Below are 121,944 nucleotides of genomic sequence, written 5' to 3' on the forward strand. Positions count from 1 at the left end.
GCATCTGTGGCTGCACGGTCAGAGCCCCCCTTCGCTGTGGGGACGGCTGCCGAAGTGCTCGGCGTCACCGGCCCGCTCCGGGCAGGCACACCCTGCAACCGCATCACCGCCACCGTGCCCGGCCAGCACCGCGGTCCGGTGCTGTGCCCGTACGAGGAGCAGCACAAATCTGCCCACTGTTACCGATCTCGTTTGTGGGATGCTCACCACACAGCGGTTCCAAACCCATGCTACCACACGCTTTCTCCAGGAGCACAGGAGGAGCTACAGTTCCACAAGCACCCCCAGGAATGGGGAGAGGCTCTAGAGATGGTACTTCAAACTGCAGGGCTGAGAAAAACTCATCTTCCCTGTTACAGAAACAAAATAATCACCTGGAGGGTTTTTTTGCCTTACAGAAATTGCTACTAAAGGATCCAAAACCAGACCAGGCGAGCAATAGTTTAGGAAGGTGAAGAAGAATCAAGGAGGAAATGTTTTATGAGCTTGTGGTGGCCTGAGAAACACAGCGGGTGATGTAGGCAGAGCAGGGCTCGGGCAGGAGAGCAGCGCCGCAGGGCTGAGGGGAAAGCCCCGCAGCTCCCTCTGCCAGCCCGGGTGCTGGGGAGCACGGCCCCGGTCAGCCGGAGCTGGAGCTGACGGGGGGTTTCCCTCCCGCCGAGGGTTACGGGGCCGGAACCGGAGCCGGAACCGGAGCTGGGCGGAGAAGCCTCCGCTGCCTGCCAGAGCTCCGAACCCGAGCCGCCACCGGAGCTCGGCAGTGATGTCTTCCTGGCCGAAGCCGGTGAGACTGGCCCCGGGACCGGCGCCGGGACCGGGACCATCGCCTGGGAAGAGCCGCCCGCCCCCCTCCCGTTGAACGGGCTCCGCCAGCCCGGAGCCTGCTCGCGCGCCCCGGGGCCGGCAGGGGGCGCTGCCGCCCGCTCCGGGACCGCGGCCGCCGCGGGGGGTGTGTGTGTGTGGGGGGGGGGCCGCTCCGGTCAGCCCGGGGGGAGCCAGCGCCGGAGCTGCTCCCGCAGCCGCCCCCAGCCCCGGCCCCTGCCCACGTGCCCCTCTGTGCCCCCCCGGCCCGGGGCAGCCCCGGCGGCCCCCCCGCCCCCTCCCCGGGGCAGCGGTGGCTCAGGGCAGGCGCACGAAACCCAGACCCGGGCGGGTGCCCCTCTGCAGGGGCGCTGGGGCCACCGGCGGGTGCCGGGTAAGGAGCAGAGCGAGCCAGGGCTACGGCAGCGCACGTTTATGGGGTCCGGCCTGGCGGGTCACGGGACGCAGCGACATGCTGGGCACAGAGATCGCGTAAGCTACGGGGGGAGCGGGGTCCGGGGGGGCTGGCGCTGCCTCGGCGCAGCTCAGTGCCGGAACTGCGGCACCGGGGAGGGGATGCGGATGTCCTGCCCCTTCTCCAGCCGCCGCTCGCAGTCGATCAGGTAGTTCACGCCGTCTATCACCAGCTGCACCAGCTCCACCTGCACCGGGAGCGACACGGTCTGACTCGGGGCACCCGCACCAGCGGGGCACCCGGCCGGCCCCACCGGCGCTGCCGCCCCGGCCCCGGAGCCGTCCGGGTGCCGCAGACCCGCGCACACACCGCTCCAGAACCTCCCTCCCCGGAGGCAGCTCTGCCCAGCACCCACCTCCGACTTCCCCAGCCGGTCCAGGTTGGAGATGTCGAAGACGCTGCCCGCAGCCGCGGTGTCCACGCCGCCTGTGCCACGCTTCTGCAGCCGGAGGTTCTCCAGGATCTTGGGGAAGCGGCTGTCCTGGTGCCCGGAGAAGGCGTCGGTGCGCAGGGGGACCGGCAGCAAGGGAGCCGGGGCTCTGCAGCCGCTGCTCCCCGGGCAGCCCTCCCGCCGCTCACAGCACCCCGACAGCGGGCTCGTGATCCCGAGGGAGCCCTGCCCTGGGCAGGCCCACGCTGACACCGCGTCCCCGGCCCCTCCAGCCGCGGATGCAGGGTGGGCTGGACCTTACGCTGCCTGGGGGAACCTGAGTGGGGTCCAGGGCCCGGTCCCATGCAGTCCCACCCCTCCCGTGTGGCTGGGCTCCCCGTGCCCCAGCAGACGGGGCTCCCCACAGCCCTGGCCTGGCTCCCCACAAAACTGGCCATGGTAATACCTTGCTGAGCAGTGGCAGCTTGATGTGGACCCCCGCTCGCAGCCCAGTGCCCAGGTTGGAGGGGCAGGTCAGGATGTAACCCAGCCGCTCGTTCCACATGAACTCCCAGCCTCGCTCCTGGATGAGCCGCTCCACCTGGGTGAGGGGCACAGGCAGCCGTTCAGCCCCCAGCCGGGGGGGGCCCAGCCCCTGGCATGGCCCCCCTGCCCCTCAGTGCTGCCCAGCCCCGCAGCGGCCCCGTGTGCCCCCATCCGCCTGTCCGTGGGGCTGGCACAGTGGGGGCTGGCGGGTGCTCACCTCCTTCAAGCCCCGACAGAACCGCTCGAAGACGCGCTTCATGTTGCCGCCCTTCTCCATGGAGATGACGCGCGTGTGGTCCTCCTCGTTGATCCAGATCAGGAAGGTCTTCTCGTTGTTGTGCCTAGGGACAGGGCAGCGTTCAGCTGCGACAGCGGCCGGCAGAGCCCCCGTGCCCACCCAGCCATCCATGCCAGTCCTGGCCGTGCCCCTTCTGCCCCTGCGACCATGGTACCAGTGCTGCCCCGCGGCCCTGGTGCTGTGCCTGCGCCCATGGCTGGGAGCTGCTGCCAGAGCCCAGACCAGCAGTGAGGCAGCCAGCGAGGAGATGCTGCTGGGACGGGCCAGTGTTCACCCCCGGGCGCTGCTGCAGGTGCCAGGTGCTGGCTCCAGTGCCATGGGCACAGGGAAGCGCTGCTGGGGAGGAGCAGCGTGGTACCAGCGTGGTGCCAACCCTGCCTGGGCTGGGGACAGGAGCACGGCTCCTGCACCGCGCAGGCAGCGAGGCGGCCGTGAGGCGTCGGGTGCACATTGGGAGGCTGGGGTAGGGGGTGGCTGGAGCTGGGGACCACGTGTGCTGTGGAGGCGTTTCCACGAGGCGCTGTGCCAGCGAGGGCGGCGCGGGCGGCTGCATGTGCCCGCTGTCGCTGCGGGTGCCTGGGATGCTGCGTGGGGTGTGCATGGCTGCGCAGAGATCCCGTGGGGGACCAGCAAGGTGCAATCATGGCAGGGTAAGTGTGGGGGCAGGCAGACCGTGCAGAGAGCCCAGAGGAGCGCTGGGGGTGGCCCGGGGAGCCCAAGGCAATCGCAGGGTTTTGGCAGCCTGGAGCGCGAGGTGCTGCAGGATGGTGAGAGCGGGCAGGACCGACCGCAGGGGCTGGGGCTGGCTCCAAAGCCCCACTTCCACGGAGGACGCTGTGGCTTGTGCGTGGAGCGTCTGGCTGCTGACTGCAGCGCGCAAGGGGCTGCCAGGTCAGGCGTGAGCAGGGAGAGCCCAGCTCCGCACGGCCACAGGGCCCGTGGCCACGCGCTGGGGGCTGCAGGTGGTGGTGCTGGGGCAGCCGGACGGAGCAGCAGCGTCCCCCGCCTTTCTGCCCCGCTGGCTGCCCGATGATGGGGCAAATCCTCACCAGATCCCTCGGGCGTCGGGCCAGTCCCGGGCCATTCCTGCCGCCGTCAGGAGCGGGGACACCGGCTTGTCGAAGAGGAAGTGGTCCTGGAGGGAGGCAGAGTGCGTGGGCTCACCAGGGCTGCACGGCTGGTGCCAGGGCACCCTGTCCCACCAGCCCCAGCCTGCCACGCAGGCGATGCACCACGGCTGTCCCAGGTGGGGCAAGCTTGTGGCTGTCCCCACCTGCGGGCAGGAGTCCCTGCCTGCCTGGCCAGGGAGGCAGAAGGCTGCTGGTGCACAGCCACCCCGTACCAGGGGCTGGTGGGGCACCAGCCGTGTACCACAAGCCCACCTTCCCCTGGGCATGGGCAGGGACACGGGGCAAGAGCCGGCGAGGGCCCTGAGCTGCTGGGGCTGGGTTCCACGAGCTCCATCCCCCTCTGGCTCAGGAGGGCTGAGCAGCACCGTGAGCACCCGCCGCACCGTGGGGCAGCCTCGCTGGGGATGGGGGTCCTGGTCCCACAGGACAGCAGGGATGGGAAAGGAGGATACAGCCCCCCTGAGAGGCAATGCCGCAGAAGGGGTCCAGCCCCACGGGCGCCCGGGGTGGCTGGCCGGGAGCTGCACCGACTCACGTCAATGAGCTGCTGCTGCTCCTTCTCCGTCATCTCGCTGAGGCGGTAGTACCGGCCCGCCAGGTCTCCGGTGAGGCCGTTCAGCGCCTCCACAGCCACCTTCTCCACCTCCCGCCGCTCGGCACGGGTGCAGGCCGGCGGCAGGCTCAGCCCGCGGATGCTGCGCCCGGTCCGGACCCGGGACGAGAGCACGTAGCGCTCGTCGAAGTGGCCAGACTTTATCTGGAAGAGACATGAGGCGCGGGGCACTTACGGGGTGGTGCTGGCGCTGGCAGTGGCCCTGTCCCCCGCGGCCCGGGGAAGGACCCTGGCTCACGCACCTTGGAGGCTTCCAGGTCTGTGATGTGCTTCATGGTGCGGGGGTTGTACCCGTTGTGCCGCTCCTGAATCACGGGGTCAAACAGGTCAGCAAACACCTGGAAGCAAGCGGGACGATGTGCAGCACGGCCGAGCCAGCACCCCACGAAGCCCCTGCCGTGAGCTCGGCGCAGTCCCGCTGCCAGCGTGCGGGACGTGGCAGCAGGGGGGCTGCAGAGGGTGGCCAGGGGCCACAGAGGGTGACCAGGGGCCATGGCACGTCCTGCAGTGCAATGACAAACCACGGGGCCAACGCTGCCCAGGCAAGTGGGGCTCAGGGGCAAGGGGGACAATGGCGCAGGGCTCTGGGAACGGCTGCTCTGAAGGAGCCCTGTGTCCCACAGGGACACGCTGGGGCTGGGCAGGAGGAGGTGGGCAATGACATCCCAGGCTGCTGGACGTACCACAGGTCCTGGGACTCCTCCGCCCGCTGCAGGCAGCCCGGAGAGCCCGGGGCACGGCAGGGCTGCGGCCACCACTCACCTCGTAGGTTTCTTCGTCGCCAGCCACCATGCCCACGGTCTTGATGAAGGGGTGGCCAGGGTTGTCGACACCCGTCTGGATGCACTGGTCCAGGGTCCAGCCGTTTGGGGTGGCTTTGTCGCAGAGCCTGGCGTAGATGGCTGGCGTCAGGTTGCTGGCCATGCAGTTGTTGTGTTTCCGCAGGTCGGGGTACTCAGCGCTGCGGGGGGAGAGACTGATGAGTCCTCGGGGGCCGGGGGACCCCAGCACTCGTGCCCGTGCCCCCCTGAGACCCTCAGGGCCGGTGTGGGCAGGGGAGCTCGGGGAGGGAGGTCAAGCTGCTGTGCTTGCCCGCAGCAGCACGGGCCAGCCAGGCGCAGGAGGGCAGCCCCTGCCATGGCACGGCAGGGGCGGGGAGCAGCCCGAGCTCAGGGCTGGCGTTGCCACAGGGACAAGAGTCCACGAGCAAATCTGGCCCGGCTGTTGGGGTGTGGCTCCTTATCAGCCGTGTGCCAGGGCCCTGGGCTGGGCGAGCGGCAGCAGCCACGTCAGCCACAGCCCTGCACCAGGGCACGGGCAGCTGGAGGAGCCTGGGGATGGGCTGCCAGGGCGGCCAGGCCACGGAGGGGGGTCTCGCTCCCCTTCTCCTCCCTGGGGCTGCTCCGACACCAGCCAAACGGAGGGTGGCTGCTCCGGCTGCCCAGCACCGGGCTCTGCCCGCACAGCAAGCCGTGGAGTGGGGCGTGCAGCCGGGGGGCCCTGGCATGGCTGGCCCCTGGCCCCGGCCCCTGTCCCTCTGCCCCCAGGTGCCGTGGGGCAGGAGAGCGGCTGACCCCGATCTGCATCCGGAGGGAACCGCTGCTCTGACGCAGTTTATTGTATTAGGGGGGTGCTTTCCTCTAATCATCTTAGCGCGGCCGTCTCCTGACCTCCTTCCCCCTTCAGCCAGGCTTTGTGCCTGTTCCGTGCGCGGGGGGATTGGCAGGGCAGGACCCCGACAGTGCTCTCCTTCTCCAAATCCCTCCTGCTGGGAGCTGGTGCCTCTGCTTGCCTCAGGGGCACAGGACTGGCCCTTGTCAGCCCAGGCAACCTGTCTGGTGGCTGGAGGGGTCCCACAGCCCTGGGGACGCCAGTCTCCTCTCCCAGGAGGGGCACTGCCTTGTGTGGGGTCCATGTGGGAGAAGAGGAGCAGGGGCTAGTGCAGGTCCGGGTCTGTGGGAGCAGCAGCCGCCCACCCTCCCGGTGCCCAGGGCCTGCTCCGGGCCGGGCGCCCGCACGGGGCGGTGGGCCTGGCCGTGGCGCCCAGCCCCGCGCTGCAATGCAGAGTCCTGTCGCTGCCGCCGCCTCCTCCCCTGCGTCTGCCGGCCAAGGAATGCGCGTTGGCCCTTCGCCTACGGCTTGGCTACTGCCTGTGGCTTCCTGCGCTTTGCAGAGCGTCCGCCGTGCCTGCGTGGGACCCGCCTGGCAGCGGCACGTCCCTGCCCACGCCTCCCTGGGGGGTGCCCGTGCCCCCCAGCGTGGCCCTTTGCGCTGGGGTGCCCCTGATGAGCAGCTACCGAGTGCCGCCCGGATCCCTCAAGGCTGTTGCCAACGTCTCTCGTTATTTAACTTCAAAACTAGAGGAGCAAAATCCGCAGGTGGGTGGGCTCACCCCTACCGAGCACGATGCTGCGGCTCACCCCCGGGGCTCTGCCCAGGCTCCTTCCAAGTGTCAGCACCGTCACAAAACCCTTCCCAGCCGAACAGGAAGCTCATTTTAGAGCTTCTCAGCCACATCCCCTTGATTTCACCCCCTCCTACAGACTCCCCTCAGCCCCCTCCTTCCCATGGATGCTGCCTGGCTGCTCCTCCAGCCCCGTCCTTGTTTTCAGCACCAACACTCTGACCCGCTGGTTCTCCCCAGGCACCGATCCTGCTGCAGCAACGCCTTTGCAGCACGGCCAGCCTGGCCCCTGCCCTGGCCACAACAGGGGCACAGCCGGTGCTCTGTGTGCGCACGGGGACACTTGTGTGTCCAGGTTTAGCGGGGACAGGCCAGCTCTCCCCGAGCCCCCGTGCCCTTGCCTGCAGGAGCCTTTCTCACGCCAGCCAGCAGGTCTCACAGGTCCTGCTGTGCTTCCCTCCCCATCCTCACTCAGTGAAGACCTGATGTCTGTGGCCCTGCAGTTGTTCATCCAGCCCTCTTGGGAGGCGAATAAACAATAGCATCCAGCCTTCATCGTTCTTTGAATTCGCTCCATTGTTGTCCCCTCGTTTCTGCGGCCCGACCCAGCACGTCTGAGCCCCCGCGCCAGCTCGCAGCCCACAGCTTTCTGCACGAGCCGGGCGCTCAGCCTGCAATGCAGCGCAGCGCCGCGCTCTAACCGCTCGCTGTTTGCTGCAGGGATCGCGGCAGCCGCCTGTGTCTGGAGCAGGAACGTGCTGCCTGCTTCCCCACTCCACTGCTTCCCCATGCGCAGTCTCTGCTGGCATCAGGATGGGGAGGAAAACCCACTCCTGCTTTCCTGACCTGCCTCTGAGCTGTGCCAGGCCAGCAGCCAGTGCCAGTGCAAGGCAGAAGGACCGGCTGGTGGCCACCCTGTCCCTCTCCTCTCCCAGTCCTTGTGAGGCACAGGCAGCTCCTGCCTCCAGCCCCCATCCTGCACCTTGGCCCTCCACACTCCCCAGGGCCAGGGAGCGTGTCACTGGGCAGGACCTGCCTCCACCTCTGCCTGGCCTCGAGGCCCGGCTTCCTTATTGCCCCGGCGAGCGGTGGCGAGTGGAATGGTGGTGACGCCTTGGCCCACACCAGCGAAGCCCTCCGGCCCTCCTGGGGCCCGCTGGGCTCCCCGGAGCAGCACTTGGCAAAGAGCACTTCGAAGGGGGAGTGACACAAGACCTTCTGTGCTAGAGCTTGAACCTTAGCACCGCGCTGCAGCTGTGACACTAATCTGGCTTACGAGATCAGGCGCAGGTTGTGTAAATAGGGCCAGCGGCGCCTGCAGAGCCAGCATTACCCCAAAAGTACCCTTAAGCCAGGCCGCGGCCGTGCATGCGCCCGGCTCAGCCCCGTGCCCACCTCCCAGGAGTCCTGATTGCACATCTCAGGGCTCCTCTTCACCCAAAACTTGCCCGCAGGCTGGGGGCTGCCTGCTCAGCACCGCCGGCCCCTCCAGTGCCCCCTTTAAAACTGCCCCTGAGATGGAAGAGCGAGCAGCCTGCCAGAAACCTTTTCTTTCAGACAGAGAAGTCCCTGTCCCGACGGCAGGCAGGTACAGCCCGATGGGGTCGGGCCAGGGGCTGCCGCCAGCCCCAGGGCTGCCGGGGAGCCTCTGTCCCAGCCCCGACACCGGCTCTTGCTGACCGAGCTCCCGGGTGCTGCGCCAGGAGGAGAAACGGGCCCTTTTGCTCCGTCCTGTTCCCACCAGGACGTTGGCGAGTCTTCCCGGCTCCCCGGCAACGGGGCCGAGCCGGGCTACGGCCTCACCCGTGCCGGCTGTCCCTCCGGGCTGCCCCATCTCCCCGGCAGACCCCAGCCCATCCTCCCCGGCAGCCCGGAAGGTGCCCCCAGACCCCAGCCCCGCAGCGGCTGGGCCCGGTGCTCTGCGGCCGCCCCAGCCCGGGCCCCCGCCGGAGCGGACGCTGGCGCCCGGAGCCGGCTGCGGGCCCCGGGGGTGCGCCCGGGGAGGCTCCCGCAGCCCGCTCGGCCCCGGCCCCGCGGGAGGGCCCAGCCGGGCAGGGTGCGGAGGCCCGTCCGCGGCGGCTCCGGTGCCCTTGGGCGCGGGGACGGCGGGGCCCGCGGCGCCGGTGGCCGGCGGCCCGCTGCGGGGCGGCTCCGTCCAACGCGGCCGAGCCCCCGCCGCCGCCCGGCGCCCCGGTGACCCCCGCTCGTGGCCGAGCAGCGCCCGCGCCGCCGCCCCGGGACCCCCGCCCCGGCTGGAGCTCGAGGCAGCCCCGCGCCCGCCCCGGTGCCGGGGGACCGGCCCCCGCCCGCTCCCCCCGCACGTGCGCCCCCGCCGCCCGCGCCCCGTACCTGGGAGGGTAGCGCCGCCGCTGCCGGTCGCCCGCGCTGACCGTGTCCCGGGCGAGCAGGAAGCCGGCGGCGAGGGAGCCGGCGCCCACCATGGCCAGGAGCCCGGCGGAGCGGCGGGCGGAGAGCGCGCGAGCGAAGGTGCTGGCCATCGCGGTGCGACGGGGCCGGGAGGCGGACGGGAACGGGAACGGCGATGGGAATGGGCACGGCGGCAGCGGCAGGGTGCGCGGCGGGCGAGGAGCGGCCGGGCACGAAGGGGCCGCAACGGCACCGCCACCTGCTCCGCGCCCCGCCCCGCCCCGCCCCGCGCCGGGGCCGCGCCGCCTTCAGCACCGCGCGCCGGACAGCGCCGGCTCGGTGCGGGCGGGCACGGCGCAGCACGGCACCGCGGCGGCGAGGATGCGGCCGGGCCAAGTCCGCGCACCTGGAGCCGGGAGCGGCGGACGCGGCTCCCCAACGGCCCGGAGCCGAGTGTGGAACGCAGCTCGGGATGGGTCGCGGGGCCGTTGTCGTCCTGGATACGGCGGGGCGGGGGCGACCCGCGCGCCGCGGTCGCCGTGGTAACGCGGACTCGGCGGCGCTGCCGGCTCCCGGCGCGGGGCCCGCGCCCCACGTGCGCGCGGCACGCCCGCCCGCGCAGCACCGCCCGCCGCCGCCGCCAGGGGCCGCCACGCCGTGCGCGCTGGGGCCCGGCCGGCCCGCCCCCCCTCCCCGCCCATTGGCTGGTTGCGGCCGTCAGCAGGTCGTGATTGGCCGGCGGCAGCGCCGGCAGCGCAGGGTGCGCTCGGAGGCCGCAGGTGAGCGGAGGGAAATGGCGGCGCCCGGCGTGGCGCCCCCTGCTGCCGCCGGCGGGGCGCCGGGGCGTCCCCGGGGCGCCGGGCCCGGGCCTGCGGCTGGGGCGGGGGGAGGCGGCGCCGGGCCAGGGCAGGGAGGCGAAGGGGGCGGCAGGCTGCGCCGCTACTGGGCCCGGCCCGGCTCGTCGGCGACTGTCGGGGAGCGCCGGGTAGGTGGCGGCGGCGGCGCCCTGGCGAGGCGGGGCCCGGCTCCCCGGCGCGGGGCTGCCGCGGCCAGCCCGGCCCGCCTGCTCCCCGCCACCCGCTCGGGTCTCTCGGGCCCGGGGCGCCCGGCCTCCCGCGGCGCGGCCCGCCCGCCGGCACGGAGCGCGGGAGCGGCCGCTCGGCGGAGGGCGCGGCGGGCCCTGCCCGGGAGTGGCGGCGGGCGGGGCCCGGCCCTGCCACGGCTGAGCGGGCCCGGCGGCCCCTCGCGGCCGCTGCGGGGGGGAGCGGGGGCCCGCCAGGCCGCCGCGGGTGGCCCGTCCGCGTCGGTGCCCCCGGCCCAGCGGCGCCGGTGCGGCCCCTCGGCGCTGGGGCGGCTCCGGGGGCCGGGCTGCTCGCGGCCGCGCCGCTCTGCTCGGGCCGGGCGCCGGAGCTGCCCCGGAGGAGGAGCCGCCGCGCTGCTCCCCCGGGGCCGCTCCCCCGGGGCTGCTGTCGCGCCGGGCAGGCTCCGGGAGGGCGCCGGGGCCGGGCGGGCGGGGGTTTGTGCCTGGGTTGTGAGGGCAGGGTGGAGCGGCAGCGGTTCCTCCGTTAATAAACCTTTATTGACAGTTACAGTCCCAGAGAAATTCTGATGCTGTGACGTTTCACGCTTAACAATCTCATAAATCTCATTTAAAAGTCTCATTAAAAACAATCTGCTGGGACAAGAATTGATCTCGCTGCTACCGCAGCTTTGTGAGCAACACACCACCTGCTCAGAGGTAGGAGTGATAAACCAAGAGGTTTTTACTAAGTTTGCAAGCGGCGTGGTCTAGCAGGAGGAGCGGCTGGTCAGGAAACACGAGATGTTCCCGCCGTCGCTGTGCTCTGTCTGGGTCTGAAGGTGCTGGTAGATCTGGAGTTACCGAAAGCGCTGCTCAAACCTGTGCGTTCGGAAGCTTGACTTCAGCTTCCTGGTTGTGAACGCACTGAACTTGTGTGTTACTAGAACATGGGGAGCTTTCTTGATACACCAAGTCCAAATAGCTTTTAATTATTAACTCTGGAATAGGTGTTCTTTTTCTTCTGAAGCAATTAAGCCTCTATGATAAGAGTACAGCTTTCACCTTTTGTATGTAAGTACGTAATTAACCTTAATACAAATAGCCCTTGTGACAGTGGGAGTAACTCTTTGGGCAAAGGTACTGCACCGATCAAGGCCTGAACTTTCAGGGTTGGGGTTTTTTTGTTTGCTCCGGTTGGTTGGTTGTTCTTAGCGCCCATGGCAGTTTCAGGTAGTTCAACAAGACATTGCGAGCGTTAGTATTTTAAAACGCCAGCTATGTGTATTCTTAAAGGTTACGATCCCGCAGGTACCTGACCTGGCTGAAGTCAGGCTGTGGCTCTATAACCTAAGCCCCCCTTGCAGCCCGCCTGCGCGCAGCGGTGCCCTGTACTCCGCGGGCCTCCCCCGGGTGCACGGCCTGGTCTCCACTCCTGGAGCTGCCTCTACTGCTGCCTGTGGCTGCTGCCCCCAGCGACGTGATTGGCCTCGGTTGGTTGCTGCGGTCCTTGTCCTTCAGCCCCCCACCACAGGGACTGCGCTTTCGAATCGTGCATCTGCACCTGTAGCAGGCTTTGTTTAAAAACCAAAATGAAACAAAAACCCAACACCCAAACCCACTGGTTTAGTGGTTAATGCCACACTGAGTACAAAGTTAATACAAGACCTGATCATACCTTCTTCTGTCTTACATTTCTGGTGCCTCAGAAGTGGGGCACAAAGAATAGGTCTCTACTCTGTGAACATCCTTATCTGAACAGCACCAGAACGGTCTGCTGGGCAACCAGGGAACAACTTACAGTCTCATTTCTTATTGCTAATACCGGGCAGTCTAGGGAGCTGAATTAGTCCCAGGACACAGAGGCAAGGTCCACATCTCAGTGTCAGGTCGTGTGTCAGCAGCTTCTGATTGCCGTTAGGTGATTGCGGTAGCCTGTGGTGTGATTGTGTAGCGGATCATAGCTGCCCTTCTTGGAAGAGCGTGCAAGAATGTCTTTAGCTGCAGTGGCTGGTGTGTACTTCCTCGTATATCTGTGGTGGGGCTGGCAAGCCTGAGTATTCCGTACTCAAAGCCGGATCCATCTTTACCTTTTTTGCGTGTGTGCCAGAGCCATGTTAATGGTTTTGTCTCTCTCGGACAATACAGCCAGCAGCATTAACTCAACCCTTAATTTTCTTGCTGTGACTAGTGAAAGGTGAGACCCGTAGCGCTCTCGGCAGGTGGGGACTGGTCTGAACATACGGCCTCTGGGAGCAGTTAGCTCAGGAAGCAGGGGGAGGGATGCAGAGCCGTCAGCACGGCGTGCTGTCGGTGCCTCTCGCAGCTCCAGGTTTGCAGAAGAGGAGCAGCGGTGCGGCGGTGGTGTGGGCTGAGCGCCGCACAGGAGCCTCGCTGGTACCGTTTCTGTAAGGGCAGTTGCCACCCTCCTGGCACGTGAACTCTTTGACAGCCCAGCACTAGAGCTGCTTCAGGCGTGGTGGCATTAGCCTTTGATAGCAGAACAGAGCTCCCTTTACGAGCAACAGCCTGCCCGAGTTTTAGATGCCTTAGTTATGCCTGTAGCTAAAAGTTGTGTTTCATCAAGAGTCTGCAGTCTCTCTCGGTATAAATCTAGTCACATAAGGGATCTACTTTAAAGAGAAACATGATAAAGGTTTCGGTTATACCCTCTCCCTTTCCCCACACCAGAAACAACCTGAGGCTTTCCCTGGTAACACCAACGGGATGCGTGATGTGTCAGTGGCCATCGGCTTCAGCAGGGCTCTAGGTTTTCACCGGGTCCGAGCATGGCATGTCGTGGCCTCTAGAAATAGCTACAGAGCAAGGCAGAGGCTTTTTTCTGGGATAGGAGCAGGAATCTTGAGAACTCGTTGCTTTCTTAGTTCTTAGGGCAAAGGTTTTCCTGCTGCTTGATCTGTTTTTTCCAGGAGGGAGGGGAGAGTAAGCGATTGGAGAAAACAACCCTCCTCCTCTTCTTGCATGGTTTACTTCATTAAATCATCAGCCATCGAGCCGATAGTGTACTTGCTAAGGTCTCGTTCTGCACTGGCGTGCTGAGGCAGCAGGGCACAGGGATGAAGATGGTTCCTGAGCACGTCGGGGATCCTGCGCTTGTCCTCGCGTGGAAATGGTAGGGCTACGTGGAGCACAGGGGGAGATGCTGCGTAGCTGGGTCTGCCAGCGCTGTCGCTCCCACGGGCAGAGAGCACTGATGGTGAATCCCAGCTCTGGCGCTCGCTGATTGGGACGCTTCTTGCGCTGGGTGTGCGCTGTGCCTCGAGGTTTGCGTGGGCGCAGGCGGCACGGGGCTCGGTGCCCAAGCAAAGACCATGGTGAGCTGGGAGCTGGGCGGAGGAGATGGTCCTTGGTGCGGTAGGTGCAAAGTCTGGGCTCGCTGTGCCACCGCTCTGGTTGGTGTTGGCTCCCCCGGTAGATCTGGCTCGTTAGCTGAGGGGCTTGCTGTCGAACCGGTGCCGGTGGCGCGGCCACGGGACCGTACCCAGAGCGCTTCTGCTCTTGTGCTTTCTCTGAGAGCTTGTCCTGTTACATCTCGTGTCCTTTCTGGGGGCGTGCACAGCCTTTCTGCCTGGAGGCATGCTTTATTTTTGCTCTTATTTCCAAGGGAATTTCACAAGCAGCTGGATTGCTCTCTGTGTGTGCGTGTATTTCTTTTGCCCATTCCCACCCTGCTCGCACGGATTAAGGCAATCTCCCTCCTTTGTTCTTGGCGAGGGCGTTCTCACCGTGCTGGCAGCAGGCTGGTGGCGTTTGGATGTGCCTCCTCTGCTCTGTGAAGAAGAGCTGCCAGAGGACTGGGCACTGACAGCCCTGTGTGGCAGTGTAGTCTCCTGCGGTGTGCTGGCGGTAAGGGAAAGCGTGCTCAAAGAGGAGGAAACACAGTAACTCCCGTCTGGGGGTGCTGGACATCATGTGAGAGCACGAGAAGCAGCGGTAGAGAGTGTCTCACGTCCATTTTTAGGAAGTACTTGGTAACGTGAGGTGTTCACAACGTCCCCGTCTCAAGGCTGCACGCACTTACGTGGGAGGAGTGCTTTTCATCACTTTGTAGTTGGGGAAAGCACGGTAAAGGGCAACGGCTTGACATTTACGTGTGTGCAGCTATGGTCAGGGGTGAACAGCTGTGTCCTTGGTGTGTACGGGTCACGCGTCCTGTGCGTTCAAACTCTGTCTCTTCTGCGGCAGACAGTGCTGCTGTAGGTGACAGGGCACGACACGCTCCTTTCCTGGCGTTCATAAAGCACAGCTCGTGTCCCGGTGATGGGCTGCTGCGGTCAGAGTAAATCGGAGCCAGCCTGCAAACCCAGAAGCCTGATCTGCAACCCAGACTGCTGCTGATGCTTCCTCTGTGTCCTCTTTCCCTGCCAAAGAGTTGTCACTTCTTCCTTTTCCCTCCTCCCCGCGGACTCATGCACCTTTCCATCTGGTCTCTCTGTTACTGTAGGTCTTCTTGAGCTGAAAGGATGAAAATTGGCGATTGGAAGGTCACCGTCACTGTCCTAAGCTTCATCCTAACTTCTGGAGTCCCAGTTGATGTCTTTGGGTGTACGAGCCTGCAGGAGTGTCCGCTGTCCCCTTCCATGATTTAAACAGCAGCGTGGAGCATGCATCATTGTAAGGTTTATGGGATTTCAGCGCTGGCAGTGGCACTGTCCCTTTCCCAGTTGGTACAAAGGGTTAATTGCACAATGGAGCTGCCTGTCTGAAATGGTCCTGAGTCCCAGGTCCCCTCCCACCCCCAGGGTCTCTTCCTACTCCCTCCTCTTGCGCTGGGCAGCACGTCCCTGGGCTCCACATCAGTCCCTGCCCTCCCCACTGTCACCCGCTTCCAGTGGCGCAGCCGGCCCCCGGCTCGCCCTGCATCTGACCTTCTCTGTGATTCCAGAGCGGGATGGTTGGCCACCGCAGCTGCAATGTCGTCCCTGACGACCTCCAGTGAGGGCGAGAACTCCACTCCCAGGTTTGTTGTCGGTTCCAGGGATGATGAGACAGACTTGCTGGGATCAAACATGAAGAGAGACGAAACAGATTTCTTTGAAGACGATGAAGAGGAGGAGTCGGTAAGGAGGTCCCGGCGTTCTGGCTCGGAGCATCTGTGCCGAATTCCCGGGTCTCAGCCGGGGTTTGCGCGGCTGCTGCTGAGGCCGCAGGCACTCGGGACTTCAGGGGACGTGGCACCAGGCTGTGGGGAACAGCAGCGTCCTTTCTGACGGGACGTGTTGCATTGTGCTGCTGTGCTTGTTGCCTCGTGCTGCAGTCGGTCCTAGCCTTTTCGCTTGCAGGTCTTTCAGGTACAATAGCGGATTTCTTTGTCCTAGCAACTTAACCCTGGCACTTGTAAGCCTTTCTGTTTCACCAGGGAAACATTTGAGGAAAACTCTGGGAACTGTGAAAAGGGCAAAGGTGTATCTGCAGAAAGGAAGCATTTATTCTTTTCTGTAACCTCCAGGAACAGGATGCAGAAAGGAGAATGATCTCCAGCTCCTGACTGCTTTTGTCCCCTGTTCAGAGTTATATTAAATGTTACATTTGCTGTTCTGCACATGGGTCTTGGGTGCTGCAGGGACATTGCAGCTGACTGTGTGAATTGCTGAGACCATACACCAGTGCAGTGGTCGTTTCCATTGCCTCTGTACCCCGAGTCTTCATGGCAAGTGGATTGTTGACCTAGGAGCCCACACGGGCTTCCTTCAAACCTACGCAGTGTTGTGTACCTTGATGCTCAGTGAGGAGCTATTTATCAGGTGTGGTGAAGGATTTGGAACCCCTTTCACTTCCCAGATGTTGTTTGTGCTGTGGCACCTTGGCTTTGCAAGTCAGTGCTGTAACTTCTAAAGTCTCAGCTCACAGTTTGAAGCCACAGTTGTTTGTGCTGGGTAACCCACAGTCCTGTGTGTATCACTTCAGATGATCTCACTGGGTTTAATCTTGCCTGAGCCAGAGTTAATGTGTCAGGAAAACATCCAGTCTGGGGTTTCTAGATGGTGACGGAAAGTCCACCACAGACCTTAGCCTGTTCCTCTGTGGTGACCAATGCTTTCTGAATGCACACCTTCTCTCTTGACTCACGCACCTTAACTTTGTCCCACTGGATCTTGTTGTAGCTGTGTCAGATATATGGAAGAGCACTTGCTACTGTTTCTCTTCTGCTCATGGCTATTTACTGTTGTCATCTCCCCTTCATTTTCTCTCAGATAAGACAGATTGAGCTCCTGGACTTTTTTGCTATAAAACATTTGCGGCTCTTCTCTGAGCCTGCCTAAGTCCACCAGCTGTCTTGGTGAGTTATGGGCCAGAGAACATGATGTGGGATTCCAGTCCCTGCTGCTTGTTCAGACACCAGATATTTATTTCCGACCTTAGCATTGGTGCCCAGTAAAAGGAGGTGGAACATACTACCTGGCAAAGAAGCGGTGGTTTTGAGCTGCTCCTTAGTGATGTCCCCAGTGGACTGTAGTGGGGGCTGGAAGTGTGTATGGGTTTGAGTCTAGCAAGAGCTGTGAGTGCACAAGGTTGGAAGAAATCCCTTGTTTGTTCTGCATTGCTGCATCGCTACACTGTTACAGTTTAAATTCAGTAGAGTGGTTGACCCTGTACTAAACTGATCTCTGTCTTCCCTTAGCCACCTGAGCGGCAGATTGTGGTTGGAATCTGTGCCATGACCAAAAAGTCCAAGTCAAAGCCCATGACACAGATTCTGGAGCGTCTGTGCAAGTTTGAGTATATCACAGTGGTGATTATGGGGGAAGATGTTATTCTGAATGAACCGGTGGAGAACTGGCCCTCTTGTGACTGCCTCATATCGTTCCACTCCAAAGGTAGGAAGTCTGTGGCAGGCCTTGGCCTACTTGAGATCTGGGCAAGGGAGCTTCCCCTCATTCTTCCCCCCCTGTATTTCAGGATTCCCCCTGGATAAAGCAGTTGCTTATGCCAAGCTGTGCAAGCCATTTCTGATTAATGACCTTGATATGCAGTATTATATCCAGGACAGGTAGGTGTCTGTGATCCACTGGAGCCCCTTCCCTCTTCCTTTGCCTGATTCCTCTCCTCAGCATGCTGTGCGAACTTTGCCTGGCCACAAGCAAATGAGTGAGATGGGGAGGAAGGGGACCTTAGCAGTGGCTTTTAGGGGTTGTTTCTCCAAAAGATGGAGGGGAATAGATTCGGGGGTAAAACCATTGAGACTTGGCATGTTTTGTTATCTGGTGCAAATGCCTTGCAAGGAATGGCTAGATGAAGTAGGACATGGGAGAGGTCTCACAGAACGAGACTGCCACAACTAAGACAAAAAGACTGCTCTCTGAGTGGGAGAGACGAGTAGTGGGATGGGATTCTGGGACAGAAATTGGGAGCAGATTCTGAGGAGGGTACGTTGGTCAGACACTTCAAGAGGCTTCTCAGTCCGCTCTTGGTAGAGGCCACCAGCAGTCACGTACTTCAGCGCATACAGCCAGGCTGCTTTGGCTGCGTGTGGGTAGGGCTCATACCAGACCCCAAACCTCCTGCCATGCCTGTGGGTCCCGTGGGTGCTGACAGGCACCCCGAGGTGTACCTCTAGTGAAAGAATTGCGGTTTCCCCGCTGACAGAGGATGAAAAGAGGCTCTGCTGCATCTGCCTGGCGTGGGCGTTGGGCAGCTTAGCGTGACAGGGCACCCTGCGGGAGGGCAGATGTGGGCAGGTGGCGTGTGCTGGTGTGTTGCTGTGGGCTGGGCATGTGCTAGCAAATGAGCATCCATGTTTAGGCCAGGTAGAGATTTACTCTGGGACATCTCTGGAGCAGGACGGAGGCGTGCCTCATAGCCTGTAAGTCTTATCTGGAGAGCATGTGCTGAGAAGTATTTGCACTCTGGCATGAGGCTTTTTTGTGTTCATTTGACTTTGTTCTTCATCAGTGGGCGTGAAACCTTTCCCTTGGCACGTGCTGAGGACCTTCTAGACTCGTCTGACACTGTGTCTGTCCTCTACAGGCGTGAAGTGTATCGGATCCTTCAAGAAGAGGGAATAGACTTGCCCCGCTATGCTGTGCTCAATCGAGACCCTGATAGACCAGAAGGTCAGTGTCCAGGCTCTACTGAAAGCCATTTCACACGCTGTACTATTTAAGATATTCTCCAGAGAACAGGTACTGATGATCAGCTGGAAGAGGCCTGATTCACAAGGGTGTTGGTCCCAAAAGCAAAGCTGGCTGACGGGCCAGCACCGATGGGCTTCGGCTCTGCGCCGGGGCGGTCTCACCCTTTCCTAACATGCTGTTGCTGTGGTTTGTCTTCAGAGTGCAACTTGGTGGAAGGAGAGGACCACGTGGAGGTAAATGGAGCTGTTTTCCCAAAGCCATTTGTAGAGAAGCCGGTCAGTGCTGAAGACCATAATGTGTATATTTACTACCCGACGTCAGCAGGTGGGGGCAGCCAGCGGCTCTTCCGGAAGGTGAGGAGAGGGACTCCAGTTTTGGTGTGGGAACCAACAGATCTGTGGCTCTGAGACCCGTGTGGCTTCAGGAGGGAGTGTCAGGGCAGGCGAAGGGGAAGGTTTTGTGTTGAGGAAATCTGGACCTTCATAGAACTTTTAGTTCAACCCCATCTACCTGGGAGCTGCAGAAGGATGTGTTTGAGTGGTGGTGCTGACTTCGCCTTCCCCATCCTCTGTTTGACCTGTGTCCTGTCTAGCAGTCATGGAGGACTGTGTCCCGTGTTGGACTGCATGCTATTTTTTCCAGATCACTTCCTCAGTTTATTGAGATGATTTTTTTTTAAACTTACATTCCTGTCCTCTAACACCATCGTTGCCCTCCCCAGCTTAGTGTAGCTTGCAAATGTGATAAATGCAGTATTTATTCCTAGATTCCACAGGGAATCTGCCCTTACTCACTTCCTCCACTTTGCCAGCGAACAGTTAATAGCTGTGATATATCTTTTTTCCAATCAGTTATGCATCTGCCATTAATAATCTTAAAATGATTGTTTCCTTAGCTAACATACGGGCATGCCAGTTGTATTCAAAGCCTTACTAAAATTGAAAACATCATCCTCTGTCCATAAGATCAGTCAGCTCCCCTGGAAGGAGGTTAAATTGGACTATCACCTGTCATCATTTATTTTCATTTGATTAGCTAGGCTCCTTACTTTCTAGGTCTTTATCCACTGTTTTTTGTCCCATATCCTTGTAGTGATTGGAGTCAACCTAATGGTCTATAATAACTTTTCTGCTCTTTAAAGCCTGGAAGAGGACATACCTACTGTCTGCGTTTTGGAGTCTCTTTTGTCCTCCATAAATAGATGTGCTGTAACAGCTGGGGGTTCTGAGAGGCGTTCTGCTAATTCTCTGCATGTGGGATGAAGCTCAGGCTTTTCTTCTTCCGTCTAAGAAAAGGAGCCCCATGCTCTTCCCTGCGGTGTTTGTTCTGTGCTTTCAGATTGGCAGCCGCAGTAGCGTGTACTCCCCAGAGAGCAGCGTGAGGAAGACGGGCTCGTACATTTACGAGGAGTTCATGCCTACAGACGGCACTGATGTGAAGGTAAGGAAAAGCCTGGAATAGCTCCTTCCTGCTCCAGACCTGGGATAGCTGAAGGTTGGGCAGTCCTGCTCAGGGTCTGGATTGTTTGTTTGAGCTGTGAGGTGCCAACTTGGGTCCCAAAGCGGGTGTTCTGTAGGTCATAACAGGAAGAACGTGCGAGACCGTCTGGTCTTCTCTCTGTGTCTGCAGCAGAAATACCTTCTGGAAGCTGCAGTTAGTCTGGGTGATTATGTCAGGTGTAACTGTTTCTCTTCCCAGGTGTACACTGTTGGGCCGGACTATGCCCATGCAGAGGCTCGCAAATCCCCTGCCCTGGACGGGAAGGTTGAACGGGACAGTGAAGGGAAAGAAATCCGTTACCCCGTCATGCTGACTGCCATGGAGAAACTAGTTGCCCGGAAAGTCTGTGTAGCCTTTAAGGTCTGTGTTTTCTCTCCTGTGCAATCAGGATACTCCACAAATTCTGATTCAAATCTCGGTCGGTGTTAAAGCTTGAGCTCTGTTACCCTGGTGTGTCTCCGGTGTGGCAGTGTTCCACGCCTGATGCCAGTTGCCATCTCTGCTGGCTGGGTGCAGCTGGTCCTGCTGGCCATGGCAGTTTGCTGGTCAGAGATGACTGGGAAGGCAGGAGGGCCTGCAGCAAATGCCCTCTGTGCTGGGGGGTGGCTGGTGTCCAGCATACATCTGAGCATTTAATATCAGAGTCTGAGCCTGCTGCTGTCACAGAATCACAGAATCAATCAGGCTGAAAGAGCCCTCTGGGCTCATCGAGTCCAACCATTGCCCTGACACCACCATGGCAACTAGACCAGGGCACTAAGTGCCATGTCCAGTCTTTTCTTAAACACATCTTACCTGTGCTTGTTTCACCTTTACTGTTTCCTGGTTGTGTTTGTGTGTGGAAAGCTTGGTCTTCTTTTCTTCTGTGTTTTTTTTTTTGTTGTTGTTTATTCTATTTTTGATCTGTCTTTGGTGCACATTCGTGTTCTATTTTACAGGCCAGTAGAGAGTGTGAGTCTTGGTATGGCTACATGCCATGTTCAGCAATGTCAGCAGAAGCAGCACTTGGCTGCTTGTTCCTGCCCCCGCTGCAATCCGCAGCCCTTGCAGTTTTCTGGTACAGCTGTGGGCTTGTAGCCTTTTCCACGTAGGGATGGATGTCTTTACCTGCACCACTTATTGTCTGCACTTGTCAGTCTGGTTCAAAATGGTTGATGTAGAGTCGAGCAGGAGAGCCAGGAGCTGCTCTGTCTTAGCCTTTAGAGCTCTGGGAGGTCTGGGGGTGGCCCTGATGGCTTAATCCGGGGGCTGGTGGGTTGGGCCTTTGATAGAGCTGTGAGGGTGTAAAGGTTCCTCTGAAGGGCCGGTTACTGCTGGCTAGTGGCTGTTTCACGCTTCTCCAAGGCCCATGGGGCGGGCAGAGAGCGGAGGGGGGCGGCCGCGCCAGCGGAGCTGGGCTGGGCAGTGTGCGCTGGCTGGCTCCGTGTGTGCCCCGCTCGGCTGGGCAGCCGTCCCCTCGCTGCGTGCCCGAGTCCTGTGTCCTCTGCTTGCTCCTGCAGCAAACGGTGTGCGGGTTCGACCTGCTGCGGGCAAACGGCCACTCCTTTGTTTGCGATGTGAACGGCTTCAGCTTTGTGAAGAACTCCATGAAGTATTACGATGACTGTGCCAAAATCCTCGGGTACGTAAAAATCAAGTTTTGATAGCGGGTAAGGTGACTCACGGCAAAGTGAAACGAGCGTGGAGCCCTGATCAGTGTGTCGGGGAAGTCTGCAGGTGGTTCCTGTGGGGACATTTGTTCAGCAGGTGAAAGCTTGGCTCTGGGAGGAATGGGTTAATTATTTTTAGCCCCTGGAGCTCCTGCCTGCATTGGCATTAGCTGTCTTTGTCTACAGCTAGGTGTATCTTACAGGACTTCTCTTTGGATGCTAAGCCCAGCTGCTAAGCCCAGCTGCAGTATTGGTGATGTGAGGGAAATTGGTGTCCCTTTGGGGTGCCCTAACTAGTCCATGGTGTGATAGATGTCTCTGCGAGGAAGGTGAGGGGAAACTCTGTGGCTCTCTTCAGTCTTTCAGCTGGACCACTAAGGAGGAGGTGGAGAACCAAGGGAAGGGAATTTTTTGTGAGTTTTGTATTCTAACTTCTTGCAGGAATATAATCATGCGGGAATTGGCTCCCCAGTTTCATATTCCCTGGTCCATCCCAACAGAGGCAGAAGACATTCCCATTGTCCCCACAACTTCAGGCACCATGTGAGTACCTGCCATCTTCTCAAAAGAATGCCGGTGATGGCTACATGAGGGACATGTCATATGGTAGTGTCGTGCTTTTCCCTGACAGGGAGCCAGATGACCTGGTAGTGTCTGCGGTACTTTGACTGCTTTTACTTGTGCCTGGTTTAGCCTGGGAGGAGTTCTGCCAGATGTCAAAAGGAACAATGGGAACCTGCTTTCTGGTGGCAATTCTGGAGTGTAGGGACACGTCTGTATCTTGTGTTTCCCCAGGATGGAGCTTCGTTGTGTTATTGCAGTCATCCGGCACGGAGATCGCACCCCAAAGCAGAAGATGAAGATGGAAGTCAAGCATCCCCGGTAAGAGTCAAGGCAAGAAGATGCTGTGCTGCTGGGAAGTGAGGAGGGCCCGTTTGTGAATCAAGAGGAGGAGCAGAAGGGCTGAGGGCATGGGAGGCAGCGCTTTTTCCTGGCTCCATTCAAGCAAATGCTTTCTGCCCAGTTGAGGGAGCCCGCTTTCCCCGTAAGGATCCTGGCACCTTCTGTGTGAACACTGGAAGTGAAGGTCTGCTAGCTACTGCAAAGGGAAGTGCCCCACTAAATGGGAAGCTGGTGGCTACTTCTTTTTTGTACCTGTGGCTGGAAACACTTGCTTTTTTCATAATTTCAGAAGCACAGGAAGGAGCCAGTGGGCTTGCTGGTTCTCCCTGAAGATCAGAGTGTGAATGCTTATGTAGGGATGACAGTCCTTGTAGCACTGAACTAGCAGAAGATGGATCAGAGTTCTTTGTTGTCTGTTCAGGTTCTTTGAATTATTTGAGAAATACGATGGCTACAAGACAGGGAAGTTGAAGCTGAAGAAACCAGAGCAGCTGCAGGTGAGGGGAGTCCTCTCTGGGGTTACCGTGTGGGAGATGCAGGTAATGTGGATCCCTGCGTGAGGCAAACCTTTGGGAGGGTGGAAACCTTCAAAAGGGCAACAGTCTGTCGCACAAGCACTCCCTTTCTCATTCCCCACCCCATGCACACTCAGCAGGGTGACAGCATGAGAGCGGAGTGGAAACTGTTCCTGGCTGATGTGAAGACTGTAGGATGGGGATGACCTGGTGCAGCTTGCCCGTCTGTTGTGGTTGCCTCTGGTGAAAGACGGGTCCAGGCTAGGGCGTGGGGCAGTTGGAGGCACCTGCTTTCTTCTGAACGGGGCTGCAGCCCAGGGTGGGGATCACACAAACTGCAGTGTGAAAGTTTGTCCTGCCTGAGTTGTGTCTTGTGAAATGACGTGTCTCTGGCGAGTGTGTATGTGGACCTGATGCTGGGTGAAGGTGTCTGGAGGCCTTGCAAGAGTACAGTGGTGAGGCTGAGGCAGAATTGCTGGGTGCTTGAGACAGTGTCTGCTCTCCAACAGGAAGTGCTGGACATTGCACGGCAGCTTGTGGTGGAACTGGGAACCCACAGTGACTGTGAGATTGAGGAGAGGAAGTCCAAACTGGAACAGCTGAAGAGCGTCTTGGAGATGTAAGGGTTCATATCTCGGGGCACCGTGAGCTTGTCTCAGAGCCGCGGGTCAGCATGCGATGTAGAAACAAGCTGCTGCTGTCCTGGCCAGCTGGCTCCCCAGAGGCCAGAGTCTCCTCCATCCCCTGGTGGCAGCTGTACCCGAAAGGTGCCATGCTCTTAACGTTTTCTGCTTGGCACCAAACCCACTGCTGATTCTTGTCCAAGTGTGTCTGTTTTTTTGCTAAACAACTTGAGACAAAACTGAGCTTCCTTTGCTGTGGGAGAGGAGCTGGGCTCCTGTAGGGACCACGTTGATATGAATCATTTTGATAAATTTGGAACAAACCTTGTTTTAAATGAGGCTGTCTGGTGCCAAAAGTTTAACAAAAAGGAGCTTCGAAAAGCTGAAAAGATGTTTGTGTCCTCTTAGGTTTTGTACAGCAGAAATAAAAGACAGTATGGTGGGGTTGGCAGGTGGAAAACAGAAGGAGGGTCTCTCTCGGAGCCATAGCTCGCTGTGGCGTACGCAGGCCGTGTCTGTGTTCGAGCCGTGCCTGTGGAGCACAGGGGATGAGTTGTTGCCACGATCCCTTCCCCTGCTCTTCCTGCTCATTACAGGTGTGGGTATCCTCAGAGCGCCTGGCAGATTGGATTTTTTCTGTGATCCCATTAATTCACTTGTTAAAGATGTAGATAGACATTAACTAAGGGTGATTAAAGCCCCGGTGGGGTGTGAGAGCACAGAGTGCTGCCAGCTGAAGAGCAGGCAAGTACGTGGATCTTTGAATTTCATTTGGGGGAGCTGTTTGGCTTTTTCTGGGGTGTGTGCCGGGTCACAGGTAGATGGCATAAACGTTCGTGTTCCTCGGCAGTTGGTGCTGCAGCAGAAGGTCCCTTACCTGTGCTGTGTTTTTGCCGTGTGCTGCCTCGGGACCCCTGGGCAAAGGGTGAGTGGAGTTGATTTGTTTGCATTTCCCCCCTCCTTGTCACAGGTACGGACATTTTTCTGGCATTAACCGAAAGGTGCAGCTGACCTACCTGCCCCACGGACATCCAAAAGCTGCAAGTGAAGATGAAGGTAAAGAAGCCTGATGTTACTGCCATGATTTCAAAGCCTGGTGTCCAAGAGTGCATGCAGCCATCCTACCCCATATAGACCTCTGGACATGCAGGCAAAACCAGTGACCCGTGTCTTATCTTTGCTCACATCGTACGGAGGGTTGGAGTGATGCATGATGGAGTGTACCAGAACACCCCAGATGGTGCCACAGGGCTAATGCTTCCCATTTCATGAATGCCAGCCTATACCTTCAAAAAGTAGTGACTCTTGATTTCGTACTTGCTGGTTTGGTTCCTGAGGACTGTGGGTCAGGCTTGTGTTGAGAATGCTCTGCAAGGCGCCGATGGCAACCTCTTCTTCCTCCCCTCCTCTCCCTCTACAAGCTCAGCTTTGAGATCTGATGTAGTGAGTACCTGTTTGTCTCCTAGAAGCTCGCCGAGAGTCTTTCCCATCTCTTCTCCTGGTGCTTAAGTGGGGTGGAGAGCTGACACCAGCAGGAAGGGTCCAGGCAGAAGAGCTGGGGCGAGCCTTTCGCTGTATGTACCCAGGTGGCCAAGGTAAGCTTTGCCCATGTGTCTCCATCCTTTCCTGTGACTGTGCCAGGCTGCCCAGCCCGGGTGACTGATCACCAGCGTGAGGGATGCTCAGATGTCTGTGGGATGTGGCTGAGGTCATCACTGGGTTTGCTCTTTTGAATTGACCTGGTAAGGATAAATACTTCAAGTGGGTTTAGCTCCTGAAGATCCCTAAGCTAGCTACAGGTGTCTGCTGCAGTGGTTAAACTTCAGTGTGTCTTGGAGCACAGTGGCATTCTTTCAATTAACGTGCCAGTATTCAAAAAAGGGAAGCCATGCTAGTGAGGTACATTCTGATGAAGCAAATACTTCAAGATTTATGTATGATTAACAAGGACTTTAGGTCAGATGTAGAGAACAGAGGAAATCTGTCTTGGAATAGAGATAATTCTGCCCTGAGGCAGGAGAATAGGAACGTAACTTGTCCATATTTTCTCCACCATTATTCTGTGACTCTGAAAAGCGTTTAGTACACACACACATCGACACGAGCCCGAAGGGGGAAAGAAAAAAGGCTGAGATTGCCTTTTTCATTCAAGTACAAAGTCAGAAGTAAAAACTACTGCTGTGTTGATCTGATGAGACCAATATTGGATACTGCTTATCTTTGACTTGAATGTTTAATTAATTCAAGTTAATTAATTACATTTCAGATTAATTAAGCTAATTTAAATTGAATTGGAGAAGATTTCCTTCTGGAATAAGGAAGACTTACTCTTAGTGGAAGAGGATTGGGTCAGGGAATACTTAAGCGAACTGGACATACATAAGTCCATGGGCCCTGAGGGGATGCACGCACGAGTGCCGAGGGAGCTGGCAGATGTCACTGTGAGGCCACTCTGGATTGTCTTTGAAAGATTGTGGGTGTTGGAGGAGGTGCCTGAGGACTGGATGAGTGGAAACGTAACTTCTAGCTTCAAAAAAGACAGGAAGGAGGACTGCCCTCTTGCTCACAGTAAAAGCTCGCTCTGAGCACATACAGGGTGGCTTTGGTCCTTCTGAATCATGGCTTTGGAGACTTGTGCATCACGTGGTCATTCACGGAGAGGGAGAGATCTTATTTTGCGGTGAGATGCTGTGTTACAGTTCCTGGGTAGCAGTTGGTACATGGCAGGTTTGTCCAGATACACAGCTGGCTTCTGGCTGGTGTCTGTCCTTGTCTAGCAGGGTGTTTCTGTGAGTTGTGAGCTCAGAGCTGGGAGAATTTATCCATCTTCTCGTGAAATGTGACTGGGTACTGTGCAAAATCATCACGGGATTCCAGGCAGCAGCACATTAGTCACCACTGCACTGTCTTTGCAGGGTCAGACTCAAGAGCTGCATGAGTTGCTTTCTCCCATGACTGATCTGACTCCTGTGGCTGACTCAGACATCATAAATAAACGGTCATTTTGTGCCGCAAGATCATTGTAGCTCTACAGGACACGCTTTGGAAGCCAGGGAGCAGCTCTGCCCGCAGTTCTGGTGGCAGCAGTACCTGCTCTTGTGCAAAGAACAAGTAGGGGGTGGCAGGTTTTTTTGTCCACCTTTATTCTGCACAGGGATATTCAGGCTAGCAGAACAGTTACGGACTGTTCAGAGGGAGTTGCTGCAGAATTTGGGCAAATCAGACTTGACTGGTGCATGATCACTTTTCTCCTCAAAATGAACTTTCCCAAGTTAAACAAAACCTGAATCAGATTTCTTGTCATCACGTATGGCTAGAACTGTCTATTTGGAGCAGTCTAAATGCTGGATATGAAAGTGATTAATTCCCTGTTACTACAATAAAGTTTGTTGTCTAAAGCAGGCTATTCAGCTGATAGTTTTGCAGGTGTCAGAATGTTAATGTTGAGTTTGTTCTGTGCTCCAGGTGATTACGCTGGTTTCCCTGGATGTGGCTTGCTCAGGCTGCACAGCACCTACCGTCATGACCTCAAGATCTACGCCTCAGATGAGGGACGAGTTCAGATGACAGCAGCAGCTTTTGCAAAGGTCTTTCCTTTCTTTTGGGCATCTGTTAGTTCTGCTACATTAGTCTTAAAATATGCCAGTCCTAAAGGAAAACCTCTGGTGATGAGGAAGGAGCTGTCCTAGGAGCTTCCCCCTCTCTGCTGGGAGGTGGCTGTGAAACTACCAGAAATGTTTGTTGCTTGGGTTGCCCATAACTGAAATCTTGTCCTGTGTTGCTGTAGGGTCTGCTGGCCCTGGAAGGAGAGCTGACCCCCATCCTGGTGCAAATGGTGAAAAGTGCCAATATGAACGGTCTCCTGGACAGTGACAGTGATTCCCTTAGCAGCTGTCAACACAGAGTGAAGGCACGGCTGCATGAAATCATGCAGAAGGATGCTCAGTTCTGTGAAGAGGATTACGAAAAGGTAAAGCACCAGTGTGGCTTTATTGCTCCCTGTATCTGGAGGGAGAACAGCATTGCTGCAGTGGTTTAACGTGGAGCCTGCTGCTACGTGAGCAGTAGATTGGTTAGTCTGAGATCAGTTCTGGTCAAAATTATAGGATAGAAACAGAACTTAGGAAGGGAAAGGGAAGTTTTTTTTGAGGGGGTAATAGCCCCTGCCCTTCTCCAAGTGAAAATCCTCAGTGTTGCTCCACTTCACGAGAATCATCATGGTGCCTTCCTCTCCCTGTAGAAGTCCCAATGCATTTTATTCTCATGGCTGTGCTAAAAGAAGGGTTCTCGTGGTTTACTGCATGCTGCCCAGAACAATCCCAGTCACTGTGGACAGGAAGTACACCTTGCCAGATTCTAGACCCCTGCTCTGTGCGTGTGTGAACATCTTTTGGATACAAACCCTTTTGTCGTCCTATCAGTGTCTGATAACTGCAGAATAGACAGCATGGGCTACATCCAGCACAGCAACCAATAAAAGCACTATAGCAGCTTCTCTGACAAGTACCCAAAATGCTGTTTTTCGCAGACTCTGAGATCCGATTACTGGATTGAAATCCATTACATTAAGGAACGTATTTATCACCTCAAAGAACTACTTAAAACATCTACTCAAGCACAGAGGCAAAGTGAGACAACAGTGAATATTGTAGGAGGAGGGAGGTCTGATCTGAGAGGAGCAGTGGTCTGCTCCCTCTGAGTTTGGTCCTGAGCAAGTTTATAAAACATGCCTACCTACCCCTAGGAACAGGCCAGCTTATTGTGCTCATCTGGGAGCACAACCTCTGTCCCTCATCAGAAAGCAGTACAGCTGCAAAAGGCAGACATTTTGTGTTCCCAGTTTGTAAAGACACTAACTAATCTCTGCTGGTATCTTCTCTCAGCTAGCACCTACAGGCAGTGCTTCTCTGCTCAACTCCATGACATTCATCCAGAACCCGGTAGAGGTCTGTAACCAGGTGTTCACCCTCATTGAGAATCTCACCTCCCAGATACAAAAACGTCTGGAAGACCCAAAATCTGCAGGTGAGCATCAGAACTGGAAAGGGTCTGGAGCAGATTAATTTATTGTTACATCTTCAGAGCTCCCAAACACTACTGTGGTTTATGTCTATGTCTGTAGCAAAGAAATTCTAAAGTGAAATTCTGTGTGTGCTATTGATGTAGAAGGCTTCTATTCCACTTTCAACTACTGTCAAAGAGCACTGTAATGTAAAGGAAATTATATGTGCATCTTGGGTTTAGAGTGAATGTGAACGGCAGCAGTATAGATCCAGTGGTTTTCCCAGTCTAGGATTCCTGTGGGTGCCATAATATAATAATCAGAGCTCTTCTGTGCTGGGAGAAGTCAGTCATAGCTGTCACTTGAAATCTACATAGAAGTAGTCAGGATGTGAATGTGGTTTGGTGTTCTCTGCTGTTCAGACCTGCAGCTGTACCACAGTGAGACTCTAGAACTGATGCTGCAACGCTGGAGTAAGCTGGAGCGAGATTTCCGCATGAAGAATGGGCGTTACGACATCAGCAAGATCCCTGATATCTACGACTGCATCAAGTATGATGTACAGCACAACCGTGCGCTGAAACTGGAAGGCACAGCTGAACTCTTCAAACTCTCCAAAGCCCTGGCAGATGTGATCATACCCCAGGTATAGCCTGTCCCACCTGTGTGATGATGTCTGTGGTGTCAGTTTCTGACCCTTTGTTTTTCCTCGACTCTCTTGCACATTAACTCTCGAGGCAGCGTATCACAGGTATTTCTCAGATATATCCCTTCATGTTTGTATAAGGCCAAAACCATTTATGAATTCAGACGTGGCAGGGTTTGATTCCCAGATGAGGGTTCTGGCAGCGTCAGAATAGCGAACAGCTCTCCTGTGTTCGTCGCAGTGCTCGATAGCACAGCTTCGTGCTGAGCGCGTGTGCTACAGCAGCATCCCGTTCTCCCCAGACAGGAGTGTACGGGGGAAGAGATTTCTGTGTTAAAGTGAAGGCTTGTTCTGGCAGGTTTGTTATTTTTGTCAAACTAGAACTTGTTCAGTTTGCAAAGTTGACTTGCTTCTCACAAAGTTTATGCCCGTGAACGTGGGAGGGGGAAGGAGGGCGACGTGCAACGGATCTCTGCGGTCACCAAAGCAGAAATGCTTCCTTTGTATGGGGTGAGCTTCTACCAGCAAGGTCCAATTGCACTTGTGCCCATGTAGAGCAAAGTGGTCTTCTAAACGTCTCACAGTGTTCCTGTTGAGGTGCAGTTTGGCTGTTTCCAGCATAGGACTTCAAGTTTTATCTTTGCAAACAGCAGTTGTTGCATTAATGCTCATGCCAGGTCAGGGTATAATTTTGTGTGTCGTGAGAGGAGGTTCCCTGATGGTACTTGTGCCTCTCGGCTGTTGGAAGAATACTGACAGTCATGTCTAGACAGATTGGGATTCTCGGAGGAGTCTCTGTCCTCTGTTACCCTCTGCAGTATGGGGAGCGGGGGGGCACAGGGGAGAGAAAGGTGCTGAGTGACATTTCCCTTTCTGTCCTTGCTTAACTGTAGTGGTGCTTGCAGATGGGACTGTTGAAGTCCAGCCACCTTTCATGGGAGGATGTGACAGAGAACCGGGGCTCAAGGGTGTCTATTGTTTTGTTCCTGCAGGAATATGGGATTAATAAGGAGGAGAAACTGGAGATTGCTATTGGCTTTTGTCTTCCTCTCATTAAAAAGATCCAGCTGGACCTACAGAGAACCCATGAAGATGAGTCTGTCAACAAACTACATCCCTTGTAAGGACTGTGCTGCATGCTGCTGCTGGTGGGGAGGGCAGCTTTGGAGCAGTGTGTGGGAACCACGCCAGAAGAGTGTACTGGTGTGGAAGGAGGCACTGAGCATACGCTGAAGGACACACCAAGAGGGAGGCATGTTGGTGCTGCTAGAACTGGAAGGGAAATGGAAAGGCCCATTGAGACTGCTGAGCAGGAGCACGGTGCCACAGAAGCTTAAACCCACTGTAGCTGGATGGTGGTGCCTTCATCCCTGTCTGTGCAAGGGGCAAGAGCTGGTAGGATGAGGCCACCTCTGCCCCACCGTGTGTCTCCATTAGGATAGCACAAAACTTGCTGCTTCTGTGCCCAGTGCTCTCACTGATTGTTCTGTTCCTGCTGCTCTTTGACAGTTCCCAGTGCAGGGTTATCTCGTTCCCTTAAGTGTGCAGAAATGCTGCTGTGTGATAGATGGCAATTCATTGGCAGGCTACGAGTAACACTGGGCTGATTTTGGTTTAGGTACTCAAGAGGAGTTCTGTCACCAGGTCGCCACGTTCGGACGCGGCTCTACTTCACCAGTGAGAGCCACGTGCACTCTCTGCTCAGTATCTTCCGCTATGGGGGGCTCCTGGATGTAAGTGTCCCAGCAATGCTCACAGAGTAAGCCTCCCTGCATTTTTCAGTGGCCCTTTCCAAGGTGGACAGCGTATGTTTGTAGGTTGCCCCTCTAGCCAGCTCCCCCAGTAGTGATGTGCATTAGTGGCCCCTGGCCAGCTCCGTCTCTGCTGTGTTTGCATGCTGCAGCTTCCTGCCTTTCTGGCATGTAGGAGGGTTGTTCTGCCTCAGTCCTGACACTGCCTGCCTTGCTTGTACAGAGGCATGTTTTCTCCAAGAGCTGTCCTGCCGGTTTCAGATGAGTAGACCACTTACCTGTGTGGGAGGACAGCAGGATGAGGCAGTGGGGATGAGGGAATATCTCTCTTCCTGCTTCCTTCCACCCTTTATTTCAAGAGCTTGGCCCTGGTACTTAGTGACTCTCTGTCAATTCTAAGTCAAGAAAATCAGTTTGCTTACAGAGGAAGTGACTTGAGGTTGCAAATGCACAGGGACAGATGACACATTTTTAGGGGACTAACTCATCCAATCCAACCTTCACTTGCTCTCATAACCTGCTTCCTGAAGGAACTGGCATGCAGACCCTGAGAAAAGCTCTGCTTTAGAGTCCTCGAGAGGCTCTCTGATTTGTCTTCCCATTTTTTAAGCATGGTGTTATGAAATGCCTTGAGAGTTTGGGCTTGCTTAGCAGGCGTGGTTTCTGGTATCTGTAGGCAGTGATCATGCAAGTGCCTCTGAATTGCTCACTGAATAAGATGCTACTTTCTTCCCTGACTTGAGTGTCAGAGGGTGCTGTGTTGCCAGCACAGGGATATTAGGCTGCATCTGGGTTTGTTTGTACTGGTGGGGTTCATTTCGTGTCCATCAAGGTGGCGAGATGCTGCGCAGCAGCACGAGTGGCCCTTCGGGAACGGCGAGGAGGGGTGGGCTGCCCTGCCCCGTGGAGCCCGAGGGTCCAGCGTGGCTCTGTGGGCTTTTCATTCAGCATCGTGTAAAAGCAGCTTCACTTGGTCCCTTATTTAGCACAAGTTCATCCCTCGTGCTTTTTTTGAGATTTCTCTGATAACTCCATTCTCCCCAGAATTTGGGAGTGGCTGTCTGGGAGCCTGCTGTGGGTTATGCCTCTCTCCAGCCAGCGTGGCACGGGGGGCTTGCAGCTGAATGTGCACAGGTCTGCACGTGGATTGTATGGGCAGCTGCAGTGTCCCTCTCTGCAGGGGCTCCTCGCTGTAAGCACCCCACCCTCATTGCAAGGCCGTCTCTCTCCGTGCGAGTTAACCAAGGTGGTTTTTGTCCTGACAATGTTGTTATCTTGTGGAGGGACAAACTCTCTCAGACCCATTTCACTGAATGCTGCGAGGTGTCTGCTGTTGCTTATTCCATGCGACTGTTTATGTGTATATATCAGGAAAACAAAGACCAGCAGTGGAAGAGAGCCATGGACTATTTGAGTGCTATCTCAGAGCTGAACTACATGACCCAGATTGTTATCATGCTCTACGAGGACAACAACAAGGTGAGGGATATAGCTGTAGGATAAAGTCCTTCATGCCGTGATGCAAGGCACAGGCCCCGAGAGATCAGCTGGGACGTCTGTAACCTCAGCTCTCTCCGCTTGCCAGTAGAGCTGGACGGATCGTTAACACAACTGCTCGTTGTCATTTGTAGGTGGGAGGCAGTGACCCAGTTAGTGCGTAAGCGGGATGCCACCCTGAGCAGTAATACCGAACTTAAGTGATCAATACTATCTATTTTAAAGCATTTCCTAATGCAAAATAATTTGCTGTTTCTTAATATTAATTACAAATGAACAGTAGGAAAAAATAAATAAAAACAAATTATATATTTGGCAGTCTTTTCCAAATATTTCTAGAAAACATCCAGAAATTCCACATTCGTAAACTTTTTTTTATTTTAAAAATATACTGATATAGTTAGGGAAGTATACACTGATATTGTCAGGAAGTGAAGAGAATCATTTAAAAACCAGCCAGGATGTGGGAGCTGATGGTGATGACCATAAGTAGGTTTGGCACCGAACTGCACGTACTGACTCCCAGGTGCTGTACTGCAGGAGGTGGGCGAGGGGAGCAGTCTCTCTCTTCCATACGCTGTGAAGTTAGAATCTTGTATTCACAGAGCTGATGTGGGCTTCTGATGGTAGAAGTGAAATATTTCCTGCTGCTGTTTGTCAAAAAAAAAGAAAAAAAGGTCTGAACAGAGCTCTTGGGAGCGGCGTAAATCTGTTAGTGAGTGGAGATGGTGAAACTTTCGGGTTTACATCCTTAGTGCCAGATGCTGTAAAAGGTCTGGCTTCCTTTAAAAAAATACATATCTAAAAATTAACATTAGAGACAGTTACTTAAATCTTGGAACAACCCGAGTAAAGGTCCAGGAGGGAACCAGTCTCTCCCTGCCCCAGTGCGTGCTGGTTTTGCAACAGGAGTGGATCGGGAGGGGCCATGCGTTAGCTTTGTGTATGTATATACATGCAGCCCGATTCCGTTTTGGTCCTCTGGTGGCTGTTGTCACAAAATAACAACAATTTGAATGCCTCAGCTTTGTGCTCGTAAGGGCCCTCCTTTTGGATGAGGCAAACCCAGAGCCATTGTGTTCGTGGTTTCTTGTTGCTTCCGCTTTCCGTCCAAAAGGATGCGCGTGGGACGCGCGCTGCGCCGGCATGGCAGGGCGGCCCAGTCCAGAGCGTGGCTTCAGCTGACACTGGGACTGAGTTTTGTTTATTTACTTATTCTCTGTGCCTCGTGTTCGCAGGACCCATCTTCAGAAGAGCGTTTCCACGTGGAGCTGCACTTCAGCCCTGGCGTGAAAGGCTGTGAGGAAGACAGAAACGTGCCCACGGGGTTCGGCTTCCGTCCTGCCTCGGCGGAGGTGAGTGCGCTGCCCAGGGGGGGTCTGCTGCCATCCTGTCTCCAGCAGCCAGTTGTCCTCCGAGCTTTCCGTCGTGCCCGCGGGCTGTTAGCGGGTTGTGTTCCCTGCCTAGCCCCGAGGGTGGCCAGGGCAGTCTCTGAGAACGCTGGCGTCCTCCTGAGCTCCGCAGAGCCGGGAGGGTCAAGGCTGGAGTCAGTCCCTGGGCAGTGCTTGCAAAGGCCGCGTGCCCACAGGTGTCAATGTTTCCTTCCTGCAGAACGAGGACAAGAAAGCAGCCCAAGGCAGCCTGGAGGACCTCTCCAAAGAGAAGGGTGTCGATGAGCCGGACCGTGCACAGCACAGGTCTCCGCAGCCTTCCGAGCCGGTCAGCGTTCAGCGAAGATCACCGCTGATCAGGAACCGGAAGACAGGGTCCATGGAGGTAACCATGCGATGGGCGCCCTTGGTTGTTCTAATGAACGTCTTTTGCTTGGCTTTGGTTTCCTGGCATTCCTTTTAACGTGCCAGAGTTTGAGCTGATTCTGGGAAAGGACCTGCAGAAGTTAAAGAGGGATTGTTTGGAAGGCAGACCTCCCAAACTCCTCCTCATTGAGGAAGGACAGGGCGAACACAGGTCAGAGGAATTGATGGGAAGAGCAAGGAAGGAAATGCTCGAGAAACACAATTATTTGGATTGCGTGCTCTGTAGAGGCACTATAGGAATTGTCCCTCCGTTTGGAGGGGTTTCACAGGCATTTTTGCTCTCTGTTTTCTGAACCAGTGAAAGCAGAAAGTTTGAGCTTGAGGTATGTGTTAGCTGGCTCCCATCTCTGTGTCGCTCACAATGTCATCTTTGCATGCAGCACTCGGGAGCTCTTTGTAACAGGCACACACTAAGTTAAAGGAGATATACTTTCCTGCTGCTAAAGAAGGCAGTCTGTGTCCCAGTGATCCCAGCAAGAGCCTTGGGAGACAAGGGGCTCAGTACACGAGTCCCGAGGAGCTCCGTACATGAGTCCCTTCATACTTTTGGAATCTCCGCTGTTCTGCAGCCGAACACAAACTTGAAATTACAATGGAGCGTGCACTGTCACAATCTTAGCACATGAGTACCTTCCTGCTGCTGCAAATTGTGATTTTTAAGGAAGAGACACACTTTTCTTTACCTTCAGTTGATGTATAAAGGCTTTTGAGACCAGTGGGTAACTTGGAGCACGACGCTGATTATACTGTCTGTCTTTGCAGGTGCTATCTGAATCTTCTTCCAAGTCAGGAGGTTATCGCCTCTTCAGCACTTACTCCAGGCAGTCTTCGGAGATGAAGCAAAGTGGCTTAGGTACTGTACTTGACCTGTAACCAGCCTGCTCACCTGTACCTCTGTATTTCTGTGGGCATCTGTCTGTCTCTCCAAATATACATCTGGCTTAAGTTCCTTGTACGTCTCTGTGTGTGTGTTATGTCTTCTTTCAGTGTTACTGTTTAGAGCACTGTAGAGACTATCTTCTTGTATTTCCTTTCCTGTATGATCTTCTCCTTCAACTTCTAGCAAAAGAAGATGCACTTTTCATCCTTTATAGTGTGGGAACAACAGAGCAAGCTGCGTGCTTGCAGGTTGGCCTTCTGGTTCCATGTTGCTGTCATTTGTTACACCAGTTCTGAACTTAGTAGGAAGAAATGATTTTACATGAGAACTAGCGTGCTTTCTGCTCTGAAAAACGGTAGTTTATGTGTAAAGCTGCTCTTCGTGTAAGACTATTGTATTTCTACGTTTGCTTCATAAAGATCTCTTGTATGGAACAGGTCTGTCATCTGCAGCGGTGTTTGACAGCTCTCTAACTGAGCTGGAATCCCTGGTTACCCATTCTTTGCATGGTAGCCAGCGGAAGAGAATATTTTGGGGCACTTGGTGTTCTCTGCCCGTCCTTGAGAGTACCATTCCCTGTCATCCTAACCTCAACTATGTCTTAATAGTTTAAATTCTTACTGAAATATTTTTGATGAAGCAAGATGTATTTGGAAACGGAAAAGCTGTCTTTGCTGTCATGAGGTTCAAAGATAGCTGTGAAACCTAGATTTTGCAGATGACTAATAAGCACCAGGAGGTGGAAATGCCCAAGTTATGCCCACTTTCTTTTTATTTAAAACCATTTTGCATTATGGCATGGCCGTAGACTTGCAGTAGTTCTGACTCATCAGTTCTTCACTCTGTTACGTGGACATCTTGCAGCCAAGAGATTTCTGAAAGGCCCAATCATCTCTTGGTCACTTTTGAATGAGCTGCTTCTTTGGAAGCTGGTTCTTACCAAGTAAAGGGAATTTTCTTCAGAGTGGTTAGGAAGTATCCCTGGAGTCTGCCAGCTATGCTCCCAGCCAGCTGGGAGAAATCTAAGAAGGGATGGCTGATGCGTATGATTTTCATAAAGGCACAATAGCCTTGGCCATGGTGGTTTTTGAATTTGCTATTTCATACGGTGCATCTGCTTACTTCTGCCTCTCACAGACCACCTGCAGCGTTAAGCAAGCTGTAACGGACTGCCTTGCTTAGGCTTGAAGAAACCTGGGGTTATTCTGTGAATCCGTGTGAATCAATGTGGGAATTTCTGAGATGGCCCACAGCCAAGGAAGTGCCTCTGCTTGGAGAATTGCTGAGTACATGAAATGCTTCGTGCAAACTGTCTCTACTGTTTGGAGCTCTGGAAAGCAGACATCACAGCCTATTTACTACAGCCTTTTCCAGGCTTCTGAGGAATGTCTGTTTTGGCAATAGAGAAGACTACTGCTCTGCTGGACCCCTGTACAGTGCTGCTTTTCCTGACAACAGAATTTGAAATGTGATCCCAGCAGGTTTAATTTCAGGTTCTTGCCTGACTTGCCTTGCTGGGAAGCTTGTGCTGGTCACTCTCCCAACTGTGAATGGCTGCAGAGACAACTGTGAGCAGGAACTGATAGACCTGATCTGTGACAGCAGACCTCTAGCTGGGTACTCAGTCCAGCCATCATTCTCCTCTATAGTCGTCTTGCAGCAGGCACAGAAGGGTTGAGCAGAAGGGATCTGTGGTGCAACACCAGCTTGCACCATCCCTGGTTATTAGGATGTCTGTGTTTCTGTGAATTTCTCTTAACCTGGGAACTGTTAAGAAGAATGACGCCTCTTTACCTGTAAAAGTGAAGCTCTTTGAGGAATCTTCCCAATTCTTTTCCTGCTTGTTTTGTAGAAATCTAATTTCTTCCCCCTCTAGGATCTGAAATGTGCTTTCTCTGTGAGAAATAAGAGAGCTCATGAGAGCTTGAACTTTGGCTTTAATACTTGTCTCAGAAGCTGTGCTGTGAGCGGGCTCACTCAAATACTACCTGCTGTTTCTGAGCTTTGCTGAAGTTGAGCCTGTCGCCTGTTGCCTGACCGGCTGCCACTGTCTCTGGGAGAATGTCTGTTCAGGTGTAACCTCATATGTTTAGGCATGCAGGAATGGGGCGCAGGACAGAGCTCCTGTAATAACCCTGCTGCCACGCCTGCCAGAATTGTGTCTTTACTGTAATTTAAAAAAGTGCCTTGAAATGTCTGTTTGGAAAAGGGGTGGGCTGCAGCTTGCTTTGTCTGTGCCACGTGGTGCTTTGGAGTATGCCACGTTTTTCTGGGCAGGAGCAAGTGCAGTATTGTGGATTGTCTGCCATCGTGTGTATGCTTCTAGCTTGAGGAGCCTCGGGAAGTTTCAGTGCCTTTCTTTGTGTGCAAGAACACTTCAGAATGGGGTAAAATCACTTCTTGCTGTTTGAGCCATAGAGGTGGTGTATTGCCAGTGGGCATGAAGCTTTGTGCTGAGACTCCCTAGGGAAATAAGGGATGTCCGTTTTCTAAACATCTGAAACATTGAATGTGCATCTGAAAATTAAATACACAAAGATCCAGCACATGTAGTAATTTCTAGCAAATGTTGCTGCATCTTAAATCCAAGTGGCTGATATACCATTATGTTCTTTAGGATGCGTGTGTGTGTTTGCTTTGGCTACAGTGGTCTCCTTGAGCTCACTGCAGACAATTGCTGTTGTCCATAGAGTCATCTTCGCAAATTCTCTTCTGGCTTAAGGGTGCTAACAAAATGCCTCTGTCTGCTGTGGGATAGCAGAAACACTGGGGTATCCTTAGCTTAATGGTTAGTGGCACGAGGTTGCTCAAGATAGAAGGTCATAAAATCCTTCTGTTCCATTTTTATCTGCTAGAAAATGAGTCTGTTGGGGGGGGTTTGTTGTTTGTTTGTTTTGTTTGTTGGTTGGTTGGTTTTTAAGCCATGGAAGGACGATTTGGAGCATCATCCTGGCTGCTGCTTGACAAAATTTTGTTCACATTCTGACAGATTCCAGTTGATGCTGAGTTAGCACTGAGCCTCAGTTTAAGGCATTAGGAGGAAATTCTCAGAGCTGTGTATCAGTCACCCTGCAGGCAAGAGTCCTTTGCCTGTCTGTCCAAGGATGCGTGTGTGCTAGTCAGTCCTGTGGAAGGCTACCAGCAGTGTCACAGTGGTGGAGCAGCTTAAGTTCAGTGCACACGAGAACCCTTTTGGTCATCCCTGCTGTTCCCAGGAGCAGATATGGTCAGCTTAGACTGAGCTTCACGTGAATAGCTCAAAACTCAGGATCTGTGTGTTTTCTGCAAAGCAGCTCTGGCTATAAAGGGGCTTTGCAGAGAAAGAGCTGGGGTCCTGAAGAGCAGCGAGCAGCATGTCCTTACACCAGAGGCCATGGGCATGCTTTGCTGGGTTAGCAGCACAGCTGCCAGGCTGAGGGATTTGGTTCTTTCCCTCTGTTCACCTCTTGTGAGGCTGCGTCTGAAGTACTGCTGTCCTGTCCTGGGCTCCCTAGTGCACGAAAGGGGTGGGTGTAGTGGGTGTAAGCCCGTTAAGGGGCAGTGGAGGTGAATGGGGGCTGGAGCACGTGTCCTCGGAGGAGAAGCTGAGAGTGCGGGGCTTGTTCAGCTCAGCAGCTGTGTGGAGTGGAGACCTTAATGCTGTTCAGCCACCTAAATGGGAGATTACAGAGAAGACGGAGACAGACGGTCCTCCAAGGCGTGTGGTGATGGGACGAGAACCAACAGACACAAGTTGCAGCATGGGAATTTCCAGTTAGCTGGGAGGAACAGATTATGTACCATGAATGTGCCAGATATTGGAACAGGGGCCCAGAGAGGTTGTGAAATCTCCTTTCTTGGAGGTATTCAAAACTTGACTGGACAAACCCTAGCGAGCTGATCCAAGCTGGCCCTGCTGGGGCGTTGGGAAAGAAGCCTCCAGAGGGTCCTTCCAACCTAAATCACCTAAATGATGCTGCATTTTAGAATCAAGAGCTGCTTGCAGTATAGGCAGGATCTTGTTAACAGTAGTAACAATTGCACTGTTCCAGTTAAATTCTGATAGGCAGTGTCAGGTTTTTTGCCTTGGCAGACAAGGTAGAACAAGCTCAACCTGCTTGTTTCTGGAAGCCTTTGGTATGTGGGAGTAGTGTTGTTTGTAGCAGTTGTATTCTCAGTACAGAATGCAGCATCAAGACCGTTTAGCAGAGAATTTATAGCAAATCTGTGGCTTTGTCTGGCCTGTAATAAGGTTTTGTCTCACTCACAATTGCTTTCCTCAGTCAAAAGAATCCTGTGTCAAGTGCCTGATATTCCCGAAATATCAGGTAAAGTCAAGTCACTCCACAGAACGCTGTGCCTTGGAGAAGCAAACACCAGCAGCTGCCAGAGCCACCGCTGTTCGGTTGCCCTTCCATGCATGCGACCGTCCTGCATGCCATGTTCCTCGCCGCAGGGTACGCAGAGTCCCACGCTGTGTGTGCATCTGCTGCTTTGCAAGGGCAGTTCATGGAACAGTCGGACCTGCTCTGGAGGAGCAAGACGTGACCAAGTGGATGTGAAATATCACCTGGGCAGCAGCTCGTGAAAGAAAGCTCTCTGTCACATTGCTTTCCTTACTGCTTGACAAAGTGATTAATCCACATTTGCTGATCGACAGATCAAGCAGTCCTTTCTTCTTCTCCTTGTCCTACAGAAAAAGGAGCTTTTCAAAGAGAAAGGGCAGAAGAGCAGAGACATGAAGCCCTGTGACATGAGCATCAGTGATTTGGCATCTTGGCTTTTCTGACATGAGTATGTAGATTTGCTGACTGGAGGGTGTCAAGGTGTTTCTCCTAGGCCAGGGCAAGAAAGGCAAATAGAAATAAACCCCTGCATGGAGTTAGGAACTTGCCTGGTGCTGAGTTTTGGGCTGCCTGTTGTGCATTTGGCACCACTGAATTTAGAATGGGGAATACTGCCTGCCCATGCTCCCTGGCGTCATTTTTTTTCCTGAGATTGCCTGCGAAGTGGCCAGTTCATTCCTTATTCTTTGACTAACCCTGCTTTTCTGTGGTTGCATGCAGTGGAGATGTAATACTAACACCTTCCATGCCTTTCCAGGGTCACAATGCACCGGCCTGTTTAGCACCACTGTGCTGGGAGGCTCCTCCAGTGCCCCCAACCTCCAGGACTACGCACGCAGCCATGGCAAAAAGTTTGCCAGCAGCCTGACATACAAAGACGGTATGTGTGTTCCCTGTGCAGAAGGTGGTTAATTTGTGGACTTTGGTGTCTCAGGATGCTATTGAGACAAAGACTTAGACTGCTAAGAAGAATGACAGTTGAATGTGTATATTCATCGCATCTACAGTAATGCATTTTATCATATCCCAAGAAATCGTGATCCTTGCTAGGACAAGACAGGAGCTGACATTGTGCGAGGAGTTTAGTGCTGGGGTCTGATTTTGCTCTGCCATTTTAATAGTACTTGCTGTCGTGGAGGAGGATTTATTGGTCCAGATATTAAATAGGTTTGTCCTAGTGTGGAAATGCAGTGCACCACATCGTTTTGCTTACCTTGGTGATCTTGCTGATGCTAAACGAAGCTTTTGTGGAGACAGTAATCCTCACCCTGCGGAAGGTGGAGCCATCCCAAAGGCAGAATGGTGTGCTTGGGGGTGGGTAAGGCTGGGCACACAGAAGAGTCCAGGGTAGCTGTCAGAAAGGAAGTGTAATGTGCCTGAAATGCTTGAGGTAAGTGGGATGCTTGGATGAAATACTGCAAAAGGACCAGGAGGTCTAGTTATTGTGCAGTTCTGCAGAAACTGCCTCAAAGTGCAGCAAGACAATCTGGTAACATGTGTTTGGGTCACTAGCATAAACGTTGCCCAATGCACGTGGGTGAAGGGGTGTTGCCAGGTGTGGATCAATCCGCAGTTAGTACTAGTGCGTTACGCATTGGGAAGCAGAGAGAGTGTTGCTATTTTCCAGGAAACTGGAGCACAGGGAAAGACTGAGGTATCTGGGGGAGCTGCAGGGGTGTGATGCACAGAAGTGTCCACTGTGATCCCGATAGGAAAGGCACTACTCTGTGAGCAGTGATTCACACACTGTTTGTTGGAAGGCTGAGTTGAGCAGCGTTGAACACACTGCTCCCCGGACAGGCTCTGCACAGCGTGCTGTGTCCTGGTTGGAAACCCAGCTGATGCTGCACAACTCGGGCTTCCCAGCATCTGAACGGATGTAAGATTATCTGTCCTCTCCTATTCCTTCTTGTGTTAGTTCCAACAAATGGTGTTTTAATCAATACTTTACAGAGTTTGAGAGCCTTTCTTACCGGATCATAATGGTCACTAGCACTGGTGGATTACCAGGTGGGGAGATGATTAAGGCAGTAATTTGGGGCCTTTGGGGAAAACAGGACGTTGGTTCATTTGGATTTTTGTCCAGTTTTGAGGCAAGGAAAATGGCATAGCAAATCAGGGTGGAAAGGTGCTCTCCAATTCTCAGACCTGTCGGAGCCTCATGAATGCCACTGTATGGAGACCGTTACGAACACTGGCTTTCTGCGCTGCTTTTCACTGTGTCAGAGAAAGCTGTTGCTTCTCACCTCTTCAGGGAGCTCCCTAGCACACAGCAGGCTGTGAGTGACAGAGACAGGGAGGGTGAGCTGGGAGGATGTTAAACCCTGCTGCACCAGTCTGAGCTGCTTGAGGCAGCAAGTGCTTGCTACTCGTAGGTCCCGGAATAAGCTCGTGGTGTTTGGCACAAGACGGGGGTGTGAATACCAGGAGAGCCGCTGAAAAGGCCAGCGAGGGCTCTGGCTGCTTTCCTTCCACAGCTCTGCAAGCAGCATGAATCCAAGGCAGCACTAATTCTCAGGGAAAAGCATCAAAGGCTGCGTGCTCGGTACCCAGCTGGGAGCAGAGCAGCTCTGGCACGGTCCTGGAGCTGTGCTGCCTTTCTCCGAGGGCTCTGCGGCAGGACGGTGCCAGCAGCTGGCTACTCGCACGCACGGCCCAGAGCAGAGTCCTGCTGCGTTAGCCTCAGTTCAGGGACAAGGTCTCTGCAGCTGAGACGCAGTTGTACCCCCAAATACTTACAAGGCAGGCTTCTTTAACTAGTGTGTGACTAACACAGCCCAGAATTTTTCATCTTTGTTGCACTTTGTTCGTGTTTCTCAGTGTGCTGTGGCACCCTGTGCTGTGGCACCCTGTGCTACCAGCGCCTTGCTGCAATAAGAGCAATTGTGGGGAAGAAGCGAGGGGCTTGGAAAAGCAAGTAGGAGGCAGGAAGGCGTTTAGCTTCTGGGGAAGGAAGTTTGGAATGTGAAACAAACCCTTGATCTGCATGCTCCTGCTTAAGTGAAATGAAATGCTGAACATTGGCATTTAAACCAAGCATCACTAGAGCTGAATACAGTAAGTGACGCAGCAGCTACGCAAGGCTCTTGGCACACGTTTGTGTCAGGGCCTTTTTCACAGACATCAGGCTAATAATGTTTAAAAACCTTCCGATTCCGGAGCACATCTTTGCATGAACTCTCTGGTATTTTTTCATGGCTGTGATGCTTCGAGGTGTGGTGCATGGCTTGTGGCACTTCGTCAAAGACTTGCTCAGGTGAGGTTAAAATGGCCCTTATTTCTGAAGTCTTTCGCTTGGGGCTGGAGTAGGGCTAAGGAACGCTGCAGTGGAAGGTTGTGTCCCTGATGGTGATGTTCTGACGCTGGCGTGTCTGAGGCCGGGGATCAGTCGGCTCTGTCGCAGTGCCGTTTACACTGCTGTGCTGCAAAGCAAGGGGGAGATGTGGGTGGAATGGAGACGGTTACCAGCTGGCTGACTGCAGCTCCAGCACTGGGACACTTGCATGTGTACGGAAGATTGTCTTGCTTTATTTGTTGAGTTTAAAGAAAGAAAAACAGTTTTTAGGGCTGTTGTGCTGGCGAAGGAAGTTGCAGCAAGTTTGAGAGTTGGTTTAAATATCTTATTTGGCCAAGCCAGTGGGTGTAGCTAGAGAAGCACAAGGGGCCGTGGAGCATAAACTGATCCGTGTGTCTCCTGACCTTGGTGTGTGGGGATAGCCATGCAGACCATGTTGTCTAGGTAGAACAGATGCGTGAAACACGAAATAGAAGAGAAAACATTTTCTAATATTTCCTAGAAGTTCCTAAATAACAGCAAAAGGTGTGATTGGCTGGGGTCTCACATCAAATCCTACACACAGATGGTCTGATCTAGGCTATTCTTTCCCGATAGCTGAGGAATTGCCACAGTGGAAATAAACTGGTATTTTCAGCCCTTTTTTTTTGGAGCATATGGAGACTCATCCATGTCTTTTGAAGCTCATCTGTTTGCACCCCGTTAGATGCCTAGAGTCTGTCCTTGCGCTGTCTTTCCGATGTGTGATTCCTATGGCAGAGCTCGGCCTGGGACACGGTCAGGAGAGGCCTGAGGACCAGTCTGGCAGGTGTAGCCCAAAATCTCTTCTGTACTGAAACGCTTTGAGCATCAGAACTGTAGAGGCATGTCTTCATGGGTCTTCTGTTTGTTCCCTAATTAGTTAGCTGATTTAGCTTTAAACTTATAAATAACTCTGTTTAGCTTGCATTGAGAGGATGTTTTGAGCTGCACTTACCTGTGCCAGGGCTCTTCAGTTCCTCTGCAGAGCGGGTGTCGTTGTCCTTGGGCAGAGGTGAACCCCGAGAGCTGCCCTCCCGTGCTGCTTGCTCGGCCACGTGCCCCTGCGAGCATGGCCTGCCCAGCCTGGCACCGGAACGGGCCCGGGCTGCTCTGGGGATGGCTGAAAGTGTGGTGGGAGGAATGAGGTGCTGCATGTGGCTGAGGTCTTGTGGCGACAGGGCAGATGCTGGCAGGGCAGTGCGAGGGAGCCAGGAGGTTCAGCCAGAGGCAGAGAGCGCCCGGGGTGCTGCAGCAGTGCCCACAGGAGCGTGTGTTACGGGGGTCAAGGAGAAGGTGAACCTGAAAGGGAGTTGCAAGCATGTGAAGGCTGGGGGATCCTTAGAAGCAGGCTGTTAACTGAGATGATCTGTTTTTATTTCCTCAGAGCTCTTGTCTATGCCAGCCGTAAAACGATTTTCTGTGTCGTTTGCAAAGCATCCAACTAATGGTACGTTTGCTTCCTTGATTTGACGTTCCCTCACACTTCTAACCCCGTGCTCACATTCAGTTCTCTCTGCACATATTCTCTTCTCAGCCTTCTTGTGGTTCTTCTGTGTCTGTGTATCTGGTGTCCAAACATGCTTCACCTTCCCCCATTGTTTCGTTGTGACTAACTTGTTCATTCATCCTGTTCCTGCTCAGTGGTTCCTCTGCTGTCCCCCAAGGCATCTGTGTCCCAGGTGAAAAAGCAAGAGCAGGGGCTCTGTGAATGGACTCCTAAAGCAGCCTTTAATTCCACTGCTAACATTAAGGCCTTCTTTCACGCTCCCTTTTCAGGGGGTGGGGGCCGGGGGGAGAATACCATTGGATTTTGGGGATGGGGGATATCCACTCCGTGTTCTATAAGAGCATCAGCAGCTTAGGTCCTCAGTTTCTGCCATGCAGATTTGCAGGACCAAAACAAGGATAGCCTGAGGCTACCCATGTGTCACCTGGAAGAGCACAGTCTTCGGTGGGAGAGAAGGAGGTGCTAACAGCATTCCCTCTGTGCATGATGTTCCTCAGCAGAGTCATCTTAGGAGTGCTGGTAGCCTCATGGCTTCCTATTTGCAAACTTGTCTGTTAGGGTGGTCCCTTGGTTACTCCAAGCATGGTGGTGTTGGTGGGGGTAGGCTCACCTGTCCTGCAGATGTTGTCCTGGGAATGGTGTCTCTCCAGAACTTCCACTCATCTGCTGTTGGTGGACAACGCTGCCTTGGGCCTGCCGCCCTCCTGAGGCACCATGCCACCCAGGGTGATGTAACCTGCATCGCTCCTGCCGTGCTGGTAGCTATGAATAGGCTTGATAAAGAAAGACATCTGACAGCGCTTCTGTTGACTCGCTGTCTGTGCTTCGTATTGCTACTAACCTGACACCTGAACTGGGGGTCTTTTGAGGTTAAAGACCATTAGCTCTGTGGTAGCAGGTGCCTCAAACTAGCGTTTCTTATCCAGTTCTTGCACAGAAACTTTTGAAAAGGTTTGTTTCACAGCCCCACTCCTACCTCATGGCTCCTGCTGTTGAGACAAGTTAGAACCAAAGCAGATCACTGAAAGACACCAGGCTAAGCATTTCTGTCTTATGTGATCAAGGCTGCTTCTGCAATCTTGTGGCTTAGTAAATATGAAGAAATTCTGCTCTGCATGATCTGGAAGATGAAAGAAGTTCAGAAGACTGTTATGAAGACCAAAGTTTTGGGAAAGATGAAAGGAGAAGGGGCAGCTAAATGTGGCTTTATTGTTTCAGATATCTGAAGTGAACCTATTTTCTGTGTTTGCTTGGTTTTGCTTTTCCCAGAGTGGCCAACTGCTCGATTTGTTTGTATGTCTGGATACCATCTGAGCTCACGTGGTGTATGTCAGCAGGACGTGTCGTTCTATCTTACCAAGTACCAGTCTTTCCTAAGCCACACTGTAAAGCAACTGCCCCGCCCCAAATACAATAATTGCAAAGACAGAGGTCCAGCAGGTGTGAGCTTGAAGTTAGGCATATTTGGTCTAGGCTTGGCACTGCTTTTAGCAGGAAGGATGTTTAGCCACATGAACCTCTCACCTGAGGATGGAAAAGCTATTCACAGCTCTGCATCTGGATGTGGTTTCAGAAGAGCTGCCTCTCTGTGGTGAAATGGGATGGGTGAACCAGAGCAGTGGCCAAGCACAGCGTCAGGCCAGATGCCTTATGCTCTTGTCTCGTGACTCTTGGGAGCATGACCTGAGTCCTGAGGCTGCATACGTGGAGGAGAAGACATGCCTGCATGCTAGTATCTTGTCTGCCGTGCAAGGATGTTACAGAAGATTGCACAGGGCTGTTCTGAGAGTCTAGAGGGGGGAGGTCAGCACTTCTGTGCCCGCTCTGTTCTTGCACACTCTAAGCACTACGCTCTCAGTCAAACCCTGCTGTCCCCCAGCGTCGCTTTCACAGCCTCCAGGTCGTTTGGTGCCGGGTCGTTTGCTCTCTTCCTTCTGCTGAGGGGCCTGGCTGCGGTTGGGTGCGGGACCCGAACGCTCTGCAGACAGCCTGGATTTCCAGTCTCAGCTGGGGGAGGGCGAGTGTGGGCCTGACCTTCTTATCTAGCCAAACCTGAACTGATTGGGCTTGGAACGTGGCCTAAAAGGTATTCGCTTGTCAGACTTCCACTTGCAGAGATGAAACCTCGCTGCTCAGGGACTGCCCCTGCATTTGGCAGAGGCTGGGCTGGCAGGGAGGCTGGCCTCTGCAGTGTGCTGGGGGGATGTAGAGCTAAGGGTGCCCCTGACCTGCTCACTGCAGGAGGGCTGGGGCTTCAGTGTGGGGTGTGGGTCTTTCCCACCCAGCGGCCGTGGTGCTGGCAGCTCCTTCCCCACATCTCCGCAGTTTCTCTGTCCCCGCTGCACCTGCCCCTCTCCTCTCACTCTGTGGCCCCCTTTCCTCCAGATGTGCTTGAGCACCACCACGTTGCCCAGTTGCTGCGCCGTTTTTCCTCTGACTATGCCACGAGCCGGAACGTCTCCCTGGATGCCACTCTAGCCCACCACCTCCAGCAGTGCTCCTACCACCTGCGCCTCTTCAGGAGCTGGCTGATCTCGGGGCGGGATGACTTGGAGTGTCTTTACGGTACTGCACGCTGCAGCTGCCTCGGTCCCACGCTCGTGTAGCTGAGCAGGGACCACTGTCTGCTTGAGAATGCAAAGTATGCTTTGCTTCTAAAAAGGAAAGCATTTCCCTCACCGCATCCCTTAAATCTCTGGGCTGCTGCTGCAGCAGGCTGTGTGGGCTGTTGCACCCGGCAGTTTTGGAGCCTTAGGCAGCAGCCTTCCCACGGGGAGCCGGGGCTCTTCGTGTGGCTGTAGCTGTGCTCCTTCCATCTTTGGCAATTGTTCGTTGCCTCTTTCCTTTAGCCAGGGCAAGCCCTTAAGCTTCCTTCAGGTGAGATGCTGAGCTCCTACCGGTGTGATGCCCTGCTGACATGATACCCCTGTGCAGGACTCAGGGGGGTGGTGCGCGGTGTCCCGTTATTAACAGAGGAACCAAAGTGAATAGTAAGAGTATGGGAAGAAAGAAGATTAAGGAGATGCTGCAGCTGGTCACAGGGAGAGTGAACTTGCTGCGGAAATTTTGGGGAAGTGAGTGCTTGTGGGGTTGTGTTGTCTCTAGAGAGACCCGGTTAAGACAGGGTAGAAACTGAGCTGCTGTGTGGCTGCATTGCATGGCATCTGTTCTGCCCATCAGGACCTTTGCAGTGTGGCACGTCTCTGGGAGCAGGTAGGCGATTTCTGTATTGAATCCAGGTGTTATAAATCAAAGCTTGCTGCTGTTTGGTGTTGGTCAGCCTCTGGCACAGACGCCAGTCCGATGCATCGAGGTCTCAGTGCTTCTGAGACAAGTAGAAAGATTCCTCTCTGCGAAGGGCAGCTAGGTAGGGCTGGCTGTTAATGTTTACCTTGCACCATAAAACCTGCTTGGTGCATGTGGCTTGCTGAGCTGTGTGGTGTGATGCATGGACCTCCTTTTTCATTCAGACCCATAGGTGGAAGGGGCAGAGACAGTAATAGCTTTTCATGTAGTGAAGAACAGGATCAAGCGTTTTCAGAGCCTGGAAAAGAGAATTTTTCTTACAGTCTGTTTTTTCTTGATAGGACCCTTTCTGTCAAGTAGGGAATTTGGAGATGGCAGTTACTTTTCATATGTAATTAGGACAATCCTTGGTCTCCTAGCAACAAATAGTAAAGAGAAGCAAAATTGCTTCAAGGGAAGAGATGCTGGAAGGAGGCAGACTGCTCCAAAGCCAAAGCTGAGCTTCCCCTGCTGCGGATCTCAGCCATGAGCTCTCATAGGGAGAGGAAATTAACTCAGTGCTCTGGGCAGCAACACGCCAACCGTTGCAGCATGGTGCTGGGCTGCGCAGCCTGCCCTAGTGCAGCCAAAGGTGTGCGCTGCGTTCCTCAGCGTGGCAGCCTTCCCGTGTGGAAGTCAGACCGCTGCAATCAGTGCGTTCGGTCTCGCTGTTCTCTCAGTCTGTCATCAAGCCCCCAGTTAATTAGCGTGTTTGGGATTCCTGCTGGGGTTCTTCTCAGAACAGACGTTTCTCTGGTCTCTGTAGCTGAGAGCCCAACTTCCCCACCTTGTGACAATGACATGTTCCTCTCCTCTCTTCCTTGGCTTTCAACTGTACTTCTATCCACATAAAGAAAACATGAATTAAAAGATGGAATCAGGGAGTTGAAAGTATGCAGTTGGCATCCATCGTTGGAAAGACCAATGCTGGAGCCCTGAAGCAATCTGTCTGGGAACCTCTGCTTCTCTGTGTGGTCATAGCTGGGAAAAAGAGTGTGCAGGAAGTTCACGTTGGTAATGAATTACAGTGGTGCTGAAGCCAAAGGTCAGCTGTGAAGAAACAGAGAGGGCCCCTGTGATGATGAGTGGGCAGTAGAACAGCAGGTGATGTTCAGTGTAAATAACTTTAAATGACAAGGGGAAACAGCCCCACATTCATACATAAACTGGTGGGCTCTGAGCTGACCATCACCACTTGGGATAATGTGGAAAACGTAGAAATTTGCAGTCTGGGGAAGATGTTTGTGATAGTGGTCAGAGTGGCCTGGAGAGGGGTGGTGGGATCTGCAGTTCGTGTCTCCTCCAGGACAGAGCCAGGAGGTTTCTGGTGGAGTGAATAGAGGCAGCTTCAGACGGGAGTGATTTTTTTCCATGCAGAGTGAAAGTCCTCACCACGGTACGTGGGCGTGTTAGAAGCTTCACTGAGTTCAAGGGGAGACTGGAGAATATGGAAGAGGCACATCAGGTTCAGAGCACTTCTGAGCTGCAGGTCACTGGGGTTTGGGGGACTGCTTGGAGGAAGAAACACTACGTGCTGTCTAGTCTCATAGCTTCTTCTGGCACTATGGGCAGAGGTGCTGATCTAGGATAGACCTTTAGGCTGACTGTACGGGCTTAAATTTAGAAAGGCTGGCTAGCAAAAATCCTAGTTCATGTATGTCTTGTGTGTGCATATATAAACACATGCAGATACATGTGGCATATTGGAGTTCTCCCAACGAAATAAGGTTGGACTGACCATGCATGTTGGAGAGGAACTTGCTGAGTGTGCTTTCTCCCATGCCCTTCAGAATCTGTGCTGACACTGGGCAAGTGCTTCTTTACTCCAGAAGAGCTGGCATACAGACCTTTGGCCTACAGATGTTTTGGGGATGTGCCAGGTGCCGTTGGTCTGCCTGTTGCTTTCAGGATCTCCTTAGAAAGGAACAAGCACCCTCTCCACTCCAATGTAGAGTTCACAGCTGGAGAGCTGGGTAGTAACTCCTCAGCTTCTGCTAATCAAATTGTGTGTAGTGATGTTCAGAACTCTCAGGCAAAAACATAATACACAAAAAGGATTGCTTTGGACCAGAAGGACTTCTCACCGAGACTTCCTTGGCCTCTGTCTTTGTCTGTTGGCTGATGGGAGTTCAGCTGCTTTCTACTTGTCAGCCTGCTACAGCAGCAAGTACATTCTCTCTTCTAACGAGTCCACTCTGCTAGTAGAGAAGCTTGCTGTATTTGGGACCTCAGCTCAATCTTAGTAAATCATAGAATGGTTTGGGTTGGAAGGGACCTTAAAGATCATCTAGTTCCAACCCCCCTGCTACGGGCAGAGACACCTTCCACCAGACCAGGTTGCTCCCAGCCCCATCCAACCCGGCCTTGAACACTGCCAGGGAGGGGGCAGCCACAGCTGCCCTGGGCAACCTGGGCCAGGGTCTCACCACCCTCACAGGAGAGCATTTCTTCCTAATATCTCATCTTAATCTACCCTCGTTCAGTTTAAAACCATCCCCCCTCATCCTATCACTCCATGCCCTTGTCAAAAGCCCCTCTCCAGCTTTCCTGTAGCCCCTTCAGGCACTGGAAGGTGCTAGAAGGTCTCCCCGGAGCCTTCTCTTCTCCAGGCTGAACAGCCCCAACTCTCTCAGCCTGTCTTCGTAGGAGAGGTGCTCCAGCCCTCTGAGCATCTTCGTGGCCTCCTCTGGACCCCCTCCAACCCCCTCCATGTCCTTCTTACGTTGGGGGCCCCAGAGATGAGGAACATGCCATTTGGACTACTTGGGAGAGTCAAAACAGGACTCGTAATCCTCTAGCTGGATCGTACCTGCAGTGCTCTCACCTGCAGAACAGCCCTCCAGGCAGCACCGTTCTCTCTGCTGCGGTGTGGGGATGCTGCTGCATTACTGATTCAGAGAGGAGATTCCCCCATAGCTGCTCCCCGACGTCACACACAGTCCCCTTGGATGCCCAAAATAACACGTTCTCGACAGCCTCCTCTGCCTGGTGTGTCCTAAGGTTTTTCCCATAACCAAATCTTGTTTTCTTTACTCTTAACAGGTGGTTTCTTCCTATTTTACTAAACAAAAATTTTGGAGACATAACCATGCTGTACTCCTTGCCTGGAGAAGGTTACAGTTGACTTTGGGTTTTATTTTAGCCACTCTGGCCTGCAGACCCCTGACACGTGCCTCTCCCCGCAGGGCAGGCCTCGCTGTGGAGGCCACGCATTGCCCTCTGCACCCCTAATGCAGCTGGTGTAGTCAAACCTGAATGAAATGACAAATGAGACTTGTTCCTCTGTGGGCTGCTGTTTGAGTTTGGTACAAAAGGAATGGGGTTCTGCCTGATTTCTGGTGCCATTGTCGGCCTCGCAGGCCCTGCAGGCCCCAGGACAAGGGGTGGCCGGGCGGTCAGCACGGGGTGACTGCCAGGCTGGAAAGGCTCCTCGTTTGCCCTCGTGCTTTATTTTTGCTGCCCCTTCCCTGAGGGGTCAGTTCTTTGCCACACGTCCGTGGTGCAGCGTGGTCAGAGCCTTTCCCCGGGGCCGGCGGCTGCCGCCGCGGCACACACCAGGGTCGCGGTCTGTGGTGGTAGCTCCTGCCTTGGCTCTTCTGTGGTGGCATCAAACTGCCGTCAGCCTCCCCACGGCAGCGAAGCGGGTCGAGGGAGGTGTGCGGGGAAGTGGGCTGCCATACACAAATGAGAGGGATGCCCTGAAAACAGGAGTGCTTCACCTTGAGGGGGGAACTTTTGCCTTTTTCTCTCCTTGCTTGAGGCCGGTTCAGTGACACGGTGCTGAGCAGAGCAGCACGAGCAGGTGTGTGGCTCTCTGGGGATACAGGTGTGTCACTTCACATCAGTGGCCTTGTCAGTGTTCCATGTTTCCTTTAACGCTGGACCTTTCATTTCTTCTTATCATCAGAGGAGCGCCCAAGCGCTCACATCCCCATCAGTGCCTCCAGTGTAGCTACGTTGCTTTGCCCTATGTTATATTCAAACTTCTTCCTTTTTTCTTTGGAGACCCCAATAGCTGAGCCAACTTTGGGCCCTCTTAAACCAGATTCTGTTGTGAAGTGACATTAGCCTCATACTGCGCTGCCCCACAACCATCTCCACGTGGCTGTTCGTTAAGTCTTGCCCTCACCCTTTTCCTTTAGCTGTGTCTCCCAGAATGCCTGTGAGAAAATAACGAACAGATACTCCTCCTCATTCAGCATTTCCACTCTAAGGACTTATCAGCAAGGGACGGAAGGGTATGGTATTCTGCCAGTGTCTTACATTTCTTCATCCTAGCCAAAGATTTGGTATCCTTCATGTCTTGAATTGGTGTTTATAGGCCCCTTGTGGCACCTCTCTGGACTGGCTGGAGGGTTTTATCTCCAGTAGCTGTTACAGCAGTGAATGTCTCTGCAGCACTGCAAACTGGTGGTGATCTGGTCTGCAGCCTCCTCATACTGCACGGGGATTCACTCTAAATACCATCGGCTGGCTCAGGCTCCTTGCCTCTTGCAGAACTGGGTTAGCTGAGCAGGTTGGAGCAGAGACTGTCCTGGAGGTGACTGGAACAATGACTACACTTAGCAGATAGTCCAGATGCTCTAGGTCTTCTCCTTAGGTGCTGCCAAGCTGCAGGGATCGGTTTTAGCCTGCCAGCGTGCTGGGCAGCAGTCCTGATGCAGTAGTGCATCAAGAGCTGTTGTACTTTTTGTATTTCAAAGTAGTTTTCCTTCTCTGCAGGAGCAAACCCAGTTCGTTCCCAGGGTCCTTTTGAGCGCCTCGGAGGGAGCTGGGGAGTCACAAAATGGGAAGCCTAAGCTTAAGAAGTTTAGAGGCCTTTAAACTCCAGAGATGCAGAGCAGGAGGACTCATTCCCATATGCCCAGAGACTCGTTTGTTTCTTCCTTGCTCCTCTGACAGTTTCAGATTGGCTTGGTGCCCCAAAGCATTGCCAAGAAGCTTGGACAAAGAGGAAGATGCTTTGCTGTAACACTCCGCTGGCTTGTGCAGCAAAGACTTTACTGTGGATGGTTGTGATGCAGCTTAGCTCTGAGCAAGCGTCTGTTAAATGTTGAGATACGTATTTCTACTAATTCTGGGTTTGCTGGCAGTGGAGTCTTGTTAAGGGGACAAATAATTCAAGCTGCTGCCCAGCCCTTCCTCGGGAAACAGCGTGTCAGGCGTACGGCGGAGGGTCTGCTGTGGGAGAGGGCGGGTCTGCTGCTCCCTGCGTCTGCAGCAGACTCTGTCCCAGGCTGGGCTGTCACCGGTGGTGGGAGTCCTTCCACTGAGACTCTGCTGACTTCCCTCAAGTTCTGTTAAGCTTCTGTAAGGTGTGGCGCGCTGTGCCAAGTTCTCCATCATCACCAGGTATTTCAGCAGAAGGGTCACAGGCTTTGCAGCAAACGTGGCTGCTGCTAGACATGTTCCCTCCTCTTCCCCCTCCTTCTGCGTGTGCCTGGACGCTTGCTTTCAGGACTGTGATTGCATGTGATTGCCTAGTGGTGATTTTCTTGGCCTAGAAGAGGTGACCGTAGGCCTGAGTGTGCCTGTTGTTTGACTCCCAGACTGCCCAGCTCCTCCAGCCACGAGCGGTCCTGCATGGATTCAGGTTGCTGTTTGCTCTATTCATTTTTTGATTGGGTTTCTTTCCAGGTTTCGAAGGCTGTTCCATGGTTCCCACCATTTATCCCCTGGAGACCCTGCACAACTCCCTTTCTTTGCGACAGGTCAACGAGTTCCTGACAGCTGTGTGCAGGAGTTGCAGCGAATCCCATGTCCAGTCTACCGCAGGTACTGGTGAGGTGGGCTTGTCTCTGGGTGAGCCAGAACAGAGTCGAGGCAAGGAGAGCGTTTGGTCAGTCACTGAAACCCATTCCAGGGTGTTCTAGTGAGCTATGGGATCCTGCTCAGAGCCATCCTAGGCCACCTGAGAGACAAGTAATCGGTCAGGTCTGTCTGTGGGTGATAGTGTGGTGATGTGGATGCAAACTCCAGCTTGGGAAGTCTTAGCCTCAGATTCCCAGGAGCTGAGGGACAGGCGTGGCTCTGAATTTGCACTGTTCTTGAGCTCTTCCCAGAGTGCCTGCTCGTGGCTGCTGGGCTGTGAGCCGTTCCTTTATGTCTGTCTCAATATTACTGATGTGTGTATTTTTTTTTCTTGAAGCTTTGTTTGATTCAATGATTGGCAGCCAGATACCAGGAGACCCCTTTATGTCCCAGCAAATCCTGTCATCATCCTCTTTGCCATTGCGCCAGCGGTCGGATAAGCCCCCTTGGTGTGAGTGTGCTCCCTTCTTGATTGGGGTGAATGTGGTGGTGAGGGAGGGAAGTAAGGATGCCAAATGGTGGAAGCCAAGTATTGGTGCTCAGAGTTTCTATGCTCTGCCCTTGAAGGAACAGAAACAGAAATGGGAAGCAGGTAAAAGGGAAAATAGTCATACGCCCTGCAACAAAGCTTCCAAAGAAAGATGCAAAAAGGGACTCTCTAGTATTTGTATATCATGGGGACATCTCTTGGATGGATGCTCTCTCTCCAGACACCCTCTGCTCTGTGCACTAGGGCATGGAGGGCCTGAATGCACTTCATTTTCATCTCAAGTTTTGTGATTCTCCATGACATGACAACTCAGTGCTGGCATGTGGAAATGCCTTCCTTTCCTAAGGAGCCACGTACATGCCTCACCCAGAGCTCCAGAGAGGACAGCTGATCGTCTAGTTCTTCACTTAGAGGCTTTTCTGCAGCTCCTGGGCCTCACTTGTCACAGTCTCTGCAGAGCTGGTGACTGTTAGTTTGTCCCCTTTGCAGACCTGACTGGCACTCGAAGGGGAGAGGGTTCGCCAACAGCTGCACAGCACGTGCCTTAATAACACAAGTCAAGGTCCTGCTCCTCTCCTGGCTGTACGTTCCTGTGCCAGGAGCAGCATGTGTTTGTGTAGGCAGCAAGGCCAGGGAACTGATCTGCCTTAGAACAGTTGTTTAATCTTACCCCCTTTATGGGATGGGATGTAAACTAGATCTGTTCTCTAGTTTTGCTCATCGTACAATATAAGGCACGAATAAGCATTAGTGCAGAAGCAATGTTTCTTCTTCCAGCGGTGACTCTAGCTCAGCATTCAGGGTTTGCGTGTGTCAGGGACCAAGAGCAGCAAAGTTGAAGCTGAGAGTGTTCCGTAATAAAGAGGGAATGAAAGAAACTGCTTTTCAGCTCAAAGCCCAACATCACATTTCACGTTTTGCTCTATAATGACAGCAGAATCCCCTCTTGGCTGTATGCCAGCGTAGCACTGTGTGACGAGATGTAAGTGTGGCATTTATGCTTGAGTTTTCATCAACTGAGCTCCCAGAAACACACCTAGGAGCAACTGCAAGCCCCTGCCAGGTTGCATGGCATGTGGACAACCCTCACCCATTGGCTGTAGAATGGTGGGACTGTGACAGCTTGGGTCTGCCCTGGCATTGGGCTGGGGAAATATCAGCTAAATGTTTAAGATTTTTCTTCCTCTTTGCAGACAGCAGTGGCCCCTCCAGTACTGTCTCCAGTGCAGGCCCATCCTCCCCAACCTCTGTGGACAACTGTGCGCGTTTCAGCTTCACTGAGAAACTTTCCATCAGTCCTCCAAAAAGTGAGGAGCAGCTGCCTAGCCAGTGCCCTGAGCAAGGAGAGAGACAGCCTCCAGGCAGAGGGCTTGGCGTGGAGGTGGGCATGTCTGGGTTGTCGGTGGCGGAGCCAAGTGCCACAGAGACCCTGACCTGGAATAAGGGCCCAGAGCCAGGCAGGGTCCTGGAGCTGTGCGAGAAGGAGCTGGCAGAGGCGGACTCTAACCCAGAGGAGAAGAGCGTGGTGGAGCTGGATGAAGAAGAATCAGATGGGGAAATGTTAGAGCCAAGTAACACAGGGAACGCACAGCGTGGTGCAGGGTCTGATATAAGGCTGGCTGGGGAGACAGTGAATCCAGGTGAGGGGTATACAGGGGCAATGAGTGGCCTGGGTCAGTCAGGGCTGTCCGAGGAGATCTTGGTGCCCTGTGAAGAGGAGCTGCTGGGAGAGGCGTTGGACCCAGAGCATATGGGCAAGGAGCTGCTGGGGCACAGTGCTCCATCAGGTCACCCGTGCCAGGTGCAGCCACCACCTCCTGAGAAATGTGTGGAGGAGCCGCAGCCGCTGTGTCGGGAGGATCAGCAGGACTAGCTGGACAGCACGCTGCAGGCCATTCGAGCCTTGAGGCAGCCCAGCTTCCTGCACAGCGCCTCAGGCAACTGGCTGTCCACAGCACGAGCCGTGTCCCAAGGCCACAGGACTCAGGGGTGTGGAAGAGCCTGCTCTGCTCCTCCACAAGCCAGCTCTTTGCCATTCGGCAAGAGACAGTGCCCCACCTGCCTTGTTAAAGGAACAACAAAGGCAGTCTTGGTACTGGCGTGGCACCTCCATGGAGCAGGGACATGGGGCTGCATTGGTGACCCAAGGGCTGTGTGCTCGCTGGGACAGCAGAGTTAGAGGATTGGGACAGCCAAGGCTTTTGGGGTGGTAAGTCCAAAGGGGACAGATGCTCCCTTGCAATTTTTTGGCCCATAGCCTTCAGAAAGGCATTCAGGGCCCAAAGTAATCTGCTCCGTCACAACCACCAACCTCCTCTTTGTTCCTTCCTTCTTCCTCTCTCAATTCCCAGCACTGACCACCAAAAACAGGTCTGGAGAGCCCATGGCAGGAAGACTAGGGGAAGCAGAGAGCATTCTGAATGAGTGTGGGAAGGAGAGTAATGAGAGGATCAGGTTCAAGGCTGCCACTTGCAAGAAAAACTACTCTTTGGTGCGGACTTGAACGTTTTCCTGCGGGGCTGGGGCAGGCAGGAGCCTGGGGGTCCAGCCTGAGAGAGGTGGGCAGGGAGGACACACACGGGTTTTTTTTTTCTAGTCCCCAAGGGTCAGGCAGGGTACAGCTCTGAAGTCTTGGTGACAGAAAGAAAAGAAACTGCTATTTGAACAAATCAGGATTATTAGAAACCAATAAGGAGAAATTTTTATTATATATAAAATGGAAAGTATTTAATACATATTTATGTAAATGACTTGAGAGCACAAGCCTGAGGGCACGACTGACACGGGTGTCCCTGCCCCGTCCTGAGCGCAGGCCAGGGCTGTGCCTCCGGCGCCTCCCGTATTTATGGACGTGTCTGTGTGTTTGTCTGTAGCTAGGATCTGTGTTCTTGTGAAGCTGTGCCCAAAGATCTCTGCGCCGTGTTGTGATGATGTGTGTTCACAGTAAATCCATGCTGTGGGTCCGGCCTCTCTGTCTCTCTCTTTCTCTCTGATGCTGACTTTGTGGCAGCGTGTGTGTGCCTGGGACAGCGAGCCCTGCTCGTTCGCCGCCCTCCGGGAAGGGAAACTGTGGCTGAAGTCACAACTGAAGTGAGAGCACAGGCGTGGGGCTTTGCTCAAGAAGGCCAGACACCTCTGTTTTCCTCCATAGAAGAACTGGTTATACTGGGGAAGAGGTCCCGGCTTCCTGGGTCCCAGGGCGGTTTGCGGCAGAACGAAGATGCTGGGGCAGCGTGTTCAGCTCCTTTCACTTGATCCACACCTTCCTGCCACTTCCAAGTATGTCCTGGCTACTGTGTCCTCTTCCTCATGCCTGATAACCCCCAGCTGCCCGTCTGGGTATTTAAGAAAGGCCGTGGTGACTTGCCCTGGAAATGCAGCAGTCGTAGAGCTGCCTGGAGAGCAGCTGGGCTGGGAGGAAGCCTGGGCCCCTCTTCCCCAGCTGCCGGTGCCAGCCTGCTCCCGTGCGGTGTGTGCCAGGGTCTGGGGGCAGGGTGAGAAAGCCCTCCAGCTTTCACCGGCAACCCGGCATTGAGGCCTGGAAGAACAGAGACCCCGGCCAGTGCCTGTCGTGCCAAGGCCAGTGCCTGCAGCGTGCCCCTGCCCCGAGAGCTGCCTGTGGGAGCGTGGGAGGCAGAGCCGCGCTAGATCCCACTCGCACCCTCTCGCAGGGCCTGTGCCCCCGATCCTGCCGTCCTGCCTGCACCCAGCATCAGTCGTGCATGGTGCCTGCCACGCCAGCACGGCTGCCCCAGCGGCGGGGTCTCGGCCCCGCAGGGCTTCTGCGTGTTTCTGTCTGGGGGAGGCAGCGCCCGCCTCTGCCCCATGGAGCGGGGACCCCAGCCCAGGCCTGGGCAGGGTGGTCGCCGTGATGGACCCGGCCTCGCCTGCCACAAGCTGCCGTTGCGGAATGGGGCACGGCTCCTTCAGCAGTGGCACAAGCAGGGCACGGAGCAGCGTCTGGTGGCTGAGGGCCTGGCTCCCGGGTGCTCACTCCACACAGCCGGGAGCTCGGCACTTCCCGGGCCTGGAGCCTGCTACGGGATGGTGGCTTTACTGCGTGCGAGTGCCAGGCAGATCTCCTGCCTGTCCGCTCCCCCTGCGCTGTGAGACAGCGGCCGGGGATGCTCCCAGAGCCAGCTGCGTTCCTGCCCAGCAGCGCAGGAAACCGGACTCGGTGCCAGGGGAGCCCCAAGGGCACTCGAGTCAGGAACCCTTTCCCCAGAGAAAGCAGCTGCTGCTGCAGTGTCCTGTTCTCCCACGGGGCAGCGGGCAGGGGCAGTGCAGCTGCTGGGGTGGCACGGCATGGCACAGCATGGCACAGGCGCTCGAGAGCTGCTGCTGCCAGACAGGCCACGTCCTCTGAGCCCTGAATGGCCGTTCCTGCGAGGCTCTGAAGGCCATGGTCTGCAAGAAGGTTGAATTCCTGGGTAGATTGCTGCTATTCACAAGAACCACTGTTATTTGTAATGTTCCCCAATCTTTGGCCCATTTCTTCACCTGGAAATGAAAAGGGAATGCCGCTGGGGAAGCAGCTCGCAGCTGTGGCTCTGCAGCTCAGTGAGAGATCAGGCCCAGGAGAGAGGCCTGAAGGGTTTTTGTTGTGATGAAAAATATAAATCTCCATATCCCTAAATTGGGAATATTTCTACAAATTCTAATTGGTGTCTAATTTTGGCTGCTGACTATATCTTTTGGTTGCTGGAGTCCTCTAGCCAGACATCATCTGGCTGCATTCCTACTTTGCGTCCCAGTAAGTCTGTGAAGTTTTGTTCTCCAGACAGTCTGTAGGGTCAGAGGGCGGAGTGACAGGGGGACAGCCTGATCACAGGGGGCTGGTAGCTGTGCAAGCTCCTCTGCAGGATGGGCAGCTGGGACTGACAGTCGCCCTGCCAGGGCCAAGGAGGGAGGGGTGGGTGTCCCGGGCAGGCTCTGTGCCCCTAACGCGTGCCCCTTCCCTGGGGTCACGGGAGGCTTTAGCCACTGCGAGCGAAGGGGCTCCCCCGGCCAGCGTGGGAGGGAGGCACGGCCGCAGCACGGACACCCAAAGAACAGTTTGAAACAGTTGGAAGTGTTCTTGTTCGCAATTAATGTGGCTTTATTATTAATGTGTTGGGCTCCTCTCTTGACAGCAGTTAGTTACAGAGTGTTTCACATGGAAATGGGCAAAAGGACAGAACTCAAGGAACTAAATTCAAACAGAAACATGATGCTGAAGAAAAGAATCAGTGCTCTGGTCTTAAAACATTTAGCATAGAAGAAGCTAGGAGCACAAGTTGCCATTTCAATACAGTTAAGACGTTCACTTTTTTTTAATTATAGGTTTAAAATAGTATTTTGTACTTATTACATACAGGAAGATTATGCGTTGTTGCCCACATGCAGAAACAAGCAAAAGCAGAGTTCAACTGTTTCTCTCCATAGTGTTGTATAACCTCTGGCTCTGGGTGGGTTCTGCTGGCTCCTGCAGGCTAAGCAGGGTCAGACTCTTTACAAATTGGTATTTTTACAAGTCTTTTTTCCCCATAGTTTTTTAAGATGGGGTGGGAGGGAGGGAGGATGAGGGGAGTAAGACAGAGAGGGAGGGAGAGAAGCTGAAGGCAGAACAGTCTGCCACAAAAGACTAAAAATAAAGTGTGGAGCCTTGAGGATGGGGAAGCGACCTGGTGTGGGGTAAAGCTGTCCCAGCAGCAGAGCTGCGGCGGGCAGGAGCGCAGCACGCGGGGCAGGTGTTTCACTGGAACACGTGCCCGTGACCACGCTCCTGCCTGGAGGACACAGGCACCTTGCAAAGCCTCACTGTTACTGCTGCTTAGTCAGAATTGCTTCAAGTTTAAAATTGAGAACACATTCATGTGTGGGTCTATCTAAAGTTAGTGCATTAGCTTTTACACCTAGCCACGCTCGGCTCCGGGGCCCCAGGCAATGAGGGTCGCGTTTGTGCTGCGGCGTGTGGCACCCTGCGCCCGCGCTGCCGGCAGCCTGTCCCGCGGGCCGGGGAGCCGGGAGCTCCCCAAAGCACTGAAGGCAACCCCCCCCCCCAGCAGCGTCTGGGGGAGCAGGAGCAGGCGTGTCACTGCCTGCAATTGCTTGCTGTAGCCAACATTCATGGCCGCTGACCCCATCGGGTTACAGAGAAGGACATTTATTCTTCTGGCAGACACACCATGATTCCATGGTTAAAACGAATACAACACAGGGCAGGGATTTGCTAAACCCCTGAGTAAGCTCACATGCTCCTAACAAGGGCTGGCTGCTCCCAGGGGAGGGCTGCTAGCCTCAGCCTTTCTCCTGCAGCTGCTGGGTTTTAGACACAGCCGTGCAGGCTGCAGGCAGAGGCCCCTTTGCTGCCAGCAAGTCCTCTATAGTCTTTTTATGTTGTTGTTATTGTTGCTTAAATTGCAGCATCTACATATTTGTACTGAGAAACCTCTGAACTGCCACTAAGAGCACATGGTATCATGTTAACATGTATAAATTAAAATATTAAATCCACACAAAATGCAGCTTAACATCAAAAAATAAATATATAAATTAAATGCAAAATAAACCATTTCCCTAGAAACTCCATTTTAGTCCTAGGAGCAGGTTTCTAAGCAGCATTTTCTTTATGTCAGCTGCCAGAAAACTATCACTGAGCCTGAATTGTCCCAGGCAAGCACAACACAGGGTCCTAGGATGCTTATTATGGAGTCAGACCTCGGCTCAGGGCCAAGCACAGTGGGTGACACAGCAGATGGAAATACCTTTGAGCTGTATGTCAAGCTTGGCAGCATTGCTTTCTGTCCTGCCTCTCCTTCCCCAGAGCACACCCTACTGCCTCTCTCTTTGTCTTACAGAAAGATAAAAGCCATCTCTGTGATAAGACCCCTTCCCATGCTCTCAGCTGCAGCAGAGGCTCACCGGTGCTGCAGGCTCCATGCGCCTGGGCACTAACGCTCCTGGAAAGGGTCTGCACGCCGAGGAGGCTCTGGGCGGCTGCTCGGGAGCAATGATGCACTCGTGGCACACAACTACACTGCTGCCAGGATGGCCAGAGAGCAAGGGCACGTGCCCATAGCAGGTGTGCTAGCAACGGGCTGCGAGCTGCAAGGTGGGCACAGCACAGTGCTGACAGCACCTCGTCTATGCTGGCAACAAGAGTCTGCACGTCCCTGCCACGGGTGTGGAGGAACCAAGAGCAACTACACTTACTAAACTACTTTCCCCGAGTGTTTTTGGAAGGGGGTTCTCTTTCCTCACACCACAGGTTCTATTCCCAGCATCCTGGACGCTTAGGGGGACAACAAAAAGCTTGAGCACAACTAAGAGCCTTGGACCACTGGCATACAGACAGCGAGGAAACTACTGCTGCTGCTTGCAGAGCTGGCGCACATCAGCTGCCCCGGCCAGCCGTAGCCTCGCAGCATGGCCTGCGGGTTCATCGGCTGCCTCACCACAACCCTCAAGAAAGCCTTTGGTTTACAAGGACAGGGAGGTTCCTCATGCATCTTAGGCCAATAGCAGCCAGGGTTGTTTCAGCCCTTCTGCTTTACAGGGGCTGTAGTTGTGCGTTTGGATACTCTTTGTGTGACTCAGGCAACAGCCCCTCTGTGCCTCCCCCGTCACACTGCTGACGTGCAGGAGTAAGTCGGCCACTCTGTGTGTGCAAAGCTCAAGTTAGCAGGTTAGGAATGTGCTCTTCATAGCAAAGAACAACAGGCTGAACCCTCCTCTCCCACCACAGTGTCCTTCATCCCAGCTCCTTGAGCATAGTGAGCAGGTCCCGCAAGATGCCACAACCAAATACTTGGGACAGAAACCTGCAGAGCTGGCAAACGGTGGTCCTGCCTAGTTGGGAGTACAGGTCCCCTTGCTCACACCACCACCTGTATGTTCAGATGGAAGAACGACCTTCACTGTCGTGTTGCAGTTGGAGGGTTTCACCTTCCCTCATCTCCTAGGTGCATTTTCTTTGCAAATTAGTTTTCTTCTCTGCCCCCCTGCCCCCCATGCACTGTCTACATGCAGCAGCAGCACTTCAGCCCTCACCAGAAATACGAGGTTCATGGTGCTGCAAGTTAAATGGCACGGCAGCCAGGAAGAGAGTAGAACAAGCTCTCACAGCAGCAAGGCAGCCAAGATAGTCTACAGAAACTGTACAGGCAGCAGAATAAAGCAGGGAAAGTGAAAGTGCCCTTGGCCTGCACCTGCTCTTGCACAAACTCTTAGCTCAGTCCAGAATATTACAGAGCACTGCACTTCGTTCTCATGGCATCCAGTGCTGAGCTAGATGGAAACCCGATTGCCTGACAAATGGGAACCATGTAGAGGACTAAACCAGAGAAGAACTGGACTGTGAGTAGATGGTGTCTCTGATGTTGCGTCGGTGATTGGAGAGTCAATGGATGAACGCAAATTGTGGGAGATTTAGAATTCGATCTTACAGGCTGGGAAAGATTCATCCTGCATCACAACAGTGCTGCTGCTTGCCAGTACCATGATGTTTAGCTCCTGCTGTTTCTCATGGGTCTGTTGGTACCATTCTCGTGTCACCTCAGTATCATGTGTTGGGATCAATGTCACCTGGGAAAAAAAAGCAGCAGGGATGATTGTCTGAGAACAACTGCACTGGCAAGCAATGCCCATAGGAGCTGAGGCTAAAATTTCCCATTAATTTTGGAACACTGTACCCTTGGTACCGCTTGTTCTATTTAATGTCTTTCAGACGCCCGGTTCTCGAAGGCAGAGCTGGTGCTTTATTTTATGCAGTACCAGCACAATGGTGCTTTGAGCTGGCTGCAAACTGGCAGTGCTAACACCATAACGATGAAAAAGGCTGCAGTGCAGGGCAGAGCATCTCTGTGGAGCTCCAGAAACAGCCTTAGAAAGATCCCTCAGTGTGAAAAGGAACAGTGCTGAGTATCACTATTAATGGCTTGATACTAGATTTTTTTTAATGTGCCTGTTGACCCAATGTGCAACTCAGGGACCTTGAAATCTGAGGCTGCTTCGTCTGAAAGAACATATACACTTTCTTGCACCTGTCTTCAGAAAGAGTGCCCACCCAGGATGTCCTGCAAACCTGACTAAGCAAGAACTATGACACATAAGAACACTCTGGTTTAAAAGCACTAATAAAAAGTTGCTATCAGACAGATCTCCAGCAAGCAAGGCTAGCGACAAACGCCACTGGGTGTGGGACACTGATGACAAATCAGACGGTGATGGTGCTTGTTTTCGCTTGAGATAGGGTTGTCCTGCAGCAGATAAGGAGGAGTGTATGATCTCTAAATGCTTCCTCCCCTCAGAAGGACGTGGAAAGGAGTACATACCTGCTTCCACTCGCACCATTTTGCGGGTGTCCTCCTTCTCATGGGTACAAGCAGTTACTGTTCTAAGATTGGAACCTCTTGGTGTACTCCCTCTGGGTACGTCTGTGACACACCCCTGCTCCCCCATACTTGTGACACAAGGAGCATCACACACACTCCTTGGCATTTCCATGACCTACCTGCAGGTTCTCCCCCCACTGAGACTTCCCTTCCAGGAGCGCATCCAACACTGCACGGCTCGGTTCTCCGTTGGCTGCATCATTCCCACTTACAACATAGTACGATGCTCGAACCCGCTTGAAGAACTCCGGGTCTGTGTTCTTTCCACTGCAGTGGTTGGGGATGTATGCCAAGTCCACATAGACAGGCGGACCCATGGGCACCGTCAAACTGCTCTTAGGACTACTGGAAGCTTTGGAAAAAAGAAAACAGAGGCTATCAAAACTCTTCTGGAAAGGACAAACACTCAAATTAACACTGAAGGACTTGAATTCCAGAAGGGTTTTTCCCTGCAGCTGCAGCAAAAAAGTTAAGATTTATCCAGGCTCTGCTGCTCAGAGGTGACCTGGGTGCATTTCTGGGCCAGTGCTGTCACAGCTCTTGGGAGGGAAAAGGAGTTCTGCTGTTCTTTGGGGAGGGACTGGAAGGCTTTAGGCTCAGAAGCCTTTCCTGGGGAAAGGAATCCAAAATCTCCATTATTAGCTTTTGCAGAGTTGCCCCAATCAATATTTAGTCCTAATTTTTGTTGTTTAATAACCTACATTTGCTAAAGAAACCTGTTCTGATGGCCTTTAGATGCTACCCTAGGGTATTACAGTAGTCTTTCTGGAGGCTCCATCCTGGCTTTCTGCCATCCCTGTGAATCGCTGCTGTTCCAAGGACTCTATTGTTCTTTCCTATCGACCTTTTGTACCTCTCTTCTTCATTTGCTGCTGCTTGCATTTACAAGATGAGAGATGGTCAAACAAGAGTTGTTCTACTCAGCAATATATATGCATATATATGCACACAACCCACAGAAGGACTGTTCCTTCTCTCCCTCCTGCTCTCTGGGGAATCACAGAGGCCTTGGTCCTCTTTTTCCTTCCATGTATACTATCTCTGGGTAGTCTCTTCTGTGAGCAAAAAGCCATCAACTACTAGCATGGACAACTCCTTGTGCTGCCTGGCAGCTACACAAACAAAAAGTCCCTGCCTGTCTCAGCCAGTCTAGTCCTCAGCCCCAGCTGCTCCATGCACAACCCCCACATCCCGTTCTTTGTCTCAACCCTCCCTTCGGACTCCCGTACCCAGGCGCTGCATCGTGCCAGTCCTTTCTGTGTAGCACTGCTGACATGACCGTTCTGTGCAGACACTCTGGAATGCCCTGGCGCAGGCTCTCCCTTGGCTGTACCCTACGTGCTTGTCAGCGGTTCATCAACGTCAGCTGGCCCAGCCCCTGGTCAGCCCATGTCCCTGTGCAGAGCCCTCCCTGGCCTCGCACCGTGACCCCCTCACTGCCCCGTCCGCCGCTTCCCTCTCGCTCCGCACTACACTGCGCAGCCCCTTCTCCAGCTGCTGGCCTGCCCACCGCCCCTGCTGCCCGTGACACCACCTCGTTTGCCTCCCCCGAGCTCTATGTGCAACACACGCACACGCAGGGGCTCTTCTCAGGTCTCCCCCCTCAGCTGCTGTTGCTCAAGAGTTCCCTGTAGCACCTCTGCAAACCTTCCCCACTTCTCCTGCTGTTCCCTCTGTGCCGCAGCATCTGCAGTGGGCGTCTGCTGAGACCGCAGCACAGCAGCCGAGGTTCAGCTTCCTCCATCCCCCTGGCACTACCCACCTGCTGGCTCCTGCCCCACACCAGCGTCAACGATCCAGAGCAAAGGATTAGTATTTGCTCTGTCTGTAAAGTGCCTGGCACTATGGGGTCTCAGCACGGACAGGGTGACGATGCAATGCTGTACCACCTAATACTGGTATCAGCTGGTAGGATACCAGTAGAGCACTGGTCTCTGTGTGAACACTTGGCCAGAGGCCCTAGGCTGTACAGGCACTTGGGGCTGAGTCCCTCTTTCACACCTTTATTTAGGGTGAAAAATTATTAAAAATCTCCCTTAGTCCCAACAGTCAGACTGCCTGGTCAGTGCCCTGTGTGCGGTACTCAGATGTGGGAGTTCCCATCCCATCCCATCCCATCCCATCCCATCCCATCCCATCCCATCCCATCCCATCCCATCCCATCCCATCCCATCCTTGCTTAACACTCCAGAGGAAAGGACGTATCTGACCACGGCGGTGTCCTGTTATTCTAAGTGACAGCTTTATCTCAGCCCAGTGCAAGGCACTTACCCCACTCACAGGCTGAGAAGTTGCCACCTCTTTTTAAAACACATGCGTATTTTGTCCTTCGATTGCTGGCATTTCTTTGACAGCACCCACCTCTAAATACCTGCTGCCTCTCCACAGATGTAGCCCCTGGGTGGAACTGAATCTTGGCCTATGAAGTTCTGAATTAGGTCTCACAGGTCTGTCTCTCTTCAGAGGTGGTGGCATTCGGTTCTACAGAGGTTGAGAGTTCTCCTCAAGGCTTTGATCTTTTTAAGTGATTTGTGTGACAACCTCTCTACCTTATCGCTGCTTATGACTTTTTATGCCTGACTGGGAAGTCCTGTTCTCTGTTCTGCTACGTTTAACCCAGTACTTTATCTCCGTGTTGGACCTAAAGAGAAAATGCGTGCTCAGGGAAGAATTTCTTACCAGGATTTGCTTTGATGCCATTAACAAGGTTCTTGCCAGGGTTGCTGTGACTACTCCGGGATAACTCATCCTCTGTGTGAGGAGGCTGCACCAGCGCACTGCGTGGTTTGGGCTTCTCTCCTCCATCTCTCTCTTTTTTGGCAGTGACAGATTTTGGAGATTTGTCCGACGGCTGTTTCACAGGAGTGGGTGATCGTTTCCCTTTCACATCTAATTTTCGGGAAGGCGAGGAAGATTTGGGTTTGCTCAAAGGCTTCCTCACACCTTTGTTCTTTTCTTTTACGTCTTTCTTGGAAATCTTATCAGTTCTGCTCATGCTTTGCTCATTTACCAACATATCAGGGTCTACCATGCAGACATCAGGGTGAGGAGGATGGGGATGGGGATCTACCATTGGAACAGGCTGAGGATCATGGCTGGACCTTGAACTGGCATGATGAGCATTCCCAACAGCTTTGTCCACTGGGAGGAAATCGGCATCTTCATCCGAGTCCATGTTGGCATCTGCTGTGATGGACGGACATTCTTCTGTCTCAGGTGGGACATCTGAGTCTGACTGGGAGGTTCCAGAATCACTCACTGACGTCGGAGGGGTTTCCTCCACTGTGGTACTTTGCATGGGGCTACCACCAGTGTGGGGTGGTCTTCCTTGCACTGAAGGATGACCATCCTCCTGTGAGAGGTCACTATCTTCAGAGAGCTCATGAGGGCTTGGGTTGATGAATGAGGGAGAGAGCTCTCCCTTCCTGTGCTTGTAATCATATGAGGAAAATTTCTGTCCGCAGTCAAAACTGCCTCCTAAATGTGGCTCCATCTCGTGGGAAGCATCTCCATGGTCCTCTGTTTTCCCACCTCTCTGCATATCTGGGAAAAAGGGCTGGAAACTGTGTTCAGGGGACATCAGAGAGGAAGGACGGCTCTGCCTCTCTGTGTCCTCTTTGCTTGTGCATGGAGAAAAACTGCTGTCAGAATCAGGACATGTTTTTTCATCTTTTGCCTCTGCTGCATGGTACGTACTTTGGAAGGCTTGCAGACTGGTGCTCACCTCTGTTGGACCATTGGCTGTGGTTTCATCTTCATGCTGATGATGAGGAAATGATGTCAACACATCAGGGAGAGATGTCAGTGTCATCAGCTGTTCTGCAAACGGTGCCTTCTGCTCTGGACTGCTTACACAGGGTTGCTGTTGTTTCTCTGCAGAGAATGGTGAGGGCTGTGAACTCTGGCACTCCTTTGTGCATGGCAACATGCTGTCACCCGTGCCACTTGTGAGCGGAGAACCACGTTCTTCAGCAAACACAACGTCTTTGGTTTCAGCTGTATGTGCTTTCACAGCACTATCTGGAATCTGTGGAGACACATCCCAAAGACTCCTGGTACCTGGTTCCGCTCCTGCACCCGTGTATGTGGAAAGCATATGGGAGTAGAAACTTTCTGCTGCAGTCGTTATCACAGGAGTGGTAGCTTCAGATGAAGGTTCCTCTGACAGGCTGGAAGAGTCGTCTTTCAGCTGCTGTTGGGGCACGGACTCTCTTTCCACAGCTTTGGAGAACAACTTATCTTCTTCATACGGACTCAGTGGTGAGAATTTAGTAAAAGATGAGTCAAGGCTGCTGATTTTCTCAGAAACCTCCAAGTACTCATCTTTCTTCCCCTGGTCTGAGAACAAAGCGCAAGGACCCTTTAAAGCAAGAGAGATATCCCCTAAACGGCTTGCTGAGGTTTGCTCATGTCTGAACATACTGGATGTTTCCCTCTTTCCCAGCAGGGAGCATTCAAACCCAGAGGAGCCATCCATCCCTCTGCCCTCTGCTGCTGGGCCTGTTCTGTATGCCTCTCTCTGCTCTCCAGAAGCAGATTTCAAGTATGTGGCTTGCTCTTGGCACTCCGAGACCACCGCTGCACTTGGGTAATCTGACACAGAACGTAATTCCTTCGTGGATTTTTCAGCAACCTCTCTCTTTTGTGAAGAATCTTGTCTTAAATGGCACATTTCTGAAGCCTGCTCATCTCTGCCTATGTCTGGCAGGTCACTGTAACCAGCAACATACGTCCCCACAACAGTGGCTGATGCAGTTTTCCTACTTCCATATTCCTCTTTCCACCCTGGGTCAGAGGGTGAAGAGGCCGTAGAGCTGGGTGAAGGGGACTCCTGACGCTTGCTTTGCACAAGGGGTTCTGAGGCGTGAAACTTGTCCCTTGCCGAGATGTGCGCATAGACTGTGCCTGCAGCTTCCACGGGGCTCTGCAGCTTAGACTCCTTCTCAGATTTCTCCTTAGCGCCTTTTTCTAACTCTGAGTCACTCGTGCTTTCTTCCCCCCGACCTGCTTTCTCATAGTACGTATCTTTGGGACTTGGGCTCTCAGATTTCAGGGACAGAGAGAGCTGCTCCTGCCTAGACAAGATGATGTTCTCATCCGGACAAGCAGCATCAATATAGGCAGCTGATTTTTCTTCATAAAACGTGTCACTCGTGTCTGTGGGAGAGGCAAATGCGGTGCTTGCAGAAGATGGGTGCAGTTCAGAGTCCAGTTCTTCTGGCAAAGCAGGAGACACCTTCAGTTTCTGCTGTCCTTCACATACCATAGGCTTATCTATTTCAGACAAGGGCAGGTATCTTTCATGGATGTCTGTATAGTCAAAGGCTGAATCTGCTTTATCTTTAGGGGATGCTGGAGATGACAACTCCTTCTCAGCAGAGGTATAAAGGCAGGACTCCTCCTCCTTTGCAGAGACATGAAAACTTTGACCTTTTTGAGAGAGCAGTGCTGTTGCTGGCACCTTGTCAGTGTGACCTGGGCTGTCTGCACCCTTGGGTGTGAAGGGGGACGGTCCAGCTCCAGACACAATTATCTGCTCATAGATGTCAGCATACTTGAAACTTCTTTCATCAGGGTAGGGAGTTGGTTCTCTTTCTTCTTGCTCTTGTCTTATAGAACTGTCATCACCTCTGGGTCTGCAGACCCCTTCCTCATAGGAATAAGGCTCAGGGGAGCTCCTGGAGAAGGTCTCTGGGGGATATGCCACTCGGCTGGCAGAACCCGCAGCCTCAGCAGTGGCAGCACTGCTTTTCTGACAAGGGCCTTGTCCTAGAGGAGAGTGTGCACGCTGCGCTGACACGGCAGCACTTTCTTCTGGGGACGCTGCTATATATTCATATTCTGCTGGTCCTGTGGATTGCAACAGAGTAGATGCTGCTGTCATCTGCTCTTTTCTTGCTGCAGAGTCATAAAGACCCTCAGTGGATTTGCAGTCACCCTCTTGCTTTCTATCTGTCTTGTATTTACAGTCTATTATTTCCTGACACAAACCACTGATGTCTGATTTCTTCTCTGTGTCCTTCGATGGGACTTCCTCCCGTAAAGGCGGCTTGCACTGATCCAGCACATAAGGCCTTTCTGTTTCTGGTGTTGTGTCAATCTCCTTTCCCAGAGTGGGAGCCGTTACAGACAGGGGAGATGCTGTCAGTGCTTGGTCTAGTGACTTTGCATAGATATCTAGGACAGCTTTTTCCTCATCATCTAAGTAGGAGTAATCTTGTTTAGATGTAAACAACAATTCTTGCCTTTCTTTGTTTCCAGTTAATGCTTTGGCCTGATTTTCCTCACCAGAGACATATTGAGAAGACAGAGGCGAACTTTCCGTTTGTGTCCTTTCTGGGAGAGTGATGTCAGCAGGAACTATTTCCACTTTCTTTGTTTCTGATGTAGGTTTGGCACTCTTCTGTGTCTCGTCTTTGTAATCGCACGATTCTGTCTTTAAACATTCTGCTTCTGCTTGCAGTAGCACAGGTTTGTCCTCAGCATGACAGAGATCCTCACCCTCCTCACTGGGTAACTGCCCTTCTCTTCCAGTCGCTCTTCCTTCCTGAAGATACCCATATGCAGAGCCCCATGCTTCACTTTCTGCTCTTCTCCAGGTTTGACTGCCAGGCACTGCAGGAGACAGGATCTCCTCTTCTCCCATTTTAGGAGGGGATTTTTTTTCATATTCTGGTGCCTCATCCAAGAATGTGCTCTCTCTCTCTTTATCATATCTCTGCCACCTTCCCTGAACAGGGATCTCCTCCACCTCTTCTGGAAACCACACTTTCTTCTCATAACTTAAATCTTTCATGTAAAAGTCTTCCATTTCTGGAGATTTTTCTTCCTGAGCTTCCTTGAACCTGCAAGATTTTACACCTTCAGCAGAAATGTGTGAAAATGTTTTATCCTCAGTTGGGCTAGATTCTGTAAAGTGTAAGCCCTTCGCATCTGGAGATACTTCCTGAGAGTCCAAGCCTGCAGTTCTTCCCCTAAATGGGCCCTTCTCTGCTGCAGAAAATAAACTGCTGTCATCTGGAGACATTTCTTCAGTTGAAGTATCTCTGGGTGATGTGTCTTTAATTGAGCTACTTTCTGGGCAAGGAAAAGATTTTGACACTTCTTTTGTGAGTTCTTTGGCAGAAATTTTCAGTGATTTTTCATGTGTAGCTGGGCCCTGCTCTGTGAAATCCATGGATTTCACAGCTTCTGAAGGGAATTTGTCAGTAAAGTCAGACACAGTTTTCTCTTTTGCAGGTATCTCTTCTGTGAAACTAAGAGACTTGATGTCTTCTGAAGAAATTCCTTTAACAAAAAGGTCTGAAGATATTTCCTTGCTGGGACTCTCAGTGAGAGAAATAGATTTTGTCTCTTCTGGAGAAATGTCTTTAATGGAAACATGAGAAGATTTTTCTTCTTCTGAGCTGTCTCCTGTGAAATACAGCAGTTTTCCTTCTTCAGTAGTCACTCCCTTAACAGAAATATCTGAGGATTTTTCTTTACCAATACTTTCTTCTGCAAAAGAAAGAGATTTGGTTTCATCTGGTGAAAATTGTGGAGATTTGTCACTTTCAGATTTGCTTCGGCTTGTGAACTGTGGAGGACTGACATTTCCTAGAGATGTTTCTGTGGTAGAGAATGGCTCAAAGGACAAGTGTTTTGAAAATTCCATTAAACTTTCTGTCATGGTTTTAGTTCCTTGCTCTTTTTCTGGCTCCAGAAACACATCTGTGCTGGGACGGGACAGCACGGGATGCTCCTCCTCCTCCCCTATCACCACTGTGTCCTGCTTGTGGTAGGAGAGCCAGGGCAGCTCCTCCTTCCCCACTGGTTCTTCCTGAACCTCCTCCTCAGGAGACACTGGAACATCACTGCCGAAGTCCAGCTTGTGCTGTACAGATTCAGGCACTTCTTTGTCACGTCTGTATTTAGCTGCAGATACCTCGTCTTCTCTGAGAGGTTCACCCTTGGCTCCCTTCACCACCACAGAAGTTTGGCCTTCCAATTTCTTGGCAGCAGCATCTGTTTCTTTTTCAAATAGATCTGAATCTACTGTTTCTAGTTTTTCCTCCACTGGAGACTGGTGGAAAGGTGTGTGTCCTGCACTAGTGGGGCCAGATGGGGTGGGAGAAGCCATTTTGACTGTACTGTCATCAGGACTCATGCATCGTTCTTCAGCCTCTGCAGAGTCAACCTGGGAAAACGGTGTTTCTTCAGTGGATAATGGCAGACCAGAAGTCTCCATCACTTCTGCGGGAACACTGATTAACACATTATCAGGACATACTTGATGAGCGAAAATGGGGGCATCGTAATGCCCTCTGAGTTTCTCAGGCATTTCAATATTTGGAGTCCCATCTTCTTCTTCCTCTTCATCTTCTGCCTCTTCATGAAGATCCTTTTTTTGAGCTTCCAGTTTTCTCTCGCCTTCTGCTAATGCATGGAAGTCTTCGGGGGGTGGAGATTTAAAACATTTGTCTTCCTCCAAGGATGATGTGGGAGAGATTGTGCCAGCAGAGGGAACGTAGTCGAGACCTTGGGTTGCTTCAGTCCGAGAGGAGGGCATGCTGTTTACTGTGTCTAGAAGCAAAGAGCTTTTCCCAGTCTCTTCTGTTTGTGGTGCTGTTATAGATGCAACAGATTGATCTTCTGCTACTGAAGTTGCAAAAGATGAAAGCTTATCACATTCTGTAATGGAGGTAGCAGAGGATATATGTTCCTCCTCAGCTAGAGGTGCTGCCACAATGTTTGTAGGATATGCCAGGATCTCAGACTCCTGGCCAGCATAGCCCTTGGCTGAAAGATCAGCAGTAGGCATGGCCTGTATTCCATGTATTGCTTCAAAAGAGCCTGGCTGGTCAGGAACAGAAATGTCATAGGCATTGACATCGTACTTCAAGTGTGGGATCCTCTCTTCCTGTTCATCATGTATTTCTTCATCAGAAATGGTCTGCTCCGTTTCTGAGTAGCCTGGGATAGTTTCATCTTGGATATATGAAACATGTTCTGCTGTTGCTCCTGGTGGGACTGGCAGACTGCTCAGATATGACTCTTCCTTTGTTATGTTCTTTCCATGTAACTTGTTTTTCTCATCCATGTCACTGAATTCTTTTTCCTTTTCTGTAGTGGTAAATATTTTGTCCTCCCTCTCACCCTGATTCAGCTCAGAGAAGTCTCTATTCTTTTCCACCTTCTCCTCTGCCTTCACGTGCTGTTCTTCTTTTTCTTCCAGTTCTGCCTTTTCTATCACATCTTCTCTCTTTTCCTTCCCACTCTCCTCCTGTGCTGCTGTCCCCTCAATATACTCTTCACAAGTCTTTGTTTCGGCTTCCCTCTGTTTTCTGTCCAAAGAGATTTTCTCCTCTTCTTCCTTTTCTTCCCCTCTGAAAGCTGATGACCGAACACCCTTTGCTAAGATGTCTGTCTGTGATGGTACCTGTTCTTTGTCTGGAAACAGCTGAACTTCCCTGTCCTGCTCAGCTTTTCCCTCGCCGTATCTCATGTCACCATTTTCATCTATTGTTGTTCTTTCATCTGCGATTGTTTCAGCAGGACCTGCTCTCAGTTCTAGCTGATGGACTGCCTTTTCCTCTGCTGGTGATTCTTTTTCCATATCAGCAGTAGTTATTCCCTGATCAGGAATGTTTGTTTTCAAAACCAGATCCACTTCAAGGCAACTCTGAGCAATCATGTCCGCAGAGTCTTTTATCTCTGTTTCAGGTACTCTCATAATCTTATCACTAACCTCAACATCAGACATTTCTTGAGTCACCTGCAAGGCCCCTTTCTCCTCATGCTTCAGTTCCTCAAAGTCCTTTGTAAGATCTTCTGGTGAAGACAGGACTAACCTCTGTTCAGCTATGGAAGGCTCTCTCTGCTCCACCTGTACAGGTGCCTTCTCCATTGGGGACGTCTTCAGGTCAGCAGGTACTTCCTTTTCAGGTTTGACTTTGATCTTGTCAGTTTTGAGTCTGCCTGGAACTTTTGCCTTGTATAATGTCTTTCTTACTTCTGGGGTAAATGGTTTTAAGTCTGGTTTAGAAATTTTTTTGGGCTCTGGTTTGGTTTCTTTCTTTTTATCCTCTTTCTTTGAATCTTTTTTTTCCTCTTTCTTTCCATCTTCTTTTTTTAAGTCCTTTTTCTCCTTCTTAATCTCTTTCTTTTCTTTGTCTTTCTTCTCCTCCAGTTTGGATACTTTCTCTTTGAGATGCTTTTTTCCAACCTTGTCTTTTGCCAATTTTCTTTTCTCAGCTTTGAGAGCATCACTTGTTTCTGTCTTTATCTTTTCATGTTTAACAGGTTTCTCAGGAATTTTTTCCGAGTGTTCTTTAACCTTTTTCTCAGTTTTAGCATCCTTTACAACTTCTGGTTTTACCTCCTTAATCCCATCTTCAACTGCCTCTTCTTTCTTAGCTTGCTTTGTCACAGATGGCTTGGGGGAAGATTTAAGACTCTCTTTACTGTCAGTTCTTTGTTTAATTTTGGTCTGCTTCAGCACAGGTGGAGGTATTCCAGAAGTTATATCTTTCTGAGTAGCCACTGGGTACCTCAGAAAATCCAAGTGCTTGAGTTTCTCGAGACCTTCCAGTATCTTATTTTGAGGAGCATTTCCAGGAAACAAAACCCTTACAATTTTCTCTGTTGGGCTAGCTGGAAGCCACACCACTAGGGCTGTGATGGATGTGAGATAGGGGACAGAAATTTCACCTTCTTTTCCATTTGCGAGAATTATGCCAGTCTTTGCTTTACTATTTCCAGCCCATTTCTGCATTAGGAACTGCATTTCTTTACTGTCCTTGACAGGGTTCAGTATGTACATGTCCAGCTTACCCACTCCCATTTTGTGGAAAAGCGTGATGGGTTCAATGGTACTGCTCAACACCCTGTAGAGAGGCTCTGATTTGATGCCTAGTCTGTTGAGATACTGCAGCGTCAGACAGGCTTCTTCGATGCTCCTCTTTACTTTCATGGACGATTCGGGCATCTTCAGTTTTTCAGGAACATTAAAAAAAACCACGCCTAGCTCAGGAGAAATTAGGTTCTTCATCCAGTCACTGTAGTTGGTAGAGCCCTGGGATTGTTCCTCCTCTTGCTCAGCCACTTTCCTCTGCAGCAGCCCATTGATGCCAGGTAGGTTGTCTGCACCAATGTGGGTGAGCAGGATTGAGTCAATCCTATCCAGGTGCCTTACCAGCTTCCAGAAGCAAGATTTCCTGTCAGAGCCACCATCCACAAGGATGTTAAACCCATTGACAGCAAAGAGAGCAGAATCACCTCTTCCCCCAGGGAATATGTAGCAGCAGGGTTTAGAAAGCTTCAAAAAGCCACCTGAGGTGGGTGGCTCCAGGAGATCAAATGGAGACGGCACGTCAACTGTCTCAGAGACATATTCTGCAAACTCAGACACCCCATCCATTTCTGGAAGAACTGGATCAGGATTCAGTTTCAGATTAATAATTTCCTGAAATCGAGGATGCCCAAGGTTGCTCCACTCTCCTTCTCCCAAGCACGACACAGTAAGGGAGGCCTTGATATCCGAATCAGTGTTGCTAAGAATCTGGGTGACCTAATGAGACAAGCACAGATAAAAAAAAGGTCAAACAGAGCTCTGAGACCAATCCAGCACTTAAAAAAAAATAGCCAGTTAGTGCAGAAATACTGAAGATGCCATGAGCACTTTACTGACAGGAAACACTGGGGATAGGTTAAATAGTCCAAAAACCCGTTGCAAATTGATGCATGGGGCCATGTTCTGCTCTCTTGAAATTCTTAATGTTGATGGGCTCTTATGCTTCCCGACTGTTGGGAGTGCACATTGACAAAAGAAAACGAAAGCAGGAACCACCTTGTCCTCTTTCCTTACTTCTTCCTATTTAACCTGAGATATCAGTCCCCGGCTTGGGCTCAAAAATAGCAGTTTCTTTTTGATTTGTGAATTCTAACCCTGAGATGCCCTTTTCAATGCTAAGCATCATTGTCTGAACTTATTCTGGCTCACTGGCTAGTGAACAATCATACAGCACTTTGGGCAGTTTTAGTGCCATCGGGCTTTCTTTTTTATTCAGATTCATTTTCTTTCCTGGGACCTATTTTGAAAGTCGTGACTCCATCGCTGGTATACAGACGGGGTTGGGGACATGCTACACGATTAATAAGTAGAACTAAGGTCAATATAATTTCCAAGGCTCCTTAGAGCTATGCTGAACATATCCCAAGCAAAGAAGCATTAAACCTCAGACTTCCCAAGTATCTGGGATGAGATTAGTACATTTCTTTACAGTGTTCTCTTGCTTAGACAGCCCTTAATTGACTAGTTAGCGTCCAAACAAATGGGTACCAGCAATACATGAGAACAATCAGCCTAAAATAAATGAAGGCAGGCAGATTTGCTGATGTAATTACAGCAACGATATCAATTGTCAATATATCACCAGCCACTCCTGCAGCAACTGCATGTTCCATCAGACAGAGACATTCTAAACATCGGGCACACAACGATCAGGGCTTATCAAAAACGGAGGCAGCGTATCTGTATTGGCAACAAGCACCAACAGAAAGAGAGTTTAAAGCCTCTGAGGACAGCTATAGTACACCCAGCTGAGATAATCAGCATTGGAGCAGAGGTTCGGAGATGTCCTATAAGGCTGCTCTATCATGCACTCTGTGAACAGGAGGGGACATGTTGCCTTACTGCTCACACTCACCTCTGGGTCTGAAAGTATCTCTGCAAACTTCTGGTAAGTGAAGGTCCCCGTCTGCAGGATCAAGTCTCCTTCCTGGTCTGAGCTCTGACCGCAGAGGATCAGTAGTTTGTGGGCTGATGAATCGCACACCAGTGAACGGACCTGTTACCATGAGACAAAGAGTGTTGCAGTCGAAAAATTACCTGTATTCCTCACCAGCACCCAGAAACGCAATCACATGGACAGGCAATACTTACGCATTGTTCACAAATAGCCAAAACATAAGTTTTCTACATACAAGAGAGTAGGTTACTGAAGAGGGAAGACACTGCTACAGCCTGCCCGACACAGCTCCATGTCACATCATAACTCAGATTGAGAAAGTAGGCCAATGCTAAGGGAAAATGTTTGGTGTTATACTGTCATGTAAGAGGCTGGCACATTCAGACTCTCATCAAACCAGAATGCTCAAGGTTCAGAAGCCCTCTACCTTGTTTGCCAGGAAGCTACAAGCTCCTGAGAAATCCTTAAAATCGGGCAGTTCTAAGGCACCAAGTTTTCCAGGAAGCAGCTCATTCCTAAAGGGCGAGCACACAAGAAACCACACACTCGCGCGTGTTTCTTTGTCTAGCAGTAAGTTCTGTCACAGAATACTGGTTACTGCACATATCTTGTTGTCAAGACCACACCACCTGGCCACTTCACCACACCTTGCAGCAGGCTGGCAGCATGTTCAAACTCTCCAGAAGGTGCAAAGTGTGATGATCATGACCTCTATGTCAAGCAAGGGCAGGAGAGCTGATGTGGAGAAAACCCGCTGGCATCTGGTCCTTACCTCAGACACAATGCTGTCCACATTGGGATTTACCAGGATCACTGTCTCCAGGGTGTCACTCCGGTGATGGAGAGTTCTTTGGCCTGGGGAGAGGCAAGGGATTAGACAGGACAGGAGAAGCTGATGAGACAGTATCTGCCTGCCAATGTTTTAGCCTCAAAAATTCCACTTCAGCGTGGGTTTGATCGCAAGGCTTCAACTTGCATTCTGGACCCAATTTAATACCTGGGTCCCATAGAACAAACCAAACTCTTTGCAGTAACAAGGAAAAAAATCCTAGTTCTGGATCAGCGCAATTTGCAACCCAACTCCAACGTGTTCTGAAGCCCACAGTGCCAGGCATATCCAGCTGCCTGCTTGTGCCAGACAGCCGTGCCCTGCAAACACGGGCACAGACCACTTACCCTCCCGACAGAAGTATCTTGCCTCATTGCAGCTACCATGGAGAGGCATCTCTGGATGCTGTCCAAGCCTTAGTCACCACAGGGCTTTGTGAGCCAGCTGCTGCGTGCCAACTCACCCTCCATTAGAGTGGTGCAGCACTAATTACGAATCTTTCATCTTTCTTAATAAGTTTTTTTCTCTTACGAAGTGTTTTTCTTTAATCCAAATGTGCACTCCTAGAGATAAACTGCTGCTATGGGAACCACCTAGATGATAACAGTGCTTGTTCTCCTGTCTCCCTGCTGTGAGAGTCACAAACAGGCACCCAGGAAGAGCCAAAGAAGGGCAAGCAAGAGCCTGGTAGTGCAAAAAAGCAGTTTGTGTGCTCACCTTGGCATGGGCATTACATGGATATTTGGCAAAATATTGACATAATGTCTGGGCCCTATTAATTTATTAGAAAGAACAGCGGTGAGTGTGTGCCTTCCTGAACGGCGGGGCTAGAGCCATCGTTGTGTACCCACGTCAAACAGCTCTGGGAAGCGGGATGATGTACAAGACCTTCCAGCAGCATCTCCCTTGACATTGCAGGCAGCACAGAATTTTTTGGATCCTGGTCTTTGCAAATACCTACCTCTGGACATTACATCCACTCTACAAGCCAGGCACTTAGAACTTAGCTGTTGGAATGTATAATTTATAGGGTTTAAATCTTTCATAGACTTTAATGCCTGATGTAGACTGGAGGGCCATAGATCTTCACTGAAAATGGACATGTATTTCTATTTCTATTTTTGTCTTCCAGACAACTGTTGCTCTTTGACAATGTCGTTCTTTCCACCCTCTCTATTCCACAGCCTCCCATCAGCTCTCTTTCTAGGCAGATCTCAATCCTTTTAACACAGTTTGATCAAACTGGTATTTCAAAGAAAGACCCCAAAAGGACACAAAAAGAAAGAAGTCAGAGAAAGGCCAATAGTCAGTATAGCTTTCACCAAACTCAGTTTACTGGAATGTTTCATTCTGGCTGCCAGCAATTAAGTATAAACCAGACAGATATGCCCAGAAGGCAACTTTCAGCTCAAAATGACAGCAGCTCTAAGCTCTCAGCAGAACTATTAATGCTCTGCATCTCTAGCTGCCTTCTGAACTTGTGTTCTTTCAGTTTGTCTGAAAAGGGTCCCTCCAGACTGAAAACAAACCCATCACTGTGCAAAGGAAACGCTTGCACTGAGTTCAGTGGCATTTCTGCCCCTGGATGTGGGACGTGGTGTAAGGCTGGGAGAGGCTGGGCACCAAGCCCCTGCACAAAGGAGGAATGCCGCAGCGGAGCCCGTGGGGAGCAGTGTGGGAGGGTGGCGGGTGGGGAGGATGAGGAGGGCCCAAGAAGCGGTCTGGGGCATGCACTGCAGCCAAAAGAAGCAAAAACCCACTCATCCTCCCAGTAATGGTAATTGTGAAGGCATTGCTGACACCTCAGCACTGCTTAGATGCCAGCAGTGAACACCAAGCACCTCGTTTGCTCGCTGACTGCTTCGTGCAGTTGTCACACAGCTCACCCCACGCCAGGACCTCCCCTCGTGCTGCTCAGAGCACCCAGAACAGAAGCGATCTGCTCCCATTTTTCAACAGTAGGTCTGGGACAAAGTGAGACCCATGCCGTTCCCCAGGCTTCAACTTCTGCCCTGAGACCGCTGTGACCAGCAGCGTCCTCCCCGTGCCGTGCGAAGGGAGGGCGGAGGCCGCGCCAGCCGGAGGGCTGCCAGCTGGGCAGCGCGTGGTGGCTGGTGCTGGCCATACAGGGGAAGGGGCCCGTCCGCAGGACTAACAGCCCTGAGAATCCTGCTGTTCTGCCGTTTCCATGGCTCGAGCCCACGCAGCTGAGCCGCCGCTGCTGAGACGGGTACACAGAGCGTGGCCGGTCAGCACTCTGCTCGCGTCCTCACCCTCCAGGGGCTGTCCCCTTCACACTTGAAAGGAAGAGAAGGGCTCAAGCTGCGGGGCCAGCGGCGGCTGGCAGATGGCAGGTGGGAATGGTGCAGTGCCGAGTCTTGTGAAGGGCAGTGAGGGTGATTAAGGGACTGAAGCATATTCCTACGAGGCGAGGCTGAGCGCGCTAAGGAAAAGAGGCGGCTCGCGGTGGGGGAGGGATCTTACCGATACGTATAAATACGTGATGGGGGGGAATAAAGAACAGAAAGTCAGACTTGTCTCAGCAGTGCCCAGTGACAGCACAAGCGGCTGTGAATCAGCGCAGCCCTCCCGCGCGTGGCTCCCGGCCTGCTGTTGGGCAGATTCCCTTCCTCCGCTTGCAGCAGCTGGTTCTCGGGAGGATACAGGCACAGCCGTGCAGACAGGCCATTTCCAGAAACACCGAGTCACTGCGCACACGCACGCCAAAACCACGACCTGCTCCTCAGCACACAACCTCCAGGCTGAACTGCAAACTGGGAGCAAGACGGCAGCACGGTGACCTAACGCAGCCCGTGCACTGACCGGGGCTGCTGGCAGCTGCCCCCACCCCGCACGTGGCAGAGGGAACCCCCGCCATCCCCACAGCTCTCTGAATCCAAGTGCTCGTCAGTCTGAGGAGCCCTTTGCTGGCTGCTTCCTCTATGCAGGCCTGCAGAAGCAGCTGGACAAAGGATTTAAACACACAGACTGGGGCATCCTCCTTCCTACCAACAAAAATGACGTGCAATGGAGATGAGCAGTGGTGCGACCGACATTACACAGTGATGGAAAGCACACGGTCCAGGTCATTGCCAGATGTTTGTCCTTACTAGAGCCCCATCACGGTGAAATGCACACCTGGCATTCACCATGCACTGCAAATGGCAAACCCCCTTAATTACATTTACCAGTACGAGCAATATCCTTCTCAGGCTCCTGAAGCTGCTGTTTTCAACTTGCCTGGGACAAACATCTTAACACAGCTCCGTGACCACAGATCTCCAGGAGCACTGAACACTCTGAACACAGACCCCTGACCCTGCTCAGCCCTCTCAAACTATGCTCCCAGGCTGCTGCAGTAAATGAAATCTCTCCCCCAGTAACGGTGGGAGTAAACTTAATTAGCAGTGAATTTCTCATTCCGTACGAATCTCCACTTTGTGCGTTCAGGCACATTCTGATCACTGCAGTCGCCACGATGCCCATGCGCTTCCAGAGAACGTTTCCATCCATCACGTCCCCACCAAGGCAGAAAGCCCCCAGCCTTTACCATCTGTTCCTTAAGAGGAGAGTTTCTCTAGTCCCTCGTAACCACGCTCACCTATCCCTGGAACGCCATGGCCATTACGATGAGCAAGAGCAGTACACAAGCTGAGAAGGAACACAGACGATTCGTAGGGTGGCATTATTGTATTTTCCATATTATTCCCCATCCTATTTTTTTATGCATCATAACATAACCCGACACTAGCTTTGCACCAAATGAAGATCTTCAGTTAGGGGTACACAGTGACATTTACATTTCACCCTGCCATGACACTATTATTTGAGCTCTTATAAGGAGTCTGGAAGGTTTAATTTTCTTAGTGTGCTTGATTTTTGCAGTTACTGACAACGAATTTAATGGGACATCATGATGACTATTCAATTTAGTTGCAGAAGCTCCTCACAGTCTTTTCTAAATACAACTGAGTCATCTACAAATTTAGCCACCTCCATGTTCATTCCAACCCCTTTCCTCGTCATTACTGTATTGATCCGCTTTATATTTAGCAGGAAATCATTAAGCCCTTGTATTTTACCTCTGGATGCTGCACAAACTTGATGATGTATTTGTTTTCTGTCTCTTAGGTAGTTTTCCACTCGTGGCATCAGTTGCCTTTTACCCACAAAAGCGCTTGCTGCGTAACATATGCAAAGCTTTAATACACAAATGCACCTCATTCGTGACCTCACTGAAATTTCAGAAAACAGACAGGGGCATTCTCCTCCTCCACACAGATCACATTGCTTACCACCATGCAGCAGTAATGCCACCTTCATCCCGAAGGACCACACAGGGCACACACAAAGCTCCTTCTACAGGGCAGGCACCTCTTGGCTGGCAGTCAGCAGGAACTGGCCATGGAGGCATGACAGAAATGTCCCAGAGGTGATGAACAACAGCTGCTCCAAGCAATACTAGAGGAACTTCCATGGCTAATACTAAGGGGGCATTTCAGGATGTGCAGGCTGCACTCATGGATCATTAGTGGGAGGGATGAAAATTCTGATATATATTTTTTTTTTAAGAGCATGTATAGCTGACATACTGGAAAGGCTGAGTGGTGACCTCATGGCAGTCTACAGCTTCCTCAAAGGGGAAGGTGCTGACCTCCTCTCTCTGGCGACCAGCGACAGGACATAAGGAAATGGAATGAAGCTGCATCTGGGAGGTTCAGACTGGACATTAGTTCTTCACTGAGAGGGCGGCCGGTCACTGGAACAAGCTCCCCAGGGAAGTGGTCATGGCACCAAGCCTGTCAGAGTTCAAGAAGCATCTGGACGATGCTCTTAGTCATATTGTTTAGTTCTAGATAGTCCTGCAAGGAGCGGGGAGTTGGACTTGATGATCCTTATGGGTCCCTTCCAACTTGAGATATTCTATGATTATGTGGCCCATTGAGTGTAGAATTAATTTGGTTATGGTGGAGGATAGCAAGTGATGAGAAGAGCCACACAGATTTTGGAGTTGGTGTGAGCTAACCATCCCGGGCTGTCTACATGCGCAGAGATAGAGGGCGAGAGAACGAAGGACCAGGCACGGTGGTTTTAGTGATTAGCAGTCAAGCAAAGAGGACTACGCGGGGAGGTCAGCCTAGGCTGAAACAAAGGACAGGGCTCTAGGGTAACTGCGTGACAAACAGGATGCCCAAGAAAGAGATGATCCCAGGAGCAGACAGATGGCCGTGGAGGCACAAAAGGAGGTCATGCTGCCAACACAGATCCCTGTACGCAACGTGGTTTTCCACTCCAATCAAAAGCACCTAAAAACCCCTGTAGCTGAACAATAAATTCTGCACTGGTCCAAAGGGCTGGCAAGGATAGCTGCAAGAGCTGCTGCTTGTCGTTTGCTTTTATCTTTCAGACCATCAAACCTCAGAGGTCTTATTATTCTGTTGGTCGGAACAGGAAGAACCATAATTACAACTCACTGCTGAAATCAGAGACCAGTTGTCAGGGCAGCGGGACTCAGGTTCTCGTCTTTGTGAAACACAATTACTGAGGCCAGAGCACTAGAGAGTCATCTTTCGAGGAGAGACTGTGCTAAGGAACATAAGGGCCACAAAGATGATTAAAGGACTGGCACATCTCTGATGAGAGGAGGGCTGAGAGGTGGGACTGTTTAGCCTGGAAAAGAGAAAGCTCGGGAGGGATCTTACCACCGTTTGTCTGTGTCTGATGGCAGGGTGTAAGTCTGGGCTGCAGGGCTCTCAGGACCTTGCCACACAGAAGATGGAGACAGTTCATCTGACCACAGAGAAACCAATCCTCTCCCCATCCAGGGAGTGTTCTTTAGTCCTCATTACCTCCCTGGTCCTTCCCACACCCTTTGCCTCCTTTGTCCCTAAGATTATTTGGGCTTACCAGGCCACATTCTACCTGTAAAGCAAACACCAATAGTACACTGATAAAAAATATCAAAGTTTCACAGTCTGGACTTGCTACCAAGGCACACAAGCCACAGTGACTAAAAACCGACTCCTCCTATCTTTCTGATCTCTTACCTGATGTTATGAACGTATCTCCTCAGAGCGGCACTTCTGAAAAGACGACTCTTACACAAAGATCCTGGACACCGCTGTGGTTCAGTACCTTTTGCTACGCTTCAGCAAAGAGCTGAGCCTTGTATTACATGGTCTTCCTGATGCTCTATTGACAGAAGTCCACCTCTGAGGACAGTCAAAGCATGCAGGAGGGTTCTCAGAGAGCATGCATTTGCATAATTAACATGAGCTGGTGCAAGCTGAAAGACTGCCATTTCCCTCACTCTGAAATGACATCGTAACGCTGATGATGTGACTGACCCTTGGAGGCTGTGAAGTCTCCAACTGCAGCTTCTTCAGTGCCAATGGGAGAAAAAGGATCCAGCCCCAAATGGAGCCCATTCAGAGGAAATGAAACACCACATTCACTTACAAACACTCCAGGACTGCACTGTGTACAGCAAGCTACAGCTCCTTGGGAAAGAGCTTATAAAGACCACAGGAAAGGGAGGAAAGGTCCTGCACGGAATTCTGAGCAGGGTCCTGCCTGTTGCCCCATCTGTGCAAATACACCTTCCTACCTCCTACAGCAATACGGACCCTCCCCTCCGCGAGGCCACGCAAGCCCTGGGTGGGTTCGGGGTGATGGAGAGGAGCGCAGGTGCTCTTGCTGGAAGCCATGTCCCACCCCCAGCACCTGAAGGGCACACAGCTGCCGGAGCTCCTTCCTCCCGCACGCAAACTGAACGGCGTGCAGCTGGTAGGACCAGCTCAGGAATCAACATATAAACCCAAAGATTGCTTTGGCAGCCAGTACACGAGCCAGCAACTGCGAACCCACCGCTCAGCTCCTCCTTACCTACACACTGGTGCACCTCAGCAATACCTCTTGGCTCCTCTGCGCCCGGGCACCCTCGCTGTGCGGCGGGAGTAACGGCCCTGACCCCTTGCAACGGGCCAGAGGGACACATCGACCCTTGAGACGGGATCAGGGGATTTCACAGCTGTGGGCAGAAGCGGGGGCAACCTGCGGGCAACCACAGCACCAGCAGCACGAGCCGGGAGGTGCTACCGTGGCACGAGGGAGGCCTGCACAGAGCCTTCCTGCCGTCCGCGTGCTCAAACCACACCGGGGGAGAGACCCGACGAATTCAAAAAGAAACCCCTCCACAGAGGGGTGGGCTGAAGAGATCCTGAACAGCGTGTGGGCATTTGTGGTGGGTTCGAGAAAGGGAAGATTCTGGGCAAACTGAATTTTAAAGAAAACTGTCGTTTCCTTCCCTGGGCAGAGGGAGGTGGCTGCCGTGAGCAGGGCCCCGCACAGGGCCTGGCCCCGAGCGAGCCGCAGCCGCCGCCGGGAAGGCGGCAACGTCCAACTGGCCCGAGCTTCGGAGGATAAACGGGAGTCCGGAACACGCGAGCACCAGCCTCTGCCCTGGCCGAGGGCTCCCTTCGGGAGCTCAGCCACGCCGCAGGCAGCCACCACCCCGCGCTGAGCCGCAGCCCCCAGACCGGCCAGATCCGCAGGCTCCAGCGCGAGGGGATGACCCGCAGCCTCCACGAGCTTCCCCAGGCTGTAAATGCGACTCCAAAGCTGACGTAGCTGAAGTAGTGCTCATGTTGGCTGCAACAGTAAATTGTTTTACTAACAAACCGTCCTTGAAAACCATTTATTTTTATTTTAAAGCAAAATATTAAGGTTTTTAGATTACAACAGAACATCTTTGTTAGTGCGAAATAACAGCTAAAATGATTGATAAAAGCAATTAAGATTTTTTTTCTTAAACTTGCAGCAATCCATGAGTTATTTTTACTTCTCTTTCTTTACCCTAAAAACTTTGAGAAAATTCTTTTCAGGATACTCTATTTATTTACGTACACAGAATCCCAGCCTCCCAGTTTTGTTTTCTTTTTTTGTTTTCCAAACAATGTCTGTGTAGGGTTCAGCGTATGTTTTGATGGAGAAGATATAAGGTTAATGCACTTCCTCAGTTTCAACCTCTTTGTTCTTTCTTGCCCTGACCACTTTGCTCTCTGGGCCCTTGGGATTATTTTTTCATTCGTCCTGACTGTTCGGAACACCCTCCAATTTGTTACCGTCCATGCCTACGATCCACACGCTGTTCACATCCCAGTCCTGGTCTGCCTTAAAGGAGCATCAAGGGCACGGGAGGAGCGTGTTTCAGAGCAGCTCTCCTGGGACGCTCGGATCCTGGCTGGGCACTCGCAGCCCCGAGCCCAGGGGACTCCAGGGGCACCCACCAGCTGAGCCGCCGCAGAGGCGACCACCGAGGAGCTAAAACTGGGCCCCAGCACTATGGCATCACTTCTGCACGCCTCAGACGAGAGATCCCCCCCTGCAGCTCCTCCCTCGCAGTCCTGTGAGAAGCTGGAAGCTTCTTAGAGGACGGCAGGGGACCCCAGAGAAGATGGCACAGTGGCCTGCCCATGGGCGCGTTCTCTCGGGAGCTGTGTGACCTGGCTCCCTCCCTGCCAGAGACACGGAGGATTGCTCTCAGCCCCTCCGGCTGAAGCTTGTCTCTTTTGTGTACGGCTGAAACACCCACTAGCACAGAGATGTGAACGGGATCCTCACACATCTGCGTCCCAAACACCAGACTCTACAGCGAGTGCCTCTGCTCCCTCCCCCAACAACTCTAAGGAATAATTAGTTAATTATGCAAGCCACAGCCATCTCAGCAGGGGCCACAATGAACACCCTCAACAACTCACAGCCCCCCGTGGTTAGGAAGGCATCTTTGCTTTGGTGCAGTCCTAAATCCGCGTGTTGGTTCCAGCTCAGGAATCCAGACACGATCTCTAACACCCCAGTGGATGCTCTTGGATGTGTTTACCAGAACAACCGGACAGTCCCACTCTGTTGCCCCTTACCTTTCAATGGCAGCACCGTGTCAGATGAGATGAGACTTTCAGGCAAGATAAGTGGAGAAACACCAGGTGAGGACTACAGCTGGAGCTTGGCGTAAACTGCCCAGAAAAGACCAAGAGATATTCTGAGTGCCAGGCGGGAGGCTGCTGTGCAAACCGGTGCCTCGCTGTTGGGTTCGGGTGCCTGAGGAGACGCAGCGACCCCAGCAATTCTGGGCTCATCCAGCTCTTTGTTCCTTTTCCAGGGACGAGCAGAGCAAAGGGCGCAGCCAGCTCACTGGGTGACCAGCCGAAAGGGCTGTCCCACAGCCGCCTCCGCCAGCTTGGGTTCACAGCATGTGGCAGCTACAGTAACTACTCATTAGAATGAAAACATTATTAGGAAAGTGCTGTAGTTTTAGCTTTCTAGTGTGATTCAACAGCTGAGAATGGCGAGGATTGGCTTCAGGCAGTGCTCTGTGGTCCACCAGCAAGTTTTCTGCCTCTCATGGTCTGAGAAAGTCTACAATAAAGATTTATTTCATATACTTTCTATTTTTAGGTCTTCAAACACTCTGCAGAAATAGATAAATAAGCATCTATTTATTTATCAATGGCTAAATCTAAACATCTATCTCCTTAGAGATTTTATTTAGTGATTTTCTCTTAGCTAAAGAAAGAGAAAAATCACTGTGTACTAGCAAAGGGAAAACATATTTTTAGTGGGAATATGAAAATCAGCTGAAAATTGAGAGGCAAGAAGCTGCAGCAAAGCGCTGAGTCCCTGTAAGGGAAGGCTAGGGCAGAGCTACGTGCTGTCCCGTGGAGCCATGGAAGGGAGCACACGAGGCATCACCAAATGGGTCACAGATGAAACCACACAGGACATAAAATGAGGGATTTTAAACTGCACCTAGAAAAGAAGGGGAAGCCAACGGTGTTTGAGCAGGAATGTATTATGGCATGTATGAGTTTTTATTTTTTATGGAAGTTTCAAAATAGCGTGTGTTCGTTTTTCATATTGGGATGCTGAGTCACAGAGTTAAAATCACGGCACCACTGAAATAAAGCCCTGTGAATGTGCAATAGGAGACGTCTTATCTGGAGGAACTGAATAAAGAAAGGGCAGGAAAACACAAAGCAGTGTGCAGAGAGAGTGAAGAGAATTCAAACGTCTCTATGAAGCAAAGCATCCCCTAGGGACTGAAGACCTGAAGTCACACCCACATTGACTTCAGCCTGACAACAAGGGGAAATCTCCAGGTGTTGGTTCTAGCTTTAGTTAACATCCCAGCCATAGACTGACGGGAATTTTGGGTACAAATGGTATATTTACCACTATTACCCACATTCCAGCTAGAGTGAAGCTGGGTAGAGGGTGGAAGAGCACCCACTCAGGAACACACCACCACATGCACTAAAACCCCTTAGAGTTCAAGGGTTTCCCTGATGGGAGGCTTTGCACATGGAGAAAAGGGTGCCAGGCATTGCACCCAACCCTGGCGGGAGGCTTGGCAGTTCAGCCCACAGAGGACTGAGCGGAGAAGGATGCAGCACGTGCAAGAGCATGAGGTGAGCCAGAGCACAGCTGCTGACACACTCTGTACTCTTTCAAGGGCTTCGGATAGAGCGTTTCCAACCAGAGCGTCTACCCGGTTGTCTTCAGGAGGACAAACAGGACAACTGGTCACAGATACGCTTCCAGGAAACACTGGTACAACCTAACTCTCTCAGTGTAAAAGGAGCCATGAAGTGCTAAGTTCAGGAGAGAAGAGAGCAGCTGATTTGGGACAGAACAGGCACTAACTTTAGAACAGCTCAGAGGCAGAGAAAAAGCCTTAAAGCTGCAGAAGTCTGCAAGTAGAGAACTTGGTGTGAAAAGGTACAGAAAGAACCCAGCACCAGCAAGACAACTCCAAGAGGAGAGAAGTTTCTCAACAGGAGCAGAGTCAAAGAGTGAAATTAATCGAGAACCACACTATGCTGGACAGAGAAAGGAAAAACGCAGCAGTAACCAGTCATTAGGGTCAAAAGAAAACTATTTCTGGGAGGACCAGACAGCAACAGATTTTAAAGAACATTGCAAAGCACAACAGATTAAATTAATTACTGTCAAAACCAGTAGTGTGTGCTGTGGAGACCTACACAAAGCAGGAGGGACCCAAAATGGTCTGGGGTGCAGAAGAACAAGGTCTGGTTTCCAGGACGATTGCAGAGTCTGTCAAGATGGAGAGGGCTGAGGTGTCTGAAGGCATGTTCAGGTTTCCTTTTGTGGATCTAGCTGGAGATATTTAATAACTTACCTTACCATACTGTTACTGCATGTCAAGGAGAACTGATGATGCTTTAAGGTAAGAACAGGCTCTGCAAAATGACTGACCGCCCCCTGGGAAATTACTACAAAGGTAAACCAGCAGCAGGGCAAGAGAATGATGTGAAATATTCTTTAAGGTATGGGAGGTTGTGGGCACTTGCCACATCCCAGGGGATACTCCTCCTAACCATTTGCCTGTGTCTTCCTACCTTCCCTCCTCCCTGTGATATTTTCATGCCATCTACAGCTCCTCGCCCAGGCAACCTCTATTTCTATACTGTACCAACCATAGCAACCATCTCATTGCTTCCTAATTGCACCTACCGTCTCACTTTTATGCTAAAGAGCAATTTGATAGCTCAGCCATTTTAGAACCGCTATTTGAAGACACGGATGTTCGCTTTGGAAACAGCTGTATCTACTTCCAGAAGTTACTGTTCCTAACTGTTCATGAAATGCCCCTCAACTGTAAGTTACACCACGGCTGAGCTACATTAACGGATGAGCACTACTATCTATTTGCCAGGTGCGGAATCGGCCATGAGAGATTCTGTTCCCCCCAGCAGCTTTGCTGATTCACGCCAGCCTTGCATCCTTCTGCTGCGAAACAGCATCCATGTGCATCAAGAACACAGCTCTGCACAGGGGCATTATCTCCACCTGTGAGGAGCTGGAGATGTAACTTCTTAAATGCCTCCAGCTAAACCCACAAAAGGAAACCTAAACACCCCTTAAGATACCCTCTTATCTGGTGCCCTCATTCCACCAACCCCTGGCAGACTTATAGATGGTCCCTTTGGAAACCAAATTAACTTTTCACGTTTTCCTCGTCAGTGGGACTTCAGCTGTGATTTGCTGCCAGTCCCTGAACAGATCCCACTTCCAGATCCCAGGGCTGAAGACTCCTGTAAGTCGCAGAGCTGGACAGCTTCCGATGTCTTAATTTTAATAAGAATATGCATCACAGGATACATGTTCTTACAACCAGAACATAGCACAGATTCAAGAAAACCCTGCGTTTCTCCTAGTTTTGAAGTATCTGGGCAACGCTGTTTCTGGCTGATGATCTGTCCTGTTTCTCTCTCTGATTTTTTTTTTTTTGACAACTGATCTATATGAAATGTGTAAGCAAGCTGCCCGGGGCAGAGAGAACTTAGTTGTATCACGGAGGGGATGCCTGTCACAAATAAGGGAATAATTTTGATATTTCCTCCTATTTGCCTATTGAGATGCCAAATTTCTGGCAAGAGGCTCCTGCCTCTGATTTCTAGCATCTCCTTCCTATTCCCTACTGTTAACAGTCTCATTCTAAGCAGCCTTTCTTCCCTCTCGCCTGCTTGTTTTGAGGACGACCTGCTGAATGTCACCTCTGAGGTACAGGTATTAAACCAGCTGTGGCCTCTGTGTGGCTGGGATGGTGAAGCACACAAGGACTGTGCTCTGCCGCCCTTGAGGAAAGCAGCTGTCCTCTGCCAACATCCTTCTCTGCTGCATTTTGACTTTGCAACTCTAGCTGCCACTTGATCGATTCTCCGCATGGTCTGGATTCCTGGGATCTGATTTACAGCACGGAGCACAGTGACAATGAAGGGGATACGGGAAGTTATTTCGAAGTGCAGAGCTCCAACGCCTCCTGTCCCTCCTGCCAGCAAACGCAGGCCTTGTCTGTTCAGCACTGAAAAGAGGCGTTTGGGAGAAGCCAAGGCGGTTTCCAGCAGAGCAGGGACATCTTCTCTCAATGCTGGTGACAAGTCAACTCGGCCACTGCCTCTCACCAGTCTGCCTTGCACGGAGCTCACCGAGTCTCACTCATAGCAGGAGCCCCTCTTCTTCCTGCTACCCAGCCGAGCCAGGTCCCTCTCAGCTTGCAGACTATGCAGTGGAATCAGGGACTGAACTTACTGACTTGGGAGAATAAAAGGGACTAGAAGAGGCCTCCACCACCATGAACACTTCTGCCCCAGGGTCTCTCACTTGTTCAGCTCCCTCAGAGCCACGCAGGCACAGCACCCTTCCATGCTCCTGTGCCTCCCTCTTCCTTGACAATTGTCTTTGCCTTTGAATATGGATCAACAGCAAGAAAGAAACCCCACAACAATTAAAACTCCCGTGCAAATCTAGCAGCCAGGAACTGGGCCAAAACACAGATTGTGCTCATACCTACCAGCCTGCACGCTGCTTCTTCAAAAAGATGCCAGACAGATCAAAGCCACAGACAACCACCCCAGACAATGTCTTCCTACCACGGACAGAAGTCATATTTGTTTGAAGCCACTTACTTCTTATACGGCCTGAGCAGTGTCCACATTTCTGTCCAAGTACTGCAACTTACCCCTCACAAACCATTTTAGGAAGCTTTCCAGAACATAAAGGCAGTTATCACTGCAGAAATCACTGGCTTCTTGCCCACTTCTCCTCTAAGATAGCTATTACCACCTTGAGTGCCTGATGACAGACTGACATTCCTCAAGCAACATTCAAAAGAGAGATACTAATGGCTTTTTCCTTCCAGTTTTCTCCTTAATTATTTAAGAATTTGGCACTGGAGCTTAACAGAGAGCAGCACAGGCAAGACAGCTGGACCCCAGCAAAATAAAGGTCAGCTACAGCAAGTGCACAAGCAATTAACTTGATCTCTTAACTTGAAAGTCTACAGAGGAAACAAATGATCCAGACTTGCCAATTATTCTGCCGCACTTTTTTCACACAATCTATTTGTAGATACAGCATGTTGTGAAAAACAGCACTAAGCTTTTACAGCCTTCATCTTTTCACTGGAAACAACCAAAAGGACTTTTCTCAAGACTAGCAAAATACACAAAAAGCAGAGCTAGCAAATGCCAGCCCACCCGTGTGGTGGTACCGTGCAGCTTCTGGACAAGTCTCCAGGTGAGAGCTAAGGCTGTAGGTTGTGCTACTTATCTCCTGCCAGCTGGTATTTCTATTTTCTTACCGTGGCCAGTATCCCAGAAGCAGGAATGGGCCCTCCTTTCCAACCTTATAACAGCATTTAGCTGACTCCCAGGGGAGTCAGAAGAGGGTCAGCCTTTCACAGAGGAGGGGTCTGAAACTGTCTTGCTGTGCCTCAGCTCTGTGATCTGTTTTCACCTTTGCTTCACACTAAAGCAAGGAGATAGATTTCCACGTGCCTGACTGGTGACTACAGATGAGTTCTCCTTCTCCTTTTGCACCTTCTTCTCCAGGATCTCTAAAGTTAGTACAAATTCACAAATGATTTCTTGTTTTGCAGAACGTGAGAGACACAAAGAACCTTACATACCTGGTCGAACGGTGAACCCAGGGCCCTGAGGTAGGTTCTAGTAAATTGCCAGAGACTTGGTGCTTCACAAGAAGGCTTATGAAAGACAATAATATGTGCAAAGAGATACATAAGTTATTCAGTCGACATACTGGTAACAGACATGCATATTAAATCCTCTCCCCTCTGTGACTTACAGGCCTTCTTCCATGTGAGATTCTCAACCTTTGGGCTCTTAGAGGAAATATCCAAGCCTTTACTTCCAAAAGCAAAGAAAGGGCTCACTCATTTCTTTCAAAACACAGAAAATGGGATGATGATGCTTTTCAGAAAAGTAGAAGCGAATCAAAATTGCACTCCCCATTAAAAAAAAAAAATCCAACCCAGTACTGTTGTACGCATTTGAAAGCTCAGTCCAGCAAGACTTAAAGGCCCGTCTCAGGAGAACTAAGAACCTGCTGGCCAAGTACACCAACGCTCAAGATCATCTGTGAGTAAGGCCTCAGACAGACAGAGGTTTCCCGAAGAGCCACTGTCCCACTAGTACTAACTTGTGAGATCCCAGAGAGGAAGGCGTGAGAGGAGGGGAACTGATCTCTAGTCACCAGTCAGCACACGTGCAAATTCATCTCCGTTTCTTTAGTGCGAAGCAAAGGTAAAAACAAGGCACAGAGCTTAGGCACAGCACGGCACGGAATTAACGAAGACTGCTTTTCGTGTGTCCACCCTGCACCGCCCCACTGCAGTAACCCCAGCTCCTCCACGTCCCTGCAGCCCGCTGCAACACCCTCTGTTCCGCTCACGAGCCACAGCCACCGACGGTCAAGCGGCAGCAGGCTCGGAGATGGAAGTGTGTGAGCGGTGACTGCCCGGAGGGCAGGCCAGACAGAACGGGTCCTGTCCCACAGAAGGCACCGATTCGGATCACTCTACTGCCCCACCAGTTCTCACTAAACTGTTAGAAACTTGTTACTTTTCATGCTTTAGCAGAAGGGAAACTGTTTACTCCAGACAAACACAAAGCACGTGTATTTGTAAGAGGAATCCATACTATTCAACCAAGCACCTCTAAGCAGATGGAGAAAAAACTAATACAAACTGAGAAGTTAGAACCAAAGTAGCTCCATACTTTCTCTAGTCTCTCCTGTCAAAAGCTACAAGGCTTGTGCTGGAGTCCAGAAAGACATGGTCCTGCAGCTAATTCAGGATTTTTGAGGGGAAAAAAAAAACAAATCCTCTTTTTCCATCTCAGTAAATTCTCCCCAGAATAATTTCTAAGCATTTATTTACACAGAACTCACCCTCTGTCCTCCCATACACAGTTACTGGGCTGATGGATAGCCTCTATCACCTCCCCTTCCTCCCCAGGCACTTTTGTGTAATGAACACGTCACACGCCAGCGGATACACCCTTCGTTTGGAGCTAGCTGCTGCTGTCAGGCCCCTGTATGCTAACCAGACAATCTCTTCTTCTTCAGCCTCCCATAGCATCTCCTTTCCCAGACCTGGAGGTCTCTCTTTTCTACCCATCAATTAGTAGTGGGAAGCCTGTGACAACGCACACCGCACACTTGGCTGTGCACCACCAGGATCTCTGTACCCGGACACCCATCTCAAAGACGTATTGCTGGATCCTCAGTTTCTGCTGCTGTTGTGAGCTGCAGCCACCCCAGGAGTTACCTACGATGGTCTGTGTATGAACACGTACAAAGAGCACAAGACCATCTCCCACAGAAGCTCACGCTGAGGAACCCCTCTTCCACCCTTACTCCGGTGTCCAGCCATGCTCCTTTGAATGAGACGCCCTGCACCTCTTGTTCACGTTCAGCACCAAAGAGAGCCTGTGCTGGCTACTGCTCACCGTACTCCTGTGCTCAAGTCCGTCATCCGTTTACCACCCTATCTGCTGAGGATGCGACTCAGGTACGCCAACAGCACAGACATGAGCAAGAGCGGCAAAAAGCCATGACAGGACACGGATTGTTTTGTCAGGAAAGAGACTACTGCAAACCAACACATCTCTCTGCAGAACGTGAGCAGGGGGGAGGATCTGACAGCCTGGCCTCGTCAGATCGCAGAAAAGGAAAGGAGGGGAGGAAAAAAGGTTCCCAGCCTGTATATGACAGCTACTTGCTGGAGAAAGTGTAAGGACAGACATGCAGTCTGGATGCAGCCAACCAGTGTGGAGCCACCAAGGAGACAGGGAGGGTCCTGACCTCCCGCAGCAGAAGGCCCCTGCCCCACCAGAGGGAAGAGGAATCCCTGTCATCCAGGAACAGTGCCCAGCCCGCAGGGCTTTTCACAGCGGAACCAGAGCCACTTGAAATAGAAACAGCCTCGTCTCTGAGATCAGAGAGTTTAAACCAGAGCCTGTTTTTTCTGCAGTCATAAGCCAGCAGGCACCAGCTGCAGAATTTGCCGCAGTGTGTGTGTGCGCGAGTGTGCAGCAGCCACGCTCCTCCCCTCCAAGCTCCCTGTGTGATAAATGTGTCCAGCTCCCTCCTCTTTCCCCTCCCTACAGCACTGACAGTCCCGCTCTGATCGCTCTCAGCCCCCTCTCTTCTCTGTTAAGAAAGCTTTTGTTGGCATCACTACTGACTTCTTTTCATTGCTCCTTCGCTCGTCAGTGAGGTTTGCCTCTCCTCCTCTCCCTCTTACCCAAACGAGCAGTGTCTGACAGATATTCACGGTCACGTACCCTGGTCTGTGCAACGTGCCAAGCCCTGCTCCAGCTCCTCTAGCTCCGGACCCTGGAGATAAAAGGCCTTGTTTCGAAATACTTCATCTTAGCATTAGCATACAGATGACTTAACACTTTTAACAAGACGTTTGCTGGAAACAACAATAAAAGATGCCAAAGATACCCTACGAAAATAGAATCCTGTGTGTCTGTGAACTGCAAAAGTGTCATCGTCACACTGTACCCCCGGTGATGCAGGGGGGCTAACCACACAGGGAGAAGCTGGCCCCTTATACCCCCGAGCTACACGGGAAAGATAGCAGGGTAGGGGATGACAAAGCATCGCTGCTAGGAAAAAGAAAGCACTTTGCTACTCTCACTTCTAACGCACAAAATCCCTCCCTAACGCCTACTAGGATGAAAATCAGCTCCGAGCCTGGCCCCATCTCCGCTGCTGCCCTACAAAGGCTGCACCACTCACATTTTACAAGCACCTTCCCTTTGTCGTCCCCCACTAACTGGATGCATTCGGATGCTTTTTGGCTTCCTGTAGTGGAAGAATGTAGTGTTGAGCAGCTCGAAGCCAGTCTTCAGCTACTTCAAGACGGCTCATATGTGGGTGCGCAGCACCAAGGGAAAGAGAAATTGCAGAAGGGGCCCCGTATCTCTCTTCCATCTAATCAGCAGCATGACAGTCCACCTTAACAACCCTCCCCCTCCTGACTGGCATTAGCCTCATTCCAGCATCAGCACTGAGCCCAACAGTGATACAGACATTAATACTGGCTTTCACCGAGCCTTGCCCAAGCGGAGCGTCTGTGAGATGCCTTGTGCCACCTCCTCCCTTCTCCAGCAGCCCACCATCTTCAGGAAAGGCCATACTGGCATAAATCATAACGCTGGAGGACTCCTTAAGTCCCTGACAGGCAGAACATCTCCAGATTCTTCTCTAGACCCATCCTCATACATCCTTCGCTGTGTCTGAGCTAATGACACAAGTGCAGCAAACAGCTGAGCAGCTGGGGAATTCGGCTTCTGCTCCTACACTCGGGGCACAAGCAGCTGGGGATGGGCGAGGTCCTCAGACAGATCATGAAAAAAACATCAGCTCCCTCTGCAGCCACCTCTCCCTCTTGTCACTAGTCCTTTCCCCCTCACCACCAGCCGCCCCCCGCCCCCCTCCAATAGGATCAAACCCCAAGGGAAGGAAAACACCTCGGCTCAGACCGCTCCGCAAAGCTCCGTCCCCGGCCCCCGCAGGGGCGGCGCAGACCCCCCAGCTCAGCCCGAGACCGGAGCCCGGGCAGGGCCAGGTCCGCTTGCCGGTACCTGAATTTACAGTCCCCAAGAGTGACCGTCCTCCCCCGGGCGACCGGCTCTCCCCAAAGCGCCGAGCAGCGCCCGGGCACGAACAAAGCCGGTGCCGGCGGCCCCGGTCCTGCGCCCGCCCCGCCCCGCCCCAGGGGCTCCTCGTGCCGCACCGCGACCGACACCCGCCGCTGCCCGGCCCGAGCCCCGGAGCCGCCGCGCCGGGGGGGAACGGGGCGAGCACGTACCATCGCGTCCTGGGGCGGGCGGCCCACGGAGCAGCGGCGTCACGGGGCGCCTGCGGAGCCGCCGGTGCTCGGGCACAGCCCGGGCTGCGGAGCGGCTGCGGCGGCACCGCGAGCCGGGGGAGGAGCCGGAGCCGGAGCCCCCCCGCCCCACATGCGCAGCGACGAGTTAACCCTGTGCGGGCGGCGGCTGCGGCGGCACCGCAGAGGCACGGCCCGAGGGCACCGCACGGTCACGGCCCGAGGGCACCGCAGAGACACGGCCCGAGGGCACCGCACGGACACGGCCCCAGAGCACCCCACAGACACGACCCCCAGGGCACCCCATGGACACAGGCCCCAGAACACTCCACGGACACAGCTCCCAGAGCACCCCACGAACACTGCCCGAGGGCACCGCAGAGACATGGCCTCGAGGGCACCCCACAGACACAGCCCCCAGAGCACCCCACAGACACGGCCCCCAGGGCACCCCCCAGGCGAACCCGCTGGGCGCTCACCAGCTCCCGCCGCAGCCCCCGGGCTGCTCCTGCACAAAGGCAGGCTGATCCAGACGCAGTCTGGGCAACGAACACCAGGCCTCTGGCCAGTGCTCCAAACTACATGAAACTGGACAAACTCCTGCAAGCCCCCCATCTCATCTGAGGCGGGCTTTGGTTTAAGTTCCTCTTAAACTGGAACCTCATGCTTGGCTCCAACTGCAGAGCAGCTCCTCCAATTAAAGGAAAGCAACATGAAACACCAGGCACGGCCCGGGCAGCCTGGCTGGCCTAGTGTCACACCCAGGGGCTGGCTGGTAGTGAACAGGGACGTGGCAGTGACGATCTCAGATCCCACTGAACAGATAACAGAACTTGAATGACCTATGCAAGAACACCAGCAACCTGACCTCTGGAGACCTCTTTCCACTTGACAGTCAAATCAGACAACGGACGGATGGTAAGGGGGACAGTTCTCTTCCAGTCACCAGAATCATCAGTGCGGTGTAACCTCCCAGCCACAGGAACACAGCAACAACCGCAATGAAGTGAGGGATCGCCTCTTTTGGATTGTTAAACCCTGGGACAAAGTGTTGGATCTGCAGCAAGGCAATGGCCTTCCAGGGACCCAGAGGGGCACCTGGCCCTGGTCACCAACATAAACACACACAGGTAACAGTCAACACTTTCAAGCACAATTCTCAACTGAGATACTTAAAAGGGCTTCATCTTCAGAAAGAAAATGAGGGTTCAGCCTGAAGCCAGCTTTTTTGGGTGAAAAAGCCTGGGTTCTGAAAAGGAGTACAAGTTCCTGCTGCCTGCTTTGAAAGAGAGCAGAGAGCTGATATTAACTGAGCAGAGTGACCCTTTTTCTGTTTTGGTGGAAAATGAAAGGTTTTATGGAATGAGAATCTATGGATTTACATTTGTTTAATTCAGGAACTAATGGACTGAGTCTACTGGAAACTACAAAGACTACCTAAAGGTAAAAACTCCTCTGGATTTATGTCAGTGCTGGGATTACAATGAAGAACTGTTCTGTATGTGCTCAAGAAAGGGCCACGGTCAAATAGCTACAGCCACACATTGACATGAGGATCTTAACATTCAGTCCAGTATCTATTGAGCACTACGTGCTACTTCAGCAAAGTCTCGGCATCGTGGAATTCATGGATCCTACAGTAGCCAGGACTGTGAAACAAATGATCACAGAGATGTGGAAAAGTAAATCACTGCATAGATTGGACTGGGAATGTCCCGTCTTTGGCTGCAGAAAGGCTCAGCTCCCCACCCCACAGTCAGTCACGGGGAATGGAAGAAGTCCAAGTTTCACTTCTATGAAATGTTTGCTTCAGAGCAGAAGCAAGCCTGCTTGCTGGTCCTAGGCTCTTTCATGCTGCTGCTTCTTGGTGCTGTTATAACCAGTTCTGTTAGTTGTAAGGTAATGATCAATCATTTCAGTCAATTTGGTTTGATAGTTTTAATTAAAACTGTTGGGACAGCAGTCAGGACACAACCTACCACCCCTCCATGTATTCTTTATCCCTGCCTGTAAAGAGTGGACAAGATACAGAAAAGCCCATTCCACAGCATACCTGTGCATCCCTACTCCCTCATCTGACAAAGTTTGGCCTCAAAAACCTTCTCATGACCCTTAATCCTTAAGAATGGGAACACTGGGTCAGGCCACGAGCCTGTCTAGCCCACAGCCACGCCTGGACAGCTAGGGAAACAGCATAAAAATACATGACAGACTGATATACCTCCAATTACACCTCTCAGCTCCTGGCAGCTGCCCTCACTCATCAGCAAAGGTTGTTTCTGCATCTTTATGTAGAAATTTAATGAACTTCTCTACTGCTTTCTGAAGCTATGTATACTTTTCAACGCTGTGGCAATTGTTTAGCGATGCATCGTGTGTAAAGATTGCTTCCTCTTGTGCATTTGGTTTGTAACTTCTGCTTAGTGATTTCATTTGATATTCCCTACTTCTTAGGTTATGAGGGGGAAAAAAATAATCATTCCCATTAACCTTCCCCAGAGCATTTGTGTTCTCATCTCCGTCACATTGCTCTTCCACTGCCTTTTCTATAAGGTGGGAACTGCCAGGTTTGTTTTTTTTTATTTGGTTGGTCGGTTGGTTTTTAAGTCTCCTCTTGTAGTGAAGCCTTTTTGATCATCCCTATCACTTTTCTGATGTTACAATATTCTTTTTGAGACAGGGAAAGAGAGAGAGGGACCAGAAATGCACAACCCAGTCACAAATTGAGAGCACTATACACCAACCTAAGGGCATAATGATGTTTTCTGTGGTGTTTTCTGCTGTTCTAATTCCTGTCATTCTATTTGCTCTTTAACTACAGCTAAGCACTGAGATTGCTGCTAACCTTTAGAGCCAGCCCTTGATGTAGTGACCATCAATAACTTCACAGCAGCAGCCAGCTCTGTTATTTCAGTATTGACACTACACTCCATTTATGAACACATTGAAGAGCAGAGGCCCCGCACAGATCCAGGGCGTGTTGCTTCATGACAGTGATGCTGGTAAGAGCCTCTCTCACCATGATAAAGAAACAGCATCAGGATAACATCTGCCAGTACCTATCTATTCACTGAGAACACAAGTATGACACTAATCTTAGTGGTCTCCAAGTCTTTCAAAGTCCTTTTTAAAAGTGTCCCATGTTCCAGGTTTTTTTCTTTGGTATCCTGGAGACATTTATGTTGATCCTTGATAGAACAACTCTGGAACAGCATATTAAACCTAGCTTTAGAAAACGTTTTAGCCACCAGTTAGCAAAAGTTTACTGATTTCCATGAAATTATAGAAGACGAAATCTATTCTAGTGTACTCCCTGCACAAGACAGAAGTGGGCCGGCTCCACCCTGATGGCTTTTTTTTTTTTTGCATATGTATACAGGGTATATTTGCCCCTCTCCTATTTCCCAAACATGAATATATTACCTTTGTTCTCCATGCTCCCAGCCTCCTTTGGTCGTCGGCACTTCAGACTCATTTTCTCATCCCCTGTGCACCACAACAGGCATGCTCAGAAACAGAGGAGAACATTGCAAGCACCTGTTGTGCTTGTCATCCCACTATAACCAGTATAACACAAGCTAGAGCGGTTTGCACAGAGTGAATAAGGAGTCAGAAGAGCAAAGTAAATGGGTGGGGATGCAGAATGACTGCAAAACAAACACACAGTCCCCTTTTTCAGGTTAAAGATGTACTACAAAGGGAACAGAGGATATTACCTAAAAGGTGCTGCTTTGCGGCAGTGCTGAGGACAACGCAAGATGTATTTGCTACTACTGCTGCACGTAAGTTAGACTGCTTAGTATTTGAGTTAACACCACCCTCTGCAGTGTAAGAGCTGCCCAGCTGACAGCCTACAGGCTGGACCTGGCCTACAGGATAATCTCATCCAGCCTGCAGGTTTTCAGGTCTTTCCTAATAAACCTACAACACAGAGACACTTGTCGATGTCGCTCCAGAGAGCGGTGCCACTGGTGCAGGAAGGAAGGGAGGGGGTTAGAGAGCCTTGGTCTAGAACTGGGCTATGCTGGAAATCGCATTGCCATTAGCAGATTTTGCAGAGGGCTTCAGGATCACAGCTCCCCTCTGCCACATACGGAAGGGCATACACACTCGGACAGTTTGTACAGTGGCACAACTCTGCAGCCTTTTCCTTTGCTACCCCATCACAATGGTGACCAAATTTAGCCCCTCGCAGGATCTTTAGGGCACCAAGATCTCCTCTGTATTGATTTTTTTATATCGATATAGTGTATTCTATTTCAAGCAGCAAAATAAGATTTGATATAACTGTCTAATCAGGACATTTACTGATAACAGTAATTGATGCAAAATCCCTCCCTGTTAACAGTCATGCAAGTACACTTTTAAGCATGAACTAGTCTGATTTCCTTAATAGTATTAAAAATTTTGAATATATAGACAGGCCATTTTGTTGTCTTCCATCCATGATTTTGTTTTATAAGGAAACGACTGGAGCATCTCCCTTATGAGGAGGGGCTAGGGGAGCTGGGGCTGTTCAGCTGGAGAAGAGCAGACTGAGGAGGATCTTATCAACGCTTACAGATACCTTGGGGGGTGTCAAGGGGATGGGGCCAGACTCTCCTCAGTGGTGCCCAGTAACAGGACAAGGGGCAACAGGCACAAACTGAAATGTGGGAAGTTCCATCTGAGCATGAAGAGGAACTTCTTTACTGTGAGGGTGCCAGAGCCCTGGCACAGGCTGCCCAGGGAGGGGGGGAGTCTCCTTCTCTGGAGATACTCAAACCCGCCTGGACACGACCCTGTGCGACGTGCTCTGGGTGACCCTGCTTGGGCAGGGGCTGGGCTGGATGAGCTCCAGAGGCCCCTTCCAACCCCAGCCAGGCTGGGAGTCTGTGATATTGTTTCGACAATATCATATCATGCTCTTATGTCTCTTTTGCCTCAAAATCTCTGTATATGTCATAAAAATTCAATGTCTTCCAATTGCTACTGAGAACTTACATCAGAAATAGTTATCTCTGTGAAATTCGTGACTGAAGGTTGGTGCATCTACTGTCTCTAATTTACCTCTCACTTTCCACTCTTGGTTATGTGTTCAGGCCCCAGCAGCCAGGAATGCGTCTTTTTATACTTCACTTTTTTTTTTAACAAAGAAAAATTACTTAAGAGATATGGTGGTTTTCTCGAAGCACAGTTCTTTGGCATACATGTACTGCTTGAGTAGCAAGACACTTACTCAAAGCTGAAGAGGTTCTTAAAACAGCCGCTGCCTTTACCACACACCAGTTATTCAACTGGCCTAAAAAGACTCCTGCACAGCTGTGCTTTGAGGCAGCCCTCCTGCCTTCATGGGATCAGATAGCAGTTGCAGATAAACTCTTCTTTTTAGCTTTTAAAGAAAACAACAATCATTTAGCAAAAGGCCTAAAAGTAGCTGGTAAAAGCAGAAGAAGAAAAGGGGCACTAAGAAGGAAAGCACTTAACTGAGCTTCACGCCTCTTCCAGTTCCTAAAGAGAGAGCTTTCTAACGCCAGGAAGACCTACAGAGCTGTGACCAAGAAAATTTCTATTTCTTCAGTGCTTCAGGAAATTCAGAGATTCACCTGACAGTTCACAGACTAGAACCAGGACCATAGAACAGGAGTATACAGAGGCTTAGGATTCAAAGAAAACCAACCAAACCCAACAACAAATGAACCCTCTGCTCCGCTTCCACAAACCAACAAAAACCCCACACCACAACAAAACCAAAAAACCCAAACTCAAGGGAAAAAACAGTGCTCTTACCAGTACTGAGGTAAGGCTCATTAATGCTCAATTCCATGGACCAGTCAAACACTGATACTTAAAGACACTATTATCCTCTGACGCAAGGACAGATTTATTTCAGCTGTTGGATTAGAGAAGGGAGATGGCGTTTTTCCCACTTACGCTAACAAAACAAACTCTTGTCCAATTAGGCAAACAGACAACAGTCACCAAATCACTATGGTTTAAAGCAAAGATCCTGCCTTTTGGCTGAGGAATTCTGCTCCCTGTCCATGGGGCTTTGAAAAGGCCTCAGAGCTTCCTGGGATGTTAGGTGTAGTTCCCTTCTGACTAGGGTACGGAATTAAATATGGAATTAAACTGTTAACAATGCGAACACTTATTTCATCACTGCACACCTGAGTCAGTATCACACTGACAGGAATGTTCTGGATCATAAATATTACGAAGCCACAGACTGGCTGTTCCCTCAGGCCTGCATAAATAACAGAAGTGACTTCTTACAATGTTTTTGTTATTTTTGAATTTTAAGGTGCAGCCAGGGTCACGTCTCCGTGCTTTTCTCTACCATGATGTTTAAACTATTTTTATATAAGTGAAGGCTGTGTGTCTTTATGAAATATGAGACCTCCAAGAGCTACAGCTACAGTTTAATACTGAATAGAGCTTACACACGTGTCGAGTCTAGAGCGGTCGTGCTTCTCCGAACAGCAGCTGAGTTGCCCACTGTCTGACACTCAAATACACTTGATTTTTTTCACAACTATAGGCCAAAGGCTTTAATGAGAACAGAGACTCTAATGAACAGTATACTAGCTTCTGAAAAATGTTGGGACAAAGAACAACCATGGCCTGACCCAGCCATAGCCCTGATGTTGAGTTATATGCCTTTATTAGGCAGGAAATTATTTATTTCTCCCCGCCTCTGCATGGAAAGCACACAGTTCTCCATGCACAGAACTAACCTCTCCGTCAGCCTGCGTCCCCGGCTGGAGAGATCTCATTACACAAGACTGCCAAAGTAATTACAAGAGAAGAGGCAGGAGGCTGTCACCACAGCACGCTGTACGGAGGAGGCTGCAGAGAAGCGCAAGGATTTGTTTGCATCCATCCTCTTTTCTTCTTTGACTATCCAGTTGCTGACTTTCACAGGCTATCTGCTTTCAGTAAACCAAAAGAACCAATTACTTGTTCAAGTCTTTGGCAAATCCCTTCTAAAATCCTCTTGGCTATCCCCATTTCTGTCTAGATACAGCAATTTTTACTCTTTACTAGGGTGTTTTTAAAGGACAGTTGTTTTTGCTAAATATTTCTGCATCTTTCTGTGCATTTAGTTAATGAGTCTTCCCTGCTTCCTATCTCGTTTCTTATTTACAGATATTTGTACCTTTTTTATTCTGCATGGTTGCTTAAATTCTGACTAAAGATTTGTTTCCCACCTTTGTCAAGTTTTCTTATTTTTTAAATAACTATTTCTGAAATGAAGTGACACCTCAGTTGTTTCTATACTTCTATTTCAAGGAACCTTTGATCCCTTAAGTATTTTATTCTTTCAGCTGCTTTGCAGATCCAATACAGTTACATATTTAGGCTTCCCTTCCTTAATTTGAGAATAATCTTTTCATCTTTCTGATACTTCAGGGCCTAAGGAGTGATTATCTGAGCTATTGACAACTGGCTTCTCTAAACTTGCTGCAGTATTTGACAAGTTTATAGGTGGATAGCCCAAGTCATCCATTCCATTTAGCTCTTTATCATTTTCTTCACCAAGTAAGGTTTTACTTTTGTTAACAGCATCCCTAATGCAGGTCCAGAGGGACTGTCAGCACCTCTTACCAGCCTCTTCTCCAATTCCTACTTTAAACAAGTTCACGAACCCTGTGAGTTTTCTGTGGCAACAGTCTGGTCTCTCTCGTCCCAGAAAATAAGGTTTTAAAAATGGTGATCCTAATTTAACTCAGCAACTCAGAAGCTTTAGGGAAAACGACAGAAGACGACCTGTCTAGAACTCTCAGTGGAAAGGATAAAGAGGTTTATAAATCAAGGCTGCGAAACTGGAGCAAACATGAGCAGTGCTAAAAGACCAGAAGGAAGATGCAAAGAGGGATTGAGGCAAATACTGGGGCACAGTAAGAACAGCAGCGAGCCCCCTGCATGAGCGCAGCATGACTCCTTGGCACCCAAAAGGGTGGCTTAGTGTGGCAGAGAGGAAGGAGGGAGGAGGATCAAATCCTAGTGATTTCTTAGTGACACTGGTATCAAATCCTAGTGTTTTCCTAATAACACTAAGTTCAAGGAAAGACTTCTCCAAAAGTGTTCCAAATAAGCAGCATACATCTTCCTGAAGAAGAACCCGTGCCTTCTACACAGCTGGGTTGGCTGTACTTCCTCAGCAGCCTTCGCCAGCATCAGTACCCGATTCGCACCCATGGGACGGCTCCAGCCAGAGGCACAGCAAAGCTCTGCACGTGTCCCAACAGACATACAGAATGAAGGAGAAGGTACTTTCAGTGCTAGACCTGGCTTATAAGAAAGAAATGCAACCAAGGCGATGTGAGAGAAGCTACAAGAGCCAAAATATGGTGCGAGATTCCTCTTTGTGCAGAGGGTATCTTTTCCTTCCTGCCTCAGATCACATTCTTTCTCTGAACCAGCCAATAATCTCTTATAAAAGGCACCAGTTGCCCTGAGAAGGTCAGATTCCTGGGAACTTGCTGTTTTAACTGTCTCCAAGGCCTGAACAGAGGCAAAAAGGCTGCTAACGTCCTTACGGAGTGCCAGTCCAGAGGCACCGATTCACCAGATGCCCCGTTAGTTATCCAGGTAACGGATGCCATGCTGCTTTATGGAGATGACACTGTAGGACAGTTCTGAGAAAGTCACAACAGGATCCCAGGAGACAGGCAACAAGCATCAGTGGCAACTGTGCAGGTGATGCAAACAGCAGACGGGAGCTAAGCCTGGCAGACAACCCAAAAGGAGGGCTGGGGAGAGGGCAGAGGAGGATTTAGAACTGGCAGTGGCACAGGTAAAATCTCCAAGACAAAATACATCCAGGAAGGTTGACAATACTCTGAATATACTGCCACGTTTATGTGACTGTGTCAAAGACTAGAGGGGACTTGCTTAAAAAAAAAGTAGTTTTTATTAACCCATACCAGTCTGGCTTCATTTTTCTCCTCAGTATGATATTTAGAACTGGAAACCAACATGTTGAAGCGCGGGCATTTTTCTGTAAGCGGTGCAAAACAGCTCTGCCACATTCCCTGAAGCTGCAGAGCACACACGGTCAGGTTCACAGATTTAACTGGCATTGTACGGAGGCTTCTCTCACAATGAATCTAAGTCTGAAGACAAGCAAAAAATTCTAAGAAAAACTAACAAACAGCCACAGGATCTAGTTGCTACTACATGCAAAGATACCACTAGTAATAATCATATGCTATGATTACAGAACAGGAACTGGTTTAGATTTAAAGAGAGAAAATGTTAGTCCCTCCAAACTAGAGCTACTAAATTGTGTGTCTGACTGGGATATGACAGCAGCCAGCCATCTGCTGTTTATAAGGCCTACTAGTCAAGAGTCAGGAAAAGAGATGTGAAATAAGCAAGTGTTCTCTGGACATCGATCAAATAGGACGTTCATTTTAGGCACTATTCCCTCCTGGGTTTATGCCCTCCTGTACGATGAGATCAGCACTGCAGCACATGCTTTCTTGCAAGGATGTAGCTCAGATGAAACCAGAGATGAAAAACAAATGGAGCGGAGGAAAAAAAGCATTTAAAAGGAAAAATCAATAACCACCTTGAATTATTCATCTCCATGAAACAGGAATAAAAATGCAAGCAAATTCCATCTTTAGAACAGTGATCCCAGGAGAATTTTCTCTATAGGAGTCAAACTGTCTACTGCAGATTTTTCTGCAGAATCATTAGTACTCAATAAAAATTTCAGAGGCAAAGAGGAAGGATTAGGTCAAACCCAGATGATTCACCTGTCTGAAGGCAAAGCAACATTGTGAATAGCCATAACCAATTTCCACAATAGCTACTGTCAAAGCAAAGGTAGGCAAAATCCAGAACAGACCTCAGTTTACAAAAACATGAGTACGACTACTGAGAACAGGTCATCTGAAAGAAAAATATGGCCTTGTCCTATTGTGGTGTTTAGGGATTTTTTTTTTCCTGTCTTTTTTTTTAAACTATGAGAAATTTAAGTCTCACACAGCCTGTCTATCCTAGGAAGTTCTACAGATAAAGACCAATTATCACTGGGTAAAAGAACCACTGTTTTAAATGGATTCAAAATGCATTCTGACAAATCCATTTAACAAAGGACCGAGAAATCAAAATCATTGAGTTATTCACAAGCTACTACCTCAAGGACAGACCAGTGTAGACTTTGTTTTCTTTTTAAAAGAAATACCAACAAGAAAACACCCACATCTACCAGGACACAAAGTACTAAAGAAAACAAAACAACAAAATAGGCTTCTTTTACTCTGTGTCCTGAAAAAAGGTCCAGCCCTTCCCCAACAATCTCATTTTCCTTTTCTATCAAATTAAAGGGTTAATCTTCTCTCAAGGTCCATTCAAACAGATCCTGATACTCAAATGTTTATATATGAAAGCCAGTACAGCAGAACTGGTTCAGCACAATGCACTACCTCCACTTCCCTTACAGACTCAAAAGACTGTCCCAGGACAAACCCACTTACTCTTTACTCTTTGCCTCCATATACGCTTCAAGAATTTGAATTCCATGAGCTGCCAACAACATTTAACCACGGTATCTGGTTTTAGAAGGAAGAGTAATAATTTAGTCGGGCAAGTTCTAACTTTAGAAAAGCTACCCGTGAATTCATGACTGCGGTCATTTCAACTCTAGGAGCTTTGATCTAAAACTCACAAAACTAGAAAGTTACTTATTTGTGGAGATAAAAATGCAGAAGACAAAGGAAATAACCTCACCGAGCATTATTTTTGTCTGTTTTGTATAAGGACTTATTTTAAGTAGAAAATAACTATATCAGTTTATTTCTTGTTAAATGATTATATCAACGCAATCTGGTTTCTGTTGGTCGATACAATTCTCGAATCAGTATGCCTGCGTCAGGAATGCTGCCACTACCATTGTGCTGACAGTTTTGCTGGTAGGCTTCCCATACACACCAGTCCTAAGTGATGACTAAAGAAAGGAAAGGAGTGGAGCACAACTGCTACCTGGATCGGCTAGGTTTCCTATCACAGCAGTGTCTTACTGCCTCTCTGCAGCCAACGAGCCCCACACATAACAGCCATGGCAGATAGCCCATTCTCTGCCCACTCTCCCCCCAAGACAGCAGGAATCTTTGGTTGGGCTCAACATTTTCCTCTAACGAACATGTACGCCTGTAGTACCTCATTTAGACGCAGCAGGTCAAGGAATCACACTTACACACAAAACAAGAAATGAGCTTGTGGTGACCACTGGGCCATGCAGGAACTCTTATATTACCAAATTTAGCCTCCAAGAAACCACATCTGCATGTACCGTTTTCATGCATGCAGCACAGTCCTGCTCCCCAATAAGTTTTTTATTACAAGCTATACCCTGCAATTTTAGGAGCCATCCTATCCATGAACTCAGCCATCGACCATCCTGAGCAAGAATCAAGATCTGGACTATGACACATGGCTCTATGGGGAAGCCTATTCAGGCAGCCAAGGACAGGTCTGATGCATTTGTATTGTCAGGCAGAAGAAAAACAGTTCCACATTCTAGAAGACTGTTAGCTTATATTGGGAAGGTTAAAATCAGTTTTAAATGATGGACAGCTGATGAACAGATATTTATTAAAGATATTTCTAGAGGAATCTCATAACTGTTGTTAAGGCATCAATTACCTGCAAGAAAATACACTAATTGTTAACTGAAACTCATGCTTGCTACCAAAATCAGTGATCTGATTTGTTTACTGGACTAGACACGTTACTGACAAGAGCAAGAAATTTACACCATACTTGTGCAATGCTGGTTATATTTTAGAAAATGGTAACTTCACAGCTGAGAACAGTGCACATGAGCTCAGCTCCGTGCAGAGAGCTAGCTGGGGATGTGTTGCAGGCTATTAATTTAAAGCAATAGAGTGATCAATCATGTGGTCATTACAGAGAACACTTGAGGGTTGTTTTTTTTTTTGGGGGGGGGGGGGAGGGGGGGGGGGGGGCAGGGTTTGATCTAGGGTTTTAATTTTTGAAAGGCAGACTCTAAGATTCCAAAACTGAAGAGATCCTAACACAGTTACAAGCATCGTTTGAGGACAAAACACCCAAAATTAGTCTGATTTATCCAACAGAATGTATTACAAGGTGAGGAGAGAAGACAGCTGCAGATAGTAAGATTTCTTCCAGAAGAGAACTCGGACCTAGTAGATGCAGGCAGAATGCCATGTAGTGGCTGGAAACCACAATAATCAAGTTCAAACCTAGAAGCGAGGCAGTTTTAACCATAGGTAATTAACCACTGAAACTAATTACCCATGGTTTATAGCAGACTGCTTGCAACTTGATGCATTTGAACAAAAACAATGCCTCACCTTAAAAAGTCTGTATAACACAAAAGTCATAACACTCCCCAAAAACCAAAACACAAACCATAGTTAAAATATTTGTTTAGTTTAAAATAAAAATAGGAGACCGTCTTCAGGCAGTGAAGTTGTTTTCTTTGCAGTGCTCTTCGTTTTCCAAAACTTGAACTCAGGAGTTGACTCATTTGTTCCGTCAGTGCTTCACACAGGCTAGCAGGAAAAAGCAAAATGTAAAAAAATTACAGATGGAATAGCGATCTGGTGTGGATCCTCTGCAGTAGCACATTCACGCTACCAAGACATCAGGAAAAGCTGGCTGCTTTTGCACACAATCCCCTCAAGTTTCCAAATCGAGCAGCAAGGCATTCCATCACACACAACAGAGCGAGAACAAGTTGGTACTTCAGAAGCAAGGTGCCTCTAGACAGAAGCCCTTAATGATCCCTGTTAACTCCACTTCAGAATTCATGATTTTCTAGCACAAAGACTACTATAACTTCTCAGTATCAAATACAAAGCGTGTCATCTCAGATCCCCCAGGAAAGAAGCAACACCAGATCAGGAAGGGAGAACAGTGCCTCCAGCCTGCAATGTTAAGTTTTTACAGCGGGAGGAAGAAGGCGTCTGTTCTAGCAATGCCACGGTTAACAGGGCAAGACAAGATCCTGGAACGGAGCCAGCCAGACTGAGGGACATCTGTTTTCTAAGGAGGTAGGAATTATGGCATTAAAATTACAATAGCACATGACAACAATTAATCTTGTGGCAAAATAGGATTAACAGGCTCCTTCCACACTGTTTCTCACTCTCCTGGATCTGCACCTAGAGGAAGAATTTATTTCCTGAAATAGCAGCTAAGATCCTCCACGAGATCACGTCAGAGGGAGTCTGCCCGGCTCCTCTGCCCAAGCTGGACGCGGCAGCGCACCAGCCGCGGGGTGACCCCCCTCGGGCTGAGGACCTGCCACCACGTCAGAGCAGTGCACGTGCACCTGGTGTGTCCCACCAGTGTGGGAAGCCGTGATGTGCCCGTTTCTCTTCCCTCTGGCACGTTAATGCCGCCAGCCGCTTTACTCCACACCGGAGCAGAGAGACAGCGTGCGCCGGCTGGCTGTAAGCGAGGAGGCTCTCTGCCTCCTGAAGCCACCCTGGGGAGCGCTGCAGAAACCGGTGGCCAAACCCTTCTCGATGGATCCATGAGCTCACTCACAGGAAGGGCTCAGCTGGCTCAGCCCTGGGTCCTCGGCCCAAGAAAGAGGCCGGCACTGGAACACCCAAAGCCACTTACCCCCAACTGTTCAAGTGCAACACTCAGGGAGACAGGAGTTGAGAGCAGCTGGTCAGAGACTCCCTCCTCAAGCCCACGCCAATACTAGGGATTTTTTAAAAGCAAGGAGAGAGAGTTGGGAACTGCCTTCATAGCACAGTAGAGGGAAAGAGACCAAGAAATCTGTCAGAAAATTATACACAGCTGTTGAAATTGTCACATGTTAAAGATTATTTTCCTACTTAATCCTCCTCCCCCTTTGCTCATCTTGTTTGTCTTAGCAAAGTCCAGTTGACGAGGATTGGAAAAGCCTACTCTAAGCCACTGAAGCCAGGGACACTAGAGGAGAACAGCGTAGAGAGCCACAGTGAAATAATGATACACTAATGACACATTAACAAGGCTTTCGTTACCAGTCTCTAGATATGACTGATGCTAGAATCCCAGCAACACTCAAAAATAGTCACCCAAAGCTTGTATTAGCTTGTAATAAATATCTCCAGTTTCAACATCTCTGCTAAACATGGAACAACATGAAGACTCCAAAAGAAGTGTGTATTAGAACTATCTTATTTAGGAGTCACTCTGTCAGTGCAGCTGCCGTGCTCGCAATGCACGTGGCCACCAAGAGAATGCTGCCTTTGTCAAGTTAAAGAAATGTCACTGCAGCAGTAAAAGAGAAAAAAACAAACCACAAACAAACACCATCCCTCCCCCCCAAGTTACTCTGTGTGTAACTACTGTGACAGACAACATGAAATAGTCATCAGAGCACTGTTTAAAGAATTGTTCTGCAGCATACAGATCCTCCATAAACTGTTATCCAGTGACTGAAAGCTGCTCCTTTTCTAAGATGAAGAAAATGGTGTCTTCAAGAGCCTTTGTTGTTTTTCTGCTGGCACTGAGTGGAAGCACATGCCCCTTCTTTCTTTTTGTTCTTAACTGGCTCAACTCAGAGCTATTGAACACTTATTTAAAAAGAAAGAGAAACAGCTTATCAAAAAAGTAGAGATAAGAGAATAAGGCCAGACAGTCAATAAAAAAAGAAAATGCTATTCTAGGAAAAAAATACAAAGAATTAGAATGGGTTACACACTAAAAGATGGCAGGTGTCTGCTGAGAAAAAAAGTCTTACGTAAGGTACTAAAAACAATGCCTGCAACCCTTGAAATGCCCGAGCTGTCAGAACAATGGAACCGGGCGCTCACCAAGGTCATAAAAGACGCCGTCTGCATACGCAACGCTGAGCCCCAACAGCCACTTCAGCTCTGCAGCAGGACACCCCAGCTGCCAGAGCCTGGGCCAGCAGCGCCCTGACCTCAGCCAAGCGTGGTGGAAGCCAGTCAGATCCCAGAGGATGCTGAAGCCTGGAGCACAGGTAGGAGGGCTTGTTTTGTGGTGATGTCACTCATGAACGACAGCTGAGGATGAGGACTGGAAATCTTTTATTTATTTTCAAGTACTACAAGAAGTCACATAAGCACCATACCATAAATAGGGTCCACAACTACAGACAGGCAGTGACACTGAGTATTCATTACAATAGGGAATTTTGCTAAAGTTCTTATGTGATGGACCTTGTCCAAAGGTGATGTGTTTTTTCCGTTCTTTAGAAGTACAGCTTCATGAACTCTATTACCTTTATGAGGGTAGGAGATGATCTAGGACAGCACTGCATGCTGTTGCTGTTTATGAAGATGATGCAAAGTGGTGTGTCTATCGATTCAGGTTTAGCTTAGATAATAAAAATTATTGAGAGGTTTGAACAGTGGCATTATCATAAGAGTCTTAAAAGTCCAGAACTCTTCAATTTAGAAAAGAGCTTATTTAAAAAAAAAAAAAAAAAAAACCAAAAAAAAATCAAAGCTAGTAGATCAAGTCATTACTCACCAAATCCTAAAACAGTAGGAGCTAGGGAGCACTCAGGAAAGCTAAATCAACTTAACAGAAGAGGAACTACTTCTTTAGATAGCAGTCAGTGAATTTCAGGAACTTGCTGCTACACGTGACTGTGGAGGCAGACAGCATTTGTAGATTCAAGAGGGATTAAACAACTTCTACTAAAAGGAGTTCAGCTGTTAAAGATGGTAAAAGCAGCATTTTGAAATAAAGTTTTATACATGATCTTACAAGTTTTTGCTTTTGTGCTATCTCTTGTCTTAAAACTTAGCTCTGCAGGTCAAATAGAGCCAGAAATACTCCGTAAATATTTCTGGTCTATATTTGGAAGAGATGAAAAAGATATTTTAGAGACAATGAAATTATTTCTATTTTAACAGTAATGGTGGTGGGCGATTGCAGCAATCAGATTAAGCCTATACAAACAGATAATTTCTGTACAAAATCTAAGAGATTGACTAAGAGCCTCTCAGCTTCCAATCTGGGCTCCAGTGCTCTGGCATTTAAGTCCTAGAAGACTGTAAAACCCATCAGCAGTAAAGATTCAAATAGAATACAAAATGAATGCCAGTCAGCGTGGCATTACAGAAAATATGACCGTACTTCTTAATAAAAACCAAATGAGCTTGTCAAAATCTCAAAGGTTGTATTGATATAGTGTAATTATTATTTCATAAGGCATGTCATAGAAGCCTGCACCAGGACTCATGCTGTTCACCACAACCAACCTGAAAAGGAGGAAAGCAGACTGGTGGCAAAGCTTATGGATAACACCAAGTTATTAGCGTGGCTGAGGATGAACTACTGAGGGAGACTTCACAATGCTGAGTTTCATTGGCCATGTTATCTATCAGTACAAATCACACATGAAACGACACTAACTCTTGCCAACTAGAGCTAACTACCACTGGGCAGACATCTTGAGGTTTTAATAGTCTTAGTTCTACCCAGGAGTCAGCTCACTGCTCAGCAGCACTCAGAAAGTGAATAGACATGTTAGAAATCAGAAAAAGAAAAAAAAAAATCTTGTGATATTGTGTAAATACATAGCTCTACCCCACTTTGAACACTACACACTTCTGATCCCTGCATCTCAGAGAGGTAGATCTGGAAGACGTTAATAAAACAAGAGAGATTAAAGGTATGGAACAGCTTCCCTATAAGGAACCATTAGGTAAGCCAGGCTTCTTCAATCTAGAGAAATAATGAGAAGGCAAATATGCCAAACCAGTAACACCACTAGACTGGACAGGAATTGTCCAGTGTAGGAAGATACATCAAAATGAGACCAGACAGGAATGAGAATCCCAGGAAATCAGAAGAGGTTGCTGGTTTCTTCCTGCAACATGTCACTGAACTGTTCTACTCCTTGCCAGATTTTTCACTTCTAGTAGGGAAAGACTGAAAAACTTTGTGGAAGTTGAAAAGTGCTGAGTGTTACTAAACACACAGAAAACATACCTCTCCTTGAGCTGGAAAGAGGTATGAGCTCAGATAGTACAAGGAGGAAGTATTTTACACGCAGAATACACAACTGATCAAAGTATGTCTAACTGGTAGATCCCGGTGGTGCTTGCAAGTCCCACTGAGATACTCTTTTCCAGTTATCTGGGAGAAAAAGCTAAAGCTGTTAGTGACAGAAGTCAGCTGAAAAGAGCAATGCTTGGGATTGCTGCAGCCACATGTAGTAGCAGGAAACATGGGCTGCACTTACAGCATGGGAAACTGTATTTTGGGAGATGGCAATTCACGGGATCTTTGAGGTCACGCTCAGTGTGGTTACTATGAGATCAGATACAGCCCTCAAGCACACAAGGCAGCAGCACAGAAGCTGACAAGTGCTTGCTTTCATATTTCTCCAGTCAGAAGTCTGTTGATAGACAAATGGTGCAGGAAAGTTAATTGCTTGAGGACTAGAAATCACATCTAAAAGTCCAAAGAATCATTATTGCATCTGTGAAAACAATAGTGTTAACCACTGACTTTACTACCTAAACATGCAAAATTAGGACACAGTAGTTCTTTTACTAATAGCCAAGAGCTGAACAAAATCCATCCCTGGATGATCCATGTTACAGAAGTCCCTCTAGCAAGAGGCCACAGCTGTGGGGAACATACACTTTCACTGTAATATAATTTTCACAAGCAATTTGTCTTTTGACTCTTGTCTAGAACAGCTTTTGCTTGAACACACAAACTTGTCATCTGTACTATCTGGGAGCTATAATTTGAATAAACAAGGCAGCTTTTTTTACTGTCATGCACTTGAGATTGATCACTGAAAACTAACTAAGCAGTGTAGTGGAAAAAAGTATATGGCACAACCTGACACTCAAAGCCATTCCAAGTTCCATGAAGAAGATGAGTCACTTGTAAGAACATTAACCTATGAGATATTTGTTACTGTAAAAGAAGGATCAAATGCAGACTTTGAGACTAAGATGTGCATAGTGGACTTGTGCATTTGCCTTTGCTTCTTATCAGGTTTGTAACTTAACACAACCCATTTTGTGCCACTAGTAAAACTCCTTGTTCTAACTGTTGCAAAGTTGAATTCACAGAAGCACAGAACAGCCCAGGTTGGAAGGGACCTCAAAAGATCATCTGGTCTAACTTTCCATGGGAAAAGTAACATAGAAGATATTATCTAGCACCCTGTCCAATCACATCTTGAAAATCTCCAGTGATGGGGACTCTACCATGTCCCTGGGGAGGTTGTTTCTGTAACTGACTGTTCCCACAGCAAAAAAAAAAAAACTTATTTCTTACCTTGAGTTGCAACCTCTCCCAATGTAACTTGCTTTCATTGTGAAGAGAAAGCCTCTATCCTCTTTCTAGCTGCCCATAAGTTCTACAGTAAAAACAGATTATTCTTCTCCTAGCTTGAGCTAACAGCATTCTAGGAGTACTCATCCAAAAAGACAGCTGCCTTCAGGAACTATAATCCAACTTTGCTACATCCTCGGTGGGCTGTAGCAGATACATCTGTATCCTCCGTTGGCATTAAATGTAAAACAAATTCATCAGTAGGACGTGAAGCCTGTGTATTAGGTCAAATATGAAAGGCTTCAGAGCCTGAAGGCCATCTGCCTGCAAGGCAGCTAGTTATTAGACTGTTACACAAACCCTGCTGGCTTTCAGCCTAAAACACTAAATTTGCAATAAAACATGCAAGCCAATGCTTGGAAATGTTTAATATTTCTGATAATCCTTTTATAGAGGCCAGAAAATTCTCATCAATGTTTCATTATTTCAAGCATTTGTTTCATCAAATTCAACCTGAATGTTGTTCTTAATTCCTTGATTTTCAATTATGTCATTAGTTACTTATAAGAAGTTTTCTGAAGGCTAACATAAAGTACGATTTAAGAGGAAAGATCACTGGGATGGCTGTTGAGCTATTTAAAATCCCCTAGTCAGACTGAAAGCAGCTGCTAATATTTGTGTAGAGAACTGTTTTTAGAAAAGGAAGCTCTTTTCTCTGACCATCAAAACCAACAGATATCAGAAAGCATACTCCCCTTGTGCTGAGAGGTAATTATTTTGAGCATTTTGCCTTGCACCACGTTAATTTTTATTGGAAAGAGGTAGTCTAGAGACAGATCTTCTGCTGAGTGTTTCAACCAGCATGTTTCATACACAGTATTTTAATCCCTAAGTGTTTTGCAAGGAGGGAGACTTCATATACCCATGTTAAAAAGTCACAGGAAAGTTAAGAGACCTCTCAGTCAGTAGCACATTGGAGAAGAGTCCAGGTACGTTCTTTCACAGCTACCCATTAGGAGAGCAGCCTCCTCAACTGGAAAATACACTGTCAAAGCTTCTGACATACAGTGAGCTACAAGACAGTCTTATATAAACAAGGATTTTGCAAGTGTCATCTGTGCTTACTGTAGTAACTTCAACATACGTTACATAAAAGTATTATGAACAGCCTAACCAGAGTTCAAGCTTTTCACAAGCTAAGCAAGCACACTTTCTAACTGTTAATATCGTTTTTATAACACTCTTATTCATCTTTCTTCTTAGGAAAGGGAGACAGGCCTTCAAAAAAGTGATTCAAAAAGTCATTTGACTAGTCTTACACACTACTTGCAACACATTTTGTGCATACAAAAGTACATTCTAGAACCCAAAAGGAAGAGAGAGATAATAAATAGCTTACGAAGCAAGACTATATTGTGCCACTGAATCAGGTACAGAAGATAGACAAATTCCAACTTACTAGCTTAACTGGCTTTTAAACAGCACAGGTTTCTATTCACTCTATTCTCAGTAGTAAGATGTGTAATTTTAAGTTAAATTCCTTGCATCCAACAGATCCTTAAGACAGTTTTTCTTCTGTAGTATTAATGTCTGCAGAATCCTGGGCAAACAACTCACTGATTGAATTTGACATTCTAAATCACAATCAGCTTTATCCTGTATTTTTTTCAAACTCAAAATAAAAGTTAGTTAATTCTGATAAACCAAAAAGCTGACCTTTGACTTCTGAAGAAAACTGAGCCAGATGTCGGGTTACAAAGAGTCTCAGTTGCTGATTCAGGTCACAGGACAGAACGTTGATGTTCCAGGAACGAATTCCTGCCCAACAACAAAAAGAACAGTGAGCAGTTATTACATTTACTCCAGAAATAGAAGTGGAGATAGAGAAGTTAACAGGACACACAAGGACCAGTGATGCTCTTCCAAAAGAGCATATTTAGGATGGAGAAAGTCCTCAGAAGCAGGGGGCCATGAGATGCTTACCTTCCATAAAACATCTATCCCTGAAGTGCACGCAGTGAGCAAGTCTTCATTCAACTTAGGCTTCACCCAAGTGAAACTAACAAGCTACAAGGGATTGAGGCTAAATAAATTACACTGCTGCCCAACCAAGCAAATACATTATGTTAGTTTTACACCTTCTGCATTATCCAGCATTGCTCACTAGTAGGGATGGTCTACTGGATGGTTAAACTACTCAACAGCTCAGAGACAACAGCTCCTCTGCTCTTATAGCCAGTGCATCCTCCAAGTCACAAAAGCCCCCCCCTCAAACTCACTCTGCCTAATCACTCCTTCAAAGCCCCTGATCCCACTGAGACCCTTTGAGTTTGCTCTTTAATCTATATAATCTCTGTAAGCTAATCACCCTCATATCACAGCACCAAGCAGCATCTGCTCCCAGAGCAAGTGGCACCATGCCATGCTGGGGAAGTCACCTTCAGACCTCGGTGTGAGCAGTTGTATGTTCTGGATGACACCAAACACTACGGATCACAGATCTTCACATCCCAGTAAGGAGCAGCCTTTCCTAGATGGTGCGATACTACACTTTGGCACCATGAACAAAACCAGGATATCAGCACAAATCACTGCTCCAGCCTCTTGTGCTGCTGCCTGCTGAAGTACAGATGTTGAAGGCCAATGCCACAGACTTCAAGAGTTAACTGAAACAAGAATTTTGGCCCCACTGTTTATTGATGGGGTCCTCACAGAGTTCTTCCACCATCTTCTGGAGACACATCCTCTCTTGCATAAAATATGAAGTTTTATTGTATCTGATATCTGCCTTCCTTCAAGTGAAGCATGCTGATTTTTCATGCAGATCTCATTCCCAGTTACTGCAGTTCTCATTCTCCAGCACAGTAACTCCACATTGTGCAACAGCTTCTGCTGGCCACTGGTGGGAAACGGGATCTTCTAGGATACAAGCTCCAGCTTTCTACACGTAACCAAGATAGAGTTAGTAATCATTGCATCACACAGTTCGGTAGTCTCAAAGCCTGTAGAATCTACAGCAGCTCAAGAAAACTTCGCTCTTAGTTTCTTTTTCTGGTGACAGCTGACACAGTAGAGTAATATAGCTTATTTATTACGTGACAGTCTGCACTGCAGAGTGCACAAAAAACCCTCAGTAAACCCTCTGAATGTCAGGGGGTGGGGGAAAAACCAACTTACCACCACCTTCAGCACCACAGAACATCTATTCCTTTAGTTTGGGCATGGGATAGGAACAAATGAAACATAATAAAAGACAGGGAGCAAGGTGGTGAACTACATGTTTTCCTATACTATACTCTTGGAAAGCATGATTGTTCAAAAATGTCCAACATAAGTGCATCTTAATGCAGCACTAATGAGCATTCTGACCTGGACAGGAACAAGGTGGCACTCTGCAGGGCGAATCCTGCTGACTCTAGCTGCTGTGTCACTGTCATGGTGTCCTACTGCAGCAATAAACGCTATTTGAGGTACTGCCACATCCTCTAGGATGCAGAAAGAAGAGATCCTCTTTCAGAGCAAGGAAAGGGAAGAGTGAAATTATCTCACTCATCATCCTACTTGCAACAATTTATTCAACATTTTTTCCCTGCCAGGTAATCTGAAGTTACTCCTAATCTCTCCCTACTTGCCACAATTTCAATTTACCATCCCATGGCACAGGAGCCAGAACACTGTCCTTGATGATTATCCTCTACCTCCTGATAGAGGAGTGCAGACTATACCATAGTAAGGTTTCTAAATATTCATGCTCTTTGCACATGCACAGCTTGGGTAAGATACCACGTGGCTCACCAGTTTTCCATCTCTTGATATCTGCCAACAGACAGCATATTATGATGTTGGAGACAGCTATACTCTTGGTTCAGGTAGTTCAAGAAATGTGGAAATGGTACATACATGATGATTCCCAAGACCCTGTTGTCATTTTAACTATTCTTTTTATATCCATCTTCCAATTCAGCAATCTTGGTCTATTATTTCAAGAAGAGGTCACTCTCCCATTTCACAGTGGGGAAAACTCCTCTATGACTTGCTGAAGGTCCTACTCCAAGCCAGTGACAAAGGAAAGTCTGAAATCCAGGTTCCTAGCTCCCTCAGCAGTTCACTTCTAACTTACCAACACTGCTTAAATGCCTCTCACGCAAGGAAGTATCTGCACTTGGCAGAATTTCAGTAGGTTTCTGGTCAGACAAAACTAACTGTAGAACTTACTTCTGCTGTGAAAATTACAATTTATGTTGTAAAATTAACATTTATTTTTCTCTCCAATGGGAATTCCCAGGTTATTGGCATATGACCACAGAATCAAAGAATCAAATCCCATTAGTTTACAGTCTGATCTGTCACTATTTCAAAGATTCAGGGAATGGATAAGGATGCAGGTTGGCACACCAGTTCAGTGAAGTGCCACGCAAAGATGATCATCTTGTTGTGAAGAAAGCAGGAGTAGCCCCTTCGGAGAGGGACTTTCAGAGGCCAAATGGTCATAATCTGACCTGCCTCTACTGCATAAAGCCATCCCTTGAAAAAGGGAATGAAACACTGCTCTCAAAATAGCTGGGAAGTGGCCTGCCAGCAAAGATGGATGGAAAAGATGCTGAAGTGGAGAAATCGGACAAGACTTGACATTTTTACACCCACCCCCTCTCTTAAATTGCACTGTCCATCTGCTCCCAGTACTGTTGATGCTTGAGAGAAAAACAGTCACAGAAGTATCTCCAAATAACACAGTCTGACCAACAGTTACAACTGTTATCGCTGGCATCTTTTAAACCGATGTGTCTTGGAAATGGGGGGCGGGGGGAAGAAGTGCATGTTTAAGAGGTGCGCTAAACCGCTGCTTAGAACATGGATTCCCTCAAGGTCCTGATGCAGCTGACAACCTCTCCTTTCTCTTTTTCTTGGGAACCATCAGAAACTGCCACAAAGCAAGAGCTACCATCTCACCACCTCCTTCCCCCTCACTTTTAAACAAACACTGCATCCAACATACAAAGACCAATTCATTGCCAAGGCCTCTGGGCGCTACCACAATATGGATAACAAAGGAACAAAAAGTCCTGTCTTGCTCCGAGTCATTCCTGAAGCGGTTCACTGCACTGTGGTGGCTTATCCTCCCTCAGCCTCTCTGGTCCACACAGTTGCTCCTTAGACAGGGGGAGGCCATCGCACAACGGGCCCCTGTTTGCAGCTGTCCCCTTGCACCATGGTAAACAGTTGAGCAAGACAAATCCTCCAAATAATGGTAAGTTTGGGGTAAGATGGAAACAAGATGTAATCCACTGACCCACTAATAAAATAGAACTTGGGGAAATTTGAACCATGAAACGTCTTCAACCTTTAAGACATCCAAAAGCAGCGTTAACTGCATTTCACTAATGCAAATAAAGGAATGCTGAGGGGGAGAAAAAAAGATACCGCAGTTCATGGCCTGAACGCCTGCCAGCCTGCGGGAGCAGAGCCAGGCCGAGCCGGTATTGACGCCATCTGTCACCGGGCTCGTCCTGATACCGGTCACCTCAGCGACCGGCCGCGCCAACGCTGCGGGCTGCGCCGCCAGCCACGCCCGAGCGCCGCGGGGCTTCTCCCCCCGCCCGGGCCCGCCGAGCGCCGCGGGGCTTCTCCCCCCGCCCGGGCCCGCCGAGCGCCGCGGGGCTTCTCCCCCCGCCCGGGCCCGCCGAGCGCCGCGGGGCTTCTCCCCCCGCCCGGGCCCGCCGAGCGCCGCGGGGCTTCTCCCCCCGCCCGGGCCCGCCGAGCGCCGCGGGGCTTCTCCCCCCGCCCGGGCCCGCCGAGCGCCGCGGGGCTTCTCCCCCCGCCCGGGCCCGCCGAGCGCCGCGGGGCTTCTCCCCCCGCCCGGGCCCGCCGAGCGCCGCGGGGCTTCTCCCCCCGCCCGGGCCCGCCGAGCGCCGCGGGGCTTCTCCCCCCGCCCGGGCCCGCCGAGCGCCGCGGGGCTTCTCCCCCCGCCCGGGCCCGCCGAGCGCCGCGGGGCTTCTCCCCCCGCCCGGGCCCGCCGAGCGCCGCGGGGCTTCTCCCCCCGCCCGGGCCCGCCGAGCGCCGCGGGGCTTCTCCCCCCGCCCGGGCCTCTCCCGCCATCTGCGGCCCCCGGACGCGCTGACAGGCGGCCCATCTCCTCCGCCCCCGCCTCCCCACCGGACAGAGCACCCGCCCCTCCCTCAGCCACCGCCCCGGGGCCTCCTCCCCCGCCCGGACCGGGGCCCCGCACCGCCGTCCCCCCGGCAGGAGGATGGCGAAGCCCTGCGGCGGGGCGGCGGTGCCGCAGGGCGGGGCGGGCACCGGCAGCTCCGCCTCGGGCCGGCCGCTGGCGGGGACACGGCGGCAGGCGCGGCGGGCTCGAAGCCCGCGGCACTCGGCGGCAAGGGCCGCCCCCAGCTCGCCCCGGGCCCCCCGCCGCCGCCGCCGCGCTGCTCACCGCGCTCCAGGGCGCCGCGCAGCGCCCCCCGCTCTGGCTCCGTCCCGACCTCCCCGATCACGACGAGCAGCGCGTGCCGCCGCGGCTCCCGCCGGCGCCGCCCGCCCGGCGGCCAGGGCGCTGCCGTCTCCATAGCGACCGGCCCGGCCGGGGTCTCCATGGCAACCCGGCGGCCGCCGCTGCAGCGCGCGGTGACTGGCGCGCGGCTCTTAAAGCGCCCTGAGCCCCTCCCCGATTGGCCGAGCCGGCACGTGGTCCCGCGCCACTGCGGGGGGGGCGTGGCCTCCGCGCCCCGCCGGCACCGCCCCCCGCTCGCCCCGCGGCCGGTCGCGGGCTCCGTCCGGCCTCGGGGGCGGCGCCGCCGCCGGGCCTGGGGCCCGCCCCCCGCCCCCCGCGCAGGGCCCGGGCAGGCCCGGCGGGGCTCCGGGAGGCCCCGCTCCCCTCCGGCTCAGGCAGTCCCGGCGCGGGCCGCGCTGCGCTGCCGCACCCGGCCTGCCGGCCCCACGCCGGCCTGTGCGCAGGCGCGGAGCGCGGCGCCGGCCCCGACGGGACAGCGGCTGCCGCTGAGCTCCGGCCGGCGCTGGGGGAGCGGGGCCCGGGGCCCGGCTGGGGAAGCAGCTGCCCCCGTGTGCCGGGCTCGCGAGCTTTAGAAGGGGAGTTCACTTCACCTTCGTGACTTGAGTGTGAGAGCGGCTTAAACCCAGAAACGCACGGAGATCTTACACTGCTGGCGGTGAGTTGTTGCAACGTCCACAGTAAAATCACGAAGCCGCAGCGCTAAAAGGTTCCTCGGCCTGGCGTCACCGTTCACAGGCCGCCTTTCTTCTCCATCACTTGGTAGCAAGCAGAACAGTCAGATCTTCATCTCTTCCTGGTGGTTCTTCCTCCTGTTCAATTAAAGACAAATGTAATGGTCCTCAACGGTAAGTGATGAGATTTCCTAGGTCGGAGAAACATGAAATATGTCAAAAATCTGTCTGAACTTTGCTAGGCCCCAGTGTAAAACTGTTGTGTAAAACTGTCTGCTGTGCAGACAGACAGCTGTGTAGGCAGGAGTTCCTAACGTCCAGGGTGACCATACAGGGCCTTAATTCAGTCGTGTCACCAACAGTCAGTTCTAGCTAGCCACATCTTCAGAGCACTTCAATGCAGTATGTGGAAAAGCTGAGCAAACGCAAAGGATGAGACTTCTGCATGCTGAACAAGGGAGAGCCACCAGAAAGCAGTTTCAGATAGGAAAATCATGTCTTTTGTGACAAAGAAAGGGAGATCCATCCTGCGTTGATGCAGCTGGGAGGAAAAGCAGCCCAGCTATTGTAAGACAAGAGTCAAGTCAGCAATAATCTGCAGCGTTCCCTAGAACAGTGTCAGGTTCTGGCCCCTTCAGTCTGCAAGATTCCCACAGAGATGAGCTACGGTTTAGGAGGTGTGATGGGTAGATAAACCAGTGTCCTGCCCTGTTTCGTTCCTTAGTACCCACCAAGCCTGCAGTGAGGACACAGCTGAAACCTCGGAAGGTTTGAACAGTCGGCGTTTTGGCAAGCATGTGTGAATCTAGTGTCATAAGACTCTGACAGAATATAATCAGGAAAAAAGCCAACCACAGAATGGGGGAAAAATCCAGAATAATTATCTCTGCAGGCTACAACTGATGTTACTAACTTACAGAGTTTTCTCAAATTGAGATCTTTAATCAAAAGGTGCTCTAGCTCTCAACAGATGACTTAGGAGATGATGCAATAGGTCTTTTTCACATTAAATTGTGGTGACACCACTGGCTATGATCTTTATGAAATAAATCTCGTAAACAGAATTAGTGCATCAAAAGGGTTTAATTTATTTCTGTGTGTTGTAACTTGCATACCAGCATTAGTTTGTCTCAAGGGATTGCACTGAAGCAGGTAAATATGTGAATAAAGCAGTAAACCTGCAAATAAACACCAGCATTCAATAAATTCTATCATGGAAGTAG

The 121,944-nt window shown here is 51.1% G+C and overlaps 3 protein-coding genes across 13 annotated transcripts; 1 reads left to right on the forward strand and 2 right to left on the reverse strand.

The window, feature by feature from the left end:
- Positions 1–1,307: 1,307 nt before the first annotated feature.
- CKMT1A (creatine kinase, mitochondrial 1A) lies at positions 1,308–9,135 on the reverse strand. The gene is made up of 9 exons (XM_068410437.1): positions 8,987–9,135; positions 4,996–5,194; positions 4,476–4,571; positions 4,156–4,377; positions 3,540–3,625; positions 2,410–2,533; positions 2,113–2,247; positions 1,632–1,757; positions 1,308–1,463 (listed from the first exon to the last, which is right to left on the reverse strand). The coding sequence occupies exons 1-9, from the start codon at positions 9,133–9,135 to the stop codon at positions 1,347–1,349; spliced, it is 1,254 nt and encodes a 417-aa protein (XP_068266538.1). The 3' UTR covers positions 1,308–1,346.
- A 610-nt stretch (positions 9,136–9,745) lies between these two features.
- PPIP5K1 (diphosphoinositol pentakisphosphate kinase 1) lies at positions 9,746–56,601 on the forward strand. 11 transcript variants are annotated; one of them, XM_068410962.1, is made up of 32 exons: positions 9,746–9,783; positions 14,488–14,657; positions 14,929–15,103; positions 16,666–16,861; positions 16,944–17,034; positions 18,012–18,097; positions 18,317–18,471; positions 19,457–19,558; positions 19,817–19,978; positions 21,118–21,239; positions 21,709–21,810; positions 22,063–22,149; positions 22,592–22,667; positions 23,195–23,304; positions 24,279–24,364; positions 24,775–24,903; positions 26,774–26,895; positions 27,096–27,278; positions 28,192–28,333; positions 28,733–28,956; positions 29,949–30,076; positions 30,575–30,689; positions 32,079–32,186; positions 33,443–33,559; positions 33,816–33,980; positions 34,784–34,874; positions 39,984–40,106; positions 43,927–43,989; positions 46,435–46,614; positions 52,972–53,109; positions 53,483–53,596; positions 54,829–56,601. In XM_068410962.1, the coding sequence occupies exons 3-32, from the start codon at positions 14,957–14,959 to the stop codon at positions 55,506–55,508; spliced, it is 4,344 nt and encodes a 1,447-aa protein (XP_068267063.1). In that variant the 5' UTR covers positions 9,746–9,783; positions 14,488–14,657; positions 14,929–14,956; the 3' UTR covers positions 55,509–56,601. The 11 variants fall into 11 exon arrangements, with proteins under 11 accessions (XP_068267063.1, XP_068267067.1, XP_068267069.1 ...); XM_068410966.1 differs by having other exon boundaries at positions 24,778–24,903; XM_068410968.1 differs by having other exon boundaries at positions 15,022–15,103.
- A 2,108-nt stretch (positions 56,602–58,709) lies between these two features.
- On the reverse strand, positions 58,710–75,782 carry MAP1A (microtubule associated protein 1A). Its single transcript, XM_068410029.1, has 4 exons — positions 75,696–75,782; positions 65,689–74,557; positions 63,129–63,361; positions 58,710–62,200 (listed from the first exon to the last, which is right to left on the reverse strand). Exons 2-4 carry the CDS (start codon positions 74,405–74,407, stop codon positions 62,045–62,047), a joined length of 9,108 nt encoding a protein of 3,035 aa, XP_068266130.1. The 5' UTR covers positions 74,408–74,557; positions 75,696–75,782; the 3' UTR covers positions 58,710–62,044.
- Between the last annotated feature and the right edge of the window lie 46,162 nt (positions 75,783–121,944).

This window comes from Nyctibius grandis, chromosome 11 (genome assembly GCF_013368605.1).
Source record: "Nyctibius grandis isolate bNycGra1 chromosome 11, bNycGra1.pri, whole genome shotgun sequence".
Lineage (NCBI taxonomy): Eukaryota > Metazoa > Chordata > Aves > Nyctibiiformes > Nyctibiidae > Nyctibius > Nyctibius grandis.

Coding starts and splice junctions, on each gene's coding strand:
- CKMT1A (XM_068410437.1), bottom strand. CDS start 9,135: ATGGCCAGCACCTTCGCTCGCGCGCTCTCCGCCCGCCGCTCCGCCGGG. Junction 2,534..3,539: donor CCCGACGCCCGAGGGATCTG/GTGAGGATTTGC, acceptor CCCTGTCCCTAG/GCACAACAACGAGAAGACCT. Junction 2,248..2,409: donor TCTGTCGGGGCTTGAAGGAG/GTGAGCACCCGC, acceptor CCCCTCACCCAG/GTGGAGCGGCTCATCCAGGA.
- PPIP5K1 (XM_068410962.1), top strand. CDS start 14,957: ATGTCGTCCCTGACGACCTCCAGTGAGGGCGAGAACTCCACTCCCAGG. Junction 28,957..29,948: donor CAGATGTGATCATACCCCAG/GTATAGCCTGTC, acceptor TTGTTCCTGCAG/GAATATGGGATTAATAAGGA. Junction 40,107..43,926: donor CAGCCTGACATACAAAGACG/GTATGTGTGTTC, acceptor TTATTTCCTCAG/AGCTCTTGTCTATGCCAGCC.
- MAP1A (XM_068410029.1), bottom strand. CDS start 74,407: ATGGATGGGGTGTCTGAGTTTGCAGAATATGTCTCTGAGACAGTTGAC. Junction 63,362..65,688: donor TGGCATCAAAGCAAATCCTG/GTAAGAAATTCT, acceptor TTTTTTCCAAAG/CTTCCAGTAGTCCTAAGAGC. Junction 62,201..63,128: donor AGTGGGGGGAGAACCTGCAG/GTAGGTCATGGA, acceptor TTTTTTTCCCAG/GTGACATTGATCCCAACACA.